Below are 144,179 nucleotides of genomic sequence, written 5' to 3' on the forward strand. Positions count from 1 at the left end.
GGACTTCCTAATCTTTGAATTTTCCTTTGAGTATAGTCGCGTGAATCACATTGATCATCAGTTTTTTTTTTTTTTTTTTTTTTTTTTATCACCAAACGCGTTTTATTGCATAGTTTCAGTTGGTTTAGGTTTCGAAGCATCCTGACCACCGAGCCAACCTTCAGCTCTAAATTGTGCGATGGTAAGCAAAGCACACCCAAGGAGTTTAAAAATTCAGATGGATAGTTGGTGACTTCGTCTTCGTTTGTTACACAGTCAATAGATTTGAATGAATGCAGAGTACCAACGATTTGATTCTGAATTAAGAAGTTTAAGTCATCCACATCTTTGTTCTTAGCCCACAAAATTGCTCGCTCACTCAAACATTTGTGATTTTTGTGGTTATCAATGATGTTCAGTAGCACTTTGTTAATGAGCTCATCTTTCTATAAAACTAAATTGCAAAAATTCCGAGGGGATGAAATCGGTTCGATTTGTCGACAGGAAAACGACCATCACCGATAGTCATCAATTCCTTGGAGAAATCTTCAGCAGATGGATCGTTCAGCAATGCAACTCTCATATTTGTTGTCAGTTGAAGTTTCTTTACATAGCGCCACAGATTTGATGATTTGAGGTAAGCATTTATTTCATCGGCAGCAGTCGATCTTGGAACGACTGGCAGTAGGGATGACGAATATTTTACGAGCGGTTATTACGTAACCAATATCATAAAGTCGCAAATACCAGTGATCAATACTTTTCAAAGAGGGCTGTGATTCAAATCCTTGATACGATCTTACTGGTGATATTTCGATTACAGGTTTTGGATCACGATAGAAAGTGACAATCGATACGATATCACTGAAATTTACCGGAGCGGTGACTTCACTGGAAAGTAACAATCGATATGATCTGTCCAATGGAAGCTCTCGAACGAAACAGAAAAGCAGAAATCTGTGAATGGATTTAAAAGTGAACGGACCGGTTATTGCAATTATTGTATCATTGAATTGCACATCACTGAAATTTATCGGAGCGGTGACTTCACTGGAAAGTGTGAAGTCGCCGTTCCACTTCATGAGAATAACCTTGACTTTCCGATATTCCATTCAAATCCTTTTTAATTGCTTGTGACTTGACTTTGCATATATTACGTTTACTGCTGGCGCCATCTATTGGTAAAATATAGAACTAAAGTAAACAATTTAAAGAAATGATATATATATTTAATTCAAATTTTTCAGAAAATGGCTTACTCCAATAAAGAAACTAAATAAATAATTTTGAAAAAAAAATCAAATTTAAGAAGTGAGCTGAAATAGATAAATTAATTCAATCACACTTTACTTAGTAAATTAAGTATTGATTACAATTAATAAATTTTATATTTAATATTAAGTAATAATTTTTAATTAATAATATGATTGAAATAACAGATATTTGGTACAAATATTTACAAATAACAATAGCAAAATTATTTGTTATTCAAAAAATCGTGGATTATGTATCTCTGGCAGTGTTTGACGGAAATCACCAGACAGTAAAATCATTGCGCCTCCAAAGCATCTGGAGTCGTTCCGCAGGTCTTTCAATGCCCGGTTACAATTACAAATAAGGCAAAATCATAATAAATAATAGGAAATGTTATTATATATTAAATATTTTTTATTTTAAGATAGTTTAAGCTGCCTTATTAATTTCAAGTTAAATATTTTATCGGATGCAATGGTTGGCCGTTAGATATGTAATTCACATCTTTTGTCAAGATCTTTCATAACCCGGGGAGGGGGAATGCTTACATGCCAATCAAACTATGTAAGCAATAGTGATCATTCTATCACTATGTAAACAATAGTGATAAAAAGTAATGAAAGTTGTAACAAAACTCAAAAGTTACATTTGTAAAAGCAATAGGAACCGTTATCGCTCTGGTTTTCTCTACTATTTAATACTTATAGGCTTTACCTCTAATGATTTCATAATTGTTCTAATAAATGCTCACATTTTTTTTCCAAATAAAAATAATTTAATTTGAATCAATTGTTGAAAAATACTCTTTGAAATTCAAGGTTTGACTTCTGAAAAAATTAAACCTATGGATTCGAAGACCTTTCTCGCTTTTGGCTTGCATCAGGGTGCGTTTATACGCACAACTAAATACTGGCAGTATATTTCGAATACAGATTACGAGCAAAATGTACTGTGCAATGAAACTGAGTTGATTATTTTCAATTTTCCAACTTGCTGTTGAAGTTGCAAAAATATAGCGATTTTTTCTTCGATAAAAGTCCTTAATTGTTAATCGTAATCGTTACTCCCTTTTTGGAAATTTTCTTGTTTTCAAATTACATTGCTGACTTCGTAGTCCGGAACTTGTGTGTAGGTGTTGATCGGAGTGGCCCTGCGATTCTGGAGTTTGACTGTATAGTAAACATGTGGGCTCATAATTATACTTCGATATCTAATGTCACAAATTTATTATCTAAAAGTTGTTTGTGCACAGATCTGAAAGATTCACCAAATGAACACTTTAATGACGACTGCGAAAATTTCGAAGAAATGTACGACTTGGATGGATTGGAAGAAGTAATTATTTTCGTATGATTCATTATTATTGTTTGCCAAATTATGATTACACGTCTAAATTGATAATTTCTAATATTTATTAAATATAATAATATAGTTTTGCATTGAACTTTGGTAATGATATAATCCAGTATGTACTTACTTGAATAGAAGTTTTTTGTTTTTGAGAAGATAATGTTTTGAATTATAATAGTTGTTTAATTGTCTGAATTTCGGTAAAATTTTACACACTTTTCAAAGATTTGAAATAAAATTGTTTTTATGATAAAGTTATTTAAAAATTCTTTACTCTCTATAATCATAAAATTATTTGGTTTCATTTATTTCTTTGAGAATATTTTGATTTTCTTACTTGAATTCTATATTTTAAAAAGTTCTTTTAGAATTGATTTATCGTTTTCTTTATATAATTGTGACATAAGATGTAGAGCTTCAATGCTAAATGTGTTTTAGAAATTTTTGAGAAGATCGATTTGAGAGACCAATTATCATGTAGATTAGCAAAAGTGTTATTGATTTTCTAATGAAAATGTAGAATTACCTACTTGGTGGTGCAATTTTGAAAATTGCTGACATATGTGCTCTCGTATCTTGCCTCCAGGAATTGTAAACTGAGAAGATACGAAGCTGGAAGTTGTTGAGAAACAATTTAGAAAATTAGAAAGCATTCGAAAAACAGTAATTTTAAAAATTTAAAATCATTTCAAAATGCCAAATATTAAAAAACTTAATGTGAAAATCCTCAAGACTTTCCTAATTAGCTGGAAACCACAGTTGGCATGGTTATGTCTGTCAAGAAACTTGTGAAATAAGTGGGCAGTTCTACACTTTAACCTATTTTCCAAACATTGAAAAAAACCTCAATATGAAATATTTATTGCCTTTTCTTTTTGAAATTTTTTCATGCTCTTTTATCACTGAGTTTTTAGTTATCTGTCTTCCTCAATTAAGTGTCACATAATTGAGGGAGGCAGACATCTCACAACTGATGCTTTTTAGCATAGAATGCTTAACAACATTATTACAATATCATGATATTAACCAGGATTCAGAATATCAAACAACATCATGAAGATATTGCACAAAATCATATATTAATTGGAATAGTAAGTGCTTTGACTTAAATTAGATGATGAAATCTATTTGATTTTGAATTAAAAAAATAAAAATTAATAAAAGATGAAAGGAAAATAAGGGATAGTTGCAAAATATGTTCCAAGACTTCTCAGATAAACATGGTCAAGAGTATGGACCTCAGAAAACACAAACTGGTTTGAAATTTGATTAAAGATGCCAGAATAGAGTTGATGACATCTGAATAGAATTTATTGGAAGAGATTAAAAAACTTAAGGATAAAAAACAATAAGTTATGTTCATTTAATTATTAAAAATAGTTTGCCTATAAGAACAGCACCTTTTGAACCTAAGCCTTCCAAGAGCCACAACTTTAAATAATCTTAATCATATTAGTAGCTTTTTAAAATGTCTGAGTGAAGTTCTGGTATCCTAATGGCCTGTTGGTAGAGCTTAGGATCAGAGAATCACTGATTCGATATCATATTCAGAGCCATGGAAGACCTGGTACTAAAATTTTGACTGTGGAACCAGAGTTTTCAGATTCCTAACCTAATTCTTTTCAAGATGCAACATGTATGCGAGTCTGATACAAATGAAATCGGATGTTGAGGATCAAGTGCCCTATCATCACATTAGGAAATATTTAGAACAGGGGGGAGTGCAAATGAGGATGTTGTGCTTGTTATTTGACCACATTGTAAAATTTTGCAGCCCATCCTCAAATGGATTGCTTCAAAAGAGAGCATTTATCTAATTAAACTCAGGATTTGTGATGTAAGCAGTTTTTTTTTTACACACTAAATCAGTCATTGGAAAAAGCAAAAATTTTCATGTTTTGTAAAGATGGCGTTATTTGCATAAGTGTTATCTATGTTTTAGAACTGCTGTTCAAAATTATGAGATACGTCTCAGAATGAACCCTATAACTTTAAAGTAGGACATTAATCTTACAAATGAAATCGTATATGAAGTGTTCTTTTATATCTCGTATAATGGTAACATGAATTGTGTGGGGAGCTACGTGTCTAAAAACAGTTTTAAGGTAACTTGCTGAACCATGTTTAAGATTTGGATTAAAATTTCTGATATCGTACTTTAAAGATTGAATCCTTTTTTGTACTGTTGGTGTCCAGTCTGATGTTGCATACTCTACAAGGAGGATTGTATCAATTAACATTCTTAACTGGTTGTTAAGAATGTTAATTGTTCTTCCTATTTTGTTAAGAATGTTGTTGTTCTTCCTATTTTTCACTGATAGGTTTGGGATCACAGTGCATATTTATTGTTCGTGTTAACATGTCAGACTTAAAACTTAATATAGGCTGTATGAGAGAAGCCAAAGTTTGCATAGACTGCTGCTAGCAAGCAAGAAAAGAGAGATCATTTTAAGATTGTTATAATAAAAATTATTGCTATGGAAAATTAATATTTTTTTTCTTAGTGCTTGACATTTGTTTGCTTAATATTGCTGTAAAATGACAGAATTGGCAAATTGCTAGGATAGGGTGTTGTATTCACTTTAGAACTGAAAAATGGATTCCACCCTAAACATTTGTGAAGGACTGCATATTCTTTTGGTTATTTCCTTTCTGAGAATTGAATATTGCTCTCTTAATTGATCCAAAATTAACACCAATAGTTGTAAATTTTTTATATTTTTCTTGTTCCGTAAATTAATTCTTGAAATATATACTGGAAATTTGAAACATTTTCAAATATGGTTAATAAAAATTGCAAAATACTGGGGACTTGATTATATTTATTTTTACAGAGGAAAGTTTTGAACTCCATTCTTAAAATGCAATAAATTATAATCATTGTTTAATGATTTGAATGTTCAACTGGGTATATTATTTAAACACCTTTATTTAACTTGTTTCCTATTGGTAAAGTTGAAATTTTATAATTGATTATTATTCATTTCTTGATATGCTAGGGTTTTAAATTGTATATACTTATGTGCTCTTGTTGGCAGCACACCATTTTAATATTTTCAGAAAATTATCAGTTAATCTATTGCTTCATTTAAATTATTCTGTATTGTTTGGTAGGAAGGTTGAATTAAATTAATTTCTGATCTACAGTTAGAAAGAAAAGAGAGAGGGGGAAAAATATGCTGTTGTTTAGTATGCCAATAAAAGTGTATTTTAAGAAATTGTATTCAGTTGAATTTATTTTAATTTGGCCTTAAATTATGAAATGATATTTAGATTATAGAATTGATAAATTTTATAAATCTTTTGTTCTTTTTCATTTCATAATAAGTCTAGAGATAAATTTTAGTTTTTGTAAATCAGAATTCTGTCACTTATTGTTGCTAACATTATTTCCTTTTTATTACATGAACTATCTAGTTTTCTTTCTAGTTCAAGGAAATACGATTTTAAATTATACTTTATTACAACAGTATTGCAACTCAAATTTGGAACAAGATAATTTTATTTATTCTCTTTTATGATAGAAATAGCTTTGTTTAGAAATTAAAAAATAATTCATTGAAAACCTTAGCACATTTCCTTTCTATCCCCTCAATGGGCTCCTGAGGTATGGGGATGAGAAACTTCCGGTAAGGTGGTTGGTTCTCTTTACCCGATGGGTACAAAAATTTGGGGTGGCTGCTCACTACCGATGTCGGGGCATGCCTTTTACGGGAAAGGGTGACAGCCCTTGGGACTCAACCTCAGTTCCCCCCCAATATTTTTAGGGTGTCAGGCCATTCAGATTTTGTTGTGCGCCTTCAGGAAAGTCGGAGTAGTCAGCTATGATGATACCTTTCCTTTCTCACTTCAATTTCTCTCAGTGTAATTGAAAACAGACTTGTCAAATGTATCACATATTGAACAAAAAAATGTAAATTGCTAAATTATGTACGTGTGTTCATAAAAATCTCTCTCTATATATATATTAAGTTACTACCTGTACACGGCTACGCGTTGCTGTGACTCAGTCTTGTAAAATGGAAAAGAAAGAAAAGAGAAAGTTTTTTTCAAATATGATTAATTTTGCAATACTTGTAGGTATACAATATTTTTTGTAGTTCCATTGCCTACACTCATATAGATGTAGAAATTGGCTGGTTTGCCTACTATAGAACACTCAAGTGAAAAAAATCCATGTCTAGATCTGAACTTCAAAATTCTACAGATTAGCCCAGAGCTTTCTTGATGGTGATTACAAACATCATTCGAATTGGGAATAGCAACCTTTTAAATTGAAATGGCTTATTTGTTGGAAGCATAGGAATGAGAAGAATGAGTACATCTTCGCCATTGAAAGATCTTGTCAAGATCGTTGCTTCTACGACGTTGCTCATTAATTTTTTTTGCTGCAATATACTGCCGATGCAAAGCTTTGGTTGATTGATGTTTCTTAGCGTAGTTGGCACGCCGATTTTCAGTTGCAGTACTTGCGATGGCACTCCTGACAGATAGAATTAATCCAAAAATTTTGTTGGATAATTAACCGTTTCATCTGCTTCTTCCACAGTAGTATCGATGGACTTGTATGTGACTGCTTCGATTTGAATGTTAAACTAAATAGTATTGTTAAGTTCATAAATGTCAATCAGCCAATTTTGATTCTTGTATATGATTTGAATATTGGGAAATACTTTTTCAACCAATTCTTCTTTTGATGTCACTAAAATTCAGGAATTATGTGACAAGGAAATTCGTTCTGAAATCAGATCAACCGGCACCATTCTGTTTCCAATATCTAGCAGTTGATTTAAGAATAATCATCTAATCAATCATTTTGAGCTGAGCATGTATCTTTGTATTTAATTACAGTGTCTTTACGTGTCGTCACAATGTACAGTATTTCAGGCAAACATTTATTTCATCTGCTAGTGTCAATAAAGAATTACAGACAATATTTGCCAAAAATCTGTTATAAGCACTATCAATGCGTTCCCAAATGTTTTGATGTTTCTATGCAGATTTTGCAATGATTGATGGAGAGTCTCGAGATAATTTTCAGGCGCCATTGTTTATTTATCTCAAACAATAAGTTGGAATTTCTGTGATATTTTCCCTTGTTTGATGCTTTGGAAATGTTCTACTTGAAGTTTGCATGTTCAGTAGCAATTTCAAAGCGAAATGAGCAGTTCTTACAATTGGCAGTCTGGTAGCATTGTCGCAAATATTTCGGACCCAAAAGCTAAGACTATATTTTTTGGAATGGGGATTGCTTCCAGAATCAATCTTAATTTGGAATGTAATGTTTTGCCAGATCCTCTTGGTACATCTAAGAAGAAAACTTCTCTTTCTGACTTTCTGGTAGCAATGTCGTAGATATTCTAGATGCAAGACATAAGGTATATCATTTTAGGATGGAATTGTTGCCAAAGCCAGTCTAATTAGGAATGCTTTACCAGTTCCATCTGGCGCATTTAAGATTTCTACAGTCCCGTTATTGACAATTTGTATTATTTGATCGTAAATGGATTTTTTGCTGAAGCATTTGCTTATAAATATTTGATTGCATTTTGGACAAAAGATCACCCGTGTTGTAATTTTGTTCACGACGCATTTTTACATCGTACAAAGCAGTAGCAGATCTATTCCGCAATAGGATTCCCATTTGATTATCCTCGATTTCTAAGCACAAATCATTACCACCGCTTTGTTGTAGATTTCAGCTGGGAAATCCATGTTCAAATTTGAATTTGCCTTGCGGATTCGACGGAAAATATTTTTAGTCGTGTGTTATTTATATTTCTCCCATAACTTTGTTGGACATGAGGGAGAGCAGGCAATCAGTATGATAGCAAACAATACACGAATTTATTTCTATGGGGTTTGTTGCACATGTCGTTAATGCAGACATCCCAGTATCGGTATTTCTTTTTCCAGTAAATTCAGAGCTAGACATGGGCTGCGGAAACTGGCATTGTAAAACCATTGAGTATTCTCAAGTAATGGAAACATGCTTTTTACGCACATTTATTAACCGCATGCGAAGGAAGAAGCATTCATCTTAATTGGGATGTCCGGTGTACAATCTGCCCATCGTAGTTTCTATGAATATGCTTGAATGTCAACTTTCCTCGTTTGCATCATAGTAAAGGCGAATATGGAACAACCCAGCGATTATCGACTTCGATACAACTGTTTAGCATTTCTATGATTGCTAATTTATTGCCATCTTCTTTTGATTTTCTGTGTAAAGAATATCCATGGTTTCCTGTAACTGTGTTGAATACTAATGCGTGACAGAAGCTTAGAGCATTTCTCGTTTATCAAGTATGGTGAAATTGGATTCAGTGTACCGCAAGGTACATGTATCATCTTTTTCGTCTCAACTTCAGGCAAATCCATATCGATGTCGGCATCGGGTATTTCAGTGCTTATTACATCGTCGGTTTTGTTTGAAGTGATTTTGTTATAGAGCCAGATATGTAGCAATCCTTTCTTTTGCCATTCTGCTCAGTGCAAGAAATGAACGCTTAGGTAAAATAAACAGCTCAATTCCAACGAAATGTCACACGAAATAGTTAAATAAAAAAAATGAAAATATATCAAAATTTACGAAAATTCAATTCAACAATGCAGTCGGAAGCATTGAAATGGGATCTTAAAAGAATTAGTATAGCGTTTTTTGCTTTTAGATTCATCAGATGGCACTGTTTTAAATGGCGCCATCTGTTGAACTCCATTATCAAAACATTATAAAATATTTTTACCTGCTATAGGTGTGACGTCTATGTAATAAGTATATAAAAATCTGCCAGTATACGTTTGCGCCTGTTCACTCCATAGCATGACCTTGAAAATAAACCTCATAAACCGAGCTCGAGCGTGACCTCTGAGAGATAAGGCCTGCTGGCTGTTGTAATGAGTCATCACGGGTAGGCGGATGCTCCGAGAAGGACGGAGATTAACATAACGCGTAACTTGCGATGTATAGCGTTATGCTTCCTCGACAGTTATCGTCAATTCTCTAAATTATTAAATAATTGCATAGATACTAATTAAAAAAAATATTACTTTGTATTAAAAAAAAATTGACATTTAAATAATTACAATCGCGGTTTGAGAATTTCCGATATTGAATATCACAATTTCTTGACAACTTATTATCTGTTTGTGTAAAATATATGTTTACATTAAATTTTCTTTGAAACGAAAACTTTTTAGTTCTCAGGAATTTTATTTTTTAAAAAAGGAAGCTAATTAATAGTAAAAGATTTATATGTAGGAAATAAAAATTGCTGTAAACAAAAAATTTGATTAGTAACATAATGAGATTATTCATTCATTTTTTAATGCTTTATATAAATATAGGATTTAAAATTTTTTACTAGAAATGTTTGTTTAAAAAAATATAGCAAATCTATGAGCTGTACTTGTATAAAGAAATAACATTTTTTAGTTAATAAATATGAATGAATTAAGAAATTATAAAATATGAACCAGATGAAGACACATATTAGTAAACATTTATTTATTTCAACATAATAGCAAGGGAAAAAAATTATTCAGAACTCGTACATATACAAAATGGAAATACTATTAAAATGTGATTAATAAACAATTATTTTTATATGCTACTAGCCGCCTTTGGCGACCAGCCGGTTCGCCAATCTTAATGTTCGTTAAAATTTTAATAATTAAATATTTTATGCAATTCCTACTTTAATAGCTTCTTCATCAAAATATTTTAAAACTTCAAATTTTGATAGTCACAGAATTCACTCATAATATTATAAACCCCTTCAGTCATAACGTAATATGTATCTCTCTAATTTTCTGTTAGTTCCCGTAGAATTTATACTATAAATTAAAGTGGAAAGGATTAATCTGCAATTAATATAATAATATTTTTTACTGAAACAAAGTATTTTTTTGTAATATGATTACTGAAAACAGTCACTGAGAGTTTAAACTTTATGGGCACTAAAGAATATCTTTCCTAATTTATGTAATATTTCAAGAATTTGTCAACAAAATATTCTCAGATTCATCATGACCAGAACGATTAATTAACAATGTTTAATTTTAAATGCATGAAACGCTAAGAAAATAAAACGAATCGTTTAAAATAATCGGTTGAAAACAGGTTAAAAAAAACTACTTAAAAAACGATGTACTTAAAACTATAAGCGTATACAAAAAATATATAACTAACATAAATACAATTTAATTACAAAAACATGCAACTAAACTAAAAATAATTTAAATCATCCATTGATAATGGTTGTCCTGTCAACAATCAGAACACAATGCGCATGCGTGAATTTTCAACGCCAGTTACGGTAACGCAAATGCGTGAGTTTTTCTACGCCAGTTGGGGTAACGCTATGCAGATTAGAAACTTTTAATTTCCTTTATTCTGTTTTATTTTAATTCAAAAGTACTTAAGAATGAATCTGAAAGATCGATTAATTAACAATGTTTAATTTTAAATGCGTCAAACATTAAGAAAATAAATAGAATCGTTTCAAATAATCAGCCGAAAAATCTTAAGCCTAGCCTCATGACTGTTGGAAAAAAAACTGAATCCGTACTCATTTGGCGGTGGGGAAAATGAAAAGATTTTTTTGGTGGGAAAGTTAGTTTTTAATTAATAATTAAAATTCTAATTAAAAATTCAGAAAAAGAGCTATCCTATCTTTTAAGTTAGATCAAACTGCACACGATGTGCAAATTTGATTAAAATCGGTTAGGTAGTTTAGGAGTCCATCGCGGACAAACAACGTGACACGTAATTTATATATATTAAGATATAAAAAAATACAATTATTTAGAATACATATATACAAAGTATAAATATCAGTAAACATTTATTTCTATATAATAGCAAGAAAAAAAAAATACAATTATTCAGAACTCATACTTATACAAAATAGAAATACTATTAAAATGTGATTAATAAACAATTATTTTTATGTATTATATAAAAAGGGTTCATTACTATATGAAATAATTACTATATAAAAAAGGTTCATTAAAGGTACTATATAAAAAAAGGAGTTCTGGTTTACACTTCAGCATATGAATTACTCAAGAAAAAATTCAAAGAAAAATTTGCATTTGTCAGTAAATACATCTTCTGAATTTTTGATGATAGATTCAGTGATATTAATTTTAATATTCAATGAATTTGATAATCTATCACAGGGATCCTTTTCATAATAATCAAGAATATCAAATATTTAATTTATATTATTAACTTTAATTGGTAATGGGAATTGCTCGTGTTTCAAAATCCTTTCTCCCATAAATGATGCATTTAAAAATAGATCATTGTTAATACTTACAGCATATGTTATGGTAGGAATGCCATCATTAACAGACAGGTGGATTAATAACATATTTTCATTCTTTTCAATAATAGGTCCAAAAGGAAGAAAAGGTATGGTCTTTAATACATTTTTTTAATTCATTAAAATTAGTAAATGCAGTCTTGCTGTCATAGTTCTGTTTGGAATTTAAGTTTTCAATAATGGAACGGTCAATTTGGACTTGTTCCTCTTTTTTTGAAGGACTCTGGAATTGAGGATGTTGATGATGACAAATATGTTGGACAGCCAGGAAAAATACTTGGCACAGCATTTTCTTTCAGCCTGGGCTTCTCAGAGGAGCAGATAATGTTTTCCCAGTACTTCCATTGTAGAAAGTAGTTCTGTAAAGCACTTCACCATCTTTAAAATGTCTTTCAGTTACCTGAAAGAGAAAAAAAAAAAAAAAAAAAACCGCTATCATGTAGAATAACTTTTTATATTTATAAACTTACAAATCAAGAGGAATTTTTTTTTTTTTTTAAGTTCTAAAAATGTTTTAAACTATTGCCTAAAAATCAGTTATTTTCATGCTTTATTTTTTAAAAAATTAAACCTGAGTGGCCTATATTTTACATTAACAAAATAGTGAAGCTAGGATTGAACTAAAATTAATGCATTTTAAATAAATTTTAATTAAATCAGAATGACATTAAATTTTTTTACAAAAATTAAGACTGTTACTAACACAAATTATAATATTTTCCCCCAAAAAATAATTGAAACTATTTCAAAATATTAAAACATATTAATTATCAATGCTAATTTTTGCTAACCTTAAATTCTTTGTAATGGTAAAAATTTTTCTTGGAATTGCATGCAGCAATTTCTCTCTTTTTTTTTTTTAAAAAAAGAAAAGGTAAAGTTTATTTACCAAAAAATAAATGATTTAATTAAAATAAAATAAAAGTTCAAATAAAGTAATATAAATTTCTTTGTGTATAGATATTTATAGTGATATTAATCTACATTGTAACTTTAAAAATAAAATTCACTGTCATGATTAAAAATACTTAAGAGATAATGGATGCAACTTTATAAGTTGTAAGTAACTAAATAGTAAATAAAAGATAAGCTTGAGATTAATTGATGAAAACATTTAATAAAGAGCTTATTTAAACAGAATTTTTATACCAAAATTATGAATAAGAATCGAATAAGTAAGAACCCTGACAGGACTATCATAGATAAACAAATCATAGTCGAAAAATCGATTCGATTTTTGACATAAAGAAATAGAGAGTTTGTATAAATAGATTGCAGGTATTTATTCTTATTTCATTAAATTTATTCTTAATCAACGCTACATCATTGAGAGAACAAATAATATTGAAAAACTAAATCATAATTATAATCTGTTAATAAAACAGAACGTGATGAACAAATAGACTTAACAGTAACAGATTCAATAACACTTTAAGTTTATACTGAGGATTATAAAAGAAATACACTTACCTTCAATAATTTGTATCCTAAACTTGCATTTGCATCTCATCCATTTCAATATAACACCATCTTGTATCAAGAAATAAATAGAAAAATAGAAAAAAAAATGAAGGCTTATAAACGCCAGAATACTTCTCGCAGAAAACGTGCAGAGTGGCGATTGTTAACCGGCTTCTCGATCGACTAGCAGCGATGACTCATGCAGGAGCGACTGGTAGAGCCAGCAGGCCTTGTCTCTCGGAGGTCACTGCTTGGTGCGGGCATATTTTGTCGTTCATCAAAAGAAAATCATTACCAGTAGCAGCTGCATATGGGCGGATATATACAGCAAGGATCTCATCTCGATTATCTCACATCGTTCAAAGTTCCTCTATAAAACACATGCAGGTCAATGTGACCACTGAGAGGAATCTCTGCCCAAGCCATTCTTCCACAATCTCTAGAACTTACAACAATATTGGATGGGTTGCATCTGGTGCGTTGTTCCTTGCAGATCAGCTATGTTCTGAATCACTCTCCCGTGTGAACGTGGACTTGTTCAGAAGCCCATGGCAGATTGGTCCAGAAGACATGTTCTTTTGTCCAATGTAAATGGGTTGCTCTGTGTCCTGACTTCAAGGGGAGACACACAACTGGGTGTCTTCTATACAGGCCTGTGTTGTAAAGGCATTTTCTTGTTGTAGTAGCAGAAATCCGTGCCATAAAATGATCTACCATGAGCTGAGACACAGTAGTATTTTCCCTTCTTTTGGCCGAAAGCGCTAAAATAACGGACTTCTACAGGTGTTGTAACTCGTGGTTATATTGAAACATATCTTCTAGACAAAGATCACTCGCTGCCATAAACAATCGATCAAGCGAATTATTCTAGACATTGTCAGACTACTAAATATTGTCAACAAAACTACCAATAATATTTGAAGATCAATAGTCTTGAACAAAATTTACATACGAAATTACGAAGGTTAGATTTTTTACGCATTTTCTTCAACACCTATATAAGTATTCAATTCTTTGAAATAAAAATGATAGTTACTGTTTTTGCATGAGTTTTCTGAAAGTTTGTGACTCTTATGCATATAAATTGTAAATTTTAATATTACTGCCATTTTTTAATGGTGAGTTTAGAAAAACATGCTGTACCATACCTTTTGAAGGCCCTATTATATATAAAAGTTGAAAAGAAAAAATTATGTTTAAATTTTAATGTATGATGAAAATAATAATAAAAAAGTAATTTCTAACTAAATTCTACTTTATTCAGATTCACAACTTTTTGATTTTTAAAGTTACCTTTTAATCGTAGGACCTCCTTCCAATGAATTTTGAAGATTTGTATGAAAAAAAAGTATTTGCATTTAAAGTTCCCCTATAGGCATTAAATTGAAATTGAAGACTTTTATGAGCATTTGATACGTCCGATTTTTCTTTTGCATTTCTTGACTCTGTGTCTTTGGATTTTTTTTTTTTTTTTTTTACTTTCAGATCTTTAATAGTTCTTAAAATTTGGTCTTCATCATAGATAATATGTTTTAAAAGAAGATTAGCTGACTTAAAACATGAACTCATAAGAAATGATTTGGAAAAAACCATGTGCATAGAATTGGGATGAGAGAGGAAGCTTCAAATATTCTTGATTAATTCACATCAACTTTGAAAAATAGAATACTTAAATAATATAAATCATTTTAATCAATTGAAAACATTAAATTGGCATGCTTACAAATATTCTACAAATGAAAGTAGTTATATTATTAAAAACCAATGCCTTTTTGTTGTTTTAAGATTCACCTGCTTAAAAATTGAATGAACTATTATTTGTTGTACATCAGACTTCTAACAATGCAAGTATTCATTTTGGGAAAAATCTGTTAATATTTTTTTACTGATATTTTACTTAAACAATATCTTATAGCGTTGTTTTGGAGTCAATTCCTTATTGTGCAGCTATGTACAAAAATAGTTATTATATTGATTCTTATTTTATAGGAAAATTCATAATATTTGTAAATATTTGTTTCTCACTTTCCTCATTTTTACTGTGCCATAAAAGGGATGAAGTTTGCTTCTCGTGTGAAAATTAGAAAATCTCGGTTTTTCTATTTTACTTTGACTTTATAGATTCCTCTCATTTTTTTTTTTTTTAGTTATGAAACAATTAGTCTTTATAGTCTTTTCTAAAATATCTTTATTTTTTTTGATTAAAATGAATTTTAAGAGGTTAATTGCATTTTTGCTGAAATTTGTTTTAAAACCATATTCTATATTAAAATCATACTTAATATTTATTCATATTCTTTATTTATGACTAAATCTGCAAGACCTGGGAAAATTTTTAATAAGTAAATTATTATGAATTTACTTCTTATTAGTTAGCACTTTTTTTAAAATATAGTGTTATATCAAATATTTCTACTTTTTAAAATATTTCATATTAAGATTTCTGAATTAATGATATTAGGTTTTTGCGGATCATATACTCATGAAGAAACGCCTCCAAAAGACATTGTATGCTGGTGGTTTTGATGACTTGGACGACTTGCCTGATCATCCTCCTTTAGCCTTGACTGGTCAGTTAAACATTTATGCTATTCCTTTTGTAGTATAAAGAATTACATTCACTTAAATTTATTTTTTAAAAAACATTTTTCACTTGTAGGATTAGCTTTAGAATTGTTTTCAAAAGCAGTGCCAAATTATGGATTGGATATACTGGACATGGATTATGTTGCTGCAACATCTGAGTGAGTTAATTTTTAACTTTGCTTTAAATGTGAACTTTCTAAGCTGTGGATAGTTTTAATTCATTAACATTCACTATGAACAATAAGCTTTTGGAGTAAGATGAACTACATAATTCTGTGCACAATTAGGTATTTTTAAGCCAAAGAATTTGCTCCGCTCATTTTTTAAAAGATGTTTTAAATATATGCTAAATGCTTGGGATCTAAAGATGATAAACGTTTTGTGCTTTGAAGTTTAAAAATAGTAAGGTTTGGCTTGAATGAATAATACTTTCATTACAAATATCATTATCATTAATCATATGAAATATATTCTGCTAAAAGCATTGGAAGAAGATAAATATTTTATTATGTAATGGAAACTTCATCTTTTGTATATGTGCTTTTTAACATCAAACTCATAATTGTATCTTTTTCTTTTGTATTTATAAATGAATAAACAGATATAATTTCATCCTCAACATTTAGGTTATGGGCTACGGGGGGTGGGGGTTGCTATGGGAATTTTGAAATTTTGTAGTTTCTCTTGACTACCTGTGTATGCAGTATTCTTGCTCTCCCTTATTTGTACTCTAACTTTCCATAACATAAGATGATAAAACAAAGGAATAAAATGGCCAATTAAGTAATAAGAGCAGAAGTTGGTTAGTTTAATGTGGGGAAGGGCAGAAATCTCAGTTGTTTACTGGTATATCATCTGTTCTGATTATCATTAGCATAATTACTTAGAATTATGCTTTTGGGAAAAGAAAAAAAAAATTACTTAATCTTTCACGGAAGAAAAAAAGTTTGCTATTTTGTTTCTTTTCACAAATTGAGAAAATGTATTAATAATTGTTAAGTGATAATTTGTTTTTCAATCTGTAATTTTTTGTTTAATGGGCCATGAATTTTTTATAAAATTAGTTTTCCTTTTTTAGAGCTGCTAGAATTTCCCCCTGTGCTATGATAATTGCCATGATTTATTTGGAACGACTGCAGATTAAAAATAATGAATACCTTGAAAACGTTTCTCCACCTGGACTCTTTGTGGTTACAATGGTATGTTAAGAGCATTTTTAAAGTGTTAATTCTTAAAATTTTTTATATTTGATTAATAGTCATGAAATGTTTCTGTGCATTTCAGTTAGTTGCATCTAAGTTTCTCTTTGAAGATGAAGAAGACATTGTCACTAATCAAATGTGGGCTGAAGTACTCAATTTTGATGTTAAAGAATTAAACAGTCTTGAGCACGACTTTTTGTCTGCAATTGTAAGTAAAGCCTTTTTCGATATACATTTTGGCCCTTTGAGAAATTTCTACAAATTTCGTTACTTTTTTAAAAATAAAATAGATTAATTTGACTGCAGTTTTTTTTTTAAAGATGTAAGATTCAGTTCATGAAATTTTGATGTGGATAACTTATTATTTCCATTTTACATCACAATTTTGTTCAAAAAGTGATTATTTTAATGCATTTTTGTTTGGTTACTTTTGAGGTGCAATATGTATGCATTTATTTGTGCAATCATTATGAAGAAAAGTTATTCCATTTTTGTGACACTTGTCTATAAATGCTTGTTAGTATTTCTGAACAACAAGTTTCTTTCCCCCGTTAATTTGTTTCGCAGTATTTTAAAGTTTCCTTGTTTCTGTTTTTTGCGACTATGTAAAAATATAAGACAACTGAAGTAAAACAAAACCTTATTATAATGATGCAAGAAGATAGCTTATGTAAATATGTCTGATAGAGTTGATATGCTTATAATGATTCATAGTATTTTGTAATGAGAAAATATGCGGATCTTGCTCATAATTAGGAATTCTTTGCTCAGTGAAAAGAAGCCCGGTGGCGTACCCAGCGCACAGGTCCGAGGTTCGATCCTCGGGCTGGGCAAGATCGACTCAGTCTTTCATCCCTTCAATGTGTCGATGAACTGAGGACCAAGCATGCTTGGAAACTAAACACTGGGTGTGCGTTATTCTGACAGCCTAATCGGGAGATATCCCTTGCACCCCAGGGCCCTCGGTCAAGATAGCAGACATGGGTACTGGAGGCCTTTATGGCCCACATGTGTTGTCATACCACTGAGTTTAGTTTTTGCTCAGTGAAATTTCTTTTTTTCAACAGATTTTCGTTAATCCATGGCACATATTTAAGGATATTAGAGCATTGTCACGTTATTAAACAATTAGAAATCAGTTGATTCCAACAGCTATTTTCTCGAATGTGTTTGCTGAGTAAACTTTGCTTTTCTTCATCAGATAATTTTTGGTACTAAAATTATTGATTGTCAGGAATGGCAGAGTTGTATGTTGTTAATCAACATGTGATGTTCAGTCAGTTTGGCTCTCAAAAAATCTTTGGATAGTGCATAAGAATTATGCTACAGATAAGAAAAGTTTCAACCGTCAGAAGATAATTTCTTAAGGGGATACACATCATGTAAAAGCAGTTTAGATTGTATGAGAGACTTGCATCCCTTTGTTAGAGGGATATAATTCAGGAATAAAAATGACCTCTCCCTTGTTGAAAAATGTCAAATATTTTGTTATTCGAGTTTTAAGAAATTTGTTTTCTGAGTTTAAATGAAAGTAAATATCAAGATTATCAAATCGATATATAAGTAATTTAGATATGTTAAAAATAATCACAATCCTGTGTTGCCTTCATTGCTTCTTGAAATTTGCTTAAAAATACTTACTCTTGTAAAATTTATAGGTGGTCTATATGCCCTTCTTTCACATTTGGATATTTATTTAATATGCCATGTAATCATTGAACTTTAAGAAGTGCTATTGAATTACTCTTATATATTAAGTTTTGATTTGAGATAAGCAAACTTGCATTTTTCTATTGTAATGGCATTTGTTTTCTTATATGGTTGAATAATTGGCTTAATTTTTCTGGTGTCTTTTAAAAGGAATTTGTATCCCAGGAATCCTCCCAGGGAGTGGAGGAAAAACAGGTCAGGATGATGTGCATATCATATTTTCATTGGAACAAAATGGAAAATAATCTTAGTAAACAAAATAGAACTAATTTTTTTATAGTCAAATATTTATTCCATGCATGTACCTCATGCAACACATTATCTGTAAATGTAATGCATTTTATTGGTTTCTCTTTTCATTTTGAGGTGTTAAATTTTGTAATAAATTACAAATTTCATTCATCAGTTTAAAAATGCATTATTTATACTTAATTTGTATTTGTCTTTAAAATTTCTTATACATTTGTGATTCAAAATTAGATTTAAAATTTGTTATTACCAACCATCTTGAGGGAATATTTTTAGTGGCTTGTTTGTTGGAATTATTCACATGTTATATATATGTTGAAATCATTATGTGTGGTAAAGATTTTATTCAGTCATGATTTGTATGTTACCTCAATTTTTTTTTATTTCAGCTTATTAGAAAAGATTGATTCATAAAGTTTTGTGAATAAATTTGTATTCTTTTCCTTTCAGAAATGGAAAGTGTTTGTTAGTAAATCAGAGTACTTACGCTGGCTAGATGATATTGAAAGAGTGTGAGTTTGTCTTATTTTATTTATTTTCTTCTGATAGAAGTTGTGGCTGCATCTTATGCTTATTTAATTTCACAGGAAAAGGTTTAAATATACTTGAATTATTTTCTGATGTACTTAAATTATAATGTTTTTAATGGACCTTTTCAACCAAGAAATCTATAATTTGATTACAGAGATTACTTAAGATTCACAAACATTTCAAATGCTCTCAGATTTTTTTTAGTCAAATTTAAATAATGATGGATTCCCTTAATAGAAATTGCAATTAAGTATTCCAAAAATTTAATAGTTAAATGGTTCAAAATGAATTTTATTGACATTATTATATATAATCAGTGTTGTGTTCATTAAAAAAATATTTAGTAAATACATAGTACTGAAAAATCTCGTGTATCTCAGAGAAATGGATTTAAAATACTATTTTTCTCAGCTAAAGGTTTGCCAAACCAGTATTAATGATTTTAATAAGTTTTAGTCAAAGTACTAAAGATACAAAAATGTAGACAAAGTGGAAGTGTGACTAGTGGATTTGCACTATATTGACTATGGAAGGAACATAAAATAGACATATTGAAAAAGATTTACATTCCTTTTTCGAAAAATATCCAAAGTGAACTTATCTTAAGTTGATGCAAAATAACTTACTGATCTTTAACCAAACTGGAAGTGTGGATAATTTTGAAAAGTTGACTCATGAGAAGTATATACATTGTTGGCTTACAGAAAAATCGTACAGGTGGCTTTAAAATTGCTCTTCGGAAAAATGTGCAATGTTGAATTATAGAAATTTACTTTGCCTGAGAGTATAGAAAATTAAAAGAAGCAGAAATGGAAATCTATATATGGTCTTCACTTATGGAAAGTTATACAAATTCAATTTATAGAAAAGAACATGGGCTGGAAATACAGAAAATTATGCAAAGCTGACTTGTGGTAAATTATGCATACAGAAGTACTGGAAGCATAGAAAGTTACACAAAGTGTCTCTGGAGAGTCTTACAAACTGGGTTTATAGGGAGTTTTACTAAATTTGCTGATGGAAAATATATACGTCGCCAACTTGTGGGAAAATTGAACTTATGGGAAGTGATGCAGAGTGGAAGGAAATTGATTGGAAAATTACGTAAAGTGATTTAGGATAAGTTTCCCAAACTTAAAGTACAGAAGCTTCTGAAAGAGAACTTATTGAAAGCTTCACAAAATTGACTTACAGTAGGTTACAAACTACGATGAAAGAAGGATAAATTTTAAATAAATTTCTTGGTTTTGTTGAATTAAAGTTTAATTTCATGAAGAGTCGTAGAGGTAATATCTTCAAAAATCGATATTAAGTTTTAAATAATGATTTATAAGTATGCTTCGCGACTGAAATATTTAGTAAATAGATGTAATAAAATATTGTTTAATTTCTTTGATGTATTGATTGCATCAGGACTTTACTTGCATAGTTGTTTCAGAATTAATTTTATTTTATCAACAGTTCATTTGCTTCACACACACTTTTTAAAAAATCAGTTTTTGTCTGTTAAAGATGAAACCAAAATCATATCCATTTTTTAATGTTCGAAACATACCCCTTTTATCAAAACATTTATTTTATAGTAATTTAAATTTTCATGACCTCTTGTCTCATGTATGCATTTATCATCCCCCCAACTCTCCCCTAACATTATCTTGAATCTCTTGCTGCCTTCCGAGTGTTGCTGTTATCATAATTAGATCAGTACTGTAAAAATAAGAAAACTTAGCAATTTCAATATTATTTTTCTCATTTATTGTTTTATTGCAGAATGTGACATTATTTTGCAATAGATATTGGTTTATATTGAAAGAACATCTATGGTTAAATTAAAAAAAAAAAAATGATTTTATGCTCATTATGGCAATGTATGATTTTTAATGAGTATGGATTTCAGGACTCACTGATTTTTGTTTTTAGGATTGCTATTAAACAGTCATCACTCCGGAACTGGTCATCATATAGTGATATGAATGTTATTATGAAAGATCCTGGATTTCAGAGGTTATTCAAAACGTTTTTGGATAAAATTGTGAAGGTATTCATTTCATATTTTAGAAGTATAAATATATCTGTCCCAATTTCTTAAATTAAAAAAAAAATTAGATTAAAGTTTTATGTTAAAAAAAGTAAACATCTGAATAATTATGTATGTCATTTGAAAAAAAAAAATTAAACAGAAAGTGTGTTTATATTATTTATAGATAATGTATTCCCTTGAAATAAAATTAAAATTATTACTCTTACACTTTGAATAAATAGTGTTTCAACAATTTCGCATATCACTAAAAATTAGTCTTTAAGTGTTCAAATATGCAGGTTTAAGGGAGAAATACAGTTTCCCAATACAGTGAACTCCAGAATGTGTTCTGTTGTCCAAATGAGATAAAATTTTAACTACAGATGATTCAAATGATGCATGTAACATTTATCAGATAAAGAAAATATGCCAAAATTCATCAATAGATGGCGTCATATCACAAAAGCTATTCATTTGCATATTTTGAAAATGCGAAACATCATTTATGTTACAGCATATGCTTGTTAGCATTATTATTCGGATAAAAAGATGGATCTTGACATCTATTAGTTACTTCTCTACACTACATGTGTAAAAAATCTTAAAAACATAACAAGGTGGAATAAGTTCAATAACTTAACATCTGCTCTCTACTTTAATGCTTTTTTTGACTGCTTTTTTTTTTTTTTTTTCAGTCTTTAAGTTTGGACCGTTTCCTAGTGTATTAAGTAAATAATTAGTTTCTCTCTATAGTCTCTAGGATTAAAAATTCTTTTGTAGATTTAGAGAAAAGAATTTAAATACCCATTGATTTTTAATTTTTGTTGTAAATAGTAATTTATTATTTATCACCATTGAAGGATATATTAGCAATTAACTAAATATTAAATTTTAACTATAATTAAAGTATAATTTGAGTAAAGTTATTTTATGCACAAAATTTTTAATATTTTTAGTAAAAGCATTTGTCAATTATTAATTTAGTATGAAATATTTCTGAATTTATTTTTTAAATGCAACTAGGATCAGACCCTTATCTTCTAGTCAATGAAACAGTGCTCCAATAAAATGTAGTTTTGCCACCAATCAACTATGACTATAAGTTACACCAAAAAATTAGAGGATATTTTCTCAAAATTGAATTGCTATTTCACACCAACACTAGAAGGTCATTTTGACCACAAATGAACTTCAAAAGCTCTTATTTCCCTTGTTTGCTAATAATGAAATGCCGACTGTGCACCAGTGAAAATGAAATATTTTCGAATGCCATCATTCGACTGGGAGATTTTAGCCTGTCGGATCTACTACCTTGTACAATGGAACAATCGGCAATTTAATGAAGAGTGGAAGTTCTGAGTTATGGAAGACATGCAATAACTGAGTTATGCAAGACATGCACATTTTACAACAAAGAGGATGCTTTACATTCAAATAAAGAGAATGCTCTCCCTTCTCACATGCTTCATTTATATCTCTTCCCATTAAGTCTTATTCAAATTTCTGCTAATCAAAAGACCAATAATGTGGAGAAAACTTAGAATAAAATAGAAAAACACAATAGACAATGATTTTTGTTCAACCATTAGAATTATTGCAATTAGCCTTTCTAGGTATACAGATTTATGCTGTCAATAATAATTAACAAGTTCAGTTTTTTTTTTCTATTCATTCTTTATGAATTTATAAGGATAAATCAATTAATAAATAAGGGGGGGGGGAACAAATAAAGGAAATAAGAAGTTTTGAAATTTATTTATGATCTCTCTAGTGTTAGAGGGCAATAACAATTCAATTTCGTGAAAATATCCTGTAAATTTTTGGTATAACTTATAATTGCTCAGTGGCAAAGCTGCATGTTGTTAACGTATTGGTTCATTGACTAGAAAATTAAGATCCAATTCTAGATGCATTTCAAAAAAATCAAAATTGTTTCAAATTAAATTAACAATTGACAACTACTTTTACTCAAAATGTTAAAAAGTTCGTGCATGAAATAACTTTAGTCATAATATATTTTAATTGTAGTTAAACTTTAATTTTTAGTCAACTACTAATGTATCTTTTAATGGTGATGAATGATAAATTACTACTCTTCAAAACAATTTTTAATCCTGCACAATAGAGACTAGCTTATTATTTATTAAATACCTAAGCAGATTATCTGGTAAAATTATCAAGATTATAAGAAAGGGGATAGTAGAGTGCAGATGTTAAGTTATTGAACCGATTCAATCTTGTTATGTTTTTAAGATACTTTTCCTGCCTCTGAAAACAAAACATACATACAATGTTACTTATTTGATCAATAATGATCGAGAAATAAATTCTTATGAAGGTTGTAATGAGTAATAGTAGTTCATTGTCAGATATCTTTACCAATTTTTAATGAGATGATCCAAAACATGCTAGGTATATGTTGCCTTATTTCTGATTGCAGAGAGATATTTTTTGAATGTAAATGAAGGTTTCTTTTTTTTTCTTTTTTTTTTATAAATTAATAAATTACTTAAAGAAAGGTTGCTATTATTAACAATGTGTACCTCGTATATTATTACTGCAAGATATCAAAATTTACTTGATTTCCAATGTTCTTATGATAGTAATCATTCTAGTTGTTGTACATAATTAAAAATTTATGAATATAGAATAAATTTCTTAAATGGGTAATTTTTTTTTTGTGATGTGAATAATATATAATTGATCATATTACAGTATTATTGTCCAGTGATCAGTAATACTATTTAAGAATTAAATAATATAGTATTTAAGAATTAAATATAATAATAAGTATTAATTAAGTGTAAGTATTATAATAAATAATAATAAGAATTAAGTATAATACTGTTTAAGAATTAAATAGTATTACTGTAGTAATAAATACTATTATGTAATTAACAATTATATAATATAATTATATAATTATATTTTTTTAAATCAAAATGCTATGTTAAATTTTCCCCCTTCTGTATTGAGAATTTTTATTTATTTACAGACAACAGTATTATGGTCTCTGGGATATGTGGCAACTGCTGTAGCATTATATTGCACAGGGATGGCCTTACAGAAATTTAAGACTGAAAGACTTCATTCACAAGATTTTGTACTTCAAAATAACTCAATTAAATTACAGACATCTCTTCACTCTTCTGTTGGAAATTTCTACTCATCTGATGAATTGCCTTCCAATACCCAAGTTATTGAACAAAGTCTATATCAGCCGTTACTGTTTCTCGAATCATCTGAGGAAAATATACGCAACCAAATTAGGAACAGTCAAAGTTGTTCAATCACTTTTAAAAGAAAATCATGTGTTTATATGTTAGAAATAACTAATGCATTTTTATCACAGAAATTAGGAATCTCTTCAGCTGGTTATTTCTTCAGAAATCGATCATTGTTAAATGAAACAAAAGCCAGCAGTATGGCCTGGTTAAAAATTAGACAGAAGAGATGTGTTCCTGTCCTTATGAGATAGTACTTTTAGTACTGAAATGCAAATAATTGTTACAAAAATAATTTTAAATTTGATAAAAAAATAATATTTTTATTGCTGTTTTAAAATGTAAATTTTTACATCTGTACAGATTTGTAGATAAAAATTTAAGAATTTATAGTAGACATAAATAAAAATTGTGATTTTTTTTTGTATTTTTTTTTTTTTAAAAGTACAACTGAAACTTTTATCTTAATTTAATTAACTTGCCTTATATATTGTTGAATTGAAAATAAACTGTCCTGACTGCTTGATTTGCATGTTGGATTGTGACATAGAGATTTGTTATTAGCTGTTGATGAGTTTATATGCTTTTTTACGTTGTTTCAGTTTAAAAATTATTTGAAATTTCCTCCTTTTTTATGATTTATCTTTACTTACTCCATAATTAAAAATATGCATTTTTTTAGCAAAGATATTGTAAATATTTTATGTTCTGTATTTAGAATCCCAATCAATAAACAGGATATGCTGTTTAAATTAATTAATCATATTATCTTTCTTAACCCTACACTGCATGATTTTTTATTTTTCCTTGAAAAAAATATATATGTAATAGAGTGTAATGATAAAACATGAAAAAATATTTAAAAAAAATTAAGTCTAAATTTTCATTATTTTTTAATTAAATGTTAGTTTGTTGCCAAGTGGCAACATCATGCAGTTAAGCATAAAAAATAAAAAAACAAACTGTGCCAAATGGCTACACCATGCATTCCAGAGAGAAAAATTACTGTAAATGATAGTCTCTAAAACAGTTCTTCTCTTTATAAAAACATAGAGGAATTGAGCATTTCATGCACTGTACTCTTGTAAATCCTTTACAATTCAACATTTTACATCGTTGTTTATTTGTAGAATGCTCTGGCCAGTGATCAATTCTGTCAAATCTAATATCTTTTGGAGGCTCTTTTCGACAAGCTTTTTTTGATTGTTTTCCAACTGTTTCCTCTGCACTTGATGGTCTCCCTCTTTTTAGTGATTTTACTTGTCCATGTAAGCACAAAGTTTCTGCTAACTGCAATCTAAAAGTAACAAGTTTCATAGGCTTTTCACTGTTACGCTTTTGTTTGTGCACTCTCTTATACAGCAACCAAGCATTGATAATCGTCAGGTCTAATAAATGATAAAACAACCGAAAATACCACTTTTTGCTTCGCATTATTATTTTATACCTTCCAATCAAACTGTCAAGTAAGTCCACACCTCCCATGTGCTTGTTGTAAGTTTTTATAACGTAAGGGCAATTTACTTTTACATGACATTTTTGTTTCCTGTCAAAGCGCTGTACTTCACTTACCGGGTTTGTACCAGCAAATGTAGAGAGCATTGTGACAGTTTTATTGTCTTTCCATGATACATTTGACAGTTCACAGCCATCATATTCAGCCACAAATTCAGTGATGGATCCACGAACTTGTAACTTCAGCTCCCTTTCAGTTGGAAGTTTGCAGTCTGGAATTCTATTTCTTCTAATAGTTCCAAGAGATAAAATTCCCTTTTTCTTCAAATATACTTGCAGAGGAATAGAAGTGTAATAATTGTCAAAGTAAAGTTTGTGATTAACATTTTCTTGAACAGGACGAGTTAATCTAATAACTACATTACTACTAGCTCCTAAATCAGGCTCTTGAAGTATATTAGCAACATCAAGTTCTTTGCCACCATAAATCTCGAAATTGTATGCAAATCCGGATACTCCACTCAAAATGAAGAGTTTGTAACCGTATTTATGGGGCTTGTCAGGCATATACTGTTTTAAATGGTGTCTAGCTTTAGTAGCACACATTTGTTCATCGACACATAAACATTCTTCCATAGGAATGGAAAGGAAAGATTTTTGAAGTTCATCAATCAAAGGTCTCAGTTTGAAAAACTTATCCTGGCCTCCTTGCAAATCAGTTGAAAATGCATTATTGTCATTGAAATGAAGATATCTTCTTATTTTTTCAAATTCGTTAACGGGCATAGAATTTTGAATGAGAGATATTCCAACAGCAGGATTCCAGTACAATCTAAAATCTTTAACACTTGATACAGAACTCAATATACAAATTCCCAAATATTTTCTTATATCAGATGATGTTACATTCAGAGGTTTCTCAGGTGTCTGTTGTACACTATATAGAATAGTTTGTTCAGAAATAAAAGTTATGAGATCCGGATGAAAAAAATATGAAAAAAACTCATAAGGTGTTTCCAAATTCAAAATATTTTGAGGTAACTGTGTATCTCCACTGAAAGTTATGATTTCAGGATTTACTTGCAAAGACTTTTTCTTCCATACAAGTTTAATTTTTTCCTTTTTAACTTTCTTACTTTTTTCCTCTAATGTCTTGTTACCTGAAGTCGAACTTTCGTTTTGAATATTCACTTCATTTTCAGATGATTCAGAATCATTGTTATTGTCAGAAATATCTTCTGAATTTCTATTGAAGAGAACATTAGGATTAAATGTAGGATCTTCATCGCTATCATCAAAATCATCATCGCTTCCACTCGAAAGAGCATTCCATATTTCATCTGTCAATAATTTCTTTTTACCATCTGTATCAACAAAGTAAACAGACCTATGCTCTTCCATTATTCTAGCTTATAGAATTTCAAAGAAAAAATAAATTGCTTCTAATTATATCACAAAACTCATAATTAAAACTGCAAAGACAAAAAAGAAAGACAAAATGTAACATAAGTAGTATAAACAAAGCACATGCTTTCTGAACTACAGTGTTGAGTTGAATTGTTCATCGCATCCTTCCTGCATGATGTTGCCAAATGGCTACAGATACATATTGTGGCTTAAATTTTTTTTAAATATTCGCTTTATCATAAAAAGCCTAATAAACGAATTTTAATAGTTCATTTTATGCATATGATTTTTTTAATGGACCTAGGAAAACATTTAATAGTAAATAAAAATTTCAAAATATGGCCATTTATGTGATTGCAAAAGTCTACTGCTATGTCTCCATTTACTGTTATCCACGGACACCTACCGCCATCTATTGAGAATAAATGGTGATAACTGAATCAAAGAAGTCCAAACTTACTTTTAATGCACAGTGTTGCCTCATGGCTACATTTTTCTGGTCATGAAGATGACAAATCGCCAGTGTAGCCAAATGGCAACATGATGCAGTGTAGGGTTAAGTACAGAAGAACTAATTATCTGAAGCCTAGTATTTGAGTCGATTTAAAAAAAAATAATTGAGTTATAAACAGTGGTGGATCATTCATTACGGCTGCAGAACTGCACCAGTCTTTGAATTTATTTTTGAAATGTACTTTTTCCTTTTTAATTTTGATTGTTTATTTCTTCACTTGAAGAGTACTTTTTTCCATTTTCACTGATCATCTAGTGAGAAAGAAAGAAAGCGTCTCATCAAACAAGAGACATATTGAGGTCAAATTGAACGACCTTCAAAAGCATTATAATGTATAAAAAAATGAAAGAGAAAACCTCAATTATTACTCTATGCCAGATTCGAACATTGTTCAGTTGTCATCAGACAAAAAAAAGCCTAGTTTGTGTTTTTTTTTTTTTTTAAGCCATTAAAATATACTCTATACATGATTCAATATGTAGCTTTTAATGTAAAGGATTGATCATGTATCTAATATAGAAGGGGAAAAAATATGCCTTATTTTGTTTCACATATTCTGTTTATGGTGGAAATGCATGGATTGTTGGTATTGCAAATAATTTTTGTCATCATCCTAAAAAATTTTTTAAAAAAAGCTAGAAAATTCTGAGAAGTATTCAAGAATATGGGGATGCTTAGAAAAGTGTGGAGAGAAACTAGTTGGGTATGATTAACCATGATGAAGCACCTCCCCCTACCCCGAAAAAAAGAAGGGGAAAAAAAACCCCCAGGGATTCTTCGAAATGTTATAAACTGCATTAAATTTTGTAGAAAATTTCAGTTGTCTTTATATCACCATGGCAAAGATTTAGAATCTGATAATCCTGGACTTTATTAAAGATAATTTGCTGGCAAGCTGGATGGTATATTGAAATCTGTAATGAGTAATTATAAAAGTGCTTAACAAGAAAAAATGTAACAAGTGTATCACAAAAATTATTCCATCCGTTTTTATGCTGACCAGTTAAATTTAATAATGATGAAAATAGCATCTTAAAATTTTGAAGTATGCCTTTTTTTCTAAAGAAGTAGATGCAATTTTATCTTTTTCCTGTACATCATCACATTACTTTTCTATGTTAATTTGAAATGTCAGGAGTTAATTTGAAGCTTTGCCAATTATCAAATGGAGTTTGAAATCTGGATCAAAAATATGATTTATGAAAATATTTGTAAAGAAATGAAAAATTCGAAGAAAAAAAAAAAGGGTTCCAAGTATTTAAGCTGCATAAGAGATCTTGTGGATATTGCAAGGCTATTTTTTTTCTTTGTAGTATCATGCCTATGTAGATTTAACTTATAAAGCTATTTCTACAGTAAAGGAAACATTTAAATTTTCCAAAGCATCAACAGAAAAAAAAAGCGAAGAGAAGACTCAATAAAGATCATACTTTTTTAGTGAAATAAATTTGTAAAGCCATCTGTTTTCAAAGTTTAAAAAAAAAAAAAAAAAACTGACAAACTTTCAGCATTATGTTTTTCTGCTTTAGCATAGCTTAGTGTGTACAACATCTAATTGATTATGCACAAAATATGTGTGAAAAACTTAGATGAGTTTTCCCGAAGTAAAGAGAGATTGATGTATTTTGTATACAAATATTGTTGTAATTTATCTTCTTATAATTGAAATAATTCATTCATCATCAGGTTTTTGTATTTAAAACTGCATCTTAGTAAGTTTACAATTTCAAAATTTTGCTGCCATTCCATAAATATATATAAATTTGATGTCTTGTATCTGACAGCTGTATTTTTTTAGCATGATTATTATCCTCTATATGCTCTCTTAAATTTAGTTGTGGATGTGAATGAGTAAATTAAATATTTTGATATATTATTTTCTGTTTAGTTATCTTCCTCGCTCATATTGTACTTCAGCATATATTGCATGTTCTTAGGAAAATCCCAATCTTCAGTTGATTTTTGTAAAAATAGATTCATTAGGTGTGTTTATTCTAGGGTGCTTATCGTCATGAAAAATGCTTAAAAAGTACTTAAATTTGAAAACCATTTTTAAGAATCTTAAAAGTGCTTAGTTTTCAGAAAAGTTCCTTAAAAAGTGCTTAATTTTCTCGTAAAGAAGAAGAAAGCTTTTCGTGTTGTTTTGTTTTCCCACCAGTAGAATATGATAATTCGAAATCATGGTCTTGAAGGCTTTGTTTACCAGATATATCAAAAAAGAAAACCAACAAAAGGGAAGAAGTATTCTAACAATTCAAAGTATTCCAGGGGTTCCAGCACATATTGAGGTAACGCTTAAGGATTTTTTTTTCCCCTCCTCTTTCTTTTTACTTTCCGAATTTTTTTCAGCCTTTCTCTTCAACAATGTGCATTGCCTTTTGTTAAAATACTGGAATAGTTATCTGGAAGTGGCAGTACGAAATGCGTACTTTGCCTACTTATTGCGAATCGAAAAACATTCTAATTTCAATTTTTAATGTTTTAGATGTTGAAGAATTTATTTAAATTATGCCTGGTAAATATATATTTAAAGTTTTATGTGTTCTAAAAGAAGAATATTCGATATAATCCGATCAATGGAAAATATGAGAATAGCAGAAAGAATTTGATTCGCCAAAATAATATATCGAACTTGGGAAAAATTGCTTTAAAAACTATAACATATTCGATCATCATTCTCATTAATATGCCGTTTTGGAGCGATCGCTTGAATGACTTACTACAGGCATTCAACTGTACTATATTGAATTGCAATTAATTGCGATATGTAATTATGTTAGTCAATCGCGTAAAATCTAGTATGATGTCATTTTAACTTGAAGCTTTAAATTTTCAATGATCGTGATATTTTTTGTATGACCCCATCTATTTGAACATTTTTATTTGTTGGATTAATCTTGCCAAATTTGTTTTGACTAAGAAAAAAAAATAAACTGCTGTATAATGGCACTTAAATATTTTTTAAGAAATAAAAAAAAATTGCAATTTTTGATTTATATTCTATCATTTTATAATGTTTTTATAACTTTTAGAAATTTTTTCCCCAATGAAATCTCCCTTTATATATAAAGTCTTGTCTTGAGCAACGCCCAACATAAAACCATTGAAGTTAGGAGCATGAAATTTCGGAAGTTATTTTTTGGGCATTAGAGGCACATTAAGAACGAATTTCTCAAATTTTTAATTTGAAGTTTAATTTAAAAATAGAATTTTAATGTGTTCTCATCATAACATCAAAGCATATTATTACATAAAAATTATTTTAACACCGCCTTAAAGGTTAAAAATAAATAAATAAGAATAATAAAAATTTTGTTGGTTGAATGTAATTTACTTAAAATAATTTCTCAGAAATTAGCTTTGGACACAGTTTATAACAAAGATTTTTCATAATGTCGTGTCCGCGTTACCACAGAAAGGGGGTGCAGTAACTTCTGAGGATAAAGACTCCTGAAAACCCGAGGGCAGAAGTCTGACTTCTGGCTCATATGACGATGACACTCACACACTCGCTTGAACAACTTCTTTTTACAAGTGGGACATTTTTACACACCTCACAGATAGAACACAGGGTAAAGAACACCCATGCCCGAAGCAGAACTCAAATCCGGGACGCCTAGATCAATGTAATGTAATTCAAAATGATATTCGAATCGTTGAATCACATTATTCTGCAGTTGGTAAAATTGTAGTGAAAGTGGGGGGAGGGATGCTTTCTTTGCTTTTATTTAAACTTAAAAATTTTAAAGCATGTTCATTGAATAAAATTCTTAAATTGATAATTTTTGTTAAATTTTGAAGCAATGCGATATATTGTCTCGCGCTGGCTCTAAGAAAGACTTTTTTTAGAAAATGCTTCAAGTATCATTTTTACTTTCTCATATACAAAATGTAGAGAAAATATTGCAATCGTCAAAAAATTCGAACTGGAAATTTTAATGAATCTCCACGTTTCGTACCTTTTTAAATTCGAAAACAAATTTTCGGCAAATGTTTGTCCGTGACAAAGATACAAAAACACTTTGAGCTAGATAGATGAAATTTGGCATACAATCTTTACACCAAACTTGTAGATTTCGATCAAATTTTCAACAACATCCGTTCAGAGGAAATATTTTTGTGTATCCGTCTGTTCGAATATAAGTTAGCATGATAACTATAAAAGCAAGAAGAGAGCTACATTGTTAAAATTTAGTACAGAGATTTAATATCTATTGTATAAACATCTATCAAATTTTGAGCCAAAACCAACAAGGGGTTCACCGCATGTCTGTTTATACTTTCAGAAATATGTAAACGCGATAACTCAAAAATGTAGTGACTTAAATGTATCAAATTTGGTATGTAATTTTGTGACTACAAGTGCTGTTTTGTGTGGAGCTTTTATTTAAGTCAATTAGAAAGTGTGCGTCTAAAGCCCAAATTCGCTTTTCGAATACTTTCAATCGTATGCCAGAGATTAATCCCAAAACACTTACCAACGATAATGCTATCGAATCATTAAAAATATTTAATACACCCTGAGTGTTAATATTCCGTAACTTATTGTACGCCAATGCCACACAAGGCATTTCCTGGCATTATGCGATAAAGTTTTGGGGAGACTCTATGGCTGATTTATTTCCGTTTTGCTTCTAACAATAAAACTTTTTTGTCTACTTTATGAAATGTTTATTTATTTATGAAAACCACGACTTGTTAAAACATTTTCATTTCTTCGTAAAAATATATATAACGTTTCTTCTGTAATTTTTTAAGACTGTTTGCTTATAGGTTAAAAAGTAGGTTTTTATTAAATTGTTGAAATGTTAAACGTTCAAAAAAGACTTTTACTGCACTTTAGAAATAAGAGGCAGTAAGACAATTTCTTTTTAGTCGGATCATTTGTGAACGCTGCTATTATTTTCTATTTAAAAATGATTTAAAATCTTATTTAGAACATGGCATTGTTCTATCATGAGTTTAATGGCAGTTTTGCCAGTCGTAGGATGATCGCCTTACTTAATAGAATGAAACAGAGAAATTTACTCTTTCCATCCCAAAAATATTGGATCTTAATTGTTGTTGCTTGTATAAAAATCAAATACAAAATTTGCGGTCATGCTCAGCTTCTACAACACGATCGACATTTTCAGAAATGTTGTATCTATCTGATATTTTATTTTAGCTTTAAGAAATGTTGAAGCTCACAGATCTTTATTGTTAATCTTATAAAAGTTGACTTAATTTTTATTAGTATTAATAGTTTTTTTTAACGATCATTTCTATGCTTTTGTCAAATCCGAAAAGGCATAATTGTAGAATAATAAATGTTGTGCAACTACAGAAATAAATATTTAAATTTAAGAAATAAGCATTTAAAATTAATTTTTAAGATTCTTTTTCAGTAAAAACTATGCATTATTATAACACAGAAAAAATACTATGATTAGAAAATATGCTGTTTACATATACATACTTATACAAAGGTGCTTAATTTTTGGGGCTAAGGTGTTTAATTTTTGCAGCAGTTTCTCACTACTCACCCTATTAAACTCGTTTTATTATTATAATTAAATTTTGTGCAGGATACGTTGTATTTATCAAGAATTATTTATCTTGGAATTGCAGAGTATTTAATAAAAATGTATGTAATACTTTGCTAAAAAATAGATACTTAGAGTCATTGAATATTCATTTTTGAATGAGTATTTAAGAGCTATCTGAGTGAAGAGGGAAATATGTATTTGCGGCTCTAATACTTTTATTTGCAGAATCATCACTTCCACATTCATTTTTAAAAATTTTCTGTTAACCAAATAAGGGGGAGCTCATAGCACATGCTGGTTATTTAGTATATTTCGAGCTTTATATCTGGCTTTAAAACTAAAAATTGTGGGCTGCTTAGTGGTTAAGTAGCATCTTTTACATTGTATTACTCTTGATAAATATTTTTTCAGGAATTGCTTGTTTCTGAGTCATTGAGTTACCACTGGGTTCATGCACATTGTAATGTTTATACATGTATGATTGAAATTTCATACATAATTAAATTTGTGATTTCTTTTTTTGTAAATGTCAACAATATTTATGGTTTTCTGTATTTTCCATTTTTTTTTTTTTTTTTTTGGTATTTTTTACTTCATAGATTTATTCAGTCATCAAAATGTCTACATTGACTTTATTCCTGTTTAATTTGGAACTCTACTAGTATAAAATTCCTTTTCTCAATTTAAATTACAGCTATTTAACAGAATTTAGTATAAATTATCCTTAATTTAAAGATGAGACTTGCTCAGTATTCTATTTTCTTAAATTAAATAGGATGTTCCAAAAAGATTGAAATGTGCTGTAACTTTTCATTAGCTGGTGATAATTAGATGCTATAATTAGCAATAGTGTTCAAAATAAAATAGAGGATTAGTTTATGCTAATAGAATAGCCCTGTTATTAATTTTCAAAAGTTACATTTTAACAATTTTTATACTATACCCCAAGGCAAAAATGAAATTTTGAGAGAAATGTTTCCCTTTTGCTGCTACTAGTCATAGTAAAAATCTGTATATCTATATCTGAAATCAACTGAGTTATGTTCAATTGAAAATGATGTTGATTGTATATTAAATTAGAAATAGAAATCCTTAAGTACTGGAAACAAATATAACACATAAAACTTAGTCTTGTAAATTACGCTTGGGCTCTCTAATACATTGACAAATTTTCTGTATTTTCATATTAAGAATTGCCAGTTTTTTTAAAGAGGGAAAACATATTTGTACTGCAAATCGCTCAGATGAGTTTTTATTGAATAAATTTAAGTTAATTCTTTAAAATATAATAGAAGATAGATATTCTAATTTCATTTAGAAAGTTATTTGGACTGGTGAATGCATGATCAGACCTACAAAGATCATTGCTGAAATAAAATAAAAAAATATTTTTTGTATGAAATACAGTGCCAAAGCAAGTTTTCTATTTGTGTGGGGGAAGAAACTTAAAATAAAAAATTTCTTGGTCTGGTAAATTTCAGAGGCACTTTAAAGTTGAAAAATATGGTGAACAAGTATTAAATTGATCTGTAATTGACTTAAAGAACACCATTGTTGATTTACATATTGTCCCAATTTTCATTGTTTTTATATTGTAAGGGAAAACATTATAATTTGCTTTTTGCATCTGTATAATTAAATCAATTTAAAAGATACACGAATGCAGTTTTTATATAGTCTAATTGTGGGAAATGAAAAAAGGTTCCTATTGACCAAATTTGTCTAGGTGCATCCTTTTGGATATTAATAGTAGAGCTATTTCATTATAATAAATTAATTTCCTTAATCTTGCGATATACAAGGGCTACTTATTATGACTAAAAATTAAAGCATATTTTACTCCTTTTTGAACATCATGTGGTTTACTCTGTTTCTTGTCACGAAAAGTGTCATATTTTAAGAAATCTTCCTTTAAATTATGTAACCCTGAAAAAAAAAAAATGCTTCATTTTTGTAAGAATATTTCTAATTTTACAGGCTAAAGTCTGAAATTTATATTCATAAATATTTATTTCACTCAATTATGTATTGGTTGTTATATTCAAATCTTGTTACCTTTTTAAATAGAAATTTTCTTTATTTTTTCTTCAGATGAACTTTTGTATTTTAAAACTGATGATTGAATGTGTGAATAACTAAATATGCTTTTAGATCAAGAATATGGAATAAACACACTGTTAGTTTGAACATGCTAAGTGCCAAATAGTCATTAATGACCGATTCAGATTCTGAAAGCTTCAGTTTTTGACATTAAGTGGGAAGTTTATGGAACAGGATTTGGCATTTAACTTTTTATACAATGCTTATTAACCTGTAAATATAGGGCTTATGCTTATTTAATTTTATTCTTTTGCATTTTTTTCCCATCTTTCATCCTTAAATGTCATTTTACGAGAAGTATAAACCTTCTAGAATATTATCTATATATTACATGTAAAATATTTTTGTAAACTAGACATAAAAAGATACCATGTTTAGACTTAAGAAAAACAAACGACGAAACTTACCACTTTAGAATTTTTAATCTGTGATATGTAACATAGGCAACTTGAAATATTTTTTTAAAAAAACTACTGAATCATTTTTTTATTGCCTAGTATTAACAATTTTATTTTCTACAACATTCTTTTATTAACTAAATTGGATTTTGTGCTGTCTAGATTTTAGTTAAAACTCATCTTAGTGATACAAATTTTTTGGTTCTTCCACATTAATGAAATTATATATGCGATCTCTTCCATATAATGTTATAACATAATTGTGTATTTATTCAGTGGGGGGTTATAAACCTTCTCAGTTTTGAATCTTCAGCCTCTCATTAACTATTGTATTTTGTTGCAAGAAGTCAATCATGGACGAATAACTTAAAATTAGAAAATGGGATAGAAGCTTACAAGTTTTATCATCCTTGAAACTGGATCATAGCTGAAAATGCCCCACCAGTCCACAAATGAAGATTAATCATTTGTCAAGTGCATTAAATATTTCTCTTTGTTGCATTTTAAGACAAACTCTCGTGCATTAATTTATAAATATTAGCCATTGTTAAATGAGATTTGAGACATTTTTTTTTATTGCTTGAATCGTATTTTCTGCACAAATTTTAGTTCATTTTGTGCAATCAGTTACTACACCAGCTGATGCATTAATATTTTGGCATTGACAACTTTATGTGAATTTTACAATAAATAAATAAATAAATAAAATCACTTCATGTAGTTTTCTGCTTACCTGGATTCTTTGAATTTTAGTTTGCTGTTTTTGTGTAAAGCAAATCTTATTTATGGAATCAGATTAGCAGCATAAGTTGCCCTCATTTTAGTGCTATTTTTACACATTAAGAATTAATAATTAGTATTGTAAGAGTTAATGCTGTCTACCATTCATTTTAGATTAACATATTTCGATCAAATATACACTTAAATTTCAACACAGAAATGATGCCTTCTAAAAAACTAACTGTAAAATGAGAATACACCTCTCCAATCGCCATTTAATGTTATGTAAGTTAAGGTAAGGCCTTTATCAGTTACAATAAATTGCTCTAAATTTATGGTAATTATTTAATAGCCTTTCAGCATATTATTGCTTTGTACATTTCTTGTATTTTCTAATGTGTTTGTTCCAAATGTGAATATACTTCCTTTCAAATCCTATTTGCCTTATTTTCTTTACATGTTATAACTAACCAATCTTTTAAATTCTAATGTAAAGATTATTAGTTGTATTAATGCATGTGAAGAAAAATAATCATAGACAAAAGATATTTAGTTAATCTATTTATTTGGATATATAATTTTCTTATATATCCATTTTATTTCTTAGCAAATCTTTTTCTCCTATTATCTATCTCTTAACTTGCATTTTCGGTTTTGCATTGTGTATTGATGTATCCATAATAATTTAAATTGACAGTATAATTTTGAAAACATAATTGGAATTTTTTTATTACAAATGTAAAAAAGTCTCTAAAAAGGGTATCATGAAATATCAGATATACATTTCACATTATTATATAAAATTTTTGTTTACTCTTTGAAGATTGTAATTAAGAAAATGTTGCTTATAACTTGTTTTTAATAATTTGTAAATCATTGTTTATTTTATTGTTTTTAACACTAATAGGTATATTAATCATAATAAAATAAAATTTTTATTGAATTAAAAAATTATTGCAATAATTTTGAATCATATTCTAGGTTTCTTTTGCCTCACAAAATAAGAGTTAATATATGGATTGAATTACATTGTGTATTTTTCTTTCTTTTTTATAAAAAAAATAAAGGTTTGTTGCCTTATTCTTGGTAGATACTAGTACATATTTTATGATACTAAGAAAATCTTTTTGACAGAACAAAAAAAATCTATAATAATTATCAATTTTGTTTCATTAAAAAATCCTCCAAAATTTTATGCATATTCTCAGTTATTTTGTAGTTATGATATATACCAGAGCCCTGCTTGCTTGCGCTCGCCGACCTCGATGTTGTCTGAAACTGTATACAGCAGCGGTTCTCAACCTGTGGGGCGAGCCCCCTTAGGGGGGCGCGAGCACACTAGAGGGGGGGGGCGAGAATATTCAAGGGAAAATATTTTTAAAAATTGATTAACTGACTGAAAGGAAAGCACTTATACACATAGAAAACAAAATACATTTCGTTATATTTAATAACTTATTAAAGCAAAACAATTTACTAAATCAAAATATACTAAATTAAAAACAAATTTATTAATTATTAGTGACTTCCTTGAGCCTGTCTTGAAGAACAAAGTTTTTCGAAGGGAGGATTAATATTAGAAATAGCCACTCTCACTTCTGTTTCTATATTTTGTCTTCAAAGAAGCCACAGCAGAAAATCCAGTTTCACAAAGGTAGGGTATTGAATGTGAATAGAAAGGTAATAGAAAGTGAAATGTCCTTGTTTTTAGTGCAGAAAAATAAACCCTTACTCCTGCCCAAAATTCAAATAGTGATTTATTACTAAATTGTCTTTTAGTTTCGCCACTTGTTGTGAAGTCTATGAATTTTTCTTCCTCATCAATTGAGAGTCCTTTGGGAGTTTTATGAAATGGATCCCTAATCCACTCGCAACTTGCTATCAATTTCTCGTCAGCATGAAAATGCTTTTTAAAATTCAGAAAAGTAGTTCTTCTACTACTGACATATTATCACAAATTCGAACATAGGCAATTAAATGAGATCTTTATTACTATCTGTTGATTCGTCAAGCTGTATTGAAAACAATTTGTCACGCAACTTGAGAGAAAAGCTGACACTGTACATCTTCAGCTATATCGCCAATTCGACGAGCAACAGTATCATTTGAAAGAGGTATGGACTGCAATTCTTTGAAAAATTATCTCCAAACATAGTTTCTACAATCTCAATTGCTGCTGGCAAAATAAGCTCTTCACCAATGGTGTGAGGTTTTTTACATCTGGCTATTTTATATGAACTTTGTAAGATGCAATTAAAGCCTTTTTTATTCACAGACAAAGTTACTTAAAAAAATGATTTTTGCTTTTTATATGATTTTAATCTTAATTCGAAGAATTCTCTGGGTTTGTTGACGTACTCGCTATGAAGCATTTCCGAATGTCGTTTAAGTTTATTAGGTTTCATGCTGTCTGCGGCCAACATTTTTGAGCAAATGATACACAGGGGCCTTTCTTCTTCATTTACTTCAGTACTGGTAAACCCAAAATTTAAGTATTCTTGAGAATATTTCCTTGATTCTATTTTCGGAACCACGCTCGTCTGTGTATTTGTTGATGCTTGACTATCGTCTAATGCTTGCTTACTTATGCTTAAAAATTTATTCATGAATCTGGATAAACCTGCTGCCGGGAATATTTAATATAGTGAATAGCAATTAACACGAAAATATATATAACATACAAATTTACGATAGATTCGATAGCGATAAAAGGATCGACTCGAATGAGACTGGCTGGAATTGAAACTTGCGTTATCGAATATTTTCCATCTTTCTATGAGAAAACATTTGCTCTGCGCATGCTCGAGACGGATTCCCTTCCGCAAACATTTCTATTTTTTTCACTTTTGTTTTATTTCTTTTACTATTCGAAAAAAATGTATTCACAGTTTCTAAATTTAGCTCACCCCGTCTAGGTTAACTTTCATTGACGAATTTTTCTACTTTCATATCCTTTTAACGTTATCTCCCTGTTTGGCTTTCATTTCAAATATAATATTTAAATTTTCTCCGCTTTCATTCGCTTCATCTGTTCACCGAACGCTTGACCAAAATCCAAGATGTGGTTTCTCGCAAACGTCGGCTCGCTTTTACTCTTGTTTTGGCAGTTAGTTAAAAATAATTTAAAAACAGAATCCAAAATACTCAATATACATTATTGTTGTATACATTTTATTGTAAGCGGGGGCCGCGATGAAATTTATGATTGAAAACTGGGTCACGAATACTAAAGAGATTGCCAGATTCTCGTTCGGTTTTTCTTCTTTATCTGATGTCGCTGGACGCCTCATTACTATTTACGAAAAACAAAGGAGGTTTAACGCATGTATTGCTTAGGTATTTAGACGATTGCTAGCCGAGAGACGTAAAAGTTGATACTCGAAACAAAACAAACCAGAAAGCTATTCATTAGTGTTGCTACAAACGATATTTATAAAAGTAGAATTAATAAATAATATTGTTTTAAATTCATTTGCTCTTAATTTGATGTTAATTAAAGGTTTTTGACATCATTTCACCGTCAAGTGCACTATAAATACTTTTACAACATAATAATTTTCATTAAATATTTCAAATAATACTGGCAAAACAAATCTTAAATGTCAAGGGTCAGGTGACTCGCTATTTATGAATCGCAAAATGAATAAAACGCAATATTTATATAATAATATATATAATATTTACACACTGCTCTGTTGAGTAACTTTTTAACACAAGTGGAATAGAAAAATATTTGTGATAAAATTTTTGACTGCTGTCTTTAGGCACTTTTAAAATGGACATTTTGGAGATAACACGTATGTGAGATTATTATCATAGTATTAATGTTTCAAATGTAATATTATTAAGTTGAGTTAAATATTATCAATATTAAGTTATCAGTTTTGGCCTAGATTTCTCAAAGAATGATATAGAAATTGAACTTTCCAAATATTTTATTATACCTGCCTTGTATAAAAAAAATAATGTAATTACTTTAATTTTACACTACAAGGTTTAGTAATCGTTCAACAACAACAACAGAAAAAAGAATACAGCTTTTACAATCTTTGGGCAGTTTATGGATGAGGGGGGGGGGATCAAACTACATTCAAATTGCTTCTGTTAGGTATTTCTAGAACCCAACTATGGACACATCAGATGATTAGATTATTGTTGTGAAGAATTAAAAATTGATTCAGCCGTAATTAATTCTCTTTTTATTGTCTAATTCCCAAATTGAGCAAATTTTTATAAATTTTGTTCCAAAATTGGACAGACAAGTTTAAAAAATTAAAATTGTTTCTGCTTAAAATTACAAGGATTTGTATATTTTATTATGTTTATGATCCCACCTTTTACTCCCATTGAAAGAAAATAAAAGTTAAGAAATGAAACAGGCAAGGTATGAACTTTGCTATATTATTTTTCATTAATGTAACAAACTTTCTTAGGTCTAGTATTAAGATAGGTGAAAATAATTATGATTGCTTTAAAATTTAAAAAAAAACAAAAAAAAAAACGCTTGTTTTGAATGGATTTAGGACTCATAAATGATATCCTAGATAATAACATACTGAATAAAAACCAGAAATTTCAGAATATGCAAAATGTCAAAAATTATGATTTTTGTAAATTCAATGATAATGTTAAAAGGCATATCTGTAATAATCAAAACATTTTGACATACAATGAAGTAAAATGATTATAGTGAAATTTAATTATTAATTTAATTTCATTTTATTGTGAATTATAATTTTAAGAGAAAAAAAGTTTCCATAGAATGATGAGAGAGCTTATTATTTACAAATATTTTGAAAAAGATCTTTCCTTTTTATTGTTAAAAATATGAAAGGCATTATCCATGAATTTTTTACATGTCTATTTTATATAGGACTTTTTTTTTTCTTTTCTGGAATTGTATTTCTTTGAAATGTTTGTTGATTATACTATCCTTACATGAAATTTTGATACTACTAATCTTTAGATTATCAAATTCCCTTAATGGTTATAACATTTAATTTTTATGGTATTATTTTTTTATAATAATGATTAAAATAGCATAGAAAACAAATAAACAATTATTTTGTTTCTTATTTTTATTGATATCTGGAAATCAGTCTTGACATTTGTCATAAAGTACAACTTAAAAATTTATACAGAATCTTGCATTCAATTTCACCCATGTTGTAGTTGTAAGCTATAAAAATTACAGGATTAATTACAAACAATAGTTTCATTGATGGTTTAATTGGAATAGCTATAGTGCATATATGTTATGTTTCTAGATAAAAAAAAAATACATAAAATCAAGATATACTCAAATACTGTATGTGTGAGCTCCTGAAATTTTTTAAACTTTGACAAAATTTTAGCATTTTTATTTTATTAATGAGAACACAATTTAACGAATACCCAAGATTAGATCAAATGCCACAAATCATATTTTATGATATTTTGCACGATGATAAATATATTCATTTAGAATATCTCCAAAACTAATAGAGATACGGAAATAAAAATCTTGAATTATATGACTTTAGAAAATATTCTCATTTAAAAATGCATATAGTTGCATACATTACGCTTTTTATAGTTAAATTCAGTAAAATATGGAAGATTTGAATTTAACTTTATTGTTAGAAGAAAATTTAAGAAATAATAGGCGAAGAAGGTAGAAGAAAATTTAGAAATAATAGGCGTAAATTTCAAAAATGATTTAATATCAGAAGAGAATCTACAACTCTCGAAATTTCAGGTCTTCATTCTTGTAAAAATGTTTGCAACTTCTAGGATTAGATATTGAGTTGCGGAAAAAATCCATAATGGAGAAAAAATGAGATATTTAACTACAGTACAAATACTACAGTAACTAGTTGAACAGTACAAATTAATTTCTTAATTTCACTCATAGTTTTCTACAAAATATTTGTGTTCATGGTAAATTTTGTATGTGAGTTACAAAGAATGATGAAAATTGACTACAATATTAATTCTTTAGATAAACATCCTTAAATTTTCTTTTTCAAAGTTCATTATTTACTTTCTGTAATTTACAAATATTTAAAACAACGAAAATTTTACATTCTATATATATATAATTTACCTAGATGATTTTAATTAATGTATTGCTATAACATAAGTATTAGAATTTATTGGAATGTGAAACAGAATATTTTCCAGATTAGTATATTTTTCTCTCAAAATGTATTTGATAAAATATTTTAAACATATGAAAATCTATTTGTCAATTTTTGTAACCCGAGCAATGTACAAATTATACACAATTTTTAACAAATAACTTTTCTGTTTTTAAATCACAAAAACTCTTCAGGAATTTGCATTTCCTTTATATAAATATTTTTTCTTCTTCCTGATATGTAAAAATAATATCTACAAATAACATGAATAAAACCTATTTCACAATTTTAAATAAATATATTTATCTAATATTGCCATTTATACAAAATAGCATAAAGAATACAAGTGATTATAATAAATAATGTAAACAAAATGCCTAAAAAAAGAACAATGCATTTACATGTAACTAAATATATTAGTAACTAATATAATAATAAACAGTTAAAAATGAACATAGACTAATATCACAATAAATATCACAAATTCAAGAAATTCTTGAAATAAATTATGGATTTATAAAATTTAAAATTAATTTATAAACATTTTATAGTCATCAATTATTAAAACTCTTGCATAAATAAAAGACAAATATTTAGGTAAAAAATATCTAAAATTCCGAGAAATTACAGAAGCATTCAGAGAAAAGCAATTTTAACTAGTGCATCTTGGAAATGATAAAACATTTTCCAAATTTAAATACTTAATTATCATCTCTTCAGTATTAGTAAATGGAAGGACTGCTGATGTTACCATAAGCATATCAAAAGAGGTGCCCAGTGGAGCAGCTTTCACTAAAACTAAAAAATAAATAAATAAATTAATGAAAAAAGTAGAAACTTATATTACTTTCTTACAAGTAAACATAAGGACACTGGAGATCATTAAACTTCCAATTTGAAATCCTAACTGCAATATAAATGAGAAACAATCTATGACAAACATGATTAATGATAAAAAGAATATGGTTGTTGGTTGAGTTGCGTTTTATGGCGCAAGAGCCATATTTGACCAAACTGCGCCAAACACTAGATATATACATTTTTTATATTTTATGTGATAAAATATAAAAAAAGTTCAGTAAAAGAAAATTTTAAAGTCTAAAAGAACAGAACCTAAATGAGTTTATAAATATTTACATCACTAAGGAACTTAAAAAGGTTTGGATGGGGATTTTCTCCAATCAGTTGGCTTAAGGTAGCGCCATTTGTTCCAAATCGGTTGAGTCTATATGTATTAAAATTTTGACACTCTATTAAAATATGTCGCACTGAAAGAATGCATTGACAATGAGAGCAAATAGGTGCAGGCTCTGAGCAAAGCAAATGTTTGTGCGTAAGTTTTATATGACCGATTCTAAGGCGAGTCAATATGACATCTTGTTTCCTGCATAAATTAGATGTGTTGAAGCGACCGATAAAAGGCCAAAACGCGTGTAATTTATTTGTGAGCTGCTCGTCCCTAAAAAGAATATGTAAATTCAATATCAGATTTCTATACAAAACTAGACTTGCATTAGTAGATAAAATAGCTTTTAGAAAGTGAATGAAAAATTTTCAAACTGAGAAAAAAATCTTTATGAACGTGCTAATTTAAGTCGTGATAATAAGTCGGCTTAGCTTATTAAACCTTGGATTCTTATCAGCAAATCAGCCGATTGTGTAAAATCCGGTGTGGTGAAATTTTACATGGAAGCCATTAAGCTTTCAACTATCGTAATTTCTTCCGCGATGTACTTTTTAAATCTTCCAATACTTTCGCAAACTATTATTTGCTGAACAAATCATATTAAATTTTAGTTTCATTAAAAAAACATTTCTTCTAAATCTGATACTTAAAACAAATAAGAAAAATGAAACTTTTATTATGCAGGGCTCATACTTTGAATAAAGAGAAGGCAGATTCTGTACCTGCATCAGTCAATTTTCTACGCATCATGCCTACGTTGTAAGAAAAATCGCCAGTGGTAAAATTGTTCTACCAGAACCAGCAAAACTCCGCTACAGCAGAAAAAAAATTCTGCCGTATCAAGAGGTTACGGAGAGGTTCAATGTCACTATGTGCCTAAGTAAGGTAATTCAAGCAAGTGAATTTGAATTAACCGAACATTCTTCCAAGTACAGGACAAAAAAAAAAAAAAATCTTCTAGCGTCGAAAATGTGATTACCACGGTCGTTGAAACCAGCAGTCATTTGCCGCATGGTAGTATGAGTGTACCAATTGTTTCCTCTGTATTGGATATGCTGTGTTCCACTATACGAAAAATGTAATGGCGGATTTTGCATTTTTAACCCTACAAAATCAAATATATAGGAAGGGGATTAAGAGGTTCATAAAATGTTTGACCTTCAGCTCCTTGCTGGTATTGAGGTTGAGGTCACTTGGCCATGGAGCATTCTGTAGACTGTTAAAGCCCACTTTTGTCTCAATGGACAAGTTAATACCCACAATTGTCAAACTGGGGCAGCGAAAAAATCCTCACGCTGTACAGGAACTATCCTTACATATTGAAAAAGTGACAATATGGTGTGGTTTACGGCTACCTTTATCAATATTTTTCGAAGAGATTACTACAAAAGGAATCTAGACCTGTTCAATTACAGTACAACGGTACAATCGAAAAAAGAAAACACCTTTGTAACTTTAAGGGACAGGTTTGTTGAGATAATGAAACTGATTAACCGAATTAATTAACATAGTTAATAAACTATTATCTCGAAATTCGTTTCAACAGGCCTTTTTATGTAAGTGTATCAAATTTCGTTCTCAAATTCGAAGTAGTTCTTGTGATATACTTTATTCTGCTTGCTGAAAACGCCGACCAAAAACAGCCAATCCATCGGGGATCGAATAGTATGTAAATCTCAGTTTGTTAATACCAAAATAACACATTTATTTATTTTGCGTTTTTATTCACAGGAATATCGGAAGAATAAACACCAGAATTCAGTTTTATCCTTAGAATGAGTATGATTTTTCAAAATATAAATATTTTCCCCCCCGTTTTTATTTAAATAGTAGCCGCCTTTAGCGACCAGCCGGTTCGCCAATCTTAATGCTCGTTAAAATTTTAATAATTAAATATTTTATGTAATTCCTACTTTAATAGCTTCTTCATCAAAATATTTTAAAACTTCAAAATTTGATAATCATAGAATTCACTCATAATATTATAAACGCCTTCAGTCATAACGTAATATGTATCTCTCTAATTTTCTATTAGCTCCCGTAGAATTTATGCGTTAAATTAAAATGGAAATGATTAATCTGCAATTAATATAATAATATTTTTTACTGAAACAAGGCAACTTTTTATAATATGATTACTGAAAACAGTGTCACTGAGCATTTAAACCTAATGGGCACTAAAGAATATCTTTCTTAATTTATGTAATATCTCAAGAATTTGTCAACAAAATTTTCTCAAATACATCATGAGCAGATCGATTAATTAACAATGTTTAATTTTAAATGCATCAAACACTAAGAAAATAAAAAGAATCGTTTAAAATAATCGGTCGAAAACAGGTTAAAAAAACTACTTAAAAAACGATGTACTTAAAACTATAAGCACACACAAAAAATATCTAACTAACATTAATACAATTTAATTACACAAGCATACAACTAACCTAAAAATATTTTAAATCAAGTCCGCATCCGTTGAAAATAGTTCTAAATAATCAGAGCACAATGAGCATGCGTGAATTTTCAACGCCAGTTACGGTAACGCAAATGCATGAATTTTTCTACGCCAGTTGGGGTAACGCTATGCAGATTAGAAATTTTTAATTTCCTTTATTCTGTTTTATTTTAATTCAAAAGTACTTCAGAATGAATCTGAAAGATCGATTAATTAACAATGTTTAATTTTAAATGCATCAAACACTAAGAAAATAAACAGAATCGTTTGAAATACAGTGATGATATCGACAGTAATGATGACAAAAAAAAAAAAAAAAAAAAAAAAGAACTTTATGGAACACTTTACACATGGGTGGTTAAGGTTGTTCGATATACCTTCTGCCTTGTTCCGCTACTATTTGGAAGCGCAAAATGGCACGCTCCACAACAGATCGGAGGGTATCTGTACTGATACAATGGATGTGGTGTGTGATGCTTGCCTTCAAGCCTGCTAGATTCTGAATCCGCCCGCTGTAAACAACATTCTTCAGATACCCCAAAAGCTAGAAATCACACGGTTTAAGTCAGAGGAACATGGAAGCCATGTTGTTGGAAAATAGCGGCTTATGATCCTACCATCTCCGAAATAAGCACTCAGCAGCTGCTTCACAGGAGTAGCAACAGGAGAGTCATCTTGCACGAACATTGTGTGATCCACACACTGATACTGCTGAAATGCCCGAAGTACATGGTTACGCAAAAGTGCTTCATATCGCTTGCCAGTAACGGGATCCGCAAGTGTGATCTCCTCTAAGAAAAACGGACCGACGATAAACGCTGCCGTTATTCCGCACAAACAGTGACCTTTTCAGACTGAAGAAGTAATGGCTGTAGCTGGAACGGATTCTCGGTAGCCCATATCCTGCAATTTTGCATATTTACAGAACCGTGCAAATGGAAGTGGACTTCTTCAAACCACAGAATATTCCATGGCCATCCGTTGTCCACTTCCATTCGGGCATGAAATCGTAGAGCAAAAGATTCACGTTGTTCCAGGTCAGCAAGTAGCAACTGCTGCACATAAGTTATCTTGTACGGATAACAAAGCAAGACATTCCGTAGGACTTTATGCACCGTGCCAATCGGCATATCCAGCACTCAGCCAACTCCCTTTGCACCGCTGATTCCAACATCGCTGTTAGTTTATTCTTTTAATGCTGTAGCCTCATCTTCCACTGCCGCAGCCGAAACTGGTACCCTGACGGATTTAACGTGCAACAGACCCCTTTACACGACGGGTCTTCAGTGGAATTGGGTCTCGAACCTGAAACCCTACGACTCACGAGCCGAGACCTTACAACCAGACCACCACGGCCCTCAAATTAAAGAAATAAGAAGAGAGAGAAGCCACTTTGAATTTTGAAGCTTCGCTTTTATTCCATCCAGGGAGACATAATTTATGAACAAAAAGCGAGGGCGAATTGACGTCAGCTTACAAGGGATCCAAGAACAGAAGAGCTCGAAAAGCGAAAAGAGCGAACAAATTATTTATCTCCATGATGATATAATGTGAGATTCTGATAGGAATTTCTTTACACGTGTCGATTTAAGCAAAACAATTATAGAGATCTTTTAAAAAAATTTGTTTAGATCGACAGATTTTTATCCCTTCACTCGGCATGTGGGAACTTGTCGATTTCAGCAATTTTATAGCGCTTCTGTTGCATAAATTAAATAAAAAAAGGTGGAATTGGATCACGAAATAAGATAACATTTCAGAATGACGTTAATAAGGGCTAAATTAAGATAAAAATTTTGGAAATTAACAAAGATTTAATTTAGAATTAGAATATCATTACATAATAGTTGATGTAGTTAAAATATCATTACATATTATCATAATAGTTTGCTCTGATTGACAAAACAATGCATAGTCAAATCACTGTAGTTTAGGAACATGAAATTTAGCTGGAAGAGGCTCACTAAAAATAGGATTTTCCAAATTTTAATTAGAAAATAAACAAAATTTTACCATGTTTCTAAGATAATGTCAAAATATATAGCACAAAAATTATTTTTAAAATGTGTTAAAGGCGAAAAAAAAAAAAAGCTATTAATTTTGTTCAAATGAATGCATTTTCCCCTTTTAGTTTAAATAATTTTTTTATAATTAATTTTAGAACACAATTTGCAACAATGATTTTTATTGTAATGTAAAGCAAGAACATTGCTATTCAAATCACAATTTTACTTCGTGATTAAAAAAAAAAAAAAAAAAATCTTAGGAGTTAAAGAATTTTAAATAGCTCACTGAATAGGATTATTCATTTTATGAGTGTTAAATTTTGAGGCAATGTTATATACTATCTTGCTCTTCTAAGTTCAAAAAAGTTCTTAAAAATGTGGCAACCGATATTTTTTATTTTCATTAGTATCAACTACACAGCTGAACTTTTTTTAATTTTGTGAATTTGCTCCTATTACTTATTAAAATTAGAATTGTAAAATCATTTTAATTTCTTCATACATTTTTCAATCATTAAATTTTCTGTAATTTTTTAAAAGCTTAAGTAAGAAACGTTATTTATTTTTGCATATGGATTAAAATACAATTTTTACTAAATTGTGGAGATTTTTAATATTTTTCAACATTTAACATCTCTAAAATTCCTCTCGACCTGTTGAAAAACATTCTACATCCCCCTTTATTTTTAAATTTCAAAAATAAAAAGTAATATGATAATTTTTCACAGTCTGACCATTTTCAATATCACTATACCATATTTAATGAGATTTAAAAAATCAATAATAGTAAAATAAAAAAAAAATAAGAATTATATTAAAAGTTTTTTGAAGCATTTTTAATGCAGTCTAAAATATTAATTGATTTTTTTAAATGCATCTTTGGGTTTTTGATTCAGGTTAGATATAAATATGATGGAAAAATTTCAGTTGTCCCCTTCACAAAGTTTTTTGGTCATGATACAGCAATGCCAACATTTTAATGATAATTTTTTTTAAAAAAAATGTCACAGATTTTTATTGTTAATCTTATAAAAAGCGATTTCATATTTTGGTATTATTAATTTGTATTATCATTTTTATTTATTTGTCAAATCAATGAGGCATTGCTTACTTTAGAATATGAGATTTTGTGCAAATACAGAAATAAATATTTAAATTAAAAATAAATTTTTAAAATTTTGTAATAAGAACTGCGAATTATTACAAAACAGAAAACATCATATGCTTAGAAAATGTGCATGCATTTACAAATATATTTTATTTATTGGCTAAGGTGCTTAAAAAGCACTTAATTTTAAAGAATTTTTCACTAATGCATCTAGAAAGCAGTACTTAATGTCATACTAGAGCACATTAACGTTTTGGGTAGGAATTATGAATGAAAAGGTTTTTTTAGGAACAAGATTATTAAATAATGATAAAAAGTTTATAGGAGAGTGTAGCTATTATAATTACTCACAAAGTCAACATATTCAAGCATTTTTCTTTTAGATCTGGGACAATATCAAATAATGTTTTAAAATGGTGAAAAAAAAGTTTTAAAAATTAAAAAAAAAATCGATTCATATCTGAAAAACTTAATTCAGAAGCAATTCTTAAAAATAAAGTACCCATGAAATGAAGGAACATTATTAAATACCTGTATGACTTTAGTTCCAAATAAATAAAAATATATTCATTCAAAAAATACAGCAGTGGGAGGATAACCTCGTCTCAGAAAAACTATATTTAAAACTAATGCAATGTATTTGTGAAGCAAACAGTTTATATTAGTGCATAAATTTTGTAGATCTTACAAAATGAATATATATATATATATATATATATATATATATATATATATATATATATTTCAATGTTCCATACAGTTATTTAAAAAATGTAAATATCAAATTAATATTTTTTTTTTAATGTGTTATTAATTTAAGTCAATCTGGTAGCATTTTGTCAGCTATGTATTTTAAAATCAATAAACAACTATGCAAGGCACAAATTAATAAATAATTATAAATAAAAAAATTTGTTAAATTTATTCAAAAACAAGCAGTAATAATGCAAGAAAACATACACAGAATAAGAGGTGCCATAAATAGTTCGTTCTCCCATGCATAAAACATTTATCTAGAATGGATCTCACCGTCCTAACAAAAATTATTGATGCTGCTGGGTGTCATAACAACTGAATCATTAATTGTGCCATTTATCTATAGTATTAAAAAATAAATCCCTAAAAAAACTTATTGGCTTTTGATTTCACTGATTTTGGATTCTGGACCATGCAAGTATCCTTAGCAATAACAATTTAAACTTACATGCTTCTTAACCGGGCAAATGCTGATCTAAAAGATTTATTAGAAATGCCATATCTAAAAAAAATCTGTAACAAACCTAATATTGTTAAATAGTAATTTCTATCAATACGTCATGATTTAATTATGTCACTTTCAAATTAGACATATCCATAACACTTACAGCTTTTTATTCTGTGATTAATTTCATTGCGTACTTTTTATAATGTAACTCATACAATTGATCATCAGTGTTCTGGCTTTAATTAATTTCCTCTAACTTTTTTTTTAAGTAACTTTTTAGACTTTAGATTTAGTGAGTGTGCAATTCATTCAAATTTGCCCACTTTCCCGACAGGTATAGCCATTACATTGCCGCATAAACCAGAATAACCAGCAATCGCTGAGGCTCAGTCGGCAAAGCACCTCCTTTAAGATTGGTTGGTTCGTGGTTCGAATCCCGGTCACTGTGTTTTATCCAAAGACTGGAATTCTTTTATTTAACCCTTTGCCCTCGAAAGGTAACTCTCACTCACCACATGATTTAATGCCGCAACTCGAGAGGTGACTCTCGCTCACAATCTTGTTTGGTGCGGAAATTCGATGTGCGGCGATAACTACTGTTTCTTTTAAAAAAACTCAACATACATTTGAAATATCACGTGTAGATTTAAAGATTAATAAAGTGTGTGAATATAAAAGTTTTATACGCTAAATTGTATGTGTAAGTTAAGTTAGAGGTAAGAAATTTAAAGCGCTACAAAACGTCTCGAGTAGCTGGTTCGTCAGCGCGAAAACGGCCTTGAGGTCAAGGGGTTAAATTGTTATTTATTGTTTATCTAAGATCTGGAAAGTTCTAGATCTTTCTTAAATATTCAGATTGGATTGTCCACGAACATTCTATATATGTATAAAAGCTGAGCTCCATCAGTGCTGGGCAAATTCTCAGCCTAAGTTGCTTTGTTCTAATAAATTTAATTGTTTGTTTAAACTAACGGCGTAATTTTTACATCTTCGTGACAATATTGAAAACTTAGTTCAAAATATAGATATTAACAATTAGTACTGCATTTAAAAATATTTACTTCCCTGACATTGTTTCCACGATATAAGTGTTTTTGTTCTTTCAAACTAAAACGGTATTATTTTTATATTCTGCTAAAAACCAATTTACATGTCATTAGCAATATAACTGCATCTGTATATTTATTTATTATAAAATAATTATAGAGGGATGAATATAAAGAATTTAGTAATTTATTATTTACTGTTTTGTGATAACAGGCCGGTAAATGAACAGTGAAGTAGCAAGTGGAAGCGAAGAAAATTTTCGAAGTTGTAGGCATTCAGAAGAGAACACATTGTTTTTCAATCGGAAAGGAGGGAAGGGGTGCCAGGAACAAAGAAAAAATCTCTAAGCTTCGAATATAATTTAGCTTTGTTGTATTTTGCATCGGGAGAAAAGTTTGGTGATGATTTGCTTATCATGTGATAGTTAATATATTAAAAGTGGACCAAAGAAATAAAATATGATAAAAAAATTGTTCAAATAATAATACAAATGTTACAGTATTAATTTTCAAGCATATTCCCTATTGTATACTTTGCAGAAATAAAAAAAAAAAGATAAATCAATAATATATTATGAAGTTCTTACCTGTAGAATTTGAAGTGTAAACATTAGGATCACAAACACCATTAGCTGAAACAGGAATAAAAGTAATTAAGAACTCTAAATACTTAAAACTAACATAAACTTCCCAGCATTTTCAAAAATATAAAAATTGAAGCTACATCTCAGAAATATTATGCTTATCTCGTTACATGACATGCACATTCTGATCATCTACTCATCTCAATTCAATTTTAACAAATGAACTATTCAACTTCCAATAATCAATGCCACCGAGTGTAGTATTTGAATTTTTCATGAAAATTCAATGATAAAAATCCCTTTCCCAAGATATTATGCGGAAAATATAACCTTAATAGTGATTACAGCATTTTAAAAGAGTGACTAATATCATACAAAAATGTCAAACATGATATGGATTATGTTAAACTATATAAAGTGGATTTTATTATAAAGAAAAAAAAAAGAAAAAAAAAAAAAAAAAACATTTCACATCTTTCAAAACAAGATCTAACATTTTGAAGTACTTGTAGTAACTTTAAATAAGACAAAACTTATGCCAAACAGAGTAAAGCAATTCAGCCTAAAATGGGCTTTATGACACTTAATTTACATTCATCCACCACTTATGATGAAAAATTATGAAATCAGAGGTACAATACACAGAACAATCAAAATATAACTACTATCAAAATTAACTTACCACTGCATACAGTTAAAACTTCTTCAGTAGTAATAGTCTTTGTTACAGGAACTTCACCACATTTGATGAATATGTAGCTTTCTTGCAATGATTTAAGATTATTTTTCAAAAGCCTTTTCTCTCTTTCCAGATCTGAAGTATTACTTTTGGAATTCTAAAATACACAAAATGAAAATTTGGAGATTTATGCAAGTAATGGATGAAAAAGATATAGACTATCCTTTTAACTAAATTATATTACCTCATCAAATATTTCAGATTCATACACATTTACAGATGAGAGTATTTTCAGAAGAAGACCATCAATGTTTCCAAAAAAGTTTGCCAGCTTTATAGCAGATGTGACAGTTCCATTTTCATGAGTAATAGACCAGACTTCCTTTCCATCTACCAGACTCAATCCAATAATCTAAAGAAAGGTAATATATTTATTTATGCATCAGTCTTTCACAAGAAAATCAATTCACAACTCTGAGGTTTTTACCTTTGATTGGTATGTCTGTGTGTAAGCTACAACTAACTGATTGCTTCCATTCACAAATTGACCATCAGTCAGAATCTTTAAAGAGTTCTGCCTATAATAATGTTCACTAGAAAATGGAATGGGGGGGGACATAAGCACATTTTTAATAGTAAATTATTTTCTGAAATAAGTAGAGTTTAACACAAAATATAGAATTATTAGCACAACAGATTTTTTAATGCTAACCTTGAATGTTGATTAGCAGTTACGTGGGTCTCCCATACAATCTGAAACTTGAATCCAGAAGTCATTTTCAATAGCATAATTTTAATTCCATCCAGAATGATTATTAACTCTCGATTGGATCCAGGTATTTGATAAAACTGAATTTCTTGATTATAATGGGGAATTCTATTAAAATAAATGCAAAGAGTGAACATATTTTAATATTACTAATATTTTATATAAGAACAACAGCAAAATATTAAAATAAATTCCAAATGTACCTGAAAATGTTCTGCAATAAAGGTTTATCTGTTTCATTTAAAGCAGCTTCATGGATGTTTTTTGATGATAAAAGCCATAAATTATCTGGAAATAATATTAAAAATATGTAAATAAAATTTAAGATCCTATCTCTGTTATTATATACCAAAATGCATTAGCACTTAAATAGCTTGCTTGCCATTCTTTTTCCTCATAAAAAGGGGTTTCACATCACACATTAAAATCTAACAATCAATAATTTCAAAATAATGCTCAGAAATCATTAATTTTAATGACAAAATAGACATTTCATTCAGCAATAAATTATATATATTAGAAATAATAATTATTAACTACGGCGAGTTTCTAAATAATGAAATTTTTGCTTAATGCATATTAATTGCTGTTTACATTTATAATCTAAAAAATCATTTAGCCAACTTTAAATAAAATTATTTTGTGTTTGTTATGTTTAGAAAGAGACAAAAATGCTTATAACAGAAAAATTCACATGCCTCAATTATATTTGCATTAGTCAATTAACACACAAACTTGACTGAAATAACTTTACATTCTTATTAGCAAATTTTAAATAAATTTCAGGGCACTATTAAGTCTTACAAAAACAGGTGGTATTTAATGAATGCAAAGAAATCTAAACAGTAGTTCAATACCTGAAAAATTATTTACATATATTTTAAATGCTCCACACCACATTTTAAATACTAATGTCATTACATGGCAATAACTCATTAAAAAAAGTTTGTATGAATTATTAAAAAAATGTTTACATAAATTATTAACGCCACATAAGCTAAGGAATATACTCAATGGTAAAAAATTATATTAAAATTAGCATTGAATGTTTTAAAATTATATAACACAATATAAACGATAATTTTTAAACAATGCAACAAATTATCAAGCGTTCCAAGTTACTATTGTAGATCAGTTACAATGAATATAATACAAATATGAGTTTTAATTATAACTATTGATTTAAATATCAATTGATACTATCCAAGCAAAATCACTTTTACAGCTGTATAAGGATAAATTTTAACTATAAAACAGCTTTTATACACTTACCAAATTACTTAAATAAATAAATAAATAAAAAAACAAACAAGCATGCATTTAATACATACCATTTATTTCACCTGGACAATGTAGTACTAGATAAATTGCATTTTGGTATTCAATAGACAACTGTGAAACTGCTGGTCCATGGCATTGAGTTAATTCAACAAGAGATCCTATTATTTGTCCTGTTCCACCAGATACCAGAGCTAGGTAAGAGCTATTGTCACTAGAACCCATATCATAGGAAATAACAATATCTGCAATGCCGTCTTCATCACAATCAGGAACAATTACAGGCCCATAGATGGAATTAGCACTATTTAGATCACTATGGTTGTGCAAGTACCATAAGCTAATACCTAGTAATAATATTTGTTGTTAGCATTTAAGGAATGAGGATTAATATTTTTAAAAATATATATATAAATTTTTAAAGCAATTTTCAGTAAAATTAGTAAATATTTAGAAATGTAGTAAAAGACAAAAAAAAAAATTTTCACAGCACACATTTAAAAAGAAAATAAAAATAATATATTGCAGTTAAAATTTATTCTTGATAAAATATAGAACGGGGGGAAAAATCACAAGAAACAGCATGTTAAAAAATTTATTTCTTATAATTTAGGCCAAATGGGATTGAAAATATATATACAGTGGGTAAAAAAAGTTTCCGTACGGAAGACTAAAATAAAAATAAACTAGCATAATTTCAAATATTTGCTTTTTATCTTTATAAACTACTTATATATTGTTAATATGAGTCTTTAAAAGGCAGTTTCATAATAATTTTTTCTTTTTTACTATACTTAGCTCCGTTTGCAATTTTTAAGATAAATGACGAAGTATCAGGCAAAAAAAGTTTCCGTATGCAATATGCAAATTCTTCCTGACGTGCTCCACAACTAATCCACAGTAAATATTCGAAGTTTGATGGTTTGTCAGAGTGAAGAATACGACATAACAACAGTTGTTTAATTCCAATGTTTCGCTGATCGTCTTAAAATGGACATTCAGAAATCCATTCGAGAGTTAGTGATTCGGTTGCGAAAAAATGGATTATTTATGAAAAAAAATTCCGTGAAATGACTTACAAACCAAAGTCTACAGTGCAGTATATTATTGAAAGATGCCGTGATGTGTAAACATTTGAGGATAGAAATTGATCCGGAAGAACTCCGAAGTTAAATCGCTTGCATAAAAGAAATATCATGTGTAAAGTGCAAGATACTCCCTCGGATTAGTGCACCTCAACTTGCAATTGATTTATTGGTTAATTACAACATTAAATTCGCATCTTCAATTGTTAGAACTGTCATTTAAAAAAAGGTTATAATGGATGTGGGGGCCCGTAAGAAGCCTGTTATAAGTCTCTGCTACAGAAAAAGCGTCTCGAGTTTACAAAGAAGAATATAAGCAAGTTCTCTATCTTTTGGGGAATCGGTCCTTTTTACAGATGAATCAAAATTTAATATCCGTGGGTCAGAAGGTCGAATTATGATCTAGAGGGAATCAAAACAGCATATGTTACTTAAGAATTTATGTGGAACTGTGAAGCACGGTTATGGTTGGAATATGGTATGGGGGTGTATAAGTCTGCTGGTGTCGGATATTTATGTTTTATAAATGGAAATATGGATAGGTACATACATCTTGACATTCTAAAACAAAATGTTTTAACCAATGCAGATAAACTGTCCCTTGGAATGGACTTTACTTTTCAACAGAACAACGATCCTAAGCACACCTCCAAGATTTGTTAAGAGTAATGTCTCTATAATGTTAAAAAACTTCATAGCCCTCCCCAGTCTCCCGATTTGATCCTTACAGGACATTTATTGGAAGAAATCGGCCGTGAACTAAAAAAATATGACACAAAGAACAAGGTTGAACTCAAAAGGGCCATTCAAGTTATTTGGAGTAGTATTTCTCCAGAAACAACAAAAAAACTGATGGGGGTTATGCCACAACATTTCAGAGAAGTGATAAAGGCCAAAGGAAGGCCTACCGATCATTAAATGCAAGTTGGTCATCATGAAAAAGGTTTTTCATGTACTATATAAATACCGTACGAAAACTTTTTTGTTCCTTATTAGTGGCATTTTTTTATTCTTTAAATTTTGTATTTAATTTTCTTCATAGTTTTTCCTTTATAATATTCATAAATAATACATGAAATTGTGTTAAACCAATTTTAAAATTTTCATTTTCTTAACAAAATATTTTGTGCCAAAAATTAAACTTTTATTAACAGTCATAGCTGCGTACGGAAACTTTTTTTACCCACTGTATATATATAAACACAACACTAATATACGATGATGATGATGTCGTGTCCGCGTTACCACGGAAAGGGGACGTAGTAGCTTCTGAGGGTAAAGACCCCTGAGCACCCAAGAGCAGAAGTCTGACTTTTAGCTCATATGAAGATGAAACTCACACACATTCGCTAGCACAACCCTGTTTTACAGGGGGGCACATTCACACACCTCACAGATAGAACACAGAACAACCATGCCCGAACCGGGACTCGAACCCAGGACGAGGAAGACGCGCTACCCTTATGCTAGGACGCCGGCAACACAAATAAATAATATCATTTAAAAGCTTAGAGTACAAGCAATTAAAATAGCGATGAAAAATAAGTGCACATTTACAATGGCATATGATAGCCTAACTAGGAGCAAAGGCATGCCCAGGGACCCATTAATACAAATTCAGTCACTGGTGATGAAAGTGGACACAGCAGTCATATTATATCCTGCAAATTTCTTGCGGATAAAATACTACTGTGTTTTTAGTCTGTAAAAAACATTTGGAAAGGGGGGGGGTAATACACACCTTTCTTTACATCTATTGCTGCAAAAAGACCATTATAGCCAATTACTAAACATTCTGCTATTCCATCAGAATTGACATCTATCACGTTACAGAACGATGATATTGGCAAAGAATGTAGATGGAGCCTCCAACTCTCTTTTCCATTTGATTCTTGAATTGCAATCAAGCCCGATTCACTTCCTTCAAAACCAAGAATTATCAAGCGTTTCCCATATGATCCATGGTCAAGAAAATCCAAAGGTGAAGTAAAAGCTGTTAAATAATAATAAATTCAAAATAACTATGGAATACAATATATAGATATGAAATTTTATGCTTGAAACAAACTGTAATGGAATGAATTTTTACAAAATATGGGCATATTATACTCCAAGATATATTAACTTTACCTTGAAAGGTTCTTATTCCATCTAATGAAATACCCCTAAAATGATTCAAGTGCTTTTTGAAAGTTATTGCTGTATTTGAACAGAATTTGGCTTTTAATACCAATATTCGATATTCTTTGTAATAAAAAAATATATTCCCAAAGAATAAGTAATTTAATTTCAGATTTTTTCTCCTTCTACTAGACATGACGCTAACTGAAATTCGAGTTAGATATATTCCAGGAGAGAGAAAAAAAAAAAAAAAAAAAAAAAAAAAGCAGTTATTTTGCTGTTCTCAAAAGTAAGATTTGGGGATATTCTCTTGGTTCTAATCATTAATCCAATATATTTAGAAGATGTGATTTGATTTTTCATTTTCTTTTTATTCCTTTTTTTTATATCAAAGAACTTCCTAATACCATTGTTTTAAACATTATTTATTAACCTTAATTTTTTATCTTTGTTTTTGTATGAACATAAAATTATATACAGCATTCTATATATATACAGATATGCAAAATATACTTTGAAGAAACAACCATGGAGTTCTTCAACAATTTTTATTCTTTACAATTTCAAGGAAGTAGTCCAATTTTTATGTTTTGTCAAGATTTCTTTGCCCATGCCATGGTGAGGGCCAAGCAGCAAACTGAATAGAAAATCAGAAAACAGGAAAGAGATAGCGTGAAAAAGTATTTCAAACTTTTATAATTTTTCAAATAATCTACGGAGACAGCATTTTGGTCCCATGGGAAAAATAATAGGCAGATAATTCAGAAGTTATAATGAAGCCGGAGTTTACAATATTATTTTCAGAACATAGATTAATTAGAAATTACAACTTTCTTCTCTATAAGTTTCCTACAATAGATGGGCTGCTGTTCTTATATGATTCATTGAAGATGGCGCAGCTTAATATATATGCTTAAACATTTAAAAAAATTTAATTGGCTATTGATGAGGTTGGAAATATTTATTTCCTATGCAAAAATACAGCAAACTAATTACAAATGTACAAAAACACAGATGCAGTGGAATAAATAACATGAAGAAATAACACTAAAAACAGATTTCTATTAACTATTTTGATTTAAATAATGATAACTGTATGACAAAAGGAAGTATTATTTTAAAAGATGTAGTTATTTTGAATACTCGGTTTCTAGGAAAATGTGGCTACATGAGGTCAAAAATCTCTATAATTTTCTTAGCTTCAGAAACTTTTTGTAGCTCCTAACTTGAAATTTTTCTTTCGGCTTTTTTAAAACTAAAGTTAAAAGTTCTTGATATCCCCAAATGCAAATGTTGTGCAAATAAAATATACGACAATAAAATAATTTTTATCAAAATACATAAAAAAAAAGACAGTATGTTAAAAAAAAATGAAAAATATTTTTGGTAGAAATGCTTGATGTTAGTGACATCAAACAAATAAGATCTGGTAAAGATAAAAACTGAATTATTTCCTTGCAATTATGAAGTTTAAAAATCAATATAGAACTCAATGACTGCTCTTTCAAATTATGTTTTACATATCTATTTATATATATAGTAATATACTGATATATATCATAAAAAAAGAAGAACATGAAGTTTTTGCAAGAAACTGTAAAAAGTCAAAATAAAATTAAACATTACCTCAGAGTAAGGTAAAAGTAAAGTAAGGATATGAAAAATGAAACAAAAGTCTAAAAATATCAAAAATGGAACATGAAAATCAAAAAATTGTATTACTGATATTTTCCCCAATTTTTAATTTTTCCAACATTAAATATTGTTACGGATTTCACCTCATCGCCGTGTTCTTTTGACAGCGAGTGTAAGGTGTGAAAACGCAATCAGCAGGCCTCAGTAGAAAACAACAACGACGTTTATTTACACGAAGACACTAATACAAAGACGACGAGTGCACAGACGACAAATATTTAGAGCAGAGACGAACACAGGTCAGCACACAGTAACACACTACAGACGACAGTAGTCCACAAGTAATAATCGTCCATAGCATATGAAGCGGCCAGGCAGAATCCAGTAGGAGAGGATTCTATCTGGCCACTTCATGTGTATCACTCTATGGTCTCTAAAACGGCTGCACTTCTCGCTTTAGCTGCCGAATCACTACTTCTCACAACTGGCTACTACACACAATACACTACGCTGCCTTCACAGTAGACAACAGGATCCGGCACACAGCAGATCAGTATTCGCTCCACACAACGCTGGTAATTCGCCGTTGCTTCCCTATTCTCTGGTAGACTCGTTACTATGCTTCAATTCACGACGACGACACACACCCAACTTGAGAGTGCCTGCCTTTCATAGTTCCCGAGATGCGGGGCTAGAAACTTGAAGACCAATCAGGCGTATCTCGGTTCCTAATGGACGGATCGACAAAATTCTCGAAATTTCGAGCATTATCCATTTTGTCGCCAAATTTGTGGCTAAGCTCTGGGATCACTGGCTCGGCATCCGACAGCATCAAATGCAGATGACTGTAAAACGGTCTTTCTTATGATGATACTATTCGCGCTGGGAAGCAAAATTATAAGTTTGTAACAATATAATGTTGAAACTAATTTTCAATTACCAGAGCTCATCATTTGAACTGAAACAGTGTCAACTTATCAGCTTCAGAAGGTAAGAATTATTTTAGTTTCAGATTCAATAGCTTTTGGGTGCAAGAAACTTTTTTTTTTTTTTTTTCATTTTGAAGAAGATTTGAGATTGATAGAAGATTTTCATTTTGAAGAAGATGAGAGATTTGATTTACTGTGTATGGCATTTAATATATTCTATCCCACTCTCTTTAAGTCATTGTTTTTGTAGATTTGCCCAGGATTCATTTCAATACTTTTTCAAGGAATAATTAAATGTATCAATTTTTTTAAAAATTGCAAATTAAAGAAATTTTATTAAGAGAAATTAATTAAAAAATTTCTCTTAACTGAAAATCATGAGAATCTTTGTAAAACCTTGCCCTTTTTTAAAGATGTAATTCTTTTTTGATTTGTAGATAAAATAAATGAATTACAGAATAAATTCATGATGCCAAAGAAATCATGAAGTTTCAATAAATAAATTCAAAACAATACAGGTCTGTAAAAGTATTCAAGGAAACGTATTCAATTAAACTGTTAAGAATTATCACCATCAATATAACATTGATTGATAATTTATGCAGGTTTCTTTTCCAGCTGTGCTTCTCACTGAATTTTGAGTTCACTCATGAGCTTTTGTGATCAGTTTCTTTGAAAAAGCAACATATTTCTATGAATTGACAATAAATTCTTATTTTCTACCATCTACTAAGCTGAAAAGGGAGAATGTAAACTACAACGAACTGTCTTTAATGGACTAATTGGGGTAAAAGTGTGCTTGAAAAATCATGAATTGCGACATGAAAAATATTTTAAGTAAGATATGAAGTTTGCAATTATGCAGTATAATATAAATATAAAATATGTAATGTACATATATCATTAATTTCATAAAAATTTCCTAACAACTGTGCTTTTTAAGAATGAAAAAATTGCATATATAATTTAAAATTTGTACTGCAGTTCAATATTTATTTTAATTTAATTATTATTCTGTGTAAATATTTTTAAATACAAAGCAAGTTTGACATTACCTGCTGAAAAAAAGAAGCTGATAGAAGAAGCCATGTGGATCATAAAGCACTATGGCAAACAAAATGATTTTGCAACCAATGAATGGAAAAATTTAAAAAAATTTCTGAAAGACCTATAAATAAAATAAAAACATGCTTTGAAAGAGAGAGAAAAAACTATAAGATGAGACCATTCAGGATCAAACCTATCAGGATACCTCAGTTTAAAGCTGACCTACAAGTGCCGAAACCTTGGCAAAATGCAAAATTTAACTGTCGCCAAAATCCTTAATATCTAATACCAAAAGTACTATTCTAGCTACAATCTGTCAAATTTACCAAAACATTTTTCCATTCCATCAGCTTTTAAATGGGCCTACAATAAACCATATCAGTGTTCTAGTTCAGGATAAATTTAATCTTTCATTTGCAATACATCACTGAAATCGGTAGTCTCTGAAATATACATTTATCTGAGTCTGCAAATCAAAGGATGATGGATAAATGGAATGATTGTAAATTCAAAAATATGAATGCTTTAAGATACGAAAATGTCTGTCAGTTTGTTTCCATTGTATTTATAATTTAATAAAAATGCTATTTTCCTTACTCAGCTTTCAGATTTGCTTTCTAGAACCTAACTAAAACAGCAGGCTTAAAGTGGACAGGAAATTAAAATCAGGAGTGATAATGGCTTCTCATAAGTTTTGCTTTTTGAAGAATGCTGATTTCAGTGACATATTACAAAAGAAAGACCAAATTTCTCCAGAAATAAAGCACTGATACAGTTTATTTTGGGCTTTCTAAAAGCTGATGGAATGAACAAGCGTTTGATAAATTTGACATATTGCAACTAGAATGGTATTTGCTGTGTTTCACTAAATTTTTTTGAATATAATTTGATTTTGCATTTCACCAAGGTGCCTGTAACTTGGCTTTAAACTCAATTATCCTGATAAAAATGATCTCATCTTACAGGATTTTCCCTACTCTTTTAATATATGCAATTATTTTTGTGTAGACCCACTGCAAAATTTTAAAATTATTATCTTTTTCTGACTGATAGCATAATCACTATCCACTATAATTTGCAAATGATCAGAGATAGAACAGGGTTACCATAGTGTTCTATGATCAACCTTTGCTCTTCTATCATTGACTTTTGCTTGGCATTCTGTATGCAAACATTCCATATATCTTTTATCTGAATATAACAGCACAAAAGAATGACCGATGTAGTCATTTCAATTCTTTTTTTTTTTCTTGCACAAAGTTATTCAAATTTAAATATTTTGACACATTTCTGTTTAAATTGGAATTTTTCAAATTTCCATTATTTAAAATTGAAACTTGATCGACTTATTAAACTGAAAATGAAAAAAGTATGTATTTAAATGTAGTGTGCAAAAACAGAAAAAGTTAATCCATATGACATCTTTTCTTTTTTTGTTTTGAAAGCAAAATAAAAGAAATTTAATTGATGTACTACAGTTTATAAAATGCATTTGCTGTTGATTATTGATGAAATTTAACAGAGAATAACCCTAATTACATAGCCACAAAAACAACATCATTGTTACAAACTACGTCTATTGCAAGGCAGTATGAATAGTCTTTTCCGAAGTAGTAAACAGACTTATTTTAGCCTATAGTGAGCCAATCACAGTAATTTTTTTACCAAATAGTCCATTCTAAAATTGTCAGTGTATTGCAGCTGAAAAATAAAATGTTCTTAGTTTTAATATTAGAAGTGATTTTTTTTACAACCTTATTTCGTGCTACTGTAATTTTTATAATGTGAAGATTATAATTAATATATGGCAATAGTTTAAATATCAAGATTAAAAAAAGAATTTTTATGAATATATCTTTATACAATGTCTTTAAATTTGTTATTTATGGCTCTAAGCAAGTGATTTTTTTTTATGCATCAAACTTTTAATTATTATTTATACCTAATAAATTGGTCAAAAGTTTAATATGTAATGATGGAAAACTGCTCAGAATAAATGAATTTCATTCATAAAAATTCAATGCATAGTGAAAAGCGAGAAACAGTAAATAAAATTATAGTTTTTTTTTTATCATTTAAAATGTTCAATAAAACATCACAACTATTTCACTTCTTTTTATATCTTCCCAAAACTTTTCATATATTCAGTTATATTTTTTAAATAATGATTAGTGAATTATTGTGTGCTGCAAAAGAGGATATTGGAATACTGCTTTTAAGGAAACTGGATAATTAATATTTTTCAAAACTAACTTATTCATTCACTACTTCTTTAATTATTATAACTGAATATAACTTCCTCACTTAAAACTATTCAAAAATTGATAATTAATGTATTTGCATTTTTAAAAAGTATCACAGTTCCATAGTTCAAAAAATAACTTTTGCTTCCATATCTATTTCACAGTTAACATTCTCACAAAATTTTTCTGTTTCATGTGGAAATTTCAATACATAAATGTTTATTTATTTATTTTTCTTCTTGAAATTCTTAAAGAGGCATTTATATATATATTTAAAAATATTTCTAAATCTTTTCCAGTTGGTTTTAGCAAGTATGCAAATCAAAACATGTATTTCTCTTTTATACTCTTAAAAGACAACAAAAACAATAATTTGTTTAATAAAAAAAATATATTACTTTCCTTCTGCTAAATCACAGCCTTAAATTTTGAGTTTTTTCTAATGCACTAAAAAGAACACCTGATTATCTGGAGAGGGAGTTTTTTTCAGAGAATAAGAAACAATCACAAATATAATGTTTTTAATTTTTTTAAAAATTATTATATGATAATATAAAGTTAGAATATAATAAATAATAAAAATGATTTTATTAAAGGAAATAATAATAATCTGTCTAAAATTTTAGAAATTTTTTACAATGCATAAAAATGGACCGATAATTATCATAATTGCAATGAAATATCAAAAGAATAATTGCGTTCTCATTTAATAATTTCTAAATTTAACAACTCAACAACAACAACAACTAAACTTGAACAACTCAACTTGAACTCTAACTAAACTTGATGATAATGGGATGAAAAACATACACCCCCTTCTAAAAATATTCAGAAAATTAATAATTCAATATTGAAAAATTTAATGAAAGAAAAACTATGAAAATTTTAGCATTGATGGTGTCATGGATGGCAATAATGATATCAAATAATAAAATATGTTCAATCAATAATGAACTGATAATACTTATATACTTCACGGATATCAGCAGGAGTAGAAAAGCAGCATTCCCGTTTACTTCTGTTACCTACTGTCTGTCCACGACAAGAACACTGCTAGACAATCGTCTATGTTTATGGCGGGCATTATAGAAACGGGTTCCTGTAGGAACTATCCATTTTGAATGGGTGGAATTGGATAGAAGTCTGGGGGGTATTCTTTTTCTTGGCATCAATGTGAAGCGATAAAAGAAAACCTGTTGCTCATTTCTCTTCTCGCTTTAATCGTAGTTGCAGGTATCTTTATATTTGTTTAGCTTATAAGCTTACTTCTTTTATATTTTATTAATCTTTTCTTTGGTTAATATTAATTGCATTTCATTATTTAATATTTTTTTTCTCTTAAATTTTGACATTCTTTAAAATACCTTTTCGATTTAAGGAAGGAGAGACTTTAAAATCATAAGCACGTTACTATGGACTAAATTAAGATAAAACCTTGGAAATGAATTAAATTGAAATTAGAGTTTAAAATATCATTATATATATATATATATATATATATCAAATATATATATATATATATATATCAAAAACTTTTATTTAATGTTATAAACTGAAATTTAATAAAATAATTGTCGTAAATTAGAATTTAACTTTTTAACATAAATAAGATCACCTTTTGAATTGATTGATATATGGAACTGGAAAATATAGAAATCCATTTCAGATTATATTTATAAAAAAATGAACAGTTGAAACTTTTAAAGCAAATTATACTCAGCTGTTTGTATAAGTAAAATTAATTGATTATTGATTTTGAATTTTTTATTTGAAAATAAGTTCTTGCAGGGAACTTTGAATTTAATTATTTTTTAAAAAAGTATATTTTACAATTCAGTATTTTATTTTCATCGAAATTATTGAATAATTTGCTTAAATCTACAGGTATAATTATTCAGTTATTTCCTATCACAATCATTGTCAAAATAAAAAGATGAGAAGTAAAAAAAAAAAAAAAAAAATGTTGTTTTAACCTTTTGCTCTTAGTGTTAAATAATAATTATGAGAAATTGTCTTTAAAGAAAAAGAATTACTTTGAAATTAAAAATAGTGATTCTATTATGCTATATGAAAATATTTAGAGATTAAAACGGTTTAATTTCTTTTCTGGAATTGAATGAGTATATGCAATTGTTAAGAAGTAATTCTATTAAATTTTTTATTGCGAAATATTATTCAACTATATAATGGTATGAAGAAAATATTATATTATAGGTAGCGCATTACTTTTTTTTCTATAAAATAAAGAAAAATAGTCATTTATTCAGGCTTGTTTTCTCGCCTCCCTGTTGTTTCAATAGCTTTCCTTCTTAACTATAATTCCAAGAATCTAAAAATTTATGCACGTTAATGTGAGTTAGAAGGATTAAAATATTGAACGTGATTCCTTTCTACTCAGGTGCACTGACTGTGATAATAAAACGGTAGCAGATAAGTATTCTCAAACGGCGTTGATGGACTTTGAATAGAAATGTGAAGAACATTGGGAGTGGAGAATTTTCAATCCCGAAGTGATAAAATACATACAGGAATTCGGATCCTTTATTGCTCGAGCTCATGACTACCGATATACACTGAAAGGAAAAGCTCATTTATCACTCTATTATTTGAATTGACAGTTCGTGAGAAAAAATTTTCTTTGAAATAATTATATTTCTTTTTCAAGCCGGGGGAAATAAATAAATGGTAATCTGGAATACAAAAACAAACTTTTACCACGTTTTTCGTAGAATAATGTAAAGCAATGTTGGGCTTATTTAGTTGGGTTCCTTTAAGTCCGGGACATCTGGTACGTGCATGAATGAACACTTGAATTATCTTCAAATTCAGAATACTTTTACATATAAACTTTGCGAAATTAATTATGCTGTAAAACGCTTGTGCATATTGAAAATAAGTTACAAATCAAAGTTTGATTTTTAAAAATCTGAAAATTGATAGTATGGCAATCGTTAATTTTGTGTTTTGGGAAATAGTATATACATCAGAAGAATAAATAAATATAAATTTGGAAAGGTTTTAAGCCTATTTAACAATGAACATTTTACTTTATAACAGAATAAAAGCAACCTTTTTTATAAATTATGAAATAATTACGATTAATTATGTTATAGTTTTTATCTTAAATTAGACAGATTACCTCGCGTTTGTTGCGAAGAATTTGATATTAATAACTTATATAAATTTAAAACAAATGAAATGAAGACGATTAATGATTTATCATGCATGATTTTACTTCTTAATTTTTTTTTTTCTTCTTGTGCAATCGTTAGACATACAAATAATTATTCATTTTTTCTATTTGATTTGTTTTGTTCTTTGCATACCTATAACAGGAATATCAGATATTTTCAATATTCCGAGTATGCAAATGATTTTCAGCTTAGTGAATTATTTTTTAAATTTATATTCAAGAATTAAATGTAAAAATACCAAATATCGCCAATTTGGCGCTAAACGTGCCAACGTAAGAAACTTGAATTTATTTCTACCTCTGCGAAATGAACTCTTCCTACAGTAACCTGTTTCTATAACGCCCGCCGTAAACATAGACGATTGTCTAGCAGTGTTCTTGTCGTGGACAGACAGTATCTCTAGCACTGCATCTATATCTGATTTTTTTTAGAAATCTGTTGTAAGGATATATATATATATATATATATATATATATATATATATATATAACATGTCATTTTAATTCTAATTTGAGCAACCCTAGATGCATGTAACATAATAGGGGGAAAAGCATGATTAAATAAACTTACGGAACACAAAAATCTATTTTTTGATTTACAGAGATAGTTAAATTAGCATCCTGATTTGAAGCTAGATACGGGTTATTTTAAGACGGATATTGCAATTTTACTCTCTAATTAGATGCTAGAAATGATACTTCAGCTGTCAAACTCTCTCCAAACTTCTACACCAAAGCAGCAGAAAGTAGCTGACATATCATAGATGCATGACCCTCTTGTTCCAAATCTGAGGTTCCATTTAGACCCCCTTTCTAATTTAGAAATAGAATGAATAAACTTTTAAGAAATATTACCACATATAAAAAATTTCAATTAATGCCTTAAAAGGAATGTCACATTTAAAAAAAAGAAGCTAAATTTTAAATATAAATGGGACTTACACATATTTGGGAAGGACTTCCTCCACTTGTACGTTAAATGACATATCCTGTTCAGATTCTGTGATGTTGTGCAAGGTACAAAAAACACAAAAATTACAACAAAAAGAAAACAGATAATTAATGAAATGATAAACATTGTTAATCGCATAGGAGACATTGGAAGATTCTTTGGATTGATTTCAGCAGTTCCAGAATGCCTAATTCTTTTTGATAATCCTTCAGAAGCATCAAATGAATTTTTAAAAACCTGCTTATCAACTTTATCTTCTTTACTTGGTCCAGACTCATCATCATCACTTTGATTCTGAGGCAGAGGCATGTAATGCCTCGGAGTAGCATTAAGCTTCATAGTACCTATTATAAAAATATTTATATATTTTGAAAATTATGCAATTAAAATAAAAAGAAGATACTGACAATCAGCTTATAAAAACATCTTTCAAAAACTACTTCATTCAATTCATTTACAATTATGACAATACGAGGCTTCCCTTCATGAAGAGCCCAGGGAAAAAGACAGCTTACAACATTACTTATTAAAAAGTGCATGGCAGATTTTATAAGTTTTGAAATGTGAAGAGTTTGAGTTGCCATTCCAATTCTTATAATTGAATGAATTTACAATTAACAGAAATGACAGAAATCAACAACTCATAAACAAATCAGATATAAGAATTCAAATATTAGAGTCACTAAAAAATATTTAATAATAAAAATTTATGAACAAAATAAAATATGTCTTCATATCTGGATTTTTGTACAATTTGCTATACATAAAAAGAGCTTTTCCATAAGCATAATATGAATGAAATTTGAAAACAGAAAGAAATACATAAATACTTAATTTGAGTAGCATTTAAACTTATAAAGAATGTTTTTGATCCTTTTAATTTTTGGTAGAAGTATTATTGGAATGATATTTATTTCTAAGATAACATTATAATAAGCAACAATTTATGAATATATTAAGCATTCTGACAGTGAAAATGAAATACTACATGTTTTTTAAAGTAAAGACAACATAATTAGCCGATTAAAAAAAAAGAAAAAGAAACTGCATTTCTTATTTACAGCGATGGCTAAAACTTATCAAACAAAAAAAAAATAATTACTAAAGCTTAAATTATCATCTATAAACAATATTAAATTAATGGTAGCTTAATTGAATTGAATGTAACAAAAGACTGGAAAATGGATTCTGAGAAAAAAAAAAACACTAGAAAATATTCCAGCTAATTGCAGACACATTTAATAATAACTCTTAACAGACATAAAAGACGAATTCAGTATTTTTTTATTTACTTGATAAAGTATAATGAATGAAAACATTGCACTTACAACGAAATACAATTCCAGAATTTTTTTCTCCATACACTAATTGATTCATTCTTTTCACATACGACGGAGAAAATGAATATATATTACCTTTAAATATTGCTAATGCAAAATATAGATAATTTTCACCAATTTTAATATTTTAAGTGAAGAAATTTATTCATACTAAATCATCTTAACACTTGAAAACGGTTTCAATTCATCACGAGCACAAATTTTGAGACTACGAATAATTTATATGCTTGGCTGAAATAGCTCATTTTTGCATTTTTAAAAATCACTATTCGGAGAAAAACAAACAAGCGGCCTTGTTTCTTAATTCAGTGCCAAGAAAAGTGTATTTATTGAAGCGTTTCAGTTTTTGCAATACGTCATTTTACATTCCTTTAGAAAATGACATTCTGATTTTTGCAAAAAATAACTTACCAATTAATCAAGAAGCTAGAAAGACACAAATACTACTGCTCATTATTTATGCACTGCAAATCGAAATCCCATAACTCCATAAATCGTAAATAAACAAAACAAAATCAAACAGTTGTTAACATTTTTTCCCCTTTGGAAGTTACTTATTTCCCTTTCAGTTTGTTGGCTTACCTTCAAAACGAAAACACACTTGAAAAACGTTTTATATAATTAATTCAAGCAAAATTAATTTATTTAAAAGAAATTTGTTTTAAATATTTTTATTTTACCCTTCAAAATTAAATGAAAAAATTTTTCTTCAAAACTAACTATACTACCAACTCCCATTTCTAAAATGAATTTAAGACCGCCAATCTGGCAACATTGCATGCTGTCAGTTCAATGTTTTCTTTTACTTTCTCTTGTTTATTAGTAATTCATAGGAAAGTTTAATGTGTTATGTTTATGTTAAATTCAAAACTTTTAGTGACGCAGTCGCTAAAAATGTTTTGTAGTAAGCCGATATTTAATGAATTTTTACCTCAAGCTAAAACAACTTAATATTTGATTTCAGTTTATTTTTACGCTCTTCAATTATGTTAAGTAAGAACTGTCGATATATGTATATTATGATATTTTAAGCGCTTTTAAAGAATTCTACTTCATAATGTTGTTCGTGTTGATTAATTAAAATACTAATTCACATTATATTCAATGGAGATGATATAAATTTCAGGAATATATATTTTATTTTGAATAAATGCTTTAGACTTGAATCCCTTTGTATTGCTTTTGCTCCTACTCATCATTTTTTCTCTGTTTCTTAAAACTATTTTTGTCCTTTATTCATGACACAAGTTTCGTTTTTTTAGAAGAGCTTTTTTTTTATTTGCATGAATAATATTTCTGTTTCATAATATAATTTTATATCAATACATTGGTGTATTTGATAAATAACTATGGTGTAAAGCTTTTCATTAATGAGTTTAATTAATTTTTTAATGCCTTAAAATGTTAAACCTTTTTATATGAGTGTTAATAGAAGAGAATAATTTGAAATTATGCAAGATATACTTTAATGAGCTTACATCTTGTATTTTTTTTCTTTTCGATTAATTATACGTGCATAATATATAAACAGTACATGCTTGTTTCAATTGTTGATAAATTCAGGTCAACCTGATTTGGAATGATCTTTTACAGATTGCATGCTAAAAATAATCAGTTAATTTTATTTTTTGTTGCATTTATGTATGTTTCTATTATTCCATTTCCAAGAAATTAAAGTAAAAGAGATTAAAATTATATTTTACAAGATGAAATTGTATTATTTTTTATCATTTTGTGAATCATCTTCTCTTTACATTGCTTGTATTTAAATAAGTTGTAATATTTTATGCATTTAACGCAACATTTGACATTTACTGATGCACTTTCAATGTATGCTTATTAGTTGTTTGCATTTTGTGTTTTGCATTAGTTCTTTTCAAACATTAATTTTCACAAATTGTTTGATTAATGGTTTTGTATTGAATTTATTTCATCAATTTATCAATTATAATTTTTATTTTAATAACATGAAGTTTTTTTTGTTTCAGTTAACTTGATTTTTATGCTTTCGTCCTGATCATATTTATATTATGGTGCCTCAGACTGATCATAATAAGAATTCTACTTGTATTGGCAATGGAAAAGGCCATGTTTCATATCCTACAGCAAAAAGTAAATCATGGGAGGATTCTCTTCCTATTCCATTGTGTATTCTACCTTGGTCATCCTGGATTATTTTCTTCATTTCTGTAGTTTGTTATGGCAACAGTATCAATGGAGAGTTTGTTTTTGATGATTCTGAAGCTGTAATAAACAATGCTGATCTTAAACCAGAGACTCCCTTATCAAATATTTTTAAGAATGATTTTTGGGGAACAAAGCTTACACATAATTCAAGTCACAAGTCTTATCGTCCTTTTACTGTTTTAACATTCAGGTATTTCTCCTTATTTTTTAAAAATGTTTTGTTTTATGATATTCTTATACAATATATTATATGTGTGACAAATCTTTTCAATTTGAGAATATAATGATTCCCATAAGAAATATTTTATGCTTTATGAATCTATAACTGTACTGCATATTTTAACATTTTAAACAGATTATAAATACTTACATTTTATATTAAAGGAATTTTGATTACTTTTTAAGAATTTTATGTGCATTCATTTGAATGTAATGTTTTTACTTGTTGAAACGTGTTTTGTGTTTTTTAAAAAAATTTGTTGTTTCTGTAGATTGAACTATTTTGTGACTGGACTTCATCCATTCAGTTTCCACCTTGTAAATATATTACTTCATGGTACAGTCAGTACTCTAGTTCTTAGAGTAATGAATTCCTTGTTCAATAAAATATTAGAACATGATGCACCAAAAGCTGCCTTTCTAAGTGCCTTGCTATTCTCTGTACATCCTATTCATACAGAAAGTGTAAGTGTAATACTATTGAATATTCATATATATATATAATATAAAAATATCACTTCCCTAAAATGTATTTGGAATTACTAATAATAATTTCATATGTTTGTGTTATTATTTAAATTGACATCTGCATTTATTTTTTCATTCTATTCAAGTGCTTCTTAAATCTTTCCCATTTGCAGTCTCTCTGTGGTCTTTAAAAAAATAAAAATCAGTTTTTGAACCCAACACCCCCCATCCCCTCTCAGATATACACATGATTAGGAAAATAAATATTTATATGATTATTTACAGAAGAAACATCTGAATCAAATTGTTTTATTTTTTCATCGTTTTAGTTGACAGTTTTTTATCAAAATAGTTTTCATTGTTATTTTTATACCTCACTTTTTAAGGATTCAACTGAAGCATTATTTTTATATCTCGAATTTTAAGAATGTAACAGAAATATTTAAAGCCACCTTTCTTACGACCATCCAACAATTTTCTATGCAATTGCATAAGGTACCATGACACACTAGAATTACTGCAGCGGTCATTTTAATGACTTAATTAATTTAATTTTATTTTCTTATTAATTTTAATATTTTTTTTTCTTTTCCTAGAAATTTTTGAATGTTACATAAATGTATTTTTGTTCATTTTAAATCAATATTTTTGCCAGTATTACTGCATATACTTACAATTACAGTTACTAGTTGTTTTTCACCATATCCCCCCCCCCCCGAAAAAAAAATTCACATTATTTTTATGATTTTCTTATCTATTTCCATATGTTCATAGAAAAACAGGTGCATTTGCCAAGATGGGGTTTGTGTATTTCACAGAAGCAGAAATTAGTGAGGAGAGAGGGAAGTAAAATACATGTTTATAAGTTTTGTATGCATATGACTGCACATTTCCAACATGTTATTTATTTTGCCTTTCAGTGGATGCAGGTGTACCTAACTTTAATTCATTTTGAATGATTTCAATGTTCTGACCTATTTAGTGACCTGTATATCCTATAGCATAAAAGTTTTGGTATGAAATATTTAACAAATGAAGAGATGCTGAAAGTCTTTGTGATGATAATTCTAGCTCAGAAATTGAACCTGATTGACTTTCATACCAAAAGTACATCCAATTTATCTGATGAAGACTGAATTATTCCTAATATTGCAACAAATGAATTTGTATCATCTGATATGAAGTCTATTCACAAAACAATAAATGAAAATAAAAGTTTAAACCAAGAAAATATTCCATTTTCAGATTCTAGTACATTTTCTAGAAGTGATATTCAAACTAGAGAAAGTAATCTGGGATGGCCAAACAAAACTCGAGAACGATGAAAATGTATCCAAAATGTTGAAAATGAAAGAGAAGAAGAAATAGCAATTGATGGTTTTGTTTGGAAAATAGAAAATATTTTGTCAAATGTTACAGGGAAATTTCCCTGGTAAAACATCTTATGAGAATTAGCTGGAACAACTTTGTATCCAAAGAGAAAAATAATTGATGGTAGCACAAACACTGCATAGATATTGTTTATCCACACAAAAAAAATATTGCATCACTTTCAACAGTGCACAGAAAATGAACCCCATAAGAAATTACAAAACAGTGCACAGAAAATGAACCCCATAAGAAATTACAAAATCCAAATGGGTATTTCTCCCTCAGTGTGTTAGATGCTTTCATTTTGCTTTTATAAGCTAATGGAGGACTTGGGCTGCAAAAGGACTATTTGTTTTGAGTTTATGGTCAAAATCCGGGGGCATGAAAATTTTCCCTGAGACAATGGTTAGGGACAAATTTCTGGAAATTATGAAGTATCTGTAATTTGATATGAAGTCAGCTAGTTCCTAAAGACTATAAACAGATCCATTTGCCCTGGTTTCAGATGTTTGGAATACATTTCTTTAAAACTTCTTGATGTATTATAAATCAGGTGAAAATATAACAGTAGACAAACGATTATTCCCCTTGAAGACTCAATACAGATTTATTCAGTAATGTCTAAAAGTCTAAATAAATTCACTATTAAATTTTTGTTTGCTACTGATGTAAAGTCAAAATTTTTATTGAGTGGGTATCCTTATTTGGGCAAGGATGAAACAAGGCCAGCTGGAGAAATGTTAGTTAAACATACAGCTTTTTATTTGATGGAATCCTACCACAACACTGGAAGAAACCTGACAACAAATCATTTTTTCACTTTGCTAAATTCAGTAAAATGAATGAGGACTGCAGAAATAAGCTGTATTGGCACAATAAATCATTCAAAAAGAGAAGTACCTTATTCATTCAAGCTTGAGAGATGAAGTCCCATTCTAGTAAGATTGCTGAGCTTAATAATATATTACTTATCAAAGAGAAAAAGAATAATGTTCTCCTTCTGCGTACCTTACACCCGACTTGAAAATCTTACCTAAGGAAAACAATATACCTAAAGTTGTGAAATATATTCAATTCAATGAAATACGGAGTTGATGTTTTGGTCAGATGGCAAGAAAATATTCAGTGAAGTAATTTTTATCCTTAACATTCTTGATTTGGCCGTCATATATGCTTGGATAATTTATAAAGAGATGACTGGACATAAAATCATCACTCATCATGATTTTATTCTGGATGTTTGCTGAGGAGCCTCAAAAGTTGTGCATTTAATCAAATGTTCCTCTGCTACCCTAGAAAAAATTGATGCATATGGGAACCTCTCTCATAAGTATAAACAATGCCTGATAAATGCATGCAATCGCAACAAAACTGCCATTTGTGAAAATTGTTAAAAAAAGGAGTTGCGGAAGTTAACTTTAGTTGCACGATTAAAATTAAGAAATCAGTTATCTGCATACATTGCCAAACTGAATAAACAAGTAATTCATTTATATAGTTTATAATAAATTTATTTCATATTGAAAATTGTTGTGAGACTATTTATAAAGTGTTGACAAATTTAAAGGTAACTATAATAATTTTGATTTTTTTAAAGCTTTCTTTATGTTTACTTATCTTTTATTTACAAATGCTGAAAATTTGAATAAAAATACCATAGTTTTTGATTATATTAGCTCATTTGTATGTTTAATTATCCTTTGTTTATAAATGTTCATTTATTAAATGAAGTATAATATATTTATAAGCTTTTAATTTATATAATATTACAACAAATTGTGCTATACCTATAATTATCATTGCAGTCAAAACGACTGCTGATCATAATTATAGGTATACAGAAAAAAATCATAATGCTAGTGAATCCTGGTTCTAATTCAACTAAGGAATTGATTTTCAATGACCTGTTGGATGCAGTATTAAAATAAAAAATGATGTGTATGTGCATCATGTGTTGGAGAAATAAATTTATATTAGAATGAAAATTAAGTTTCATTATCCCAATTCTCATTCTGCAATATCAGATTTATTTGGTCATTGTTAATAAATTTTTTCTACATATTGTATTCATACTATTTTCATGTAATTTTATATTTATTCCTTAACTAAGTATTTTTTTCTAAGTAAAATTACCTGAGATTTGAATTTTTAGTAATATCTATTTTAATCAATAGTGAACCTTACAGGATCTCAATTTATTTCCATGTTCTCTTTAGGTTTCAGCTGTCGTTGGTAGAGCTGATTTATTGTGTGGAATATTTTTTCTTCTGTCATTTCTTTCATATACTCAGACATCCAAAAGTAAGGCTAATGTGATAATCCTAATATTCATTATCATTTAAATTTTTAGATGCATGCTATGTATTAGTTAATTTATCCCTATTTTGTTTCTTTTTTAAATCTAAGTTAAAATTTGCATTATTAATATCAAATTAAAAATTTTATTGTTTGGCAAAGATTGACAACTTCTTACTTCAACTTCAGTTTTTGCATTTTTGACGAACAGTTTTTTTTATTTCTAATATTCATTTTCATTTATGAATTTTATATTATATTTTAAAATATGAATATTCAAAGCAAGAGTAGGAAATAAGAGATAACTTAATTTTGAGTTTGTGTAAGTGGGAATATTATGTTATTTATCTATAGGAAACATTGTTATATGTCGGAATAAACAAATAATATTCTGAAATTTCTCATTTCACTACACTTTTACATATTGCGTTTTTATTACTATAATGGTGTTTATATTAAGAATATTCTATATGCTCAAATATCTAGAAATAATGGTCCATGGTTTGACTGCATTTGCATATCAAAGCAAAATTGTATCTAATTATTCCTGTAATTTGTTTGAACTATCTTCGTAATTGTAGTTTGAGTTACTGGTCAACAGTTCTTTCTGCTGTTATGTTAACAGGTACAGCTTTTGTAAACAAGTTGTTGAAAGTCATTAATTTGAAATAGTTATAAGCTCCTGAATTTTTTTTTTCATATCTTCTATAAAATACTATAAGTTTTATTTAATTTTATTATTTTTTGAAGGAAATTATAAACAGCAATAATTTTACAATTTCAAAAAGTTTCTTTTATAACTAAATTATATAATTAACTCAATATTACACATTATTTGTTTCATTATATTCAGAGTTAAGTGAAAATATTCATGAAACAATTTTTATATTTTAGACTGTTCTTCATTTGGTAATAGTTCCACAGTCTCATTTTTGTGGCTATTTTGGAGCATTGTTCTTGCTGGTTTGGCTATGCTTTGTAAAGAACAAGGAATTACTGTTATTGTAAGTTTTATTTTTAATTCATAACTTCATTAGACATGTAAATATGAAGACTGAATTTCAATGAATACTTTTTCTATGATTTAATAATAATAATAATAATAATAATAATAATAATAATATGAATGATTTTTGGAGTCTATTATTTTGAAATATCCTTATTTAGAAGCATACAACTTTTTCATTTAGAATCAAATAATTAAGATATATTTGCCCAAAACTTTTATGTAGTATTTAAAATTGCCCCAATTTGGTATTTTATATAACTTTTTTTTCCAGATTTATATTAAAATACAAATGGGATCTTTTTTTTTTTTTTAAGTAAATTGTACAATTTTTATTACTGAGCCGTTTTGACTTTATCTGATTTATCAATATTGAAGATTAAAATGAGGGTAGTATGCTTTCTAAAGGAAAAAAAAAAAAAAAAAAAAAGGGAAAATGAACTAATTCCATTCATGATTTATAATTCTCAGGATGCATTCAAAAATAATAAAACATTTAGGAATTTCTTTGTATATTGTGTTACTGGAGAAAAAATGTTTAAGATATAAAATCATTTCAAAGTGATTTTTATTTGAATGCAAAGGACAGAATTTTTTCAAAATAAAATTGAAATTTAAGCATTTTTGTGTAAGTTTCTCCCAAAAGAAAGAATAATCTAAAAAATTGTAATAGGTAATCATATGAATTTCTGTTTATTGCAATGAATTGGTCTAAAATATTGCAATATATTCAATAATTAAGATTCATTTTATTATTTGTTCTGTGTTAAAAATTCAAGAAGAAAAAGGCCGTAAAAAAACTGAAGAGATTTTGCTGCATAATATCAATATTATAAAGTAGTAGTAGTAGTAGTAGTGCTGTTCTATTATTTATTAATTTTTTTGTGAATTTTATTTTCATTTTATTGCTTTGTATATTCTGATGTGGTTTTTATATGACAGCTCCAGTATGCTTACTTTCTATTTATTATTGAATATTTTTTCTTTTCAGTTGATCTAATATTTTTTAAGAAACAATTTGCTACCTACAGATTTTACTTTAACACTTATCACATGATTATTTTTTTAAAATTGTTTATCATTTTTAGGGTGTTTGCTACGTTTATGACATAATCATAGTTTGTAAGTTGGATTTACAAGATATCTACCACTACATATTTCACAAGCAGAATGGGCATCCTCCATTGCCTTTTTATGATAATAAGGTTTGATTTTTAAATTTAATGTATAATATTATATATTCTTAATTTTGCAATTCTTTGCTATAAATAAAAAAGTAATAATCATCATGCTTTGAAGCGTTCGCTTTTTTGTATATTATTGTATTTTTTTAGATGATTGGATTTGCTATTCTTCAATGAATTTTTTCAGTTCTCTGAACTGTCTTGACAAAAAATCAATTTAAAATATATACATCCTCTATTATGGTGTATAAAAGATGGTTACAGACAAAAGGATATGGGCTGGTATTTTATGGTACAGTCGTCAACAACAATAACAAAAAAGAACACCTCTGTAACTTTTTTAAATTTATAATCGCATCTTCACAAAATTGGCGTCGATGGAAATTACTTAAAGGAACAGGTTTGTTGCGATAAACAAACTGATTAACCGAGTTTTTAAAGATATTTAATTAATTAATAAACAAAGTTTTATTACATAAATATAGTTGATTAACTACTATCTCGAAATTTTTCCATGCCGGAAATCGAGATTTTTTTTTAACAATTCCATTCATCAGGTCTTTTTATATGCATGTATCAAATTTCGTTCCGCAATTCGCAGTAATTCTTGAGATATACTTAATTCTATTTGCGGAAAACTGCCCAAAAAGAACCAACCCATCTGGGACCTATATTAAACAAATCTGAGCTTCGTGATAGCAAAATTAGACCTTTTTCGAGTTTTTATTCCAGAGACAAATAATACGACTCAGATTTATCCTTAATTTGAGTGTAAAATTTAAAAATATTGTTACAAATCTGTAATGTTGTTTTCCAGCATGGTTAGTTCTATCACCGGAAAGACCAATTTACTATCATCTGTATTGGATGCTGCTCGGGTGCCGAGTCAGTAATCCCGGAGCATGGCGACCATTTGACGACTTGGCGACGAATTTGGCAACAAAATAGATAATGCTGGAAACTTCGAGAATTTTAACGATCCATCCATTGGGAACTGAGATACGCCTGATTGGTCCAGAAGGCTCTCGGTCCGCCTCCCGGGAACTATAAAAGGCTGGCAGTCTCTAGCTGAAGGCAGTGCTGATTCATTCCGTCTCCAGTTATGGAAGGGGACGGACGTAGCGCGAGCATATGCTCAAGTAATTTTTCTATGAGCAGTAAAGGCGCTCGACCGTCAATCAAATGCGTAGGATTTAAAGATAATGTTGATATTTCCCCAAGGGGATCTAACTTCTCATACAGCCACACAGTGCCATCTGGAACAGACAGCAAGTCAAGTACTGTTGCATCTCCTAGAGCAGTAGCTATTCTAACTACAAAGGAAAAACCCAACAAAATTCCACTACAATCACTCCAACCAAATATTCTAAGGGAATAGAAACTTGGATGAAAAATCACAGCGTAAGCAAATATACCAACGACAATTACCCCAACTTTGAAATAGACCTAGCTGAACCAGAAATTAAACAAATGGATATTGACAACCCAACTCAAGAAAACCACAAGAAAAATGATACCAACACTGAAAACTTCCAACCAGTAAATCCTAAAAAAGCTGCAAAAATTAGGAAAACTGAGGAAAGCCCTGAAATCATGGACACCTCAAATAGATTCGAAAACCTGAGCCAAAACCAAGAAATGCTCAATAATAGACCTGCTTCTATCAACCTAAAATTATCAAGTAACTACAACAAGAATACCCCCAGACAGAAAATAAACTGATCAGAAACATGATCGTCATTCAACCAGTTAATGAAGAAGAGAGAAATAAGATCATCGAACTATTAACAGAAAAAATTAAGAAGAATTCGTTCTATCTGAAAATTATGAAGACAGGTCATTAAAAGTAATTTTGAAAGGAATTCCCATAGACACAGAGAAGGAAGAAATCGCTAAAGAACGGAAAGAGAATCGCGGAAGAAAGAAACTACAACATAATAAGAATATCCCAACTTAGAAACTACAAGCGGAAAACCCTGTACCCAATTTCCGTACTTGAGATCAAGAAATCTAGAAGTGCACTCAACATCTATAATGAAAAAACCCTCCGCCATCTAAAAATCACAATAGAAAGCTACAGAAGAAAGACAACTGCAACCATCTGCTACAACTGGGCAGGATTTCATCATTCAGTCAGGAACTGTAGATTAGCACCCAAGTGCATCAAATGCGGTGGTACTCACCCAACCAGGAGCTGCAGTATTACAGAAAAAATTCAAGACCCAGTTTGCGTAAACTGCAAAGAAACAGGTCATACAGCTGCATGGAAAGGTTGTATTAAATTCCCCAAGCTAACAACAATCAACGGAAGACCCTCCTACGCAGAGATAACCAGAAAACATCAAAGAAATCAAGACCATCAACCCGTCCCCCCACCTCGAAAACAGAATACGACCCCTACTTCGACTGCTAATGAAGAATTCCCCTCCATCCTAGAAACCCTGTAAATCCTTAAAGAATCAAGAGAAGTACTTAAAGAATTCCCAAAATTAATAGAAGCAGCCAAGCTAGCAAAGAAAACAGATAACAAAGAAGAGAAAAAGTTGATGATCCTCAATGCTTTGATCGGCTAAGTCCCATCAAAAGTAAAGTCATCCCACTGCAATAACCCAGCATCCTGATTGGTCAGCTACGAACAATAGTTTATCCCTCACCTAACTCAGAAAACCTTCCTGCATCACCCTCTCCCACTCCCCTGACATCCTGCTTTCCTATTGGCCAAGACATCACTCCCACTCTCCCTCACCTGCAAAGAGCAAATTTTTTAAAGAATCAAGTCCAGTTTCACTCCTTCCACCGTATTATCAGGAACCACCACAGTTCATGCCATAATACCTAAAACTCAAGCGTAATTAGCCAGTTTTTGTCATAAAGGGGATAGTCCTATTCCAAGGACGGGTGCCCCGACAAGTCTACTATCGAAGTCGAAGCTGAAGGCAGTGCTTTGATTTCAACTCTTGTTAATTGTTGAACGAGCTCCCTCTCCCTGAGTGCTTCACCAGCTTATCGTTATTCTGCTGCGTTGTGCTATTGCGTACTGCTGTGTATGTCTCCGGCTGTGAATTTGTCTGCGTATCAGTGATTTCGTGTTTAATAAAGTCGTCTGTCACCGAAGCCTGTTGACTGTGCGTCTCCATACATACACTACACGAACTCTTCAACTTTACGGATTTACAGGCGGAAGTCCCGTAACAATATGAATGTTTTTCTTTTTATTTAAATATTGAAGCATTTTCATTACCTTTAAAATCTGTTCATCATTTACTCTTTTTTATTGATCTGTCCAAAGAAATTAACATCTTAATTTTTATGGCGTCTGGAAGGACTTATTTTCAGGCAGAAACAATTGTTAATTGGACTGAAAAGTTATTAAGTTTACTACTGTAAGAATGACAAATTGGCGGGAAGTCTTTTTACGTAAGGCTGATATAATCAAGAAAAATGCAACGAATGAGCCAAGCACATTATCATGTTACAGTTTCAAACGATCAGAAGTTCGAAAAATATGTTTTTACATAAACGCAAATGCGAGGAAGCGATTATTTAATCATTCTGAGAGAATCATTTTACGGATATTTTTAAAATGTTCTCTACCTAATTAAAGAAATTCATGAATGAATGCTGAACATTAATTCATTAAATATGTAAATAATAGGTGCTAATTGAGTTACTTATTTTAGAGTTAATTTATTTACTGAATGATAAGAAATGGTACGGATTCATTTACCTTTAAATAATCACTGCCTGTAAAGAGTAAAAATTAATTAAACATTCCAACAGCCAGTTGGTCCTGCAATCTAATTTTATATCATCTGAGTAGGAAAAAAGCATTCATTTTTTAAAAGAAAGCAAAATTCATATTAAATTAAAATTGTCAGAACTGAAAATAAATTTAATATTTAAATGCGATATTATAATGGCTGTTAAAGCTCGTGCTTCATAAAAAGTATACCTATGAATACAAACAAATTTAATATACGATACCTCAAAAAGTGGTCGCTGCAAATTGACTGTAGGAATTTTACAATTTTTTTGAGTATTTCGAAAACTGTTTGAAGTATGCGCACAATTTCTAAGATTCCGGCATTTTAGCATATCATCGTTGCTCCCTTGTAAAAATTTTATAATGTTACAATTCACTTTTCCCGCATTCATTTTTAAAAATTCATAAAAAAATATTAAATTTGGATTATTTATGCATTTATTTCGTAACTTCATAAGATGCGATAATTTCTTTAGGTGTGTGAACATTTTTTGTGGGGAATATCTAATAGTTTCCGAAATATTTCCGCAAGTTCGTAAGACTTCTTTAATATTTGATGCGTCATTTTTCAAAACCTCATAACTCTTGAAATTATCATCAGAATCTCATAAAATTTTATTGGATGCTTAATTTTATTATTACAAAACGATTCAACAACAACAACAAAAAAATCATAATTTAAATGTAAAACTTTCGAAATAATAGATAAATTAACTCGCTTAATCTATCTTAACAAATCTCTTTTCGAATCATATCCATCAACACCAAATTTGTGTAGATGCGATAGTAAATAACAAAGTTGCAAAAGTGCTCCTTTTTTTTTTGTTGACGACTGTATGTATTGTATTGCTTTTTAATAGGCTTTACATTCTGTTTCTTGCATTATCATTAGTATCTATTGAATTATATACTTATTGCATCTTAATTTTTATATATTAGATATATCTATTAGATATGATGCAATAACTATTAAATATATATTTAATTTGCAGTGTAAACTTATGTTAGGAAGATCTGTTTTAATAGTATTAGTATAGATTGTTAAGAGTATTCTTTTAGTGTGCATATTAGGAGTATTCCTGAAAATATTTTTTTAATGTGAAAGCAGTATTTTAAAATTTATATTAAAACGTAACTTCTGAATGCAATTAAGAATCTTTAGTAGTTCATTAATATACTATATTAAGGAATCTGATGTTCAGATTATTAGTCATCTTAAAAGATTGTAGAAATCCTTGTTTAAGCTTTTGAAATGAAATGTTGTCATATCTTTCTATATAATACGCTAATGTGTGTATCACAGAAATCATTCTTATTACTTTATTGCCGGATAGCATCAGTTAAATGTAAACAAATCACAATACGAACGTTTTAGACTGGATTCATTGAATATTTTTATTCCTGCATTTAGTTCAGTGCTTCCTTGATTAATGACAGGGCTAACCCAAAACTCTATTCCTTCAACGGAAGTGAGATGCAAAGGGAAAAAAAAAAAAAAAAAAAAAAAAAAAAAACACCATTAAACAAAGCTTACATGAGTGTGAAAATTTTCTTAAACATTACCAGATGGGTAATCGCTCTGACTTACTAATGGAAATTTATGACCATATCTATCAAAACTTATTGTCTCATAAAAATGATTTTTGCATTATCTAAAACTCCAAAAATTGCATTTTTAATGGTATCGATTTCATTTCTGTACAATGTTTTCTTTAATTTTAATTAATTAATATTTTAAATATAATACATAATCTGTAACAAAAAATACATTTTTTAGTTTGCACGCCTAATAATTCGTGTAGATTTACTCAATTAAATTCAGGTTTTTCGGTCTTAAAAAGTAAGAAGGGGGGGGGACTGCATTTTCACATTAACAATTAAAAATGTCAATCTGGTTTAACAAACTGGTCGCCAAAGGTGGCTAATTAGGTTTTTAACAAAATAGTTCTAAACAGATTCTAAATGGTTTAGGAAAAGGAAAATCATGAAGAAAATTTGATTTTTTTTTCATTTAATTTCATTTTTTTTATTATTATTTTTTTTAATTATGGTTGCATATCCTATAGTAATTTATTTACATGATATTTTGGTCGAATAACTTTAGAAAGACTTCTGATTTCTATGGTCTGTTTTGAATTTTACATACAAATTCTAAGACTTGAAATATTACTAGAAATTGCTATTACTTTGCTTGATTTAATTTTGATTTTAGTCTTTATGTAATGAATAATGTTTTTTGGTTTAAGATCATTTTAACTGCTCATATTTGCATTTTATTGTAGAATTTTGTTCCCATTGTTTTATTTGAAATTCATTTTTTTTTTCAATTTGCAGAAAACCTTCACTCTATTTTTTATGAAGCAAATTATCCTTTTTCTTGGAGGATGTTTTTTATTAGCTCTGAGGTGGTTCATAATGGGTGCTTCTACCCCTGTCTTCCAGCAAGTTGATAATCCAGCATCCTTTGAAGAAAATATCTTAGTTAGGGTAAAATGCCAAAGTTATAAACTTTAAACATTAATTTTTTATTAAAAAAATTCTGATACTTTTTTCTTTTGTAATTGATATATTCTTTTTTTAGATGATAAACTATCACTACATATATTCTATGAATGTATGGCTTTTGATCCATCCATATTGGCTCTGTTTTGATTGGTCAATGGGTTGCATACCGCTTATAAAAGCAATTAATGATAAACGTTTGTTAGCTGTCTTGATTTTTTGGATCTTTTTGGGGCATCTTCTCTACAGTATTGTAGCGTATCCTGATAAAAAAATTCGAAGGTAAATTATAAGTTTTGGAAATAAATTATGCTACCACATCTTTTTATTTCATACTTTTTAGTGTATTAAATGCTTTAAAATTCTGTAGACTTGATATTTTATTTATAAATTCTATTAAAAATTTTTTGCTTGAAACGGGGATTTTTAAATCATCATTTTGTAATTTGTATGCAGTTTTTAATGAGCAAAACAAACAATAAGAACAAAAGTTAAAACCAGGCTTATTGTATCTAATTCTGAAATTCTTTTCTTTCAGTGTTTGTTATGCTAGCAATGAAAAAAATTAAATAAATTCAAATGTTTTTTTCCCATATATTTGTTTTGATTAGAATTTTTATTAGTGATTGTTTTGTTAAAAACCTAATCATGTCTTTGTGTTTGTTGTTAAGATACATTACAGCAGCTAAACGATGCAGGAACTATATTAAAAGTTTTTGTTTTATTATTTTAAATATATATTTGTGTTTGTTATACAACTAATTTCAGAAATCATATTTTAATGCAGTTATTAATTTTGCATAGTTACCTTATACACCGAGGTGACAAAGTCATGATATATCTAAATATACAGATAGCACTAGTATCGTGTATAAAATGTATAAATAGGTATTGCATTGGCAGAGCTTTCATTTGTATTCACGTGGAAAGGTTACTGACGTGATTATGGCCGCACGACGGGAATTAACACTTTAAAAACGCGGAATGGTAGTTGGAGCTAGACGCATTGGACATTCCATTGTGGAAATCGTTAGGGAATCGAACATTCTGAGACCTGCGACGTCAAAAGTGTATCGAGAATACCTAATTTCAGGCATAACTTCCCACCATGGACAAAACACTGACTGACCGTATGCACTTAATGACCGAGACCAGCGATGTGTGTGTCGAATAGTCAGTGTTAATAGACAAGGAACATTGAGTGGAATAGTCACTGGAATCAATGTGAGACATATGGCAGAGGTGTCCGTTATGACAGTGCGGCGAAATTTGACTTTAATGGTCTTTGACTGCAGACGACTAACTCGCGTGTCTTTACTATCAGCATGACATTGTCTGCAGCGCCTCCCCTGGGTTCATGACCATATCAGCTGGAGCCTAGACGACTGGAAAGCTGTGGCTTAGTCAGATGAGTCACGATTTCTTTTGGTAAGAACTAATGACGGGGTTCCAGTGTAGCGTAGACCATAGATCGAAGTTGTCAACAAGGCATTGTGCAAGCTGGTTGTGGCTCCATAATGATGTGGGTTGTTTTTTACATGGAATGGACTGGGTCCTCTGGTTCAACTGAGCCTATAATTGATTCGAAATGGTTATATTGCAGCCATTCATGGACTTCATGCACCCAAACAACGATGGAATTGTGGATGATAATGCGCCTTGCCACCAGGCCACAACTGTTCGCGATTGGTTGGAACAATATTCTGCATTTGGCAGTTGGCCACTTAGATCACCCGACATGAATCCCATCGAATATTTATGGAAAATAATTGGGAGGTCAATTTGTGCACACAATCCTGCAATGGAAACCCTTTCGCAATTATGGACGTCTACAGAGGCAGCATGGCTGAATATTTCCGCAGGGGACTTCCAACGGCTTGTTGACGTCAAATTGCTGCACTTAACCGTGCAAAAGGAGGTCCGACACGTTATTAGGGGTATCTCATTAATTTTGTTACCTCAGTGTAATTTTGTTATGAGCTATAATATTTTTATGTTAATGTAGTTAAAGTTAATTGTTTTACACACATGAAATTTGTGTCTTGTATTAAAAACTTCTAATAAAAAAAATCCTAAAATACTAAACCTATTACTAAATATTTAATTTCACATTTCAACTTAATCATCATGCTAATGACATTTTAATTTTTTATTTAATAAGGTTGTGAAAATCTATATTTATGCATTTTTCCTTGTGACTATGCAGCATCCGTGTTTGAATGCAATTATACTTTAGCAAACATATATAATCTATACATATCGTAATAAGTATGTGAACATGGTGAAACAGATAGGAATCGTACCAATTATACTTCTGAAATATTAATGTTTTGCTAATATTTTATAAATCATTATATTTATTTATTTGTTAGGTAAGCTGATATATTTCTTTTTATCGATCTGGCTGCATTATGACTGAAATCAATATGTGTTTTCATTTTTTTATTTACTCTTTCCTGGTAAATTAATAAATTCTCTGATCTTTTTTAAATGTGGGTAGAACTAGCAATGCCATATTTTTATCTTCAGGCTTAAAGTGACTTTTATTTCAAAATATTTATAGAGCAATATTCTAGCAGGTATGATTATTAAAAAAACCTTATTTTTGTAAATTTGTTTTTCTTGATGGGTATTGTCATTTGTATTTATGGTACAGTTAAGTCATATATATACAGATGGCGGATGTTTTTAAGCACTTATATTATTGAGTGTAAATTTATTATTGTAACTTTGAACTAATAGTGGTGATACTGATTTGATGTGGAAAAAGAAAAGATTAAATGCAAATGAAATGAATATGTTAAGTTCTTATATTATTGAGTGTAAATTATTATTGTACTTTTGAACTGATAGTAGTGATATTGATTGAATATGAAAAAGAAAATGTTTAGAAATGTATTAATCATGTAATTGGAAAATGAGGTCATCAATACAGAAAGCTGCAATTTTATTATAGAACACTTACTTTACGCACATGGAGGGCTAAATAATTACATTGTAGTTATATGATGTATCCCTCCTTTTTATTTCAATTTATAGAAGTAATTAATGTTTTAAATTTAAAAAATTCAGTTTTTGCTATCTCAACATGTTTTGTAAAAATATTAGGGTCCCCCCCCCCTCCAAGAAGATAGTTTTATTTAAAAACATTCGAGTAAAATTGAAATGTACATTTAAAATCATTGTATGGGAAATTTCAAGATATTTAATTTTATGTTGTTTAAAACTGTTAATTTTTATACTTAATTGTTTTGCATCATAGCCAGGCAATTAAAAAAATGCATTTGTTTTAGGTTATTGTGCTTCTCATTAGCCTTCATCCTAGTACCTTTCCTCCCTGCTTCTAATTTATTTTTCCGAGTGGGATTTGTTGTTGCAGAAAGAGCTCTTTATCTGCCTAGTATGGGATTTTGTATGCTTATTGTGATTGGCTTAAAACAACTGACCGTTTTTTTAGGTCAGAATTGCCAAATGGTATGTAGAGTTCATCTTTTACTTATAATCAAAAATCTATAATATCATTCTATAAGTCTGTTCTATGATTTTTTATTAAATGAATTTATAAATGGGAATGGGATTCTATCTAGCAAAAAACGAAGAATCTTATTTTTTGAAATAATTGCAGTTTATATCGTATCTGCATAAGATTATTTATTATTATTGTATTTGCACTCAGAAAAATGAGGATATACATTTTAATTTATTTTGGTAGCATTAATGTCTTTTGATTACAATGAGGTTATACATTTTATATTTTAAAGGATTAATGTTTTTTGATAAAGCTGTTTTTAGATAGGTTCTGTTAATGACGCGGTGATTTGGGTGACACCTAACAGAGCCATTATCGCACTTTTATTATTACTATGCCATATTAAAATACTTATATCAAAATTACATTTGATTTTTTACAGAAAATAATTCAAAATTTGCTGGATCAAATTATAGTAGCTTTTTATTTTCTTATTTTCCTATAAGAGAATTTCAATGATTTTTGTAGCTTCCTTCGGTTCTTTCAAGACTTGTAAAACAATGAAAACGTGTGAATTCAAGTGCAGATATTGTTATATATATATTTACTGTCACCTTTTGTGAAATATAATTTTTTTCTTATTTTGCCATAGAATCCAGAGGAATAAATTCCAATTTTTAAGAAATTATTAACTCCTTCCTTTTTTTTTTTTTGCATACTCTTTTTGTCCCATGACTCTATTTTGATGTTTGATAAAATAAATGTTACTCTTAAGTTTAAACTTACACCAGTTTGTGATAGATATGCTATCGTTTGGTATTTTGAATTACAAGTCTGCAAAATATGCATTTTTATCAGATTTATTTTTATTCATGATAATCACTTTAGACACTTTTTTAATATAATCATTGGATGTTAACATTTCTCCTGTTGCCTGATTGATATGCTTATTTCACTAGTCTTAAGAAGGTTTCTTATAAGATAAATGCACAATTTATTTCTTTTTAATTTGAGCTGTCTTAATGATACATATCTATCATGGATTTTGTTTTAATTATTTTTATATAGTTCTTTTTATGACATTTTATATTTGCCAGGGTTGTAGTCTTATTACAATTCAGAGTTTTCAGTGAAATACTTTCTGTTTTGTGTATGCATGATTTTGATTATCACAGTTAGGTATAAATTAAGGTATTACAGTTAGTTATTATAGTTAAGTATAAATTAAGTTAGTTTAGGTATAAATATGGAATTTAATATGCTAAAATAGACAAGAAAATCTTGCTACATGAAAATGTTTTCCAATAAAAGATTTTCAAAAGAAAATTTAATAAGCTTGTACATTCTTTTTCATATCGTGTATGTAAGTATTGAATGTTTTTATGGATGTGTAAAATTAAATAATTATAAAAAGTTATTATTATTATCATTTAAAATCTATCTTAGCATGTTTACACATTAAAAAATTTATTAAAATATAGTGCTAATTTAGATTATAGTTTCTTGATAAATTATTCTATTGAAATTTAGATGCTATTGAAATTTAATTTTTGTGCCTCATAATGTATCCAGCATTAATGGGTCAGCATTAGATTAGTCAACATGTTGCAATTCAATTACTAAATGATTTGTCCACTTATTATTTCAAACTTACAATATATATATTTTAGGGCATTCAGTGTTCTGTTATTTTGTTACTTGCAGTATTTGGTATTCGCTGTATTCAAGTAAGTGCTCTGTTTTAATTTCAAGTTGAATTCTTGAATGAATGATTATTTTCAATTTTGAGTTTTATAGTATTTGCAATTATTAAAGTTCAATTATCTGAGCTTAGGTTGGTGTTAGAACGTTTCTCTATTGCAATAATTTTGAAAACTTTTAAAAAGAAGTGCATATTTCTTTGTTTTTCCACATATGTTTATCAAATAAATTTTAAAACCATGATCTATCTTGATTTTTTTTTTTTTTTGCAAATTAAAAGAGTCAAGGAATTTTATCTATAAAATATATGTAATGCAATGAAAATTTATTAATGAATGATTTTTTTTCCTGTTACTTTATGAGTTTATTGGTTATTGAAAATTGATTACAATTTTGATAGCCAATCATTACGCAAAATGCTTAGTTCTGATATGAAGATTTTAAAAGTATGCGAGTCAAATTCTGTATATCTAAAAATTTAAGAATCCAATTTCTGCTAGTTTCTTACTTTTCTTTCTGGTAGTTGAAAAGTAACGCATTTCTGTTGTAATATAAGGGAAATCTTGTGTACAGTTTCTCAGTTTACGTTAGAATAAAAATTATGCGAGTCTAGTCAGCTGCTCATCGACTTTATCATAATTAATATTTCAGATTGATAAACAAAGGCATGTATATATCTCTGAATTTTTTTTTTTTTTTTTTTTTTTTTGCTAGCCATACTTAATGTTTTTGTAAAAATTTCAGCAATTTCTTCATAAAATATTTTTTTGAAAAATTTATTTTAGCACAACACATTGATTTTGATCTTCTGTATATTTTAGGATGAATCTTTATTACTAAATTTTTCTTTTTTAATAAGCTTTTTTTTTTTTTTAATTCTTAGTCAAAATCGTGCCCTTTTAAAGAAACAAATAAATGATAAATGAGCAAAACTGATATTCTTATATACAAACAAAAGTTAAAATAATTTCTTTCAACTCCATTTATTACTTAAATTTTAGCATTCATATTTCTCTATTTTAAGAGTTGTTATTTAGAAGTTAGTTAAAAAACAAATACGGATGTTTTGAATAATGTCACTATTCTTCTAGAGAAGTGCTGAGTGGAAAAATGAAGAAACACTTTTCCGTTCTGGTTTAAATGTCTGCCCTCTGAATGCCAAGGTATTGTAATTATTTGCTTGCTTGATTTATTGTTATTATTATAATTTAATTGAATGATGTAACGCATCTTTTACTTTATAATGTTTTGAGCAGTTGTAGTTGTGAAAAATGTAGGACTTAAAGCTGTTACACTTCTTTTCTCCATCTATTTATAATGTTTTCGTAAATTTCATGTATTGTTTATTCTAACCCTTTATATTCTAATAATATTTGAGAGTACAGTTTTAATCAAACGTTTATATTTTTGTAATATGACCGCTTTACAATACTTCAGGGGTGTTTGTGCTCCGGGGAAACCCCGGAATTCCGGACATTTTGAACTTCGATACCCGGAAATTCCGGGGATCGTCGTTCAAAAGGAAGTAGGAATAATAATGAATTATTTATTTTGATCTGGGTAATTTTGTTTGCTTTGAAAGCAGAAAACGCAAGGTCAGTGTGTGTGGTGAAAACTTTTCCTTTCTTTCTCCAAAGGCAGTGATAATGCGTGAAAAGGGGGAAAAAAACTTCTTTTTTGTTCTTTCCTTATTGCGAGTTATGACTCATTCCCCCGGTTCTCGGACATTCTCTTCTGGATTCTTTTCGGCAAGTAGGCGCGGCAGAAAAAAAAAGGGAGAGACTTCGTTCGACCAGATGTGCGATCACGTGACCTGGGTTCAAAGGTCTTAATTTTGCAAAAAAAGTAATTCATTGAACTTTTATAATTATGTCATTCAATACTTCATAATTGTAATTTTTCATTTCTCCCCCCCCCCTCTCGAAACTCCAAAATGTCGGTAGTAAGTCCGTAAAAGTTTCAGGGGATTTTTTGGGGTCCCACAAACACCCCTGATACTTGCAAGGATATGAAAAGTGTTAAAGGATTTAATAATAATTGATTTCATGATTATAAGTTTTATCTATAAATTCGTAATTATTGCCTTTTCTTGACAAAAGAAGTATCTGCTGTTTCAAATTGCGTCCCCCCCCCAAAAAAAATCAGTTCTTTGAGCCTTTCAATTATTTCATTGCATCCCAAATATTTTACAAACACAGGATGGCACTTATTCAATATATAAAAACATCGAACAAATAAAGGTAATAATTTAAAATTTATTTTTTATCAGCCATTTACTGATTCCATATTCAATTGGCCATGCTGCTATCCATACTGATTGAATTCCCCATCATATAGGGAAGATGCATGCTAGATTTTCCCCCTCTTTAGAAATTACTGTGACTTTAAGTCACCACAGTGAAGTTTATTACTGGAAATTTAGTGGAAAGTTTATTACTGGAAATTTTGATTTTAATTGTTATTTACTGAATGTTTCATGTTTTAGGCTTATTACTAGTATGCTTCATAAATTTTCAGCTGTTATATTTGCTAAACAATAATGAAATTTCGGAAAATTTGTAAACTAAAATACCTATGGTTTCTCTTATGCTATCCAGACTGTGTGAGAAAAGTATCAGTTATTTTTTCAGATGAATTATGAAGTAACTCAGATAGTGTAATAAATAATTAATTCAGTGTTACAAATTAGTAAAACAAATGTGCGCATTTTTTTTAAAGTTCTAAAAATATTTCTTAGCTGAATTTTCTCCAGCAAATAGCCTTTGTAAATTTAATTTTTCTGATAGCTAATCCAATTCTGCAATTGATAAAGTGAGTGCTGGTATAAGAGGAGATAAATTATTGAAAAAATTACATTCCGAAATAGAAATATGCTGTAAAAATTATCAGCTTTTCAAGCATGCCTGTCAGAAATTTGTTTTAAAAATGATGGCGTACATAATTATTTATGTCCCAATTATTCTTTAATTCGAAATGTTATATGTATTGACCCAGTACATAGGGTGTCTCAAAAACCTTGACCGCGGCTTTTATTCCTAAAATATTGATCGTAGACTATACTGTAAATTGCAAATTTGTCTAAAAAAGGTGCAAATTACTATGAAATCAATTAAAGTTTTCAGGGGATTAAACTAAAAAAATACAAAATTTAAGTTTTTATACGGACCCCATACAAAAAAATTCCCAGTGAGTAAAATGTGCCGCATACTCTAATAAGGTCATGTACGAAATTTCAGCATATCACAAAAAGTCTTAAAAATATGAAACTACAGAAATGCTGACTTAAACCACTTTTCGATGCCTGGATATGAGTTCGCAAAGAGAAAAAAATCATGTCGCATGTTCGTGTTTTAGGTGTCGTACGCAAATTAACAAAGAAAGTAATGATTGAATAAATAAATAATAATTTTACTATTTATTGGTTCAAAAGTATTAAAAATGTGTAGAAATAATAACTTAAAGGAAAGATTACTTTAATGAAAGATTACATAAGATTTTTTACAAGTTCACTGATTGTGCTATGTATGTTATATTTTGTAATTCATGATATAAAATTTTAAAGTATTTTTCAGAAAGCATAGATTTTAAAATTTGTATTTAAAACTAAAGATATGAAGCATATTTAATTTTCTTATGATGCATTCCTCCGTCGCGTCATCTGCACTGAAGCTGTAAACATTTGCATTTTAATTTGTGATTGGTCCTTCTCCAACTTTGTTTTAACATATTTTTGAGAATTCTCATAATAAAATTCTAAAATTTTGTACATGACCTTATTAGAGGATGGGACACATTTTACTCACTGGGAATTTTTTGTACGGGGTCCGTATAAACATTTAAATTTTGTATTTTTTAAAGTTTAATCCCCTGAAAACTTTAATCGATTTCTTAACATTTTGCACTTTTTTTACGCCACTTTGTAATTTAAAGTATATGTCTATTTTAATTTCAATATTTCAATATTTAAGGAATAAAAGCCGCGGTCAAAGTTTTTGAGATACCCTGTATATGGCAGAAAAAACTAATAAGTGTGAAAACAAAATGAAACAAATTCTTTTGCGCCGGAAAAGACAAATAGATGAGGATGAATGTGAAGCTGTTCTAATAAAGTATATAGATTTCTTGAGAAATGTGCTCAAACCATCCTTACTCGATTTCAAGAATTTTATTGTCAGATAAATGAAATTGGATGATTTTTTTATTCTCTTTTTTTGAAGGCAATAAGTTGTGGAAGGTTTTTAAAATTATTTTCTTTCTTTCTCATGGACAAACATCTATTGAATGAGGATTCATTATTATTAAACATATTTTGGTGGAACAGTTGAATGAAATATCACATATTTCACGGCGTTTATTTTGTTATCATGTTAAACAATCTGGTGGAATCCACTTCTAAACATTGCTAAAGAATAGAATATCTGCATCAGCAACCCATTCTAAATATGGGGAACAAAGAGCTAAAGAAATTACTGCCAATTACATAAAGTTAAGACATTAGAATCTGATTCGTCAATCTCTTTATGGGAAAAGAAACTGCTGAAATTGAATGTAATGCTAATGTACTTGCTCAACCATCAGAGCAAACCAGAGACTTTTCACTGCTAAAAAAATCTAATGAGTTGCGAAAAATTATTGACGAGAAAATTGAATAGTTGAAAGAGAGTTAAATTTCTATTACTTATATTCTTAACCTTTTTTTCTATTAAGAAATTGAAATGTTAAAGAAAAGGCAAGGTTATATTTTTTCTTTTTCTTAATACAGATTGTAATGTAAATTAAATATTTCAAATATGGTTTGATGGTGTGTGAATTAGATTTTCATGAGAAATTTGCAGAAAACATTTTAAGTAACTTAGTTTTAATGTTTATGAAAACTATACAATAGTTACTGGTGGTATTCTATGTTTCTATTTTTTTAAAACTGAGTAGTTTTTTTTTTTTTGGTCATCTTGATGAATTTTATCATAACTTAGTTCCGTAATCAAAACTATTATGTTAATGTTGGTTCTTAAATTTTGCCTCAAAGGGGCTCAAAAAGTGCTTATAAACTGCTTATTTTTTCAGATAAAATTTCACTACTCACCCTGTATGCAATATTATTTGTGATATCTTTGTGTCCAATATCTTTTTTGCGAATCTTTTCACTTGAATTGAATTGTTTCTTTATTATTGTTTTAGTTGAGCTCTTTTCTTTTTTTTTTTTTTTTACGTAGTTTTCTCTGTAATTTAAAAAAAATATTTAGCTCTATTATTTTACAGGTTCATTATAATATTGCAAAAAATGCTGCTGATAATGGTGATAGAGAAACTGCCATTAAAGGCTATAAAGAAGCAATAAGGTTTGTTTGTTATATGGCTTATTTGTAAAGAACTCTTATATATAAATAAAAATACTATCACCAATTCTTGTATTTTGTTTACTTAATGGTGTTTTTGTAAATAACATTTTAAAACTAGTTCTGAGTTGTGATAAAACTTCTGATTTATATTGTGATTGACTGGCTTCATATTATATGGTGGTTTTCAGGCTTAATCCTCTTTATGATCAAGCAATGAATAACTTAGCAAATATTCTTAAAGACCAAGGGAAATTAGAAGAGGCTGAAGAATTGTTGCATTCTGCTATTAAAATAAGGCAAGATTTCTTTATTAATGCATTATATTGTCCTTATTATTGTGATTTTTGATCTCTCTCTCTCTCTCTCTCTCTCTCTCTTTAAAATTTAATAGTTACTTATTTTTATCAATAGAAATATATTGTGGAAACATTTTACAAAAATTAGTTCCTGATATAATTCAGATTTAAAAAAAAATATTTTAAAACTGATTTAGTGCAGTTTTATAACTTAATATGGATATAGGAAAAGAGCACAGGCAAAGTAGCTGATAAGACTCTCAGGCTAGATTTTATATGGCGTAAAAGTCTGAATTACATTTATTAGGAAGGAGGTTAATAATCCTCTTGATGATTGTTGAATACAATGTTTTCAAATAGGGTCATTTTAGAAAGAAAATATGTGCTTTATATTGATTATTAATTTTATAATTTATTTCTAATTACTTAGCATTAGTGTGTGTTTTGAAATCTACTCAGGGAAAGTTAAATAATTTTTAAGATAATTTTCTTTGCTTTCTCTTTATATTTTCAAACTGTTTCTTTTGAGTAGAAATCAAAATAAAATTTACAGTGGAATTTTTTAGCATTGAATTTAATCTGTATTTGCTGTTTTCCTATTATAAATCCTTCTTGCTAAGAAAAATGAACTTTATATATTTAATGTCATAAATTACTTTTAAGCTAAATCTTATTCAAATTCTTTCTCCCAATCATTTCAGAAATTAATGTTTATCATTTTTTTTCAAAGAGAATTTGACCTTTAAATTAATGCTTTCTTTTGAAAACAGATAAATCTGTCACTTTACTTTCTTTACCCTTGTAATTTCACTACTCTCTCTCCTCCAATAATGACTTTAGTTGTTATTTGATGTTTGGATTTAATTTTGTGTTTTAAATAAATATATCCATATATTTGTGAAGAAATTGCAAGGGAAAAGAAATGTTGATTTATCCCCAAGTTATCAACATGTTTTAAAGAAATCAGACTTAAGTGTCTGAACACTGAACTCTTAATAAGATTCTACCGATATTTGCTTGTGATATATTTGTATTTGTTGCATATCAACTCAGAAAGGAGCATTGCGATAAAAGATTTGAAAATTTGCTTTTTTATTTTCTTACATTTACTCTATTTTTTGAGCAATTAAAAACTGCAGTTCAGAAGCAGTCCTAAGCACTTTCAATTTGAGTTGAGATTTTGCAGAATGATAATAGGCACAACCACACTGTTATTATAGGATGTAGTTATTGATTTTTTACCTTTTGCATATTTTTGCCGTATCAAAATTTCATGAAGTGCCCCTCTCCCCACTAAAGAGAAAAAAAACGAAGTATTCAGATAATTGCAAATGTTTTACATCTCAGCATCCATAATACAGGGTGGGCAAAAAGTCTGTAAAAACTTTAAAAATTCATAAAACTCGAAAAAACAACCAAAATAATAATGATAAAAAAAAAAAACGGTTTGCAGGTTTAACATTGATAGGTCACGGGATATTTTTTAAGATTGGAAAAAAAAAAAAAATCCAAAAAAAGCCGACAGATGACACTAGTGCGAACGACTAAATTGAAAATATACAAATGAGACTGCCGATTATAAATATTTACGCTCTTGATCCAGAAGAACAGTCTTGCCATCCACTTTTACCGTCGGATACTGTAGAGAAAGAAGAATTTGCGAGGTGGGCTCTCTCCAAAATTGTAGATCCCTCCCGGGTCTTTAAAATCTTGTGGATAGATGAAGCTCATTTTTCGCTCCATGGTGACGTTAGTATGCATAACTGTCGCATCTGAGCGACGTCAAATCCACGAGTATACACTGAGAAACCATTGCCTTCCCCCAAAGTCACAGTGTAGTGTGGGTTCATAGGTTCCTTCATGATAGGACCCCTCATCTTTGAAACACAGTATTCAGTAAATGGGCAGAAAACGGTGAAAGTAAATGCTCAGCGTTATATAACGCTTCTGCTCGAAAAGGCTGTTCCATGTTTACGTGAAAAAGATGTGCCTTCTACTGTTGCGTTTATGCAAGATGGAACAACAAGTCACACTGCTACTCCAGTCAAGGAATTCTTAATACAAACGTTCGGAGAAGAGAGAATCATTTGCAGACGTTGTAAGTTTCCGTGGCCTCCTCCGTCTCTAGATTTGACACCAAAAGACTTTTGGTTATGGGGAAATTTAAAATCCCGTGTGTATAGATCCCGTCCATCCAATCTGTTCGGAATTGAAAGATGCAATCCGCCGGACATGCTACCCGCTGGCGCTGCTGGATTTGTGATACGCCTGCAATGTGTTATCACCTGTGGTGGTGGACATGTGGAACACATATTGCTATTATAAATGATTTGGTTATTTGCGTGTCTTTTCTTCACTTAAGTACGAAACGTCACCTATTGGCTGTTTTTGAGTTATTTTTTCCTTCTTTTCTTTAAAGAAAGAAAAACATCACTTATCGATGCTAAATCTGCAAACCGTTTTTTATTTTGCTTAATTTTCCGGATTTTATAAAGTTTTTACGAACTTTTTGACAGCCCTGTAGATGAGCTGTCATTATGTTTTAGTTATATGCATTGCCTATCTTAGGAAATTTTCTATTAAAGAATAGTTGTGATGTAGAAATTTTTATAAAAACATTTTGTTTGAACTTGAATTTGGGGTAAAAGGCTATTTATAGAAATATGCATAATTGTATTGGGCACATACCTTATGGATGATACTTAAGGCATTCAATAAGGTTTGCTTATTAGTGTTTTTAATGCTTTTTTTTTTCTATTTTACAATGCTGAAGACTCCAAACGAATTTTTTTTGTATTAATGATATTTTCTTACTAGCACATCTAGCTCATTTTTTAAAATTCCTTTTTTAGTATTTCTTAAACTGTGTTATTTTAGAATCATTTAGTTATGTCGCATTATGGTAACTGCATTGAGTAGTATGAGTGACAAAATCAAATTTGATTGAAAGAAATTTGATTATTAAGAATTGAAATATATTTACCACATATGATATTTGCAATGTGCCTTCCCTCTTCCTCCCAAAAAAATTATAATATGGAATAAAAAGATTGTAATGATAGACAAAATGTGAATATTAATTAAAAAACATTTATATTGATTCAAGAACCAGATGCTCGGTTTATTTTATTAGTTCCTGCTAATATTATTATATTGAAGTATAAAGTGCCTCCCTTTAATCATTCTAGGGCTCATTAAATTAAATTCCTGTTTATGGCAGGTCTAACATATAAAAAAAGCAGAAGCATAGTAAGCATAAAATGAAAAATATTCATATATATGCATATATATACATTTCAGACAAGATTGAAATACAGTAATGAAATTAGCAATATAATAATGAGCAGCCAATAGGTACTGATAGAATAACCATAAAAGAATCAATTAAATATATACAGCATGATGTTACAGTTCTGGAACTAAATGGCATAATGTGTGATTGTTTTTACTTTGACACCCTTCCTCAATCACAAATTAAAATAATTCTAAAATTGCATAGAATTAAAATTATAAAATTTTCTGTTACGAAGAGCTCTTGTTAGCTTATCAGCAATTTGATCTCTCGAAGAAATGTATTCTATTTTTATTTCTGTAGACAACATCACGAATAAAGTTCAACTTAATATATTTCATTCTACTGAAACAATTTTCATTTATTATATACATGATACATGATTGGCCATCATTCATATGCTATAAGATTTTTAATATGTACAGTTTCGCGAGCAATACTTTTAATACTTGAATACTGAATATCTTGAGTTCCCTTATTCAGAGCAGTTATTTCTGCTTCTGTTTGTGATAATAACATACACTTTTTATTTATTAACATACCACAAAATAAGGTTATTTCAAAACATGCTTATATTCAGATATAGATTTTTCTATCATTTGAGTTTGAACCTCAATCAACTTCACATATGTAGATAGATCTAAAACATACAAATTATCTTTTCTATAGGTAATTTCATTTTAGCAGTACCTTTCAAGTATCTTAAGGTATCTGTCTACCTATAGAGACAAATTTTTGAAAAATCCTTCTAATGAGCTATTTCAGTTCATTTTCTGGATCAGTGTTATTGCAAATAAAGAAAATTATTGATCAGAAAATTCTGTGCCAATTGAGATTATGTAAAATCTGTCAATTTGTGTAAAAAAAATAGTGAAAATTGCTACAAAAAGCAAAACGCTCTACAAAAAATTCTATTCTACATATTCCAATTATTTTTATACAATAACAAACTTAACAATTATAGTGAAGGGAATGAACTAGAATCTAAGAAATATATGCATTTTCAAAAAGTTATAGCTAATCGAGTATTTCTGTATTGAAAATTACATTAGGCAGCTCTAAAACAAAAACTACACAGTTCAAAGTTTATCCCTACTTCATTACCTTTGGAATACTTAAGGTAGTAGATATGCAAAATTTCAAGGTAATATATTAATAAGTTTTTAAGATATCATGTTTTGCGTAAGAAAATTTTTACTTAAGTTTTACGTAAGTTTTTCAAAAAATTTATTTATTTTCATTTGCCTTGTACTAAAAATGCTTTGTAAACATAAACAGTGTTCAAAAGCAGATGTAATTGCCAATCTTTTCGGCATAGAAACTATTCAAAACGTATTCTAATTTGCGTGGCATGCTGATCGAACATATTATAAAATAAATTAGAGATTTTCTCTCTAATTAACTCTAAATTTTCCTCATTGAAGGATTTAATATGTAAAAAGTCTTGTAAACTCCTTTGCTGTGTAACGTTTTTTTAAGTAATTGAATTTCAGTTAAATAGGACTAATCGTTACAATTAGGAGTTGTAAAATATTACTCACCTTCAAGAGTCTTGGATATTGTAGGTCAACAAATGTCCGTTTCTCTTTACCAATAACATTTTTTACTGACGTTGCATCAGTGCGAATTTCACAAAACGATGAGACAGCAGGTAATTTTATGTTTCAATGCTTGATTGCATAAATGGCCACGCCTTCAGTACCACAGATTGTCAGTATCCATTTTGAAAGGAATTTCACACTGGGGCAGAAAGTCTCATGACACACCAAAATATAATTTATTTTCTTTTTCAAGAAGTACTTTTTCATTTTAGAAGATGACGCAAAATCCAACGCCTTCTATCTTTGGCACTGATATCAATTGTTCATTCAAATTTAGTATATTAAGTTCATCTTTTAAATTTTTATAAATGTTATTCTATTTTTCACCATGAATATTTCTGATGCTGGGTTCAGTGAGCTGAACCATTCTTTTCTCGAGCACATTGTAATATATGAATCAGTAATAGCTAAGTTATTATTATTTTTTTTTATTTTAAAGTTCCTGCAACGAATATTATTTCATTAGCTGAATACTTTTCACTAGAATTTCTTTCACATTTTGAATCCTTCTTTAAATTAAACCTTTGACTCAATCAATCTCTGGGTAACGGATTTTAAAGTTATGCTTTCACTGGACTGATTTTCCAAAGCCACCTTAACTGCCTCACATTCTTAATATAGAATATAAACAACAGATTTGATATAAATTACTTTAGCCCCATATAAACTTAAATCCGACTCTAGTTTTAACACTTTATCAATGCGTTGTCGCATTGAGGTTTCCTTTAATTTTTTCACCGTGGAAAGTCTTGATTTTGACTAAAATTTCATTGACAGTGCCCTTTGCTAGTTACTTAGATTGCAAATTTTTTCAAATTTCATATGTTGTATCATGTTTTTGAAGAGAAGATAAAATTGTCATCGAGCAGCGTTAAAAAAGTGCATATGCCTTTTTAGATTTCTTTCTTTCTTTTTCTTTCAGTATTTATTTTGTCACATTTTTTCCCCCTAAAAAGGTTTCCAATTTTGGCAGCAAAAATTGCACTTACTTCTGCTCAAAATCGAAAAGAGGTTTCCATCCAATGCTGAAAATGTGAATACTTTCGCATTCAAGAGTATTGCTCATATCTCTCATCATGTGGAACTGAAATATGCATTTGAATAATGAAGTCTTGTATTGTGATTTACTTTTTTAATTAACGCATGAAAAAGAGAGTATGGTCAGAACCATACTCTCTTGTTAATATTGAAGTATGAAGTGCACGCTGTTAATTGTCCCAGTGTCCGTTGGATCACAAAATAAAAGCTTTTATTTATAGCAAGTCTAGCATACATGAAAAGCACAAGCACTGTAAAGTTAAGATGTACAATAACAATCATATATATGTGGGGATATTTTCACTAAATTACCTAATTCTTTCTAATTATATTTAATTATAATGATTGCGCAGATGTGTTATTAACTGTGAACTACACTCATGTCCATAAATTAAGGATAATTCAGAGTCACGCGGAAATCGAACTCTAAAATACATATATCACTCGTAATATGATTACACACATCTTCAAAAATCATATGCAAATTGCAGGAAGTCACCAAATGACACCGATAGTACGTCACAATGATGAGAGTGTAAGAGAGTGATGTATAAGGAATACAGACAAAGAAGTAAAATTGTTTGAAAGCGCTTTATAAGCCTTTCAGTGCAATAACCGCATAGTTATGACACAAAGGACACATTTGGCTAATTTTTTTACGTGGTAGAATTATCGGCCGTCTGGAATGTGGGCGTACCCAACTGGAAGTATCCGAGGAATCGCCCAGAGTGTCATTTCCAGGCTTTGGCAACGATTCCAAGATGATGGTAATATGAGTAGACGTTGCAGCACAGGTCGCCCCCGAGTTAGTTACAACGCCGAATGAGAACCAGTATTTGGCAGTTACTGCCAAAAGACACAGACGGAGCACAGCATCAGACCTGTCTCGTTAGCTCTCTTCAGCCACTGGTTCGACAGTTTCAAGGCAGACCATGTACAGATGCTTAGGGCAGATTGGTTTATATGCTCGTAGGCCTGTCAGATGTGTTCCACTTACTGCAGCTCACTGTCTGTCACCTGCGGTTAGCCTGAAGTAGGGAGCATGCATTGTGGACGCCGCAATAGTCGGCTTATGTGATGTTTTCCGACGAGTCCAGGTTTAGCTTGCAGTCAGATTCTCGCCGGACTTTCATATGGAGAGCGCCAGGTACCTTTTACAACCAAGAGAACATCTTTGAACGACACCGTTACGATGGTGCAGGATTGCTCGTTTGGGAAGGAATTATTATGGGTTCCGGAACTGACCTGCATGTTTAAATTGGAACCATGACAGGCCAAATCTATTGGGACGTCATTCTGGAACAACATATACGTTTGTTTTGGGGCGCCATGGGCGCAGAATTCGTGTTTATAGATGACAACGTCCGTCCTCACTGTGCAAACATCGCAAACGAATTCCTTCGATAGGAGGATATCACTCACTATCAGTAGAGCATGCCTGGCCGACGAGTTGCAGCCCGTCAGCCACCTCCTACATGACTACCAGAACTTCGGAGAGCATTGCTTGATGAGTGGTGTAATATTCCCCTAGATCAGATCGATAATTTGACATTCAGCATGCCCAGTTATTGTGCGGACTGTATTGCATCGTCTGGAAGACATACTATGTATTAACTATCATACCAACCATGTAATATTGGTTTTTGTAAATAGTTTTTTTTTTTGAAATTTTCTCTAGGGAGCAAAAAATTGCAATTTTTATTAATGATATCAATTATATAGCATCTTTTTTGTTATTTACCTTTTGTTTAATAAATAGGCTTTACAAATAAGTCACATTTGTTTTGCGTCTGACTCTTTCTTTTCCTGAACTTGCATTATCCTTAATGTATGGACCTGACTGTATTTACAAATTACTCTGCCTTGTAGTAAATCGTTCTTCCAGTTCCCTTCTGTTCATTTCGACCGTCTTATCGAAGAACCCGTTATCGTCGCATTTTCGAATTCAAGTTCGTTCCCTTTGGAACCAATTGTAGAGGGCGCCACAATCGGAGTTGCTATTACGGTTATATATATATATATATATATACACTTTAAACAGGATTGAAATACAGCCAGCAGGAAATCGTGATCAACAGGCAGTAGAAATTACTGATAGGAGAACTAGTTAGAGATGTATACAATATGATGTTACAGTTCTGAAACTAATTGGCAAAATGTGTAATTATATTTACTTTAATAGTTACTTCTATATTGATTTAATAGATACTTGTTCTAAAGAACCCAAAAATGCTTACATTTCATTTCAGCAAATTAAATAATTCCATATAATTAAAAAGTAGATATATATAACACATATATATGTTATGCAAAATAGGGAGGTGATTTCATATTTGTATTAAATATTCATTGTACGACTTTTTATATTTTGTTAAGAGTTTTGTATAAGTATATAAATGAGTGTAAAGATCGAAAAAGCAGTTAAGAAATTAATTGTAAAACTGATTTTTAATTAAAAATGTATTTATTGTTTAAGACTTCTTTACAAAAAAAAATCATTTTCGAGACAATATTATGTAAATTTTATACCTTATTAAATGTTTATAAGTTTTGTTGCATTTCTGTCACATATGGCCGTAAAAGGTTGAGGTAATTAGAATTCTGCAAATGAACTTTCAATTAAAAAATGACTGATTCTCAATTAGAAAATAACTTTTTTATTAATCTATTTTATCACTTTGTGTTAATTATTGCTGAACTGTTTTGTACATTTGAAATAACAACTGGCTGACTGTGGTCATCTCAAAACATTCTAGTTGAAGATTATTCTTTGTGTCATCCAGATCTGAAAATTATTTGAAACAATTAGATTTGATTCAGTTAGATTAATAATAAGTTAAAACATTAAATATTCTCATGATTGAAAATATTTATATGTATGAGCAGTTGTGTACATTTATCTTCAAGTGTGCATTTCACACACAAGATACAGAATTACTGGGATTCATTATGTGTTAATTTTTAAAGTAATTAAAAAAAGAGAATTTTCTTCAGAAGTAAGGTAAGCCATTAAGAATTTATTTTACTATTTATATCCCATTCTTTCCAATTGGAATAGTGATTTTTAATTTAGTTAATTATTTCATAACATATCAAATAAAAAAATTAGGTCAGATTTTGCTGCTGCTTGGATGAATCTTGGAATTGTTCAGTCAAGTCTAAAGAAAATGGATGGAGCTGAAAGAAGTTATCTTATGGCCATACACTACAGAAAACGTTATCCTGATTGTTACTATAATCTCGGAAATTTGGTTAGTATTAGCTCTATTTTCTTTCGGTTCTGGAAAAAGTCTGTAAGATAAGATTTAATTAAAAAGATTGTTGTAAAGTAAATTAAAGTTAATTAAAAGATTGTTGATAATTGTAAAGATTTAATTTTAATTCTTGTAGTACATTTGACAATTTTTCACAGGAAACTATCTTGTCGACTCTTTAATATGTAATCATTATTTTATGTTAAGCAGAATGCAGATTCGAAGACAGTGAAGGGACTTTGATTTTGTGACGTCGTTTTATTTCATATAGGAGAAGCACGCATTATTTACAAGAAGGCGCGGACAAGGAACATCCGCCACAGCGCGTTACAAAAGCAGAAGTCAGGATGAAGAGCGAAATAAATTATCCCTCGTCTTATATAACATGAGATTTTGATAGGGAAAATATTTCTTTACAATGCTAATATTTTATTAAGATTCTGATGGGGATTTTTGACTCATGTCAATCACAAGTAAGGGAAACGCAGGGATCTTTTAAAAAGAATGTGCTTACTGGACATTTTTCTACCCCTTCACGAGGAGTGTGGGAAAGTTAGGCTATTAGCCGATTCAGCAATTTTATTAAGCTTCTCTTGAATTAATTAAGTAGAGACAGTGGAATTGGATCACGAAATAAGAGAATATTTTAGAATGAAGTTACTATGGGCTAAATTAAGATAAAACCTTGGAAATTAATTAAATTGAAATTAAAGTTTAAAATATCATTACACACACACACATATATTTAGAGGTCTCTTTTTGATAAGAAATAGAAGTTTGAAAAATAGTGAGTTTGTTTCTTTTAGAGAGAGATTTGATTAATCTAGCAGTTACTTGATTATGATAGGGACTTGCTACTTATATTTGTTATTTGGCAAATTGCCACATACTTTTCATACTAGAATATGAGTTATCATTTTATCCCTTCGAACATTGTATGGAATGATGAATTGCATTCTTGTGTGTGAATTGAATGGAGAATAGTATTCAGATCTTTTAAAAGCACATTCAAGAGAAAGTACAGCCTTTTAAATCCAAAAAATACTTATTCACACATCATATAAAGTTTTGCATTATTCTTAGAACTTGGAGGAATTCCTTCTACAATGTATTTAAAAGCTATATTGAATGTTTAAAATTCTTGCTTTAGATTGGTCTATTTTATTGGAGACTTTCTTTGACGTTTTGTACCTCAAATAATATATTGAGAGCAGATTTTGATCAATAATTTTGTAAGTAAAGCCCAGCAACAACATTTCCCCCATAACCTGTATATAATATAAATATCAGTTTTTAAATAAATCTTTTCATCCGTTTACAACTAAGTGGTGTTCTGAATAAGTCAATTTTTAATTATGTTCATCATGTATTAGATTTTAAGTGTAAAATTGGAATTTTAATTTTAAATAACATGCTTTTGTGGGAATCAAATTCATTGGAAAATAAGGATGTGTTGGAAATAAATCTTGTTTTAGAGCTTCATGAAGAGTACTTAAACTTATTTATTATGGAAATTTTTGCATAATTTTAAAATACGTTTTCAAATGTAGCATGTTATTAACATTTAAACATTTTGTTTGCTTGAGCAGATTTAATTTCTCGATAATAATATTAATAATAATAACTGTTATTTTTAAACCTTTTTTTAAAATCCATTAAGTTTTAAAGATTTTTAGTGTGTTGCAATATTTTATAACCGTTTCAAGTAATTTCTGTGATATTTAAGTTTTAAATAATAATAATAATAGATTGATGTGTTGTAATGTGTTGAACGACTTTATTGAATGTTCAATAATATGATTTTCTGTTTTGGTACAGTTTGGCAATTCTGAAAATATTTAAATGTAAAATAGTTTTATGTTATAGTTTACTATTATACTAATTGTTTACCTATATAATTTTAATTATTCTGCAGTACTTGGAACTGAAACAATATGACGATGCTTATAGAGCATGGCGTAATGCTACAACATTACAACCAACTCATTTAGTTGCCTGGAATAATATGATCATTATGTTAGACAGCATAGGTAAATTTTTGTTTAATTCTAGTTTTTATTTTATGATGTATACTATTTAAAACGATCATTTATATTTTTCGGAGAATATGCAGCAGTCTTCTGAGGACTGTTTGAATGTTTTTGATAGTATATACTTATTATACCATTTGATTAGTATATATAAACATAATTCAGCGTTTAAGATGCGTTTTATTATTATTGAAGAGGGTGAAGGAATTACTGTTGTGCTAGGCTTTTTATCAGTTACTAGTCTGAAGCATTTAAATATTCTGATTGCAAACGAATTGCTGATTTCTCTAATATTATGAATAACTGAATTGGCAATGGAATTGGTATATATGCAGTATATTATATATATATATATTCAAGAATTTTGGATTTTCGGTAGATATGTGGAAAAGAAAAGAAATGTGGGTGGAATTGGGGTTATTTGGAAAATGGCTTTATAATGAGCCCCATATTTTAAATAGCTTAGGGCCTCATCAAGTTATTATTTTAAATTCAGTTGAGCATTTCTTATTGCGAGAAAAGCCTTTAAACGGAAATATTTGTGTGTGAAAAAAATTATTTTAATAAAAGTATAGAAACGATGAAAAATAAAGAAATAGCGAAAAAGTTTGGAAATGTCAACAACTACTGTACCGACAATTTTGAAAAATTGCTATTTGTATAATTTTTAAAAATTAATTTCTTTGATAATTCAGATCTTTCACGCTTTCTTTAACTTTAAAACATTAAACGTGTATGAGTTTTTTGGTAATAACATATGGAAAAATTTCTAATTTCTATATATTGAAATTTCTATGTATGAATTCTTTTTGAGGAGATGTTTAATAAATGTAGAAGTCTGAATGTATATGATGTACAGCCCATCTCTTTTCAAATGTTTCCACTAAGATTTTATTGTATTTAAATGTGTTTATCTAATTCGAGGGAATTAGGAATAAGCAAAATAAGCATATATTTATCAAAATATTTGCTTATTTTGAGAATTTACTGCAAATGACTACACTTAATTTTTGTTGCCAGAAAAAAAAGCAAAACACAGCCTTTTTTTCCTTAAAAAATTTAGAAGTGGTACTTAAACAAATGAATGTGAATTTAAGTGTAGTAATTTATCTGATGCAATGTTTTCAAGATCTGTGACATACATTTACAGGTGATTTGGATAAAGCTGAATCCGTGGCACGTGAGGCATTACAGTATTTGCCATCTGAGGCATCTCTTCATTTTAATTTAGCGAACACCCTCGGAAAGGCTGGGAAATATAAAGAATCGGAGAAACATTTCTTACGAGCTATTCAATTAAATGGTAGAAATCCTACGTACCATACTAATTTAGGTAAGAACTATAAATCACTAATAAAAGTTTATTTCACTTGGAGATGAATGTACTTATTGTAAATATGTATGAAACTAAAAGTACTTTATTTATTCATAAATATCAAACTTATTCCTTCATTTTTGCATTTTTATGGATCGTCTTACATTAAGATTTTTTTAGGTGTACTTTATCATCGATGGAAAAAATATCATTTGGCGGAAGATTCTTACAAGCGAGCTTTAGAACTTAAACCTGATATGAAGAGTGCGAGTGATAATTTGAGATTACTTCATAAAACTTTGGGGCGAGTTTAAGAATTCTTTGATGCTTCGCTTTCTTTTACTCATTTTGAAGAACAATATTTACGGAATATCTCTTGTTAATTGTTGGATTTTTGTCTCTGTAAATTGTATTACGTGTGACATTCGTGTATATCTATAATAAGTAATCATTATCCATAATATATTATTTGAATCGATCACTTTCAAAGAAAATGTTATGCATATAATAACAGAAATAGCTGTACTGTTGAATATTCCTTTCTCTCTCTTTCTATTTAATGAAATTCATGTACTCTCTTTTTTTCTGTGTTGAAAACTTTCAAATACATTCTTGCCATAATGGAGCCATCATGGTCATATGATTTACATAGTGGCCTACGTCAATTTAAATGTGGACTATTGCATCATGCAATTGTTGCTTGTAGTTTTTTTGTGATAATTATTCCTTTATTTTTTATATTTTTATTAGTAATATATTTCTAGCTCTTAAACATTGAAACTGTTTGGTCTTTATTTATTAATACTTAAACTTAATTTATTTAATATGCTTTACTAATTAATCTAGCATCATTTGTATTTGCTTAATTTTTTAAGTTTAAGCGACATTTTTTTAATTGTATTGAATTTAAATTTTTAAAAACTGAATATATTACAAATGATTTATTATATATTTTTTTTTATAAATTCGAATTCACTTTGAATTTTTGCAAACCATATTTTTAATAATATAGGATTGTTGGGCAAAAGCTTTGACATTTAACAATAATTATCTTTTTCTTTTGTATTTTAATAGCCTAAAGCTAAACAAGCGCATTTTTATACTTGAAAATTTGTGCAACATATAGAAAATGTTAACACAAAATCATAACGTAAGATGTTTATGATAACTGCAAGCACATTGTATCACACAATAACACATTTAATTACATGTTTAGATAACAGGCATTGCTATACTTGTCATATGACTGTGACATCAGTTGTCTCCATTGTGTGAAAGGTAAGAGTACTATTAAATTTAAGATTTTATTTGAATATTGTTGATACATTTTTTTCTATTAGTGATTTATATCTGTTAATGATCCTTTCTATTTTATCTTTTTCGTTAATTTGTCATTTTAATTGTATTTTGTGATGTATTGATCTGAAATGGTAATGCAGTTTTATATTAAGGCCTTTATTTATTTAAAATTTTTTGACGATACTTTTTTTTTTTACAGTATTGGAGAGTAAAATATAACTTTTTCAGTATATAGTACGATAATATAAAATGCAAATATCTTTGCTTTTTTATATCTGTTGAAAAAGTTGAATTTCACGTAATAGTTGTGATATGTGTTAATATTATTGAACTAATTTATCAAAGATTAGGAAGTTGTCTAAAAACATTGATTTGTATACTATTGTTTTTAATTATTTACTGATTTTGAGCATTGTAGACATTTGTAATTTCTTTTATAATCAGATTTTAGCTATAGTGAAACATTTGTTGAAAACTATTATTTTTATTGCTGATTTTCTTGTGATAAATTTGCTTAATGTATATTACATGACACTGCCGTTTTTTTTTTAAATTCAGAATTGTCCTATAGAATTTTAAACTGCAGGAAAGCAGTTCTTGTAGTTGTGACTTGCAGATAAAGTAATTTAACCAGTCAAGTGTGTTCGATGTGTATATACGCCAGTCTAAGTCCAGCATTTCGACGTGGTCAATGTGTAATTTTTTTATCTAATAAAAATGAAATCTTATTCACTTTATTATGATTTTTTTTAAAATTTACTATGCAACCATTTGTATTGCAATCAACATATAAATGCTTGACTTTAAAGACAAATTCCGCAGGTAACTTGTTAAAAAAATGTGTTAAAAAGAGCACTTCATAAAAGTATCTTTGCTATTTTTTGATAACTGATCCAAATGAGTATTTGAGTATAAGTGTATTTACTCATTTAATATGCAAGGATTGCCCGATAGAAAAGTAATTAGTAAATTCAATAAGATAAATTAATTAATTTTCTAGCCTTTTCGATTTTTAAAATTGGATACTGATTTTATTGCTTAATATGCTAGTTTAGGCTATTGATTTGTATAATTAAATAAGCTTTAAGGTTCTTAAGTCTGCATAAATTACTTATTTTAATATTTTTTTTCGAAATTTATATGTACTGTTACTCGTTGTACTGAGAATTTTACGATAAACAAAGTTATTATTACAGTGTACTTATTCTGAGAAAATGGATTTTCGAAGATAAAGAAGATATTTCTAAAAAAAAAACAATAAGATTGTGCAAAAGAAATATTGGTTGTACTATGGAAATTGAACAAAATAATTTAGGATTTATCCAAACTATTGCGGAATATTCATATTTCTGTGTTAATCTTTTGTAGCTGCAAATTTATCGTAGAATACAGGAATGATTAGAAAAGATAGCATGACTGAAAAGTTATTGATCGTCAAATCATTATTGTTTCCGTATTTTTAATTTGTTTTTATAATTTTAAAAATATTGGAAATCTATATTTGATCAGAAGAGAATTTTGTTTATTGTTTAGCTTTGAAAAAGGGGATGTGCACTGATTTTTTTTTATGTGAATGTCTAATGTTCTTTAGATTAAGATGTTAGTATTCTATACGCATTTTTTTTTTTTTTTGTCATTTCAATGATTTAAGACTGGTTTATATTTGATTACTTATCATGTGTGTTGAATTTACATAAGAAAATCATAGACGTTTAGATTAATAGAATGGGTGACTAAAAAGTAATCTGTATTATGATTTATAAAATCTTAAAATTAACCTGTACCCTCTTTTAAACTAAAATTTCTTAAGCCAGGTTTCATTTAAAAATCACGAAAAAAGATATGAGAATACATTTACTTTTTTGCAATTTGTAAAATATGAAATATGGATAAAGTATGCATTTTTTAAAAAAGGTGTTTATATATATAGTTAACATATCCCCGTCAAATAGTATTCTGGGAAATTCTGTATAAGTTGCAATTTTTGGCATATTCATAAGAAGGGAGCAAACTAGTTAGCTGAAATGAAAGGTTCATATTTTGCCTGCCATTTCGGCATGTGTGTAAAATTTTAATTTATTTGACATTATTTATAATTTTAATTGTGTTGCAAAAGAGGTTGCATTTTTTTGTTATAAATTTATAGTTTCCATTAAACGATTTTAAAGGGGGGAAATGCTTAATCTTTATATATAGTAAATGATTTCTTGAGCAATAAGTTAATAAGATGAAGTAACCACGATCCCCCCCCCTTCTTTTTCAGCAAAAAAATACACATTTTAGAAAACGATATTGTCGAGGTTCAGATTTTAGCTACCTTTTTTCATAATTAGATTTAAACAATGATGGAATTTCTCTTATGTTCAAGTGCTAATAAAATATTTTTAATTTATGATTTTAAAAAAGTAGCCTCAAAGAGTATCTTTTTAAAGTAAATGTCCATGTTTTGAGAGAAAAGAACAGTCTATGATCTTTTTTTGTAAATTATTTCTTTTTCTCTCGGCATATATTAATAGACTAGATTCAAATAACGATGTACTTATGGTGTAGTTGTTGAGTTATTCATCATTCTTCTTCTGCATTATATAAATAATGAAATTTTGGATCCTGCGCCTATATTATTAAATTATTTTACTATTTTTCAAAAGTCTTGGATATGGTAGTGATGGAACGAATCTTGTAGTTATTGGCGATAGTATGGACTATTTGCATTATTGATCGTTGCCGCATCTTTTCTTGTTCAAACATTCTTCTAAGAGGAGAAAAATGTCTATTATATATTCTTTGTTTTCCCCCCATATAATTGTTCTCTCTTTCTACCATTGTTATAGATTTTATTATATATTTTTTATCTTCATGTTAAATTTGTTTGGTTAGTGATTAAAATTTATTTTTGTTTGTCTTCAATGGAAACTTATAAAAATGTGGTTAACTGAGATTATTTTACTCTTTTTGTTCTTTCTTAAATGCCTATAATTTACTTCATTTTTGCTAACTAACTGCTTATTAGAATTTATTTTATTAGTTTTCTTTGTGCCATTTTCATTAAAATCTTATACATCTGTTAGTGTCTGTCTTCTTAGACTGTACTTAAATGTGTACCTTGTGCTGTGCTGTTAATGTTGAAAACATTTTTATAAAATGCATTTACTCTGTGTTGCACTTCATAACATTGATTGTTGAATGTAGCATTGTTGTTGTTTTATATAAAAAATATTTCAAAGTTTTTCCTAGACAATCACATCAGTGTTGACATACTTAACTTCATTGTTTAGATGAGATTAAATTTAATTGAAGAACCTTGATAAATGAACATGCATCACCTTAATAGGTATTCAGTATGAATTTTAATTTATCATTTATAATCTTTCAAACATATTTTATTTAAATATGCAATTTTTTTCCGAACTTGCAAATTTTAAGATATTATTAAGAATGCAAAAAACAATTACTTATTCTGAGTATAGGAGTTAAAACCAATGTGAAATGTTCATTGTCAAAGTGCACTTCAGTTGTTCAGATAGATTTTGAAAATGTGCTGCATTATTCTTAGATTACCCCAGTTATAAAAATTTTGCTTCCCCATCAAATTTTGGAGCTTATATTGGAAAAATTGTGTTAATTCCATTTAACAATCGTAAACATTAACTTTTTTTTATTTACTGAAAAGGAAATATTTAATATAAAATATTAATATATTTATGAAATTTTTATACTTTTCTTTGAGTTAATATGTTTGAATGCAAAACTGTGTATAGAAACATGGCGATAAATTGGCAATTTTTATGCTTTTTTTTTGTAAAGGAATCTTTCGCATATTCTGATTACTAAAAGGCAAATTTATTTTTCTACTCTTTTTACTGTTTATTACTGCACAGTAGTGTGAGAAATATATCATTTGCATGCAATCATTCATACACATAGTTCTATGTATACACTTAACTGTTTCCTGATGCACAATTCATGTGAGAGCAATTGTATTTTTGTGTGCATGTTAAATTTATGCTGAACTCATTTATCATATTTTTTAACATTGCTGTGAATATGTAAGTAGTGATATTTTCATATAAATGGTTGTAAAAACTTGATCTTTGAATTAAATGTATATAATGTTGTTTGTGAATCAAGCACTCTGACAGAAAGCACTAATAAATTTGAAAATAATTTGTTTCTGTAATTAATGTTTTCCCAAAGTGTTGAATTACTACTGTTTAAAAAAATTAAGTAAAATAGTTTATCTAAGCAGCGTGTGGTATAATGTTGATGTCCTCGCCGGCCGACATGCGTAAGCATGCTATATAACGTCGTTCTTGTAGATTGAAAAAAATTATTCTGCACTATTGTGTTTAAGACTAAACTCATCGCAACATTCTAGCTCATTGTCTGAGTAATGTGTAAATGAAGTATTGGCTAATTATTCGAAAAATGAGTTATCTATGACAATAATATGCAATTTTCAATTTAACCCTCCAAGTTGAAAACCCGTCAAAAGACGGAAACAAAAACTCCCTTAAAACTGTCGCTGCCCTTATTTTTACGGGTTCCTGTTTTTCTCTTCCCCCAACTCAAGCTGTGAGATAATGAGAAGGGAATGTGAGATAAGGAAAAGTGAATCGTTATCAGTGGAAGATATGATTGACGTCTTCCAGCTCGCGTCCTTTTATACATTTTAAAATCTCGCTTACGTTCTGAGGCGTTACTTTTGAGATTTTGATAATAAATACCTATCCAAAATGAGTTTTAAATAAAGGGAATAAAATTGAACGTATGAAAATATATACCTGGAATGAATAAATATATGTACTATTAATAATAATTTGATCAATAAGATCTTAAAGCTTTCTAGCATAAGAAAATAGTTATGATGTCAAATTAAATTGGTTATAACAAGCTCTCTTTGATAGTATCACTTGGATGCTGAGAAACTTCTTATATCAGTTTTTATGTTGAATTTTCTTCCCACCGGGGAAAGCGTTAGTTGCTTATAAAATAGATTGAATATCAATATAATTCATGGGTTAGGATAATAATATGAAAATATTTCAATAAGCGATCAATCTATTGGGATATGACGGGATAAATTTAATTTCTATTTAATAGTACACCGGAAATAGTATTCGTCTTAGAAGGATATTTAACGAAAATAATTTGAAGGACTCGCAATTTCTCAAATAAGTTGTTGTTGTTGCTTATCTCTCTTGGGTTGAACTCCAATTCAAACCAAGTCCAAGAGATCGGGGAAAGAGGGGTGCAATAGCTTCTGAGGGTAAAGACCCCTGAGCACCCGAGGACAGAAATCTGACTTTAGCTCATATAAAGATGACATTCGCACACTCGCTTGCACAACCCCTTTTTACAGGGGGGCTCTTCCACATAGAGCACAGGGTAGAGAACTCCATGCCATGCTAGGCCGCGAACCGGAGGCGCCCAGATCACGGGGAAAACGCGCTACTTCTAGGCCAGGACGCCGGCCTCAAATAAGTTCCAAAGTTTACAAATTAATCATTATTATAAAACCATTATTTGACTGCGTATATGTTTGTTAATTTTAATTTTCTTCCCAACTTCAACATTAATGATTTAACATTTAAAAAAAAGCAAATGCATCAAAACATATGAAATGCTTTAAATAAACTGTCCTAAAGGCAGCATTAAACAATAACCAAAAAATCCAGACTTTTAAAATATACATATCGCATTTTTAATTACCAATAAATAAAAAGTCCGAAACTCAATAAACTGTATCCGTACATGACTGAAGTTTCAAAAATAACTTACCCAATGCTTGAAACCCAAGTTAAATTCATAAGTCACTTACCTAAAAATGAAAACAAAATGTTTATCAATATAGAAATATTTTACATTATTACACGTGAATAAATTAAAGTTAGATCTTTAAATTATATAAGCACGATACACCAGCATAACAGAAATTCACAAAAAGTCCGATACATAATAGACAAAGAATCAATAAGCAAAATTCTCAAGTAAAATTTGTAAGAAATTCAGAATATTTGGTTACATTTAAAATGTGAAAGAAACCTTATATACATTTAATGATATCTCTTAATTTAAACCCTAATTAATTTTCTAATTTTTATTCTTAATTAGCTATGTTACTACATTCTAAAATTTTCCCTTATTTCCTGATTTAAATTCCACTTTTTTTTATTTAATTATTTCGAACACGCACTTTAAAAAATTGCTGACTCCTTTGTTTCCCATGCCATGGGAACGAAGGGATGAAAATCCTTAACACCTACGCATCCCTTTCCTAAGTCGACACACGTCAAAGAAACCCTATCAGAATCTCTTAGTAAAATTACTTAAGAAAATTTTCTGGCACTTTCCTCTTATTTTTTGAACGTGAAGGAACACGTTCGTCCTTATGTACAAATTATGTTTCCAGTGGTAAAATAATCCGAAATTAAAATTCCAAAAGTGCTCTTTTCTCGGCGACATATCTATCAAAATTATACCTCCCACCACGCACACTATTGTACATAATTTAAAATTCTACTTAATGGCAATTTATTGAAAATGCATTAAAAGCTTATTATTTAAACTAATTATTAAATAATCTAAATTAATAATAATGTTCAATGGGAACGAAAAATAACTGAATGATTCACAAACTTATGTACTTCTCTCTTCTGGTCGACAAGCGTAACGTTTAAAGTGTAAAAACAACTTTAACGTTTAAAGTTTTATGTATTAATTTTAGCATCCGAATTGCTTGAATTTTATAAATTTAAATTTACAACAATAGTTTATAAAAGGATGAAAGAAGAACTGGCACTTCAGATATGATCATGGCTCGGATCTACTAAATATAATTTCAGAGAAATGCAAAGCGTAGACTTCATCCGTGAAAGAGGAAATTGACATACTTGAACAGTTCAGACGGGATAATCTCTGCTTCGAAAGTGAAATCGAAACCAAAGAATTGTTTGCGCTATGATAGCTATAGCTTTAGACCTTGAGAGATATGAAAAGAACAACAATGCTATAATTTTAATTTATTATAATTTGAAATCCACTATATTCTAAAAAATTTCTAATTACTGGAACTCCGGCTTGGCTGTAACTTCTAAGTTGCGCGGGCTATTCATTTTCCCACGGAATCCAAATGTTGAGAGGACAAATTCTTTTCTAAAATTATATTAGCTCAGAATATTTTCCCACGGCCTCTTTTTCTTGCTTTCTGCCTTCCTATTCGGTTTGCTACTCTGCTTTCGTCATGACTTTGACAATCTTGAAAAATCCCCAAAATTGAATAATTTATCCGAAGTTATGAAGAAGAACTTTCACGCCTGCTTCTTCAAAGCACGTTATACACATAATATGATCATTTTATTAAGAGGAAGCAGGTATAGAGTTTTTTAACAATAAAAATTATTCTTTATGATGTTCAATTTTTATAAAGTATTAAGATTTCCTTGTACTATCTTTGCCAGGCAGAAGATGCGGTCCTAAGAGAGAGGAAGGAAGGAAGGAAATAGAGACCGTGATAAAATTTTTTGAACATACATAGTTTTAAAAAAGAAGTTTGTCGATACGGCATTTTGAGTTTGATCTGTGTTAAGAATCACTGTGGGAAAGTAAAAGCCCGTTCCACTCTTAAAAGTGAGCTCGGAGTTTATGTGCTTAGAAAATAATTGCATTTAGAAAGAAAGATTAGATGAATTGAAACTATCACATACACACACATTTATCATATAAATAATTTCGAATATTCGCATTCTAAAAATATAACTTTTGAGGTTTCAATTTAACTTCTGAATTGTATGGCTTATTATTTTTTCACGCTGACTCTCCATGCGCTGAAACCAAAATGCTTTGTCAGCAAAATTCCCTTCTAAGACTGGTCCCGAATCCTTACGTATGGTCTGTGTCCTGCTTTCTACCTCGTATTAAGACAACGGTAATGCCTGGTCATAGTTCTAACGAAGGATTTAAAAACACATCCTAAAAAATGAAGTCTTTAAATAACAACGAAGAAAAAGAATAAAAATATGATTTCCAGTTAACGCTACATGTTGTGTAATATGCAGAGTATCCCAAAAAAGTTGAATAAGCTTTTATTTCGCTAAATATTTCACCTAGATATATACATTCTATTATAAAGTTTCATTGAATAAAGTGGGAATAAAGTTTGAAAACATTTTGGCTTGTTTAGAAGCAGATAAAAAAAATAACAAAGTTTTTCTTACATTACCTAGGCACACACAAAATTTTTCTTTTCAATCTATAAAATGTTCAGAGATATGCTTATTTTTAAATTTAGAGAGTCTGATTTCAAATTTAGAAGAAAACATTTATTTCAGAAATTACAAATTTTTACATTATATAAAAACTGTCTTATGTAAATATTTGTCTAATAGTATATCATCCCATCGTTACTTCAAATAAATTTACTAATCATGCATAATGTTCGTTCACTTGGACTGGCCAACAATCGCAAATTCCACTTTAGAAGGGTCCTTTTTTTCTAGTTATATTATGTTAAAATATTTTTAGGCTTGAAATTGGAATAAGAAAAGGATTCATTTAAATAAATTTAATTTGATTAATTAATTAATTTGGTTAATTAATAATTAAGTAACAAATCAAGACACATAATTTTGTCTGAGATAAAGAACTGAAGCATCTAAGTTTCTGACTTACTAAAAAAATTTATAAGAACTTATGCCAAACTACATAATTTCATACAAAGATTGATAAATTGGTGGGAAGCATACTTCCCACGGTCCTAGAAAGGGTTAAAAAGAAAGGGAAAGAAACCGAACGTTTAAGATTTCTCAGAGAAGTACTAGAACGCTGAGGTAGAAAATAAAATTCTATGCTCGCGCTCGTGTGCTTTCTGACAGAAAGACGTATTCAGTAATAACCACAAAAAGCATTTAAATATGCAGAAGATTTATAGTGTATGTAATCTTAATGCCTGCCTAGTTATAGAAGAATACAAATGTTGCTTTCCGAATTCTCGGCATCTTTTCAGGAAGTGTGTTAACAGAACGGTTTAGCGATTACAAACTACGACATCTTTATTTTTTCGGAGAGGAACAGGGAAGATACTACTTGAGATGCTGAAATCAACATTTCTGCTTATTTTTCAAATTACCCTTTTGTTAATATACGAACAGTCAGTTCAGAACTCAACATTACAAAACCCACTGTATAAATATTATTTTCCCGTTACAACTGGTATCCTTATAAGTTCAGTGGAGTTCATGAACTGTTACAACAGTTACATGGGTGATTACATAATCGACATCTAAGATTTTACAATTGAACCCTATTTTAGGTAAACTCAAATCCTTGTTTTCTGAAAAATCACTTTTGGAAGGGTAGAAAACTATTCTTGATACAAGAGATGGTAACCTTCTATAAATGTGTGGAATATTAGAAACTTTTTGGTTGGTTCCGTTTTGTCCAACAGTATTCTGAATGGTGACTGATACATTCACTTCTGTTATTCTTGATTGGCATTATATCTAAACTATGGGATGAATCGGATTTGGCAATACACGCTCTCGATCTTTGAAGAAGCTTGTCTTTAAGTCAGAAGGGATCAACTCGCTCGTACGTGCCCAGTTTTCATCAAACAATACAAATTTGTATAGTTGTCGAATGTGTTCATTTTGAACAAGTTTTTAAAGCAACTATTGATATCTTTCTAATGATTCTGACCATTTTTTTAAAAGTTAATAAATATGTTTTCATTTTCTGATACTGCCCTTTAAATAATCGTTCCTCATAAGCATATTATCCTTGAAAATTACAAGGAAATCTTCACCCAAATAATGGTTAGAAGTATGGGAAAAATGGTCTAGGTCAATAAACTTGTTAAACAATAAATAGAAGCATGAAATATTGTATCCTTATAGATGGTTGTAAGAAAAACATTCTATTCATTCACAATTCATTAACAATTTTTCACTAAGGACTACATAGAAATTTAATTAAAATTTTTATTATCTTTCTTTACAGAAGTCATGCATTACTTTATTTAATGGAACTTTGGCTACCTTACCTATATTATGGCTACTACTACTACTACTTACATTACCTTATGGCTACCTTATTTAAAGAAACTTTGCCATTGGGAATATATGTATGATTATAATAGTTAAGTAAATAAATGCTTGCTCTACTTTTGACAGCCGAGACGTCAATAAGCAATAGCAGTGCTCTTGACACTGGGAGTATAATTGGGATAGTGGAATCGCCGATTCAACGTATTCCGCACGGAATCTTTCTAAAATTTTATATTTTATATATATAAACTTCAAAAATTCATAACAAAAATAATGCTCACAAGAAATTCAATTCTCAGAAAAAATTCTGTTCAGTTTCGAAAATATGATCAGATGGATGCTGGAATTTTTTTTCATATATAAGAAGACCAAAGTAACCGGGAGACGGCACTCACACTTTACACTAAGAGGATTTATGCAAATTAGGCAAACACAAACAGATAATGAAACAGATCATAATAGCCCGACAACTATTCATTTATTTTAAAATATAAGATGCTCGACGTGACAGCTACCACAACGTATTGGTCAAGTGAAACACATCACTATGCTTATTACAACTGAGTGAAGCATGTCGGCATCGGTGCCAACGACGGTACGCCAAATGGCATCTTTCAGTTCTACTAAAATGGTGGGGAGCCCCGATACACATTAAGCATCTCGACAATCAAAAATCTGCCGGGGTCAAGTCTGTTGATCTTGAGGGCCACTTAAACTTACAGCCTCGATTCATCAATCGGTCTTCAGTGAAAGCACCCAACAGGAACATCTTGATTTCACGTGTTAAGTGGGGAGGGGTACCATCCTGCATGAAAGTGATGACGGGTAACACATTCCTTTCTGGCAATGCAGGCATAGCGTCATCAAGCAAATGCGTAACTTACCGTTCTGCAACGACTGTGCAGGCTTTCCAGCCGGATACAAGCCAAAAGCTCTTCTAAAAAGGAAAGACACGGTGAAACCACACTGAGTAATATGAGAAGAATGTAGTGACTTGGTTAAGTACTCATGAAGATGTGATGTCAGCCAGATGTGACTGTTATGCGTCACCTTACAATGAAAAGTGGACTTCATCTGTGCACATGACGTTCAGCAAACATTACAGGTCATGTTTCATATGTACGGGTGTCCATGTAGCAAAATTTTGCCTTTCTTCTATCGGTAACAACTCGTGGAAAGCCTGTGAATTGTACGGATACAGATCCAAGATTGCGTGCAGAATATGTCGAATCAGCGATTCCGAAATTTCCGTTATTCTTCCAGCTTCAGAACACTGCTTTCCCTGTTAACGTCTTTGCTGTCAATTTTTCCACGACACTTTTTACAACATAAACGCTGAAAAATGGTCTGTCATTTCATGGATGATCCTTCAAGCTCTTCATTTCATCAAGACATCATAATAAATTCAGCATCCATTAAAGAAATAGAACTCTTTAGCGCCTTCAGCTCTTTCTTCGCTCGAAATTTTCATAATGTAATAGCTGTAAATTCACCATTCTTATACAAAAGTTTAAACACCAAAGCGCGATCTGGTAACAATAGCATGCTATCAGGATGTATATTCCCATTTCCTACCATATTTCTAGTATAAGAGAAAATCGGGCTGTACCACTGGTTCACACCACCGCGAGTTCTGCAGAGAGGGTGATGTCATAATAGGAAAACTTCAAATTTGTTTCGGTTTTTGTTGCTTGGATTTCGTACTTTGTAATTCCCTAACAAAGAACTTCGCCTTCTTTTTTTCTCCCTTTTAACTCATGATTAAAATGAAACCATTTTAAGAGATAACGCAGCCAAGGATTTGCCTTCGAATTCCGAAAATGAAATTATAGAAACCAATGATGTAGTTTCCATCAAATGCAACTTAAAATCTATGGTCCAAACCAATAATATATTTCTTGATAAAACTTTTAAAGGATTTACTCTGTGTTTTTAAAGTATATTATAAATTTAAAAAATAAATTCATAACAGTAATTTTTTTTAATATTTTTGCAGTTTGGAATGAAAAATTTCTCATAAAAAATGTTTTCCTCTGCTACGGTAATGAAAATAATAGTAATAATAATAACAATAAAAATGTATATCGAGTTAATATTCAAGTAATTTCTGAGATTTATTAGGGGCTAGAACAGTTTTTTACCTTCTCGTTTTATATATTTTGCCGATAGATCTTATATAATAAATATAATTGAAAAGATTGCTTCTTGTCATTTATTCAAAATTGTATGTTTATAAATCAAAATAAATATACCCGCTAGCCCCCCTCGCCCATGTCGGCGAAAAATTGAGAATTTCGTCGGTAAAAGTTTTTACGTTTCGGAACGGCATTGGAAAGCTCCCATTAACGAATATGATAATTTAAAAACTATCTTAAGGTTAATATATATCTAAGTAGCGGTTTAAGTTGGCGGATTCACTACATTTGGGAAAATAGTCGACTGAGTGAGAAGTCAATAAGACGTTGCATTCTGCAGATAATTTTTTGTCAGCTGACTAAGAAATCAATGCAAGGGATACGAACGATGTTGAGTCTGCTGACTTTCATGTATTTGATTCAAATATCGTTCATTTCAGCTTCTAATGTGCCCTATATTTGGTAGAATAACGGACAGGATGACAAGGGAATAAGATGTCGCACTCTTGACGACTGTTCTTTGTGTTTTGACTAAGATACCATCATAAGTTATGACAAAACATGTTTTTATTTTCTTTCACTCTTTCGATTACCTGTCGATGAAAATATCCGGAAATTTGAAGCATTTATATTGCACATGAATAAGGCGATAGGGTTGCTTTCCCTGTTCAAAATTTGCTAAATAATTTTAAAAGAATAGTTATTTTATACATTCTATTGTTACTTCCTCGGAAATGAATTTGAAAATTTGTCTAATCTATTATGCTTATTTTATTATGATAATTCTCTGACTAGAATCTGGTTAACGGTTAACGAAAATTTAGACAACTATGTCGACATTCTTTTGCAATATTCATGCTTAGAAGAGTTGCTTTGCTGTAGTCAAATTATGTGAATTCATTATAAATCACTAAAGTAAGTAAATTGTGTAATTCCAAATTAGGTTTATTTTGTGAAATATCTGTTTTTTGCAATCTAATTTGTTAGATTACAATCATTCCACTAAGGAAACAATACAGATTGCAATTGACGACAAAAAATAAATATACGTAACATAGTAATTTTTAGCTACACAAAAAGAGTTTATCCAAGTATGCACTGAACTTGTAAAATTAATTAGTTCCTAATTTATTCAGATTCTACAATCACTATTATAATTATGCATTAGAGGAATTCTCTCTTCTTTCAATTTTTCTTATTCAGTTACTCTTCAGACAACTACTATATAAATCAAAGTGCTTTTAAACATTTAATAGACCTTGGATAAAAATGTCTTAATAAAGCAACGGTTAAAATTATTGTTCATAGAATATTCATATAAAACACATTAAGAAAAACCAATGCATGCAATCGAGAGGAAAAAATTTTTTTCAGTGTTTGGGAGTATTTTTAAGTACTTAACGATAAGAAAACGAGGCCAAAAATGAATATAGAGGAGTTCAAATACAAGATCTAATTGTTTTTGAATAAAATTCATTAGTTTTTAAATATAAATGTAAACATGCATATGGAGAATTTAATATTTAAGTAATTCATTTTACAAACTTACATTTTTCATATCTTACTAAGCATTAAATAAATGAATAAGTTTGTACATATATTTATGAAATATATTCCCCAGACTTCTTAAAAAACACCATCATCCGTATCTTTTCTGCTTTTTATAGTGTCCATGGCCGAAACCGTTGTAAATTTTTGTTTGTGCACGCGAGCTTATTCGCCTCAACTCCAAACACATCTGAATTCCTGCCCGTAGTTGTAATTAAATAAAAATTCTTTCTAATTACTTAAAAATTCTTTTAAGAAGTTTACTATACTAAGAAATAATTTTTTTGTCAAAAAAAAATATATTCATTATTCCGGATTTCTGAAAAGTTTCTATTATAAAACTGTTTCAATTTAGTTTCTATATTCATTTCATATATTCTCCTTTATAATGGCATACATTCATTCATTTAACTTAAATTATTTTCTTGGTTTTCAGATTTTTAATTATTAATTAATTAAATTTTATTACATTTTGATTCAATATGAGATGCGCCATCTAGAAAATTTAAGAAAAGATATTTTCATAAAATATTTGCAAAAATGGATTATAAATTATATAAAGGACTAAAAAGAGAAACTATTAAAAAGGAGAAAAATAACAAGGAACTCATTTATTAATGTTACTAAAACATATATAAAATAACTCTTTTATCAAAAATATAAAAGTCAAAACAAAATCTTAAAGCATGAGACTATGTACAATACTACAAGGAAATGAACTCAAAATGAATATAATAAAGAAATTTTCAAACCATTCACTGAAAATTAAAATTATATAATAATAATAATAAAATATATATGTAATAATTTCCATTTATCCATGTGCAAAAAGTAATGTTCTAATTATTCGAGCTCTGGTTTCACATTAACTTCTGAGTTGTTTAGCCTTTTATTTTTCACCGACGAACTTTAGAAGCTGAAGTCTAAATTCCCCTATTACAAACTTCCATTCCATTTTATATAAATTCAGAAAACATTTTCAAGGCTTCTTTTTTTTTTCTACTTTCTTCTTGTTCAGATTACACTTACACTTAATCATGATTCCAACAAAGAACTTTTAGAAAGCGTTTTAAAATATGAAAACTGAAAAAGCCACATTTATTCTCCTTCTCCAAAGTAATATATCACACACACACACACACACACACACACACACACACACACACACACACACACACACACACACACACACACACACACACACTATAAACCAATAATAAAGGCGGAAGTAAAATGTAAAACAAAAAGGTGAAATAATATAAAAAGAAATGTATAAAACGAAAGTGAAATCGCATGTATTTTTTATTTTCTTCTCTTTTTATTCATATTTTTAGGCTACTTTACTCCAGTTTACTTTCGGGTTTCACTTTGTTTTAGATTTTTACTCTGATTTTTTCGTTTGTTTGTATATTATTTTGAATTATTTTAAGTATACAAATTTGTTTCTGCCATTTTTTACAGAAATTGAGGCTTTGTTTTTAAAAAGTGATAACCTATTCATGATTCAAAGTACAGTCCGAGCATTGAAAAGTACTTTCTCCCTCGTTTTGGCAAATTATGGATACCATCTCGAAAAAAACGATGCGTCTTTTAAGGCGATCCACGAATCGATCCATTTTTGGGCTTCTTTTTAAGAGCGGAAATGTTGATCAATTAGGGCTTGGGCCATCGATACAAATAAATTAAAGGAATAACGTCTTGCAAGAATGGTGGATGGAGTAAGATCTCTCATTTTAGCATTTCCAAGTATGTCTTGACTTGTACTGAGACAAGTGGATGAACATTGTAATGCTGGGGGCCAACTGTGTCATGTCTCTTTTGGTACTCTCGCCGTTTCGCCTTCAGTGCTGGGGGGGGGATCAAATGCGTTCGATAGCAATTTGCTATAATGGTTTCATTCGGTTTCAACAGCTCATAATATATCACATTTAGCTGGTCCTACTAAATGCAGAGCATGACCTTTTTACATGAAAGTGACATGACATGAAAGTTATACTATATAACACACGATATGTTCTTCCATTAAGAGAGAGATTACTGTAACTATTGAGAAAATTAGATGCACCTCCGCCGCAGTTTTCTTCAAATGGAAGAAGAAAATCAAAACTTCCCATAAATGGCGAGAATTCAGCTCGAAAACTGACATTTTCGATCGATAGTAAATTTATGAGGCAAACGTAAATTAACTGTCATTATGTTGATAGACATCGAAGCTTACTGTGAGGTTATTTTTGATCTGCTGATTTCAATCAGCACTTACAGCTGCAATTATCTTTAAGAACGGCAAAAGCAAAGTTGTACGTTTAATATATAGAAAAAAACCTCTATAATATAAATTATAAGTAATTAAGAGTATTTTTATCAGAGCCACACGATTTTTCAATTCTACCATAACTTCTTTGATTTAAATTGGTTTTTTTTTTTTTTTTTTTTTTTTACTTGTTTGCACACACAAAAAAAAGTTTTTTTTTCTTCAAAAGAAAATTATTATACATACTCTTCGAATAAATGTAGATTTAATTATTTAACTGTAGGGCAGCAAAATAAAAAATGGCATTTGCGCCAATAAACCTCAATCTAAGCTAATTATTTAATAAGTTACTTTCATAGGCATTTTCTGCTCTCAAGAAATCTCCTGAATCTCTGTTACTTGTAAATGAATTCGGATGCAGAAACCATTAGTCCTTTGTATTTTTCAGATATAGTTGTTTAAAGATAGATTTATTTCGGCGAAAGATCAACAAAAGCTAGATAAAAAGCCAAAAAATAAACTCAAAAGTTATACTATAAATACCACACAGTAAAAATAAAGAAGATATGTATAAACGAATGAAAAATAAGAAAAATGAAAAAGAAAAGGAATCTTCAAAGAGAAGTAATCTCGCCTTTTCTCTCAGTGTATAAGAATTCGAACTAAAATTTAGACATTATAAAGGTATATAGTTATTTTTGTGTAGGACATATAACTAAAAAAATGCAAATTTTTAAGCATATTACGTTATTTTACCTTTTCTCACAAAAGTACAGGGTGGTTATAATTAAAGTTCCTCTTTGAAATAGCCATAAAAGGAAAACTACTGGACCAAATGTTATCAAACTTGGTTATACTTTAAAGAAAGTCATGAGAATTAGCCAGAAGTTACAGAGGTTAAATTCTGATGACCGCGGTGGCCAAGAAGTGCGGGAGTTTTGGCCTATTATCCGTTCATTCGTGAAATATTGCTTAAGTAACTGTGTAACGCATGCATAAAAATTGGGGAGTCTAAAATGCCAACGTTGCATTTTAGACACCTCATAAACACAATTTTAAACCGATGTGTTCATGTTCCATTTTGTTTAATAATATTGCATACAGTGCCATTCCCCCCTGGTGGTGAATTTTTGAACATTTTTTTTGGCCGAAAAGAAATTCCTATGACCTCTTTTAAACTATTACCAAGTTTGATAACATTTGGTCCAGTAGTTTTTGTTTTATGACCATTTCGTTGTGGAACTTTAGTTATAACCACCCTGTACTTTAAAAGCTGAAGCGTCTTTTCCAAAATTTTTACTCTGTAACGTATGAGAAGAGAAATATATAAAAGAAAACATTCTTTACAGAAAATTGGGGACAAAAAATATTCAGCTAAAAGAAAAACACAAGGGGAGAGGGAAAAAAATTAAAATATCTCTGTGGAATTTGAACGCCCCCCCCTTTTTTTAAAACAAATAAACTTCACCGTGTGGCTGAAGCTGAAAAGAATTTTAAGGGCATTAGTTTTCCAACCAGATTACGACATAAAGCAGCTAGTTATTAAAACAACGGCAAAAAAATATTTTCCAGAATTATATTTTTCACGCAGTAAGAAACAAACAAACCAAAAATATATATGCTTCTCCTTTTAGTTTAAAAAAATATGACAAAAATATTTTGGTTCATTTCAAAGGTCTAAGATGATAGCAGAGAATTGTTAGATTTAATACTTAGGTATCATTAAGGAAGTGATATTTAAGATTAATCATTTGTGGCTCTTCACTTTCTGGTCCAAGAAGTATAAAAGCAGGAAGCATTATAACTGGCAAAAAAAAAAAAAAAAAAAAAGTCCTTACGTATTATAAAATCGCGTGTTCATGTGGCTGATGTACCTTCACGTTTCGGACTTCCAATCCAATTAAAGAATAGTATTTTTAGATTCAGGAAAATAGTCTCCAAAAAATGTTTCTTTTATAACTTGAATAAACGTTTTATTCCTTCCATTTCATGAAAATTGTGGACCCTGGGAAGGCCATGAACTTCACATGTACTCATTTTATTTTCCCAAGAAAGGTTACTCAATTTTATTTCAAAGGAATAAGAGACCTAGTAAGGTAGAGGGGTAAGAGTGACAACACAAATGGAATGTCCATCTCCCCCTTCCAACACCCATGCGATGGAATAGTCACTCACATGAGTGTTTTTTGATTCATATTACAGAATAGAAAACCGAGTACACATTTTGGACGCCTTTTTTTTTGTTGACCGATTGAAACAGAAATTTGACGCAAAGCTATAAATTTAGTAAAAAGCATCGCATACCAAATTTCATTTATGAAAGTTATGTTTATGAGTGATCTTATTTACATGCATGCCAATATACAGATCCACATATTATGTTTTGTAGTTATCGTGTTGACTTGTTCTGGGAGAGACAAACTTTCTGGAATGGATTTCACTCAAGATCAGAATTTACAAATATTACCTAAAGATCACATATCAAATTTCATCTGTCCATCTAAAAACGTTTTTGAATTGCTGTCTTTACAGAGAGACAACCAAAGTTAAAAAAATGTGCTCTTCGGTCACCCGAAGGTCTGAAACGTGAAGATTCATCAAAATCCCGTTGTCGGATTTTCTGATGATTATAGTAGTTTCTCTTTCTAAGCTTTGTCTATGGAAAAAAAAAAATCGTACGCTCGAGTGTTTTAGGAAAAAATTCCCTATTAGCAAAATAGGTAACCTTAAGCAATTTTATTGCAGTTTAGCGAAAATTTACGGATATTCACCGAATTCTTATTACCATTTCGATACTAACTATTTAAATGATTTAATTTTACTCTGAATTCGCATCGAATTATAATATTTTGAAACCAAAATGAAAGTTAAGTCGTATATGGCATTATAATTAGATTAAAAATGACACAAGTTCATAATGTTTCAAGTGAACTGTAGAATCTTAGTCAAGCCAAAATGTTTTCAAACATATTTTCAAAACCGAAGGTATATTATTGTTATTGAAAATATTGTTAGATAGCAAAGAATATGAGCTATATAATAATTAATTAGATAGTAAAAATGAGTTGATTTGCAAAAAAAAGTTGTATTAGAAGAATAATTGAACTTTGAGTTATGGATTCAAAGCGAATTTTATCAATTCTTTCGAATTGCTGATATCCAGGAAGTACACTATAATAATTTAATTCCTTAACTTTTATTCACTGGTGTGTCTGCGTGAATATTTAGTTATATGTATACTTCAGGCTTAAAATACAAGTACAATTTCTTATCAAAACAATATAGACAAACATTTACTAAGGTTGCAACTACTAATTTTGAGTTGGTATTCAAACTAATTGCATTGTATTTTAAGGAATTTAATTGACGAATGCCACTAGGAAATTATAATAATCTATTTAGTATTTGGTTACAAAGTAACATTACAAGTTAAATCTCTATAGAAATGTTAATTATCCATCAACTGAAATCCAACGATATTTGCGCACATTCAACAAATACCCAATCTGATCTTGATTTCTAGGATAAAAAGTTGCGCTCTCTAGATGAATGAATTTTGAGCAATGGGTGCTGTCGCCAAGATTTGCATCATGTATTGCCGATCCTTAGGCACCTGGAATCTCGTCTCAAAAACAAGAGGAGTCAAGCAGAACCTTCTCGCCCATTATCTTCGCTATCTTATATCACCTGGAAGCTAATAAATATGTCTGTCCTTTTCTGCACCTCGAATACCTGTAATGGTTTCTATAGAAACGGAACAGTATTCGAGGCACTTTATCAAAAAATGTCTCGAATATAATATAGAATGCGAGATTGAGAAGTATTTGTTCTTAGAGATACTTGGAAATATTGTTTTAAGATGTTGTTTAGATGGATGTATTTGAAGATAAACGCAGTAAAAGTTCCTTCGATCGTTTTTTTTTTTTTCTTTTTCCGTTTGTAAATGGATGATAGACATTTCAGTAAATGACGAATGAAAAGGAATTAACTGTGTCGAGTGTTATGGATTTCAATGCTATTTAATTCATTAATAACATAGAAATCCTCAACTATTTAGAGATTTGATTTCTCTGTTGTTCGGAGAAAATGAAGTTTAGTCTGAGAGTTTTAAAAACAGATCCTTCACGCAACAGATTAGCTCTCATCACGCATTTTTTTGTTTAACTGCAGTAAAGGACAATGAGTATTTAATTTGCTGCTGTTCAGACATTGGATTTAATTGTTATCCAGAGAAAATAGAGGCTAAACTGTACCCTTTCAGAATTTTGGAAATAAAACTTTCATGCAGTTACTTAAATAAAAGAATGTCCGATGTCGACTTAATTGTCATAAATGGCAGTCATCATATTGGGAGGAATTATCGGAATAAGAAATTGATAATGTAGAATTATTTGTTTCCGACCAAATTTGGAGATATTGTTTCAAGATGGTCTTTGGATAAACTATTAGAAGATGGTGGGAGATGAATGGAAGAAAGATATATTAATTATTATTGTTTGCAAATGGAATAACAAAATTAGTTGACGATGAACAAAACGGAATTAAATATGTCGAATATTATGGATGTTATTGTTATTTAATATAAATATGTATCAGAGGTAATAGATTCTAAAACATGCTTCTTAAAATTGTGAAAATCTTTCACTCATTCATTGTAGTTCATCACGTAATTTTTGCTTAAATGCAAAAACAGAAATCAGGCAAGTATATGAAAGCACGATTTAAAAATATCCAATCCCCGCTACATTTGGAGATAGTGTTTTATGATGTTCTTTGAATGGACGTATTTGGAAATGGCGGAAGATAAATGGAATAAAAGATGTATGGATTGTTTTTGCTTGTAGATCGATGATAGAAATTTGAGTTGATGATGATGACGCTTCCGCGTTACAGCGGAAATGGGGTAAAACCCCTGAGCACTCGAAAGTAGAAGTCTGACTTATAGCTCATATGAAGATGACAATCATACACTAGCTTGCACAACCCCTTTTTAAAGGGGGGCTCTTACACGCACCTCACAGATAGAACACAGGAAGAGGAACAGCTCTGTCCGAACCAGGACTCGAACCAGGGACGCTCAGATCACGGGGAAGACGCTCTACCCCCCAGGCTAAGACGCCGGCATTTAAGTTGATATTGAATAAATAGAGATTAGTGCATTCTTTTTGTTAATATTTTTGTGGGAATTTTGATTAAATGTTTTAAAATATGAAATATTACGCTTTGAATAGTCATGATATTGTGAAATATTTTATTTTTTAAGTTTTTATTTGGCGTTTTATATTTCTGTATTTTAATTTGATGATATTGCTAGAATTTTTAATTTGTTTTTAGAAACTAGCTTTGCCTTTTGAGTTTGTTCAGGATTTTTGTATTTTTACTTCTGTATCATTTTGTGCCATGCGGTAGTGATATAATAGTTTTAATCTTGTAATCCTGTTTTTTTGTGACCTAAATAATTATTACGCGTAATCATATGTTGGAGAAAAGTTTGCTAAAACATTCGTTCTGTAACATATTTTGTAAAAATATGCTTAGCATGTTGGTATTTTTAAGATGAACTTTCTGTACTAATCTTTATCGCACAATTTTTTGTTCTGCTGGAATGAAGAGCAATTATCAGACTAACATTACTAAATACATTTTGCATTTAGTTTTCGTTGCAATTCATTAAAACTCATTCAGTTATAAATTTATTTCACTTAATTAAACGGCACATAATCCTTAATATTTAATAATGATAATCTACTTCGTTTTCATTATAAAATATTTAACAAACTATTTTTAAATGCGTGTAATTTGCTGCACAGAAAAGGGTCAGCTCAAATTCTTTGCAAAATAGAGTTTAAAATGAGTGATGAAATTCGGAAAAATACAGCTTTAGAATTTCAGCTGTAATGTTTTATGGATAGGGGTATTATCTGAAAATGTGTTTTTTCAATTTGAGTTCCAGCTGAATTGCTGGTTCCATTTGTGTTGGACATTTACTAACCATTTTATGGATAGTTAAAAAAAGACTACAAATTATACAGAACAGTCCATCCATCTCAACTATTGGAATATAAAAAGTAAACAATGACGCAAGCAAATTTAATAACATAACGTCATTTGAAAATGTTTCCATGAGAGGTCGAAACAATGATGCAAAGAAATTTAATAACACAATGTTATTTGAAAATTTTTCCATGAAAGATTTGCAGTTCAAAAGTCTATGTTTATTTCTGAATGCTAATATTAAAAATCTGACAGAATCTGATTCTGACAATATTCAAGGCAGCCACATAATTAATTTATATGATCCTATACGAGATTGTGACCCATATTTAAATTAGAAAGAGTGGTTTTCTCAAAGTTTTCTTGCAAACTGTCTAATAATGGAGAAATTCTTCTCCATCCACTTAAAATTGAGGATCTTGAGCAAGGCTGGGAATACCAAGAGTACTCGGAGTTTTATTTTCGAAATTCCGCACATGAGAGTTTTGTGCTTCTTAGTATAATAAGGAAAATTCATTTTGGACGTCTTTTTTCGACTGACTGAAGTAACATTTCGACAATAAAGTAACATTTAAGTAAAAAGTTTTCATACCAAATTTTATTAGTTAAAATCATTGTCTTTTTGAATTTTCGCGTTAACTCGCTTGGAGAAGTACTGAATAGCAAATGGTTGATGCATTTGATTCAAAATCTGATATGGATCTATAGTTTAGATGATAAAACTATGTATCTAATGTTATCCATCTAGATATTTATATTTTGTAGTTATCATGTTCACTTGCTCTCGGGCAGGATTCCAATGGATGGATTTCATTCAAATTTTGAAAAAAAAAAATCTACAAATTTAGTGTGAAGACCACATACAAAATGTCCTCTTCTAGCTCAAAATTTTTTTGAGTTGTTGGGTCCACAGATTGAGCCACATGCAAACATAATTACGGTTTTTTTTTTTAACTGGGGGATATCAAACTCAGAGATGCTCTAAACTCACAAATTCTAATTTTTGGACGGTTACACTATTTTCTTTTTCTGTAATTCGTATTCGAGAAAGTAAAAATGCAATAATGAACAAAAGCGAGCGAAAAGTTTCATTGTAGTTTTGTGCTCATGATTTCTTTAACAGTCATCACACATTATTTAGTTTTTATGAACGCACAAATGGAAAACAAAAAGAAATGAGTCGTGCAATAAATGAAAGCAAAACAACTACTGCGCCAATGTAATGCAATGTGGGAATTCGTCAAAATCTCCAGTTCAAATTTTTCGTCAATCACAATACTTTCTTTACCTCCAATACTTCAAAGAAAGTAAAAAAAAGGAATGGATTCACTTCTTCTAAACTATCCACTATTGGGAAAAGAGAAGCGAAGGAAAAAATAGTGCCGAAAAAAAAAGAGAATCCCTCAGTTGTGGTTTACCTGAAGATGTACTCAATTCTCAATCCAAGTGTTGCTCATGTGTAATCCAGAGAAAAGGTAAAACAATTGTTAGTCTTCAAAGAACTCATCATCGTTATCATTTCCTTGCAGCTGACGGCTGGAAAGATCTTCTCTGATTACTTATCAACGAGCTGCCCTCGACCGAGCCGTTACTTCAACTTTTCGAACACCTGGGTCCACAATTGATCTAATGGATGTTGAATATTGACGCTTTTTGTGATCGGAACAGAATAACTTGTATTTTTTATGCGATACGACTGGATTCAACAAATTTTTGCTGCAAATGAAGGAAAAAAAAAAGAGGAAATAGTTTAAAACTCTATCTTATCGATATTTTTTGGTATGTAAAAATATTATTCAATCCACTTAATGTAAAAAAAATATTTTTGGATTATTATGGATTTCTTATTCGTGGTTAAGAAAAACTTTGTTGAAGAAGGTTGGGAAATCGTAAATTCAAGATGTTAAACAAGCATCTGAACTGCAATTTTTTTTCCTTAAGTAGGATTTTAATTCCTTGCTACACTTCTTAAAGACTACACATATATATTTTATTATACATTTTTTTATATCTTGTATTTCAGTATAAAATATATCTTAGCTTTGTTACCTTTTATCAATATTTAATATGCTACTTAGTTATAAATCCTCCTTTGAAAGCAGTGCAATATTGTTGTTGAAAATATACAATAAAAATTATTAAAGTGAAATACTTTTCTGTTTGTCGATTGTTATTATTATAAAAGTATGTTCTTCGTAAATTAAAATTAGAACTATGAAAATTTTGTTGTTTCAAATAAACATCACTCTTCACAGTTATTCTCCATGGGTCCATTAAATCCATTAAATCAGGTCCATTAAATCTTCACACTGACATGCTGATGATGTTCATTGTCAAACATGAATTATCCGTTGCCGAATTGCTCTAATCGATGCCGATTTATTAAGCTCTTATTTATAAAAAACGATCGTTTTAAAATAAAGAAATCTGAAAATTAAAATATCGTATTTATGAATTAGAATCATAAATTTTCTATAGTTGACAGGATTCTATATTTGTATTTATTAATTTCAGTAGGGAAAGTTTGGTACAAGTTAACAATGAGTAAGGTAACATTTATTCAAAATATGTTTACAATTTGTTGAATTTATTATATTTATGAATCTTCATGAAAATTTTGAGAGAATAAGTTGAATTTCTTCGATTTAATCAAGAAATTCAATTAATTACAACTAATTTGCATTTGTTGAAACTTTTATTTCATAATAAAGTTTTTCGCCAAAAAATAAAATTTCTTGATTCGAATTAATACTAAAGTTTTTTTTATGAGGATCTGGCCACATCTACAAGAGAATAAAACAAAATTATTTAATTAAGTCTTCAGGTCAATAATGTAACATTTTATAATAAAAGGGAGGAGAACAAAAGTAAAATAATGAAAGGTAGGAGAAATCAACTAATGAAAAGGAATCTCATGAATAACTACTTTTATTCTCTTTTGATCTCAAGAGATGGCGCTGTATGTCTGCTAGCATTGATTGTGGAACTTCTCTTTTCACGCTTTTCTTGGCTGTTCGAAATAAGTCCAATCTGCTCCACAAATTAAATATGTCGCTTAACTAATATAAAAGGGGGAGGAGGAGGGTGTTTTCACGGTTATTTTTTAAATTTTTTAAGTGGTGTAAAAACATGACCCTTCAGCTAGCAAAGGTTATTATTTATACGGAAAAAGACGAAATCTTTGTTTATTAACCTGGCTTCTTCAACTTTTGATTATATCACTGTAAATGGTCTGAAATTAAAGTCTAATTTTCATTGAGTATGCATAATTAGGAAACAGTCACCAATATTCGAATTTCGGTTTCTCCTTAATAAGGAATGCAAGATTCATAATATTAATACATTTCAGTTTTATTATAAGCATGTTAATAAAAATTCTCTACATATATGTAGTTTGCTACAGAATAGGGTCAGATCCAATTATTTATACAAAAGACTACTTAAAATGTAGTGATTAAATTTGGAAAAATGCAGGTATTGAATTTCCGCTGAAATATTTCGTGGATGCAGGTATTATCTGAAAATATGTCTATTGAATCTGCCTCTGTTTGTGGTGTTAAATGCTTACAAGCAAATTTATGGATAATCTAAAAAGACTATGAAAGACACAGTATAGTGTATCCATTACAACTCCTCTGATACATGAATACAAGTATAGTAAAATGCCAATGATGCATTGATTATTAAAAAACAAAAACAAATTTAATACCATAAATTAATTTTAAAATTTCTCAATGGAATGTCTCAAATGAATTTATTTTTGAGAGCCATCATTGAAGATAAATTAATTTTACTCAGCCAATACAGAAGACAACTTTATAATTCACTCATAAGACTTCCTTTTGGATAGGGTTCATATTTAATGAAGTTTTTTTATTGGAATATACATTGGGATATCAAAGATCGGTGGAATCGAAAAGAAGTTCATAGAAAATGTACCAATTTTTTAAAACAGGTTTCTTTCAAAGGTTAAACTTTGCATTCCCTTTTCATCATGACACGAAAATCAGGAAAAGGAAACAAAGTCAAGCAGAGGAATAGTCGGCTATATTAGGAAAATAAAATATAGTATAATAGGAATGATAATTATAAATTAATTTTAAATAGTTATTCAGCAAATTTTATTACAATGCTCCAAGTCAACATTATTTTATCTTTTTCGTCAACTTATCCTTAAAACTTTTAACGATGAAGGCATTACATGACTTTTCGTGACCTTAATATTGCTCTGAAAAGTATTTTCAGAAGTTGTGACAGACAGCTTAAAAATTATTGTTCTAGACGTAGTTAGATAAGATCACGGTAAGGGTCAAACTCATAACCTCCTCCAAGGGATTGGCAACCATGACCTTAACACTTTCAACGCTACCGACGAGATATCTCGTCTTTCAGATACTTCCAATTACAGGTTTCTGTGGGCTAAAATTTCTCTCTTACGCCAGGTAAAGGTCTTAAAGGTATTTTTCAGATATGTATTAGAGAGTTCAACCTATCTAAACTGGCATAAGAGAAAAATTTTAGCCCAAAGAAACCTGTAATTGGAAGTATCTGAAAGACGAGATATCTCGTCGGTAGCATTGAAAGTGTTAAATTTATATTCAACAACTCAAGATGAAATGAAAATTATTGATATAGTAATTGAACAAAAGGACGCATTCGACATCGAAAATTAGATTTATGTCGCATTCAGTTACTGCAGTCTAGAAAAGGCGTTCTTATAAATGCAATGCAGTATAATGAAATTAAATATTCATAGCATTTTTCTGTTACAGTAAAAGATGAAAGATAGAAGATATTGGCTGTACTTTTGATTGAAATGGGACTGTTAAACTGCAGAGTGTTGAAAACTTTACCCCTCTATTGATCCAAAGAATCTTAAGGAGAGACAGATGGGAAAATAATAAAGGAATGATCAAGACATACTTAAAGCTAAACTAAACACTAAAAAGTAAACACAATGAAAACAAGACGGAAAAAAGAAAGCACTTAATTTTTTCTAATTCGAGCACTTCAGGCTATGATATTACTGGTATTTTTAAAACCAAATAATAGTGTACCTAAGGTCGCTCAGTTGGGCTATCCCGGAAATTAGCAAGACCCTTTACAGAGTTAAGTTTTAGTAACTCGTTTCGAACAACATAAGGGTTATTTTGGGTTGGACCCTGTAATTTTTAAATGTGGTCAGACGACGAGCACAATAACTGAGCTGCATCTCTCACACCAAGCTTTGCATCACGCCAGGAAGAAAACTTTTAATCCCTACGAATTTAACATGCACCAGATAGTGGTTTTTTGGTGGAATCGGGTTTCGAATCTCGAATCTACCGACCTTGAAACCGAGACCTTATCGCGGCTATTTGCCCTTCACAAAGCTATCTTATGTATAGACAGGAAACTGTCTCTAAATAATTTTTTTTATTAGTGACCCCATTCTTTATTTGTACTCGAGTTAAAAATCCAAAATTCAGCTCTAAAAATAAATAAATACATATCATATGTATGAGTTCCTGGGAAAGTTATCGAAATTGTGAGCGATAATTAAAAGTTAGTTGTATAATTACGAGTAAGACATTCTGGAAGTGGTCAGCTGGACAAGGCATCTTTTGCATAATATTCTGAAATTGTCAAGATTATCCAATCTCTTTAAAAATTAAATAAAAGCAAGACCTACAAGGCTCCTGATTTACCATTAACAAAATGATTCTTGTATTATTATGACCAGCAATTTAAACTTTCCAAATAACGTTTATATTTAACTTGTTTAAGATTAGCTTCCTCTGTGTCGTTTTGATTAATCATCCAACACACGCACATTATATATATATATATATATATATATATATATATATATATATATATAATGATCGATGAAGAACTGATAAATTTTTCAGAATTCTTGTCATGAGAATCATTGCAATAGACAGTTTTTTTAGGTAGATTCCTATAGGAAGTCTATCTCATCATAAGCCAGCTGAGAGACTTACACATTCGTAATCTACTACAGAAGTTACAGCCAGTAATCCTCCCTCTCACAATTACAATAAAAATATCACATTTTAATTTTTTTAAAACTTAAAATCAGAAATTAAATCTAATTGTGTAACTAATGAACACCCCATATACTACGCTTCGTTTCTCTTTATTGTTTTTAAAAAGTAGGTGCTAAGTTACTGAAATTGAATGGGGAATTTGGTACTTGTGACTACATATTTATAAAATAATCTTTAAATTCAGACAAGCGATTAATTCTAAAAAGTTTTACACATTGGTTAAAAGTGTAAAATCCACTGAATATTTTATTATATTACAACAGCATAAAAGAGGAATTATAGCTTGTAGAAACTTTAAACTCGGTGTCAGTGAGATTGAAAAAGGGAGATTTTTTCTTTGATGTATTCTGTTTTGACTTCGAAGTAACTAAAATAAATTTATATTATAAACGATAATTTAACAATTATGTTATTAACCAGCGGGAGTGGTCTTTCTAGAACTGGCATACTCTCTGTTAAAGGTGTTATACCTCACCTCTAGCAAAAAGTATAAAATTTGGGGAAGACAGAGAATACCTTGCATGGCATTTAGATACAATAATTATGAAATAGTAATCTTTGGAGTTTTTGAGTTATCGTAGACACAGACAAACATATAGCTTCCGAAAATGTGTTTTTCGAACTTAGGGGGGGGGTCTAAAACGTAAAGATTCGTCAAAATCTTGAGTTCGAATTTTTTCTGCCAATAACAACACTTTTTCTATACTTCGTATATGAGAAAGAAAAAAATTCAAGGAAGGAGTTAATAAAAATTCTCAGATCATCGAAGAATTTGAGTTAAAAACTTTCAAATTACACGAGATTCACTGCAATTTTTTAAAAATTTATATCTTTATTGTAGTTATAGTTTGTAGTAACACTTGAGCTTGGGTAGCTAATTTGGTTTACCATTTTTCAAGTGACGAAATTATTATTCACAAAATATGCAACATAAAATGTGCAAAAGAAGACAAAGAAAGCTTTTTAAAACAGGATTTTGTTAGAGCACTAAGCAGCAGAATTTTTTTGTTATTTTCAAATTTATTTTTCTCCATTTTCTATAATTTATTTCGAAGATTGTTTATCAAACACACCACTAGCCATGATAAGAAACTAAAATTTAATTTAATCAATGATTTAATAATAACTATTTTATGAAAATATTAAAAAAATGTATTGTCATTGAAATAAATTTCAGTCTCTCTGCGCATTAAGAATTGAATGAAAAATCGATTACAAAATTCCAATTTTACAAATAAAGAATAAGTCAAATAACAGTATTTAAAAAAATATATACTTCAATATCTATGTTTTACTTTCATTGTACTTTATGATGTCATTGGCGCAAGTTTCTTTTCAAATGCTATATACAGTAGACTCCCGATTATCCGCGCCTGCCGCACTAAGTCTTTTTTTTGCTTCCAAGCAAAGAGAAAAGGCTTCCAAAGCAAGAAGCAAACACAAATGACTGATTTCTTCAAAAAGGTGTAGTTTTACAGTTATGCTTTTGTAATTACATAATACATTACAGTATTAAAACAGTACATATGTATTAATTTTTCAGTGTATCCTTGACGCTTCTCGTAAGTACAAAGCACTTTTCTGTTGCACATTTTAGGTTAGTTTTAAGTGATATACTAAAATATTAAGCGTTATTTAAACAATTCCTGCTGTTTATTTTACGTTTTACTGTACATAAAACGATTTTTCAAAGTTGGAATGACTGTTTTCTCTTTTACTATACCCATTTTTAGCTTTTTTCGGATTATCCGCGATTTTTGTTATCCGCGGCAGCCGCGCCACCCAATTCCTCGGATAATCGGGAGTGTACTGTAAATATATAATCATTTAATTTAGATTTAAATGACCTCATACAGAGAATGAAAATGTTTCCATTTCTGACCATATCATATCCCAAAAAGTTATCTTGCATGTTATCAAATCTCTACAAAATCAATCTTTTGAAGGGGTATTTTGTATTTCTTCCGTACCATACTTCAATCCTCCTTCCCTAACTTCTCAACGAATAGAAATAAAATCCGCCAGAAAAAAAAAGGCATGTATAGCGCAAAGTAAAAGGAACCGAAATTGCGTGTGGTGACATTTGGTAGAAATTTGACATCTGCTGCCTTAAAATTTTTCGGAAGCAAGGCGTTATCTGGTGAATCCCATTGGACATACCAAATCGCATCGTCGACTCGAAAGATCTTCCTCCTCTTTTCTCGATCCCCCTAAAAGCGGGGAAAACGTCAAAAAGTGTAAAGTGTTGCAATCTCTGACACGACTGTATCAATAATGACTTGGAGTCGATGAAGGATACCCATTGAATTACAGGTACTAGCGAATAACTTGAATTCTTTTTATTATTCGAGTCTGTTTTTTTTTCTGGCTTAGAAGTAAAACCTCAACAAATTTTTGATATTCTTTTCAAATTTGAATCTTTACTAAATTTTCTTTTTCTATTTGGGGATAGTTAGTCAAGTCTCAAAATTTTTAATTCTTTTGAAGTGAATTCAATCGACCTCAAGATCATCGACAAGACTATATTAATAATATTCTATTTTAGTAGCGCATTGTACAGGTGATAAAATATATTATTTTGTTTCTCGTTGCTATTTCAAAAGGATAACTCAGTTTGATACTGCACATTTATCTTAGTTTTAGTTTAGTTTAGTTTAGTTTAGTTATATTAACGTCCTGTTTTAAAGCAACACTAGGGCTATTTTAGGACGGACCTCGTAATTTTGAACCGCCGTCAGATGACGGGGACGACACCTGAGCTGGCATCCCTTCTTTCCACACCACACTGCACCGCACCAACGGGAGGACATTTGGCTCGGATATATTTAACGTGCACCAGACCGGCTTACACGATGGATCTTCGGTGGGATCAAATCTCGAACCCGATACCTTCCAATTCCGAAGCCGAGACCTTACCACCAGGCCACCGTGGCCCACTGCAAATTTATCACCTAGAAAAGTGTGTTTCTTCAGAAAATTATGCAGTTCTTTCCAATGATAGAAAACAACGTGGGTTAGTTAATATTTACTTAGGATATTTTTTTATTTTAACTCCTTCCAGTAAAATGACGAGTATAGTTCGTCATTGAATTCTCATGCCATACAGCATGATGACGAACCACACTCATCATGCGTCTAAAGTTACTGTTGAATATGATAATAAATTTGGTTTAAAATGTCTAGTGTATTGAATCCGGCAGCACTTTTGTTACTTATATGAATATCATAGAGCACTATAACATGTTGCTTACCGATAGAATTTCTTGATATGAATCATGATTAAATTGTTTTTAGTCAGTAGGATTTCATTCTTGTAAAGATTTAGTGTAAACATTGGTCCGGCCAATATATATTTTTATTAAAGGGAAACTATATTGTGAAATAAACACCGTAATGGATAGTACAGATTATGAATATCAAGGTGATTAGAGGGATTCTGAAGAATCAGAAGAAATAAGCAAATATTTACGCCATACTGATAATGAAACTCATGATAGTGAAATATTACCAAGAAAACGAAAACATACTAAGCGACTAATAAGTGATTTTAGTGAATATTCTAAAATCGCAGACATTTTCAGAAGAATGGAAGGAAATAGATAATGTGCTTGAAATAAAGAAATTTACAGGAGTGCCTGGTGTAAAAGCTTTGATGTTGCAAAAACTAAGTGCTTATCCGAAGTCATTAGAGGTTTTGCAATTATATCCATGTCAATAATACAGTTTTAATTAACACTATGTAAGAATTATAAAATAAAACGTTTTTTAAATAAAAATTAAATGGTTATTTTGTGCACAATTTTTCATTATTAATTCTTACTGGAAGGGGTTAATAAGAAATATGTTTTATATAGGGTTATTTCATAGATTTTTATCTATGAAATGGGAAGTCAATATTATATGTTTTTTTTTTGACTGAGAATAAAATAACGTTGTTTCTCCTTCTAATTTTTTTCTTATTATTTTGATATATCATGACTGTTGTTTTCATGCTAATCAAATCTATTTTCTATGTTTTTAATAAATATACTATTATCTACGTAATTGTATCCATAACATTTAGTTTAATTATATTAATGTTTTAATTTGAGGCAAAACTAAATTTGAGATTGATCTAGTAATTTGAACCGTGGTCAGGTGACGAGAACGGCACTTGAACTGACAGGCCTATACAAACATATGTACCATACTAGCGGAAAGACATTTGGTTCTGCTGGGTTTAGCATGTACCAGAACTACTTATATGGCGATTTTTTGATGAGATTTCTAACCTGGAATCATTGTTGATTGAAGATCATTGTGACTTTATATCAATAATGATTTGTAGCAAATGACATATACTATCGAATTATAAGTGATACGGAATAGTTTCAAATTTTAATGGAAGACGTCTGTTTTGTTTGGAAATGAAATGATGAAAAATTCCTGATAAATATATTTGCCATACAGCATATCCCAAAACATGTACACATTCTGATTTTATAAATTAAATTATAGAAATGTAGAATTTTACCAGTTTTTTATAATTGTGGATCGTTATTGTCTAAATAAATGCATCCTGATAAAGTCCATAAAAGGAAATGAGAACGGTATTAATGGTCATTAGATACTAAGAAGTATTCTCTTTTAATGGACTCTCAACTTCGTGAATATAAGTTATAAACATTATGTTTTATGTATCTCCACAAGAAGAAATCCATTGAGGTGAGATCCGAGCATGTTCAGCGATATTTTTTCACCCTAATAAGAGCTCACCTACATTCCATTGATAGGTCTTCACGTTGTCATAGTGACGTGGAAGCACTCAACTTGGAAGTTCTATATTCTTTAATTTCACTTGAATCTTTGAAATGATATGTTACCGCTGAATGTTTAAATAAGTATCACTGGGCATAGCAATTTTAAGTAGGTCAAGCTGACAAACTATCTTACATAGTTTCACATGCATCTCATTGTCAAACAGGAGCTATCAGTGGCCGAATAGCTGTAATTATATCGATTGATCGAGACATTATTTTCGGAAAATCATTGTCTTAATATAAAATATTGAATTATAGAAATTCATATTAATTGTATTAATTAGTTAGAATAGTGAAACTTCTTACAGTTGACTTGATTTTATATTTGTATTTATTAAATTCAACTGGGAAACTTTGGTACTAGTTAGCAATTAGTGACGCACATTTAGTTATTCAAAATATGTTTACATTTTTAGACTCTTTGTAGTTATGAATCATTAGGTTATTAAAACTTTTGAGATTAAGTCGAATTTCTTATTACTTTCTTGCATTTTTAAGCACGTTTTTGAATTTCTGGTGACTTATTTAACAATAAAGTTTTTGTTATTAAATTTTTCATAATATTGATTTAAATAAATAAAGCTTCTCAGTCTTCGTCTGTAGGTCAATAAAATACAATGATTTGAATATGTCTTCATATGCATAACGTCCCATTCATTTTCGTTGGAATTTGAATTACATCTGCTCGTTACTTGTTCAGTAATTTGGATATTTTTTTTATGTAGAAGCACTTCATAAAGCTTGCAATGGAAATCGTTTTTTCCCCTTACATTTTTTATAAATTACTGAATTATTGAAATTTCAGTTCCCTTTAAACTCTCGTATTGAAACAAATTTCAATTCCAGAAAATGATTTGGATATTTTTTTTATGTAGAAGCACTTCATAAAGCTTGCAATGGAAATCGTTTTTTCCCCTTACATTTTTTATAAATTACTGAATTATTGAAATTTCAGTTCTCTTTAAACTCTCGTATTGAAACAAATTTCAATTCCAGAAAATGATTTACCTTATATTTTGTAAAAAGTAAGCGGGTAAAAATTAATTTTTCACTAACTTTTATTTATTCCTAATATCACATTTCAATAAAATATTTTTAATATTTAGTTAAAGTATATATTTTACCTGAGAGATACAAATTCGAAACAATTAAAAAGAATGATTTCCGGTATATTTTATTGCACGAAGTTATTTTCTTTTCTTTTGCTTGATTATTTTATAACCACAATAGAATATTTTACATTTCTTCTAATACCCGATTTACATATTTGATTACTCCATGGAAGAAATCACGCTCCATTTATTTAAATGGTTGAATTTGAGAATAAAATTGTAGAGCCATTTTGTTAAAAATATTTTTTTTCCATTATTTTATTCAAAGTTTAAATAACGAAAGTTAAGAGAAACCAACTAAAGGAAATCTCACAAATGATTACTTTTATTCTTTTCTCAAGAGATGGCGCTGTAAGCTTGCTAGCATTGATTATGGAACTTGGGTTGAATTTTTTTGGAAGTGAAGAGTCATATTGGATTTGGTGAAAAGAGTTAGATCGTGATGCAGATTGGATTTATTCCAATCTGCGTCACGATTTAAATATATTAGCTGGGTTTTTTTGTCGAGCTAACATAAAGAGAGGGGAAGGTCTTTAGAGTTATTTTTTAATTATTTAATTGATGTTGCAAAGAAAATTTATATGCAAAAAGGCGAATTTTTTGTATACAAACCTTGGTGTCTGCA

General features: G+C 29.5%; 4 protein-coding genes across 4 annotated transcripts; 2 read left to right on the top strand and 2 right to left on the bottom strand.

Moving 5' to 3' along the window:
• The first annotated feature begins 2,318 nt into the window (after positions 1 to 2,318).
• On the top strand, positions 2,319 to 25,418 carry LOC129959510 (protein CNPPD1-like). Its single transcript, XM_056072376.1, has 8 exons — positions 2,319 to 2,568; positions 15,835 to 15,943; positions 16,033 to 16,117; positions 17,038 to 17,158; positions 17,244 to 17,369; positions 19,571 to 19,632; positions 21,572 to 21,689; positions 24,667 to 25,418. Exons 1-8 carry the CDS (start codon positions 2,416 to 2,418, stop codon positions 25,147 to 25,149), a joined length of 1,257 nt encoding a protein of 418 aa, XP_055928351.1. The 5' UTR covers positions 2,319 to 2,415; the 3' UTR covers positions 25,150 to 25,418.
• Positions 25,419 to 25,703: 285 nt separating this feature from the next.
• On the bottom strand, positions 25,704 to 28,295 carry LOC129959509 (piggyBac transposable element-derived protein 2-like). The gene has a single exon (XM_056072375.1). It carries the CDS (start codon positions 27,749 to 27,751, stop codon positions 25,898 to 25,900), a length of 1,854 nt encoding a protein of 617 aa, XP_055928350.1. The 5' UTR covers positions 27,752 to 28,295; the 3' UTR covers positions 25,704 to 25,897.
• A 15,342-nt stretch (positions 28,296 to 43,637) lies between these two features.
• Positions 43,638 to 70,544, bottom strand: LOC129959552 (uncharacterized). Its single transcript, XM_056072448.1, has 11 exons — positions 70,408 to 70,544; positions 68,647 to 69,000; positions 58,278 to 58,529; positions 55,505 to 55,798; positions 54,377 to 54,461; positions 54,117 to 54,281; positions 53,892 to 53,997; positions 53,649 to 53,816; positions 53,408 to 53,561; positions 52,729 to 52,773; positions 43,638 to 43,934 (listed from the first exon to the last, which is right to left on the bottom strand). Exons 2-11 carry the CDS (start codon positions 68,993 to 68,995, stop codon positions 43,789 to 43,791), a joined length of 1,764 nt encoding a protein of 587 aa, XP_055928423.1. The 5' UTR covers positions 68,996 to 69,000; positions 70,408 to 70,544; the 3' UTR covers positions 43,638 to 43,788.
• A 264-nt stretch (positions 70,545 to 70,808) lies between these two features.
• LOC129959551 (protein O-mannosyl-transferase TMTC4-like) lies at positions 70,809 to 109,225 on the top strand. The gene is made up of 17 exons (XM_056072447.1): positions 70,809 to 70,989; positions 71,985 to 72,373; positions 72,675 to 72,867; positions 76,458 to 76,542; positions 77,431 to 77,540; positions 78,631 to 78,747; positions 84,824 to 84,976; positions 85,071 to 85,273; positions 88,285 to 88,465; positions 90,131 to 90,187; positions 91,253 to 91,324; positions 95,421 to 95,500; positions 95,689 to 95,796; positions 104,837 to 104,978; positions 106,897 to 107,011; positions 108,162 to 108,344; positions 108,507 to 109,225. The coding sequence occupies exons 2-17, from the start codon at positions 72,027 to 72,029 to the stop codon at positions 108,638 to 108,640; spliced, it is 2,280 nt and encodes a 759-aa protein (XP_055928422.1). The 5' UTR covers positions 70,809 to 70,989; positions 71,985 to 72,026; the 3' UTR covers positions 108,641 to 109,225.
• Positions 109,226 to 144,179: the final 34,954 nt, after the last annotated feature.

This window comes from Argiope bruennichi, chromosome X1, assembly GCF_947563725.1.
Source record: "Argiope bruennichi chromosome X1, qqArgBrue1.1, whole genome shotgun sequence".
NCBI lineage: Eukaryota > Metazoa > Arthropoda > Arachnida > Araneae > Araneidae > Argiope > Argiope bruennichi.

Excerpts from the sequence above, each read along its gene's own strand:
- LOC129959510 (XM_056072376.1), top strand. The coding sequence starts at position 2,416 with ATGTGGGCTCATAATTATACTTCGATATCTAATGTCACAAATTTATTA. Across the intron at positions 2,569-15,834 it reads ACTTGGATGGATTGGAAGAA|GTTTTTGCGGATCATATACT; the intron begins GTAATTATTTTC and ends TAATGATATTAG. Across the intron at positions 17,159-17,243 it reads GACTCTTTGTGGTTACAATG|TTAGTTGCATCTAAGTTTCT; the intron begins GTATGTTAAGAG and ends TGTGCATTTCAG.
- LOC129959552 (XM_056072448.1), bottom strand. The coding sequence starts at position 68,995 with ATGAAGCTTAATGCTACTCCGAGGCATTACATGCCTCTGCCTCAGAAT. Across the intron at positions 54,462-55,504 it reads TTGTCCAGGTGAAATAAATG|ATAATTTATGGCTTTTATCA; the intron begins GTATGTATTAAA and ends TATTATTTCCAG. Across the intron at positions 43,935-52,728 it reads TTACACTTCAAATTCTACAG|TTTTAGTGAAAGCTGCTCCA; the intron begins GTAAGAACTTCA and ends TTTATTTTTTAG.
- LOC129959509 (XM_056072375.1), bottom strand. The coding sequence starts at position 27,751 with ATGGAAGAGCATAGGTCTGTTTACTTTGTTGATACAGATGGTAAAAAG.
- LOC129959551 (XM_056072447.1), top strand. The coding sequence starts at position 72,027 with ATGGTGCCTCAGACTGATCATAATAAGAATTCTACTTGTATTGGCAAT. Across the intron at positions 88,466-90,130 it reads TAGGTCAGAATTGCCAAATG|GGCATTCAGTGTTCTGTTAT; the intron begins GTATGTAGAGTT and ends TATATATTTTAG. Across the intron at positions 104,979-106,896 it reads ACTATAATCTCGGAAATTTG|TACTTGGAACTGAAACAATA; the intron begins GTTAGTATTAGC and ends ATTATTCTGCAG.